At 42.9% G+C, this 121,896-nt stretch overlaps 3 protein-coding genes across 3 annotated transcripts in view; 2 read left to right on the forward strand and 1 right to left on the reverse strand.

Moving 5' to 3' along the window:
• Positions 1-1,715, reverse strand: part of LOC138976898 (uncharacterized) — a 10,372-nt gene extending 8,657 nt beyond the window's left edge. The window contains exon 1 of the mRNA XM_070349793.1: positions 1,243-1,715. The gene's annotated coding sequence lies outside the window, so the exon portion shown is untranslated. The remainder of the gene's footprint in view (positions 1-1,242) is intronic.
• A 4,415-nt stretch (positions 1,716-6,130) lies between these two features.
• LOC138977401 (uncharacterized) lies at positions 6,131-9,219 on the forward strand. Its single transcript, XM_070350292.1, has 3 exons — positions 6,131-6,619; positions 7,248-7,490; positions 8,874-9,219. Exons 1-3 carry the CDS (start codon positions 6,163-6,165, stop codon positions 9,134-9,136), a joined length of 963 nt encoding a protein of 320 aa, XP_070206393.1. The 5' UTR covers positions 6,131-6,162; the 3' UTR covers positions 9,137-9,219.
• Positions 9,220-60,212: 50,993 nt separating this feature from the next.
• Positions 60,213-121,696, forward strand: LOC138975746 (stalled ribosome sensor GCN1-like). The gene is made up of 52 exons (XM_070348494.1): positions 60,213-60,269; positions 60,369-60,471; positions 61,311-61,506; positions 61,881-61,989; positions 63,728-63,826; positions 64,399-64,533; positions 65,163-65,231; positions 65,951-66,059; positions 67,937-68,011; positions 69,767-69,895; positions 70,854-71,006; positions 71,415-71,512; positions 71,911-71,986; positions 73,015-73,167; positions 74,311-74,403; positions 74,807-75,042; positions 76,044-76,230; positions 82,474-82,598; positions 83,489-83,667; positions 84,336-84,429; positions 84,880-84,999; positions 86,007-86,199; positions 88,551-88,768; positions 89,877-89,981; positions 90,378-90,602; positions 91,402-91,529; positions 91,939-92,131; positions 92,579-92,815; positions 93,539-93,733; positions 94,430-94,676; positions 94,844-94,965; positions 95,334-95,448; positions 96,871-97,050; positions 98,210-98,430; positions 99,488-99,695; positions 100,207-100,403; positions 101,003-101,192; positions 101,410-101,480; positions 101,868-102,083; positions 102,858-103,022; positions 103,443-103,604; positions 104,088-104,180; positions 104,643-104,786; positions 105,209-105,487; positions 106,246-106,359; positions 107,228-107,458; positions 108,656-108,849; positions 109,146-109,354; positions 109,927-110,075; positions 110,995-111,105; positions 117,374-117,604; positions 119,669-121,696. The coding sequence occupies exons 1-52, from the start codon at positions 60,249-60,251 to the stop codon at positions 119,795-119,797; spliced, it is 8,031 nt and encodes a 2,676-aa protein (XP_070204595.1). The 5' UTR covers positions 60,213-60,248; the 3' UTR covers positions 119,798-121,696.
• Positions 121,697-121,896: the final 200 nt, after the last annotated feature.

Below are 121,896 nucleotides of genomic sequence, written 5' to 3' on the forward strand. Positions count from 1 at the left end.
GTCATCCATTGTTTTAGAGTAGAGCAAACAGAATACTGAATCAAAGGGATCATGTCATTCTTGCAGAATATGAGGTCAAACTTTGCGAGTTCAGCATTCCTTTTTTTTCCTCCGATTCAGCTCTCTTTAGATATTTTTGTGTATACTGACCGGGAGTACTCGCAGCAACAAATTAATGAAGCGTGAATGCTTTTAATACAATATAACCTATAGAAATATACTCACACATTTCAAAAGTTGCAAAAATCTGTACATGCTTTTCAAAGATGCTTCTTTAGAGATAAAGGTTTCGTATAATAAGAGCAGGGATTTAATTCCTTCCGATTGTGAATTGTATATATCTCTGTAGAAAGAATGGACATGCCTAAAGTGTTCGTCAGCAAAGGAGCAGTGTTTTTGTGACAATTATAAAACGCATTTTCTCGCTGCTTTATACTGTTGACACATTCCACTGACAACGCACGCTGTCTCTGTCTCATGTTTATTAACGCGTTCTGAAAATGCATTGATTTGCCGAGGAATCTTTTTTATAACACACAAAAACATCGTAACACATCTGGGAACCACTAAAGGCAAGTCGCGACTGGTTGTTGGTTCCCGCGGGTGTCTTTAAAGCCGCACCGAGACAGCATGAAAGAGCGGTCGATCCTCAAATGTTCCTGTTAACAACCGCCATGTGTTCGTTTTTCATACGTTAATTCAACGCAAGTTTGGTGTGTGTGGGTATGTTTGTTTTCTTTTGAAGCAGAGCAAGCTCTTCACGTTGCGCTACATTCAAGTGGGGGTATTGCACTTTCAATATCTGTCATTGACATTGACAGTGAAGCTCGTTGAATGGAGTGTATTGATAGCCGCGTTCCCATTGCGGTATTAGAGCTGGATTTCATATTATTTTAGTCTAGGAAAAAAAACATATGTTTGAAATCGATGTATGAAAGGCAGGCCCGGTGGTCAATAATGAAATGTATCGTTTACTTAAGCTGACCCCCTCCCCCCCCCCCCTGGACAGACACACGCTCACAAACATACACACACATACACACACTCACACACACTAACACACTGACACACACTAAAACACACTCACACACACTCACACACACTCACACACTAACACAAATACACTTACACACACACACACACACCAACCCCTCCCCCTTCTCCACACACTCACTAGGCTCTTACATACAGAAAGCCTCTCAATATTTGAAACAACCGCTGATTGATATACGGTCCACTTACCCGTGCTGTATGTCGCGAAGGAAGCAAAGCTGAATGGAATAACACAAACTGATGTTGAAGTCTGCTGGTCACCAAGAGAATGAAACAACTCCTGTGACTACCATGTTGTCCTTTTCATCACATTTCTCAACTGTGTTCTTCTGGCGTGTAAGTCTGCACGGAAACAACTCCTCTTAAAATCATACGTCATTTTCAACACATTGTTTTGCTATATTCCTCTAGCATGGACACCAGTAATCTGGCTACCACATAGTCATTTTCATCACATTGTTTTGCTATATTCCTCTGGCATGGACACAATTAATCTGGCTACCACATGGTCATTTTCAACACATTGTTTTGCTATATTCCTCTAGCATGGACACCAGTAATCTGGCTACCACATAGTCATTTTCATCACATTTTATCTGCTGTGTTCCTCTAGCGAGTAAACTCGGCGAGTTTTCTGCACCACTATACCTCGTCCGATCAGGTTTTAACTGCGAGAGCCGTGCAATACAGCAGAACTAGTCATGTCTAATTCCCAAACTCTGCCAACTCCCGGGTTACTCAATGCAAATATCGGTAGTGAAAGGTATTTCTTTTGAATTGAAATGTATAGCTTTGATTCTGTTCAAAAGATCGCATTGTCTGTCTGCCAGGTTGTAATACACTGAATGCATTCGCTACGAGTGTCGTCCCCCCCCCCCCCCCCACACACACACACACACAGAGCCTGTCCTTATCAGTATTGACATTGGCATGATTAAATTACACAAAGCCAGTTTCCAATTGGGAAAAACAGTGTTTATACTGCGGGTCCGCATAATAACTTTCTTTATTTGGTGTTTAACGTCGTTTTCAACCATTCAAGGTTATATCGCGACGGGTCCGCATAACAAGGTCACACGTCTTTGCCAAACCTGTACATACCACTGATCTATAAAAGTGTCGTCTAAGGGAGGCGACCGTTGCAACAACGTGACGAAACTTACAGTCGTGGTTTGTTGACATAATGTCATGGAAATGTATGTGTCAGCAGAAACTAGGTTAATCTTGTCTGGGAATGTGATGCTGTGGGATTCCTTGTCCAGTACAATAATACAACATCTTGGACAGATATTATTTAATGTAATGACATTTTGGTTTATGAATATATGTAGCGTGTGTTTGAGTTTTATGTCTGCGTTTTCCTTCACGCAACAATGGACGCATTTTGCAGCAGGGGGGCCGTTAAGTCAAAAATTGAACCGGCCCCCCCAAAATCCAAACCGGCCCACAACCAGCCCGGATTTCCTACAACCACCCCAGCGGTTCGTATCGACATACGTCGCGTGCTAGACACATACACTTAAGACGTACATATAATTATACACTTACTAATAGTGCATACATGTGGATTTTCACTACTAATGACTACCACAAACACACACAAGACTTACTGACAAAATTATATGTTTTAATATAATGATAATTAACTTTGGTTTTATAACGAATTACAAATTAAAGCCGCCAGAAAGAAACGAGAAATCAAAAACAACATTCACAGCCTGGTACACAATAAAACTCACTGAAAAATACCCCGTATATATACCCCCCTACCACATAATTTACATACTCAATTTACTATAGAACTTTAGCTACCACATAATCACACACACACACATACACACACACACACACACACACACACACACACACACACACACACACACACACACACACTTTAAAAAAGTAGGTCAGCAACATGATTTTTTAGATTATGTTTTTCTTTGTTGTGAATAAAAAGAAACCTGTAAAAAGCTGACTACATATATTAAGTGTTTCTGAGCTGCTTTCTTGTCTTCCTTCTTTTTCTTTATCTGATTTAAGGCAGTTTGTAGCGTTAGATTAAGCAGTAGTATGACAGTTGCATATCAGCCAAATTTAGGGGTATCAATCACAGATTTATTCATCAAAATAATCAAAAGCATTGTATACAATTTTGACATCGCTTCAGATTGGGTTATGGACGTTTGGTATACGTATAACCAGAAACCATAATAATTTAGTTTGTGCGGTTTTATTCTGTAGAGATAGTTGATAACGCTACCCCCGACATTAGTCATTTAAACTGTTGGCGCTTGAATGCCAGTGTATAAAAAATCTGATATTAGGCTTACTGACATTTACTATGATCACTACAGGCATCGACGCGCATTCGCACACGCAATTAAAGAAGACATTCTCTTGTGCTCCTTTATCATAAAATACATTCTCTGGCTTCGTAAACTTGTATCTGAATAAAATACTGTTTTAATCAAAGAAGACAATAAATTAAACAATTTCAGTTCCGTCTCTACTGTGCCGCCATACGCCACCCCCCCCCCCCCCCCCTCCCTCCACGGGCGGGGATGTAGCTCAGTCTGTAGCGCGCTGGATTTGTATCCAGTTGGCCGCTGTCAGCGTGAGTTCGTCCCCACGTTCGGCGAGAGATTTATTTCTCAGAGTCAACTTTGTGTGCAGACTCTCCTCGGTGTCCGAACACCCCCGTGTGTACACGCAAGCACAAGACCAAGTGCGCACGAAAAAATCCTGTAATCCATGTCAGAGTTCGGTGGGTTATAGAAACACGAAAATACCCAGCATGCTTCCTCCGAAAACGGCGTATGGCTGCCTAAATGGCGGGGTAAAAAACGGTCATACACGTAAAATTCCACTCGTGCAAAAAACACGAGTGTACGTAAGAGTTTCAGCCCACGAACGCAGAAGAAGAAGTATCAAAGTATCACACCATATCTTCAACGTATTACCAATACCTGTCCCAATATAGACCAGTTGGTCTAAGAGGACGTTAAACCCTAATAGTCAGTCAGTCAGTCCCCCCCCCTCCCGTGACCCCCCGTTACCCCCTTTCTATGCAACGTCAGTGAGGCTAACGGCATTCATACGCTAAGAGACTGATGGTATTGTTCTAAAACAAGGTCACAACCTTGTGTACGTGAACTCTTGTTGTTTGCAACTGTAGTACAGTGGAACCCTCCTTTCCACATCCACGGATGAGTCTGAACAAAAATCAGGTGTTAAAATGGTGGTCAATTTGCGCTCATAAACAGAAAATCTGAAACATCAAGGACTTGAAAAAAAAGGTATTCTTTATAAAGCAGGTACGTGGTCCTAAAAACGGGGGAGGGGGTGGTGGAAGAGTTGGGGATGTGGGTGGGGGTGTCGTGGTTGGAAGGGGGAAGGGGAGGGGGGGTGCTTGTACTGCAACTTGTTCTTTTCTTTTTGTCTGACTTTTGAACGCACACGAACATGTTTTTCTTTCTTATTTAGCTACCGGTGGACTATAGCCTAAAAATACACTTTACTATTCATCTTAAAAGTTACCGTAATATTTTTTCGTCAGTCTGATTTTCATTTAGTTTCACCTTTGCCGACAAAACTTCATGAGTTGATGTTGATTTCAAGTCGAGCCAACTTCTGTCGGACATGCGTATTAGAGCAGTCCTTTTAAATAATATGGAGAGGTTGAATCATGTTTAGAAATCTGAACAATTGATTTTGCTAAAGCCAATCAAACAATTTCACTGAAGCTTCACATTTTTCGTTTGCGTGAATGTGTGTGTGTGTGTGTGTGTGTGTGTGTGTGTGTGTGTGTGTGTGTGTGTGTGAGTGTGTGTATGTGTGTGTGTGTGTGTGTGTGGTTTGTGTGTGTGTGTGATTTGTGCGTGTGTGTGTGTGTGTATGTGTGTGCGTATACGTGCGTGCCTGTATGTGTGTGTGTATATATGTGTGCGTGAGTGCGTGCGTGCGTGTGTGTGTGTGTGTGTGTGTGTGTGTGTGTGTGTGTGTGACCTCATGATGTACATGTAAAGAAGCTTTTAGCTTACAACCACTCCTCCTCAACTTTATTAATGACTGAGAAGACAATGTATGACTGAGACTGTAACTTAGCTATATATGAGTGCCAAGGTCCGGGTAAAGGGAATTCCCCGTAACATGTTCCACAGAATGTGAATGGACAGTGACACGGTGTAGCGACTCTTTGTTTTTCAATCTTCTTTAGCGTTCATGGGCTGTAACTCCCACGTACATTCGTGTTTTGCACAAGTGGGGTTTTCACGCGCATGACCGCTTTGCGCTGCCATTTAGGCCACCATTGTCTGTTTAAAGGGGATGAGTATTTATGTGTATAAAACCCATTGAACTCAGATATTGAGTACATGCTCTTTTCCGTGCGTGTTTGGTCTTGTTCTTGCGTGTACACGCGAAAAGTGGGGGGGGGGGGGGGTACCTAGGTACTAGCAAGTTTTGAAAGAGAGAAATCCTTAACATGGAGGTATTAAACAGAACATCTAATAAAACAAGGTCTTAAAAGGGGGGTGGCAAATTTATAAAAATTATGAACAGAAAATCTGTCGGTAGGGGTTCGTGGTTTTACAAAGGGGGTTCACTTGGGCTGCGATGAAATGACACCGTGAGTCGCTGAGGCATTTTGTTACCAACTTTTGTTCGCACGCCCACATTTATTTAACGATGACTTTGCATGAGCGACATCTGTCCTTGCTTGTTGTTTGTGTGTTACCGTCGAACTGGCTACAGTGCCTTTAATCATTACATCCGCGTCAAAAACGGGGACTGAGCAGGATGATTCATGATCAGACAGGGGCTGCAGTGACGTTTACACGGTCATCGGATTCCGGTTGAATCCTGAGAAACTGAGCTTGACCCGGACTCGGAATTGGGCAATGTACAAACAAGTTCCGGATGCAAAAAATGCGTTAAATAAGGCTAACCAGACGGTACGGTCAAGACCAGTGACGATTCAACCTTATACTGAACAAAGCGGCAGGCCGTCGTTCCTTCGGGTTTGAGTGCTGTCTCAGTTTCAAACGACTTTCAACGTCCACTCGTATTTTGTAAGGACGAGAACGCATCTCAGATATCCAGAATACCACCATGGTCAAGCTGTTGCTGTTGCCCCTGATGGGTGTGTTGCTGCTGTCGTATAGCGGCGGCTACGGACTCTCTCTGCCGGACAAAAGCAATGGGAACTCTGTCCACGGAAAATCCGTCACACTTGCATTCCGTGATGCCACCGAGAAGTTTGCAAGGGAGTCACTAGGCTTACATTCTGCACAGAGCAAAGAAAACGATTTCCCCGCCGACGGAGGGGTGCTAGGATCAGTTGTTGAAGGCAGTGACAGCCTCTTGCATGAAACACGTGTGGACGAGGGAGAAAACGACGACAGCTCAGAACTAGACGACCTATTTGACGACGACAGCTCAGAACTAGACGACCTATTTGACGACGACATTGTGGACAACTTCGCGAACATTCCATTCGAGGACCTGAGCGATGAAGACCTAGAGGAGTTGTTGGCCTTAGACGACGAGATCTTCCTGGGAGAGGCTGGTGAGTGAATTCTGACCTTGTCCAACTGAGTCTTGTGCGTGTGTGTGTTTCTGTTTCTGTCTGTCTATCTATCTGTCTGTCTGTCTGTCTGTCTGTCTGTCTGTCTGTCTGTCTGTCTGTCTGTCTGTCTGTCTGTCATTGTGTGTGTGTCTGTCTCTCTGTCTGTCTGTCTGTGTGTCTGTGCGTGTGTCTGTCTGTCTGTCATTGTGTGTGTGTCTCTCTCTGTCTGTCTATCTGTCTGTCTTTCTGTGTGTGTGTGTGTCTCTCTCTGTGTCTGTCTTTCTTTGTTTATCTGTCTGTCTGTCTTTCTGTCTCTCTCTGTGTTCCTCTCTCTGTGTGTTCCTCTCTCTCTCACTCACTCTCTCTCTCTCTCCCTCTCTCTCTCTCTCTCTCTCTCTCTCTCTCTCTCTCTCTCTCTCTCTCTCTCTCTCTCTCACTGTATGGTATGTCTAAAAAAAAAATGTTTTAAAAGCACGGGCTTTTCTTTTCAAAACGTCAGTAAATTCATTTCCGGTTTTACACTTCTTCCTACTTAAGTTTTTTTTTCTCAGATATTCAAAACTCTTACAAAGAGCTTTCCAATGCGTAACGTTAAACTACGATAAATTACGATCTCTTTTACCAACAGACGAGCACGAGGCACTCAAGCTGCTTCTGGAGGAACACGTACATCCGCTTTACGCCCCGGGTACCAACAGTCTCCGCCGGAAAAAAAGGTTCATCCCACTTCTGGCCGGAGTCCTCGGTCGCGTCGCTCTTGGTGCCACACGCGCTATCTCCACTGTTGGACGAGTCGCCATTCCCAGAGCCGTAGCTCAACCCGCCTTCAATACTGCGGCACGCAGCTTCTTCAGGGGAGTAACTCGTAACGGTGAGTAGTGAAAGTTATTCTTCTTGACCTTTATAAGGCTGTCCGTAACTGAGCCCGAAGCTGACTTCGCGAAGTTTTATTGTTACCGAAAGTTCAGTGCTAAAGCTGAGTGCAGCGAGCTTCGTGAAGCAGGCAGAGACCGTAGAGTACAGTCTCTGAAGTAGGCTTCGTGGAGCAGGCAGTGACCGTAGCGTACAGTCTCTGAAGTAGGCTTCGTGAAGCAGGGAGAGACCGTAGAGTACAGTCTCTGAAGTAGGCTTCGTGGAGCAGGCAGTGACCGTAGCGTACAGTCTCTGAAGTAGGCTTCGTGAAGCAGGCAGTGACCGCATCGTACAGTCTCTGAAGTAGGCTTCGTGAAGCAGGCAGTGACCGCATCGTACAGTCTCTGAAGTAGGCTTCGTGAAGCAGGCAGTGACCGCATCGTACAGTCTCTGAAGTAGGCTTCGTGAAGCAGGCAGAGACCGTAGAGTACAGTCTCTGAAGTAGGCTTCGTGAAGCAGGCAGTGACCGCATCGTACAGTCTCTGAAGTAGGCTTCGTGAAGCAGGCAGAGACCGTAGAGTACAGTCTCTGAAGTAGGCTTCGTGAAGCAGGCAGAGACCGTAGAGTACAGTCTCTGAAGTAGGCTTCGCGAAGTCGACTTTGCATAGCTAATATCAGGCTTTAGGTTTCACCTCACTGAGTTATATGTTTACGATATTTGTAACTCAGTGGTTTACCCTCGGTATAGGTGATACATGTATGTTGTATCACTCAGTGGTGTACCACAAACTTCATCATAGCTGCGCTCTTCTGGAATGAATAAATACATACGTTATTTGTTTGTTTTTTAACAAAAGTATGCCGTTTTTGTTTTTGGTTTAAGCGTGTTTAAATTAATTTTCTTGTATACACGTTATAAACAGTAACAACATTAAGAACGTTAACAAGCAGACTGCTTATGGACACGTTTAAAGTATGCCCTTTAACACATATTGACAGGTGTTGCTCATCTCGACTGCTAGCGTGGGCTCTGATAACAACGACTGTCTCCATCTGTGTAAAATGTATAAGCAGTATTTCGCGTTACCTTTTTTGGGGAAATATATGCAAACATAGACCCTCATTTACATCGACCGATTTGTTTCTGAGTGAGCGAGTGAGTGAGTGAGTGAGTGAGTGAGTGAGTGAGTGAGTGAGTGAATGAGTGAGTGAGTGAGCGAGCGAGTGAGTGAGTAAGTGAGTGAGTGAGAAAGTGAGAGAGTGAGCGAGTGAATGACTTTGTGAGTTAGTGAGTTAGTGAGTGAGTGAGCGAGCGAGTTGGTGATTAACTGATTGAGTAAGTGAGTGAGTAAGTGAGTAAGTACGCCTTTGATTGGTTAATGGACTTTTTCTTTCAACTCAGGCCTAACTCGTAGCGGTCAGCGCCTCACTCGCCACTACACTCGACCAGGCGACTACAACAGGGCCTTGCAGGACTTCCGAGGCTTCCGTCTGGACAATGTCAAACCTATTGGCGGCAGTAACGGTATCAGCGGCCAAACTGGCACCATGGGTAACCTGAAATTCACAGTCCGGAACGGCTCCAGTGCCAGGAGCGGGAACAGACCGACCCTGGAGGTTCGCAGTCATGAAGGCACACTCGTTCGAAAGGTCCGCTATGACTGATCCATATGTTACGCTGTTTCTTGTTCAAGCCTGTTTTATGCATTTCAATAGACACCCCCCCCCCCCCCTCCCTTTTAAGATTGGAGAAAATCAGGTCTTACGGAGGATGGAGTTTTTTTAATTTTTATTAATGGTTGTACATTTACAGAGGTCATGAACAGAAAATCTGTAAACGTACGATCTTGAAAAGGGGTTGGGGGTGTAAGAGGGCACTGTACAGAATGACCAAATCCTAAAAAGGTACCCCTTCTTTTTGTACATATTTATTGTTTAACTGTTCGGGTTGCACGACACACAAAATTACCAACTTGTCTTTCATCAGCACATATTCCGATGATTCCACTCAGAAGAGATATTATTCAAGTCTTACAGCAACGTTCTCTGGCTAATGGGTTAGAGTTTGTGACCTGTTTGTTAGGGAGTAGACCACACCGGACATGTGTTTCTAATTTTAATGATCTAAATCTGCCACTGTCAGTGTCCCCACCCTTGCGCTGCTGAAAGGTCGCATGCATGTGGTGGATACTTTTGTTTCATAGAAAATACGTTGAGTAAATATTTGCGTGTACCTTATAGTGTCTTGATTTGTGTGTGTATTTGTGTGTGTATGTGTGTGCGTGTGTGTGTGTGTGTGTGTGTGTGTGTGTGTGTGTGTGTGCGTGTGTGGGGGGGGGGGAGTGCGCGCGCTCAGTGAGTGCGCGTGTGTTTGATTCAGCTCTAGTGTCAACCTCTAGACATTCTTGTGTCTTTCTCTTTTTTTTACGTATAAATCTATTTACTTTTCCCAGGTGGAAACACACACTCACTCACACACACACACACACACACACACACACACACACACACACACACACACACATACACAACTTGAATAGTGTGTCTATTAATGGCATTTTGAGACACGAATGTTGATGACGATGATAATGGAACTTTATTTCAAAAGGACTGATGTTTTAGGCTACGCACAACCTGTCCTTACATCAAATGCAACCTTGTCATAAACTACAAACAAAAAAGCAAACAAACAAAACAAATACAAAATCAAAGAACAATTACCAAACAAAGAAAGCAGCAAAATGTTGATAAAAGCAGTAAATGTCGATCCATTACACTCACTTACTCTGTTGCACATGTATGTGTCGTGCCGAATTCACGTAATTGCCGATTACGCGTAATGGGCAACATTTTTGCCCATTTCGCGTAATCGGCAAAACGCTGCCCAATACGTGAAATCGGCAGCGTTTTGCCGAAATCGCGTAAAGGCCTCTAAAACTTGCCTATTTCGCGAATTCAGCAGCCGATTACGCATTTAGAGCGCCTACTTCCCTCGTGTCTCAGATAAAAGCAATACATATAGCTAGTACAGAGAACCAAATAACGATTTTGAAGTGGCCGACACTCAGTGACACTCCTAATGATACAGACGTTGACGATAATGCATACAATGACAACGTGTGTTACGATGAAGACGACGACGACGACGACGATGATGATGATGATGATGATGATGATGATGATGATGATGATGATGATGATGATGGTGATGATGATGATGATGATGATGATGATGATGATGAAGAAGATGATAAAGACGATGATGACGACGACGACGAGGAGGAGGAGAAGGAGGAGAATATAGATGCTGATAATAATGATAGCATAAAACATATGATAAATGTAATAACGAAATGAAGGGAACATGTTAACAAGAATATGCACATAATTTCGAATACAGATCGATTTTAAAAGCTTTGAAAAACACAAACATATGTTTATTTATACGAGCTTTGACATGTAGGTATAGACACATAATAATCATGTTCAGCTTCTTTTTTTTAGCGAGGTCATTGATGTTAAAGGTGATGGAAGCGAGTTCCGTACCATGGAACAAGAGAGGGCTAAACTAGTTTTTAACAAATCAATCCGAGGTGGCAGAAGATTGACAGACCCATATCGTTCGGTGGGTTCTTCGCCACGGTACATCGATACATATCAACTGCAACTGCAACTAGATGAAGAAAGTTACGATTTTTTAAATTCAAATCAGATTATAACTTAATTGAGTTTGTGCCAATGTCGAACTATAACTCTCTCTCTCTCTCTCTCTCTCTCTCTCTCTCTCTCTCTCTCTCTCTCTCTCTCTCTCTCTCTCTCTCTCTCTCTCTCTTTTCATCTCTCTCTCTCTCATTATCTCTCCAACAATGTTTCGATACAAAAGTGTACGTCAATTCCTGCAAGACTCGGGAAAAACAGAAACGTATTTTGACTTCCAAGTACTGCCATCGAACAATTGTGGGAGAGAGAGAGAGAGCCGAGAGACTCGAGAGAGCCGAGAGAGAGAGAGAGAGAGAGAGAGAGCGAGCGAGAGAGAGAGAGAGAGAGAGAGAGAGAGAGAGAGAGAGAGAGAGAGAGAGAGAGAGAGAGAGAGAGAGAGAGACTCTCACACACATACACAAACACGCCATCCTTGCAATAATTTTCGGTCAAATAAAACACTGTCTTCCTAGTTTCACTGTATGGGGAGTCAGACATACAAACATGGAAAAGCGGGATTAACTATGGTCTGCCTGCCTGTATTTACGCAAACAAGCTGTGAAGTGCATCTCGACATCATGTCGAATCGTTCATCACTGAACAGATCACAATCCATAACAGACCCCCGAACCAGGACCACAACGGGTCTCTCCTGGGTCCGTATGCTTATGGGGGAAGTTTGCGACAACTCCCGAAGTTTTGAGTGACATCGGAAGTACTTGCCTCACTTTCGTATGCATGGGCCGGAAAAAGGGTTTACCTCGAAGCAAAGCGAGGAAGTAACTCAGGGTATTTTGCGACTACTTCTAAAGTTTTGAGTGACATCGGAAGTACATCCTCACTTTCGCATGCATGGGACGAAAAAAGAGTTTACTTTGGAAGCTAACGAGGAAGTAAATGAGGGTAAATGTACTACAGCCAGACCCAGTAGTAAACACGCTACTTCCACAGTTTCTCAATGCAAAAAGGCAGGGCTTTTCTTCAGTTTTTCATGTCAAACCGAGCTGACGCTCCCAAAGAGAGAAAATAGAGGGAAAAGTCGTATCTTCTGCATGCATTTCGTGCAAATTTCCCTGAATACAAACCTGAGTTGCCAGCTTTGACTTTTGTTTGTTCTGGGTCATTGGCCACCACTCTTTCATTCCCGCTTATACGAGGGGGTTACTGTGTTTCTATGAAAATGGGCGTCGTTGTGTGCATGTGTGAGTGTGTGTGTGTGTGTGTGTGTTTGTTTGTGTGCGTGCGTGCGTGTGTTTGTGTTTGTGTGTATGTGTGTGTGTGTGTGTGTGTGTGTGTGTTCGAGTGTTGAAGTGTAAGTTTCTGCTATTTTGTTTGTCATTGCTTTATCTGTGTGTGTGTGTGTGTGCGTGCGTGTGTGTGTGTGTGTGTGTGTGTGTGTGTGTGTGTATGTATTTGTGCGAGTGCCTGTCTGCCTGTGTGTGCGTGCGTGCGGGTATAATTGTGCGTCTGTTCCTTCATACGTTTGTTTGCGTGTTCGCGCGTGCCGTGTGTGTGTGTGTGTGTGTTTGTGTGTGTGTGTGTGTGTTTGTGTGTGTGTGTTTGTGTGTGTGTGTGTGTGTGTGTGTGTTTGTGTGTGTGTGTGTGTGTGTGTGTGTTTTCGATGTTATGTGTGTGTTCGACGGTGTGTGTGTGTTCGACGGTGTGTGTGTGTGTGTGTGAGTGTGTGTGTGTGTTTGACGTTATGTGTGTGTTCGACGGTGTGTGTGTGTGTGTGTGTGTATGTGTGTGTGTGTGTGTGTGTGTGTGTGTGTGTGTGTGTGTGTTTGTGTGTACCCACTCCCAACACTATGATGAGCTGACTATATTTGCGCCTTGATATTTTATTCATGTTCTTACGTTTTATGCTGTTTATTGTGATTCACCACACCCGAGTTTATCGTAATTGAGATAATAAAGGTGTATATGTCTATGTATTATGTCTAATACACATGCACACACGCACGTAGGCTACAAAAATCCAATCTTGACTTTGAACTTTATATAAACATACATCCTCTTCACAATTAACGAGGACAAACGTAATTTACAAACACCTAAGTACAACAATTTTTCTGTTTTAAAAATTCGGACACACATTTTCTCAAATAATATGAAATTCGCTGAACTTATCTTCTTTTCACTACACCTTATATCTTGATTCCCAAAAAATGGAGTTCTGCCTTTTTAAATTTACCAGTAACACAAACATTCGCTCTGACCAAACTATTTTTGTCCAGCAGTTTTACCGATACACAATCATTAAAAAAACACTACAAAAAGAGTTTTAAGTTAACCGACTTCGCTACCACATAAACAACCTTTTTTTATTGTCCCCAACATTCTGGTCAACGAAATCATTATTATAGACAGTCATTCTATTTAAGGACAATTATCACAGCTTTCGTTCAACCAGTTAAAAACAACAATTATAGTAAAAGCTACAGCGCGATCAACGTTTGCCCATTTATGAACTCGCGATGAGATTTGTTTCTTCTGGTCACCAAGCCTACCGTTTACAAACGCATGCGCACTAATTGGGATTCCCCCAATTTTCTCGACCTTGACCTCAGAACTCTCGAAGCCACTACTTCGGCGTTCAATTTAGCTCGTGCATACCGAGTAGCTGGCAACTTTGCTTTCGAAGTTCCCACTTCCAATGTCAAGGGCCTCTCGCTTGACATAATTATACGACGATATCGCATCTCAAGGGTCCTTACCCATCCAAAAGAAACCTCCAGCGCATACTACAATTGCAGGACATTCCGTTTTTAAAGGCAGCTCATTGGGAAATGATCTCAGACACAATATCGAAGACGTGAAATGCGTCAATCGAGCAACTGTCGTAACTTGGCTACAATGAGACGGTCTCCTACCTTGCACCATAGACACGGACTGTGACATTCTTGTTTAATTTAGGTGAAATGCTTAAAACAGAGTGACTCAAAAGCGACAGTTCGATCAGTTACTGACCGAAAAAAACGTGCTCGAGTCATTCGGCGAAGGTGGCGAGCTTTCAAACCAGCACGACTGAATAACTCAGAATGCCTTTTTTCATCATGCCTCTATTCTACACGAGTAACATAGTGCAGTGGTAACGGTTCCGGACTCTCGTTCATTTGATCCGGGTTCAAGTTCCGCCGGGAGCTATATATTTTTTATTAATCTTTTCCTTTTTAAGCCTCCGCAATTGCATTCCGGCTGCAAAAACCGGGTTTTGCCTCTGTGTTAATTTTATTCATTTGCAAAAGAAACCTTCCTATGCTTTGAAAAAATCATATCATGTCTTGACTTTCAACTGTACGCGCGTGTGTATATGTGTGTCACTACGGTGAGTATGTGTGTGTGTGTGTGTGTGTGTGTGTGTGTGTGTGTATGGGTGTGTGTGGGTGTGTGTGTGTGTGTGTGTGTGTGACGTGTCACTTGTGTCATCATAGTTTCAGTGTGTGTATGAGTGTAGATTGAGAGAGAATGAGAGTGAGAGAGAGTGAGTGTGTGGTTATTTGTTTGTGACTGTGTGCGTGCGTGTATGGGTGCGTGTGTGTGTGTATATGTGTGCGCGCGAGCGCGCGCGTGTGTGTGTGTGTGTGTGCAGTGTGTGGTCACAGTGTGTGTGTGTGTTTATGTGTGCCCGGTCAGTGTCACTTGTGTCATAGTGTCAGTATGTGCATGAGTGTACGTTTGTCTGTGTGTGTGTGTCGTAAGAGAGAGAGAGAGAGAGAGAGAAAGAGAGAGAGAGAGAGAGAGAGAGAGAGAGAGAGAGAGAAAGAGAGAGAGAGAGAGAGAGCGACACTTCTTTGGCAATTTTAGACCAGACAGCGTCTTTATGTTTAACAGTTAGACTGTTCTGAAATTTGGACAGAATAACCGTTCTTTGGTAAAACACTTCTGTCAAGAGTACAGCAATTTCACCATCTGAAAAAGGCGCAGAACGCCCCTCTGTGTCTACTTTCTTTTTGAGCGGCACACGTGCCTTGCCATTTTCGTTGACTGAAATGTTGATAGAAACGTGCGCATGCGTATTAGTAGGGATTCCCCCAATTTCCCCGACCTTGACCTTAATACTCTCGCTGTCAGTACTTTGGCGTTCAAGTCAGTTCATGCATTGTGAACAGTTAGAAAGTTGACTTCGGGAGTTCCCACTTCGAAAAGAGGCCTCTACTTCCAGTGTTTCTTACTTCTAGTTCATGCATACGGGCCCTGCCCAGCAACAACTTCCCTGTCCGCCACGACGACATCGTCATCACCCCCCATCACCGCCATCTCTGCTATTACTGTGACGTCATCACTCCTCACCACTCGCACAGGGACGCCGCCTTGACGTAATCCTCGCACAAAGCCGCTTGCATGTCGGACCACCTTACCGGTCTCGTTCGTCACGTCGTCAGTCAAGGCGAAGTGTGGCACGACCAGAACGTCTCTGTACCTCAGGGGCTCAGGGCTGACCGCCGTGCTGCCTGTGCTGGGACCTGGGGCAGATAAACACACTGTGACTGACAGACACATACATTATGCAGATACAGACAGACAGTGTTAAACACACAGACAGGCAAACATACAGAGAGGTAGACAAAAACAAGGCACGCATACACGCGGTAACACATGCACTCAACGAAGGTATCGATCAAAATAAGCCTGCAAACACAAACACATGTGCGCGTAAACACATACATACGTACAATTAAACAAGTCGCGTAAGGCGAAAATACAACATTTAGTCAAGTAGCTGTCGAACTCACAGAATGAAACTGAACGCAATGCAACGCAGCAAGACCGTATACTCGTAGCATCGTCAGTTCACCGCTCACGGCAAAGGCAGTGAAATTGACAAGAAGAGCGGGGTAGTAGTTGCGCTGAGAACGATAGCACGCTTTTCTGTACCTCTCTTCGTTTTAACTTTCTGAGCGTGTTTTTAATCCAAACATATCATATCTATATGTTTTTGGAATCAAGAACCGACAAGGAATAAGATGAAAGTGTTTATAAATTGATTTCGAAAATTTAATTTTGATAATAATTTTTATATATTTAATTTTCAGAGCTTGTTGTTAATTCAAATATAACATATTTTAATTTATATGTTTTTGGAATCAGAAAATGATGAAGAATAAGATGAACGTAAATTGGGATCGTTTTATGAAAAAAAATATCTTTTTTACAATTTTCAGATTTTTAATGACCAAAGTCATTAATTAATTTTTAAGCCACCACGCTGAAATGCAATACCGAAGTCTGGGCTTCGTCGAACATTACTTGACCAAAATTTCAACCAATTTGGTTGAAAAATGAGGGCGTGACAGTGCCGCCTCAACTTTCACGAAAAGCCGGATATGACGTCATCAAAGACATTTATCAAAAAAATGAAAAAAACGTTCGGGGATATCATACCCAGGAACTTTCATGTCAAATTTCATAAAGATCGGTCCAGTAGTTTGGTCTGAATCGCTCTACACGCACGCACGCACGCACACACACACACACACACACATACACCACGACCCTCGTCTCGATTCCCCCCTCGATGTTAAAACATTTAGTCATAACTTGACTAAATGTAAAAACAAGTCGCGTAAGGCGAAATTACTACATTTAGTCAAGCTGTGGAACTCACAGAATGAAACTGAACGTAGTCCGCCGCTAGTGCAAAAAGGCAGTGAAAGTGACGAGCCTGTTTGGCGCGGTAGCGATTGCGCTGTGCTTCATAGCACGCCTTATTGTACCTCTCTTCGTTTTAACTTTCTGAGCGTGTTTTTAATCCAAACATATCATATCTATATGTTTTTAAAATCAGGAACCGACAAGGAATAAGATGAAATAGTTTTTAAAACGATTTCGGAAATTTAATTTTGATCATAATTTTTATATTTTTAATTTTCAGAGCTTGTTTTTAATCCAAATATAACATATGTATATGATTTTGGAATCAGAAAATGACGCAAAATAAAATGAAATTGTTTTTGGATCGTTTAATAAAAAAAATAATTTTAATTACAAGTTTCTAATTTTTAATGACCAAACTCACTCATTAGTTTTTAAGCCACCAAGCTGAAATGCAATACCAAACTCCGGCCTTCGTCGAAGATTACTTTGCCAAAATTTCAATCAATTTAATGGAAAAATGAGGGTGTGACAGTGCCGCCTCAACTTTTACAAAAAGCCGGATATGACGTCATCAAAGGTATTTATCGAAAAAAAGAAAAAAACGTCCGGGGATATCATACCCAGAAACACTCATATCAAATTTCATAAAGATCGGCCCAGTGGTTTAGTCTGAATCGCTCTACACACACACACACAGACAGACAGACACACACGTACCTAAAGTGTGGATGGTTACCTAAGAGGCGGCACTGGGTGTAGTGCCTTTCTAGTGCACTTGCACTACAACAGCACTGGGTGCAGTACTCGCTCCGGCATCGAAGAATTTTGCACTAAAAAATGCACAAAATTTGACCTATTTCGTCGCCTATAGAGGACGGAAAGAATGTCATTTTGAACATTGTTATGACATTCTTTCCGTCAAAAAAGTCAATTTAACGGTGTTAAATGAAGCGACCATCCACACAATTAGGTTGTCATCCAGAGTTTAGGTTGCCATCCACGTGTGGATGGTTGCCTTATGGTGATTTAGGCAACCAAACCTGTGGAAACGGGGGTACACCCACACACACACACACACACACACACACACACACACACACACACACCACGACCCTCGTCTCGATTCCCTCCTCTATGTAATTAAAGAACAAAAAGTTACGAAAAAGCCACGCTCAAAGAAATTCAAACTCCAACAACCATGGTTTAGTGCAATATGCAAAGAGAAAAGAAAAATATTTTTACATGCGAAAAATAAAGCAAGACGCTTTAAAAATGCGTTCAATGAACATGAAAAAAAGAGTGCTTTTAATGAATACAAAAAGACAATAAAAAAGGAATGCAAGTTGTATCATAATGAGTTCGTTAAAACTTTGAGAAAGTTAAGAAGTAATGACCCGAAAGCATACTGGAATCTTCTAAATAAAAATAAAAATAAAAAAAAATAATTCCAAAACTAACTATCCAACTTGTTCGGAGTTTTTCGAACATTTCAATAAACTACAAGAGTGTGATGAAAATGAAATGGATGATAGTAATGAACCTTTAAATGAAGCAAGTAATGAATTTCTTAATGCGCCTTTTACAAAGGAGGAAGTTATCAAATGTATAGACAAGCTGAAAAACAATAAGGCATGCGGTCAAGATAAAATAATTAATGAGTATTTAAAAGCGTCACATGATCGAATGATTGATATTTATGTATTGTTGTTTAATGTTGTTTTGCAGTCAGGAAAGGTTCCAACACAATGGGCTGTAGGCGAAATTATTCCATTGTACAAAAATAAAGGCTCCCAAGCTGACCCCACAAATTATAGAGGAATTACTATACTCAGTTGTTTCGGAAAACTTTTCAGTGCAATTTTAAATGCTAGGTTATCAAACTTTTTGGAGAGTAATAATAAATTAGGTCAAGAACAAACAGGTTTCCGCACAGGTTTTTCAACACTAGACCATGTTTTTACTTTGCATTGTATATTAAATTTTTTTCTCAACAAAAAGAAGCGACTGTTTTGTGCATTTGTAGACTATGAAAAAGCGTTTGATAAAGTTCACCGTGCATTTTTATGGGAGAAATTAGTTAGTTCTGATGTTAATGGAAGTTTTTAAAAACTGTAAGAAATATGTACGAAAATGCCAAGTCTTGCGTTAAAGTTAATAGTGAGTGCTCTGGATATTTTCCCAGTTTGTGTGGAGTTAGACAAGGGGAAAACTTGTCACCGCTGTTTTTTGCTCTATTTCTAAATGATCTAAAGCCTTTTTTGTTGGAAAACAGTAATGGTTTACAAACTATGTCAAGGGAGGCTATTGCTGTTGGAATGGAAGATACTGATGTAAATGCTTTGTTTCAAATGTTTTTATTACTGTATGCGGATGATACTGTGATCTGCTCAGAGTCTGAAAAAAACCTGCAAGAATGTCTAAACAAAATGCACGAATACTGTTTAAAATGGCGTCTAAATATTAATGTAAACAAAACGAAAGTTATAGTTTTTTCCAGAGGTAAAATTAGAAATAAACCATTGTTTACGTATAATGGCAATTCAATCGAAGTAGTGTTTGATGTAATGTACTTGGGCCTTAAAATTAATTATAATAATAAATTTTCAGTCGCACAGAAGAATCTATATGATCGTGCCTCAAGGGCAATGTTTGTTCTTTTGCGTACGTGTAGACAATTGTCACTGCCTGTGGACATACAAGCAAAGAAACTACAATGGGAAGAAGGATAACTTCCTCATTGGGCATGCTTAGAAATGAGAATGGCTAAATATGAGTTATTCCCCTTTGCTGCATGCTGACCAGACTGTCTCCTGCTTTGTTATGACTAGTACAGTCGATCTTTCTCATGTTGTGACTTGCTTTATTTTCACATTTTCGGTATTTAAAACAGCAAACACACACACACACACACACACACACACACACACACACACACACACACACACACATACACTGAAGAAGTTTCCATTCTGATTCGGTTATTTTATTTGGTGCTATATGTTTGCTTCACATTGTTTCTTTTTTTTACATTGCTTGAGGTATCCCCATTCGCTAAACACATCCATAATGCATGCATGGCTCATTCGAAAGAGGGCAACTGAACAACTGATGCCCAATAGCAATAAATACTGAACAACTGAACAATAAATAGCAATAAAATGATGACAGTGCCAAGTTTTTAAGTACAAAGTGAAATCATGTGACTGGACAAAGGCACAATTACAAAATACAAATAAAAAAATCGTGGCCCATTTTAAATTAAGTTCTCAGCTCATGGGGAAGCATAAGATGACCCTAGAAACCGAAATTAGGAGACCTCCCGCCCCCAGGGCAGACTACAAAAAAAAAGGGGGGGGGGGGGGTAATTTGTGAAAAAGTATAAAAGGAATCAAAAACTGTATACATGTATTTAGTTAATACCCCAAAAAGTTGTATAGTATATACAATGTCAGACCCTAAAGAAAGTTTGTTAGTCATTGCTTAGGCAAAACAAAGCAAAATAGTCTGTTTACGGTATCCCGACCAACCCTATTATTTTTTCCCCGCCAACCCTAGACCTTTTTTTTGGCATTTGGAGAAAAAGAAAAAGAAAAAAAATCAATTTTGTTCCTGTTTTTTTGCAAAATAATTTAAAAAGATGGTTATAAAAAAAAAATTAAGAAAAGCCGACCTACCGACCCTCTTTTTGTGTGCCTATGTTACTGTAAACAGACCAAAAGGTACATCAAAAACAACACACCAGGGATGCTACTCTCCCCTTAAAAATAGCCATGGGTCATAGGTGTGACGTTTGAATCTTTTAGCTAAATAAAACCATAGGCAATTGATCGGAAATATCAGGAAAAATCTTACAAGTTTATTATTTGTTTGCTTGGACCAATCCTCTTGCCGAAGTGTTTTACAGTAAAAATTGATTTTACGTCAAAAGTATCACAGGAATATCGAATGTTGAGGTAAGGCTGGGATAGCCAAGTTCAAGAATAACGGAAGGTGACTGTTGAATCTTTTTGAAAATGTATAAAAATATAGATGGTAGGCAATTCAAAATTAAAAAAAGGACTCTCGGAGCATGGACTTTTGAGTCAAAAATTAAAGAAGGCTCTATGAGCCGAAGTACATGTTTTGTCTCTTTTTTTTTATTTTGAATTCCCTACGATCTATATTTTGATACAATTTTGGACCCTCTTTGTACGGAGAGAGTTGGCAATTGTTAATCACATTCTCTCATCTCATCGACTCTCCTTCGGCTCCTTGGTAACATGCGTTCCGTCTCTGCCAGGAATGGACACAGCAGCAGATAACCGGTAAATATGTAACAGGCATAAATGGCAAAATAGCTCGCCTCGCCTGATAATATATGAGACAACTGTTCTATTACAAAGTCTTTCTTGGGAGGCTTGGCTAATTTACTCGCTCGTTTTACACGGGGTTCCATCGTTTTCTTTTCTAATCGGAAAACCTTGCTCCTCAGTTTGTTGACCTTCTGCCGAAGTTCCGCTTCACGAGGGGATGGGGAGGATGACGACTTTGATGCTTTACATCCTATGTCCTCCAGGATCGCCTGAATGTCATCTAAAAAAGAAAACACACACACAAAACACACTTAAAATAACATAACCATAACAAGTTACAACCTGGAAGAAATTAAAACATGTGTAATTCAATCACAAAATGAAAATAAACAATAGCGTAGGAAGGCAGGCCAGAAATGAAGTGTATTAGCAACTATGGATTCGATGTGGAACAATGATGGAATTGACCTTGTTTGGTACTGAATGGGTGAGGCCATTAGAACTGTACCCACGGAATACGCGCTATATAAGCTTTATATTGATTGATTGATTGATTGATTAGGACAACAGTACCAGGTAAACTCCTCACACACCATGCCTCTTTCTTTCTTTCTTTATTTGGTGTTTAACGTCGTTTTCAACCACGAAGCTTATATCGCGACGGGGAAAGGGGGGGGGGGGAGATGGGAATAGAGCCACTTAATTGTTTCTTGTCAAACCATGCCTCTAACAGGATATGTTTCCCATCTTTACGTGTGGGAACTACAGGTACAATTTCATCCATCCATGCATCCGCCCTATACAGCTTCTTCTTCTTCTGCGTTCGTGGGCTGAAACTCCCACGTGCACTCATTTATTTGCACAAGTGGAATTTTATGTGTATGACCGTTTTTACCCCGCCATTTAGGCAGCCATACGCCGCTTTCGGAGGAAGCATGCGGGGTATTTTTGTGTTTCTAAAACCCACCGAACTCTGACATGGATTACAGGATCTTTTTCGTGCGTATTTGGTCTTGTGCTTGCGTGTACACATGAAGGGGGATAAGTCACTAGCAGGTCTGCACATAAGTTGACCTGGGAGATCGGAAACATCTCCACACTTAACCCACCAGGCGGCCGCGACCGGGATTCGAACCCTCGACCTTCCGAGTTAATAGACCGACGTCTTACCACCCCGCCCCAGCGCCCGTCACCCTATACAGCGATTATCAACTATGTAATGGATGGGTTTAAACATTTTTTGATGTCAGGGTGTTCTTCATGGTTAAAAATCTCTTACCTGGTTGAACAATTTGTGTATCAGGCGACAGGTGGGTGCTGGCTTCATTTGTAGCTACCCTTTGCGATGGTGGCTTCCTCCCACTAGCAACCTGCAAATTGCACAGCTCTTTAACTGACAAACTCACAACCAACACCCAGTCACAATGAAACATTTCTCCCAATTTCATGGCATTGGTCTTAGGCCACACACAAAAAGTGTATGTTTCTGGTAAGGCAAAACAAAAAATAATCTGTTTACGGTATCCGGACCGACCCTATTTTTTTCCCACCGGCCCTAGACTTTTTGGGGGCATTAAAAAATAAAATTAAAATATTCAGATGGCTAAAATACAAAACTAAAAAGCCGACCTACCGACGCTATTTTTGGGGGGCCTATGTTACCTTAAACAGACTTTTTTGTGACCTAACATGACTAAAGGTGGAGATTTTTTTTCTAACCTTTTTTTTTAAAACCATCTTTTAAACTATTTTGTTGAAAAACAGGAAAACAATTGATTTTTGAATACCCCTTTTATTTTTGAAAATGCAAAAAAAAAAAAAATGTCTAGGGTCGTCGGGAAAACATAGGTAGGGTCAGGTGACCAGAAACATACAACTTTTTTGTTGTTGACGCCGACCCTATACCTTTTTTGCCATTTGGGGCTGTTTTTTTGCAAAATAAGTTCATCATATCATCATAATCAGGACGTCGATCCAAAATAAGTAACTTTTTTTTGTTGGCCTTATCATTTTTTTGCGCTAAATGCAAACAGGCATTATTTGATGGGAACAATGCGAATGCTGTTGTTTTCAATTCTTACATCAGCCTCAAACTTGTCATTACTCAACCTGCATTTAATAGTGTGCTTCTTTGGTTTGCAAAAACCTAAAACCAATAAATAAATAACCTTCGGTGGTGGATTGGGCACTGCAAACAATGTCGGGACAGCATTCCACACAAGTGATCCTCTCTGCAGGATTGTTTTACTGGTTGGCCTCAAAGTGATCAATACAAAGCTTGAGACCTTGAACAGCAGCTGGCTGCAGCTTTTCAAAGTCCTCTCGCCTTGTGAATTGCATCCATATTCTGCACCTAGTTTGACAATAAAAACAACAATGTTATTGTTAAACTAAGCAAAAAGGAAAGACAAAGAAAGCTAAATCAGATCTTCAGTCTAAATCTAACGCTCTGCCTGAACGCAAAACGGATGAGTGATGTACCTTTGTACTGTAGTTTTCCCGTAAGCAAGGTTTGATAAAGGTTTCGGCAAATATGCCCACGGGTTTGTCATCAAGTGTAAACTGTTGTTTTGTACTGACTGCTGACTCACACTCACAGTCGTAAGTACTCGCTGACGCTGTAGTCTACTGAGTGAGTTGACTCGAGCCATTGCATTCTCATTCTGAAGAAGGTAAACCTGATGAAATAATCACTGCACAACCCACCTTTTTTCTTCTGTAGGGAACTTGTGGAAAGTTTTCCCGAAGCAGCTCTGTTTGTAACGGGCGTTCTTGCAACAAAAAGCCGAGCACAATTATTTACCACCACCTCGCACACGATCGGTACCTACGCGATCCGCCATTTTGTTTTCGCCGCCAGCATGTGACTAGGGACGATAACCCACAAACACTTTTTCGCATTTTCTTCGCAAGTTCCACGTCTTCCTTTTGTACAGTGTTTGATACAAGTTGACCTGTTCGATAAAATGATTGCTCCAATCTTACTATATGGATGTGAGGTTTGGGGTTTTGGTTCCTGCGAACTTGCTACTAAACTTCAATTACGTTTTTATAAAATTGTTTTCAAACTAAAAAAATCAACTCCAAATGCTATGATATTTGGTGAACTTGGAAGATATCCACTAGATGTTAATATGAAATGTAGAATGCTTTGCTATTGGTATAAACTGATTAGTCCTATTCATAAAAATAAATTTTCTAGTATTGTGTACTGCTTTACTTATAAATTGTATATCAACAAGATGATTGAATCTGATTATTTATGTTTTATTGAAAAAACCTTAAATGAAATTGGTCTCCCTGGCCTTTGGACTTCTCAAGAAAATGTTCAATATTCAAGCGCATGTTTTAAACAGAAAGTAAAAAGAAGCTTGTATGACCAGTATATCCATAAATGGTTTACAGAAATTGGAACAAAAAATATGTTTTGGAATTATCGAATGTTTAAAGATATTTTTGCATGTGAAGACTATGTCACACACCTGCCATATCAGCAATGTGTTGCAATGATGAAGTTCAGAACATTAAACAACAATTTGCCTGTGCAGAAAGAACGTTACCTTAACATCCCGAGGTCAGAAAGAACTTGCACCAAATGTGTATCACAAGACATAGGTGATGAATTCCATTATTTATTTGTCTGTGATTTTTTCAAAGAAGAAAGAGCTGAGTTGTTACCACCTTACTATTGGAAAAAACCTAATGCACTTAAATTTAAAAAGTTGTTTGCTACTAACAAAAAGAAATTGCTAAAGAATATTTTGGACTTTATTAATAGAATCTGTAACAGTTTTTCATAATCTTTTTAATTTTTATTTATTTATTATATTAGCATATATCATGATTGTATTGATTGTATTTATTGTTCAAAATGCCCCCAGGGGTTATGGACTAATAAAAAACTTGAAACTTGAAACTTGTTAAAACATTTGGTCAAAACTTGACTAAATGTAAAAAACACGTCCGGTACCATCTAAATGTACTCAGCAACGAGCGCACTAAACAACTGACTGATGAGCAAATACTCTATTACACTGTCATTTTGCACACTGTCGCATTCACTGTCCTATTCATCTTTCTCTGTGAATAAGGCTTACATACTCCCACATTCAATATAGTACAATGTATATGTATACACACTAACACACACACACACACACACACACACACACACATTTACATACACACACATCAACACCAAAAACCAGTCATCACCGAGACTACATTCAGATAGGCTCAGCTAACCATACCCAAAGACCGAGACGGGTTACGCCTGTCACCGCGAAGCATGCGAACATAGACAAACATAACCTACTTTCTTTGATTCTGAGCACGTTTTTAAAGTAAGCATAACATATCTATATATTTTTCAAATTATGAGAAAATAAGAAATACAATGCAATCATTTCGAATCTGGAAGTGAAAATTTGTTTTTATATGACAACTTTAATGAGCAAACTAATTAATTAATTTGTAAGCTTCCTAGCTGAAATGCAAAGTCTGGGCTGACTGAAAGATTGCTTGACCAAAATTTTATTCAATTTGAACGAAAAAAATCGAAAAATGGGGGTGTGACAGTGCAGACTCAACTTTCACTTAATGCCGGATATGACGTCACCCAAAACATTTGTTAACAAAATTCAGAAGAAAAAAAGTCTGGGGATATCATACCGAGGAACTCCGTTGTCCAGTTTCATGACGATCGGTCCAGTACTTTTCTCTTAATCGCTCTATACACACACAAACACAAACACAAACACAGATAGACACACATACCTCACCACCCTCGTTGATTCCCCGTCTATGTTAAAACATTCAGTCAAAACTTGAGTAATGTAAAAAGGACATTGCGCCCCGTAACGTTGTTTTCAGTTGGTCTCGACCAATCAAAACGAGAGGTTGGCTGTTAAAATGTCGATGCAACACTGACAGCGGAAACTCAAGGGTCGAGGCGAGACAGGGCCCATACAGCAGAACGAGGCGCACAAAGTGTGACTTTTTTTATCTTCGTTTTCGCAGCACGCTCAATTGGACTATCCTCTCGGCTGCTGGTGGTAATAGTAATCTTTGGTTCAGTGAAAGACGTGAGACTACGGTGTGTGTTAAGCGATTCTTGGAAACTCGACATATCTCAATGAAACACTACATGTGAATTTTTCAAGTTGACGTTTGACTGTGTTTGATAAATGACGTCATATCCGAGTCTTTAATGCCATTAAAAAGGCATTCCTTCTGTGTTTCAGCTTGTTATTTTTACTTCTTTTGCAATCAGCTTGAATCGTGCTGTAAACCTCCCGTGGAACCGAGTGGGCCTTTGAGAAAAGGAATGAAATTTCAATTATTACACTAGAGAGACACTGCACAGCTGAAAGAAAGCGAGGTGGTGGAATGAGAGTGTAAGTGTTAGTATAAATGCGATGTGTATGTGAGGTTCATACCATAAGTGTGTGTAATCTACAGTTGGATCCTTTTAAATCAAATTAAATATAACTAAATCAAAAACATTGTGTGACGTTCTGGGGGGTCGACGGAGGGGCGTAGTGGCGGTCTGCTCTCTGGAGGGGACGCTCACTCAGTCTGGCTTCGCGACTTAGCAGTCAATGTCGTCACGGTAGGGGGCATAGTAGGTAGTGGGCTGCGTCCGTTGGCTCAGGACAGACCCACTACTGAACACCGTCGAAGTGACTCAGCAGAAGTGCAGTGTCATCTTCCGAGGGTAGCCTACCGCAGCGACCCGACATCCCTCCCTGGAGCGTCTGTAAAATCGACAAGTCTGGCAGCGGAACGAAATTCAGATGTGGATGGAGCAGTGAGTGCAGGGACGGGGCGGCGTGAGAGCACACCGGAACAAGGAACAGGTGTAAGAACAAAACAAAACAAACAAAATAACAACAACAACAACAACAACAACAACAAAAACAAAAACAACAACAACAACAACAACAACAACAAAAACATTGTTACCTCATAACAGAATCTATCTCTGCAACAAAAACAATTCTTCAGCTTAAAGGCCCTCTCCGCCTCCCGTAAACCATCCGATTCTGATCACCGACACCACCAGGCTTTTACATACAGTACAAACACCATTTAGTTCAGACGCTTACCGCCAGGGAGAACACAGTAGGTGCCCTCCGTAGAGAGCGAGCATTTGTCAAAGAATTTATTTCGCGTGGACGTATAGATATGGATCGGAGGCCTCGTTATGGCGCTAGACCTAAAGTTTTGAGTCCAGAGAGAGTGCCTGTGATTTTTAAGAAAGTATCATCTTGATTTGGATAACAGAAACTGATTATTGGATGTAACAAGTACAAAAGAAGAAAGACTACGTCACTGGAAATGATTGCGAAGAATATACCCAACCAAGATGTTATTATACAAGATGGGATTACGAACATCGAATAAGTGTGAATTTTGTAATGAATGAGACACCCTTGAACATTTATTTGTTTAATTGCCAAGAGGTGATGAATGGTTGGAAAATATGCAAAGATTTTGTTTAAAATAAATAACTGTTAACATATTTTTTACTGATTTGTTTTTATAATTTGTGGGGAAAATTTAAAAAATATGATATTCATTTTGTGACATATTGTATTTTAATCCCCAAAATGACCATTGGAAAATGTAAATATGGGAAAAAGTTAGATTTGGTGTATTGTTGGGATTTGAGTTGAACATAATGCTACTCTTACACTGTGCCGAATTACCCTTGCGAATAGAATTTTCCAATAATTCGCAATGATCGAGACATGGTCGCAAGACATTCGTAAATGTTCTTAACCATTCGCTACCATTCGTCTCTTGTTTCGAACATAGCAACATGTTCCTAATATTCACAAGGAAGTCACTTTTTCCCAACGTACTCGTAAGTATTCGCAAGACATTTGTAATCATCGTAATGTATTCGTAACGCTCGCAAGGCATTCGCAACCATTCGTTATGCCTGACTTACGCTGTGCCGAATATTATTGCGAACATTCGTAAACATCGCAATGTATTCGTAACGCTCGCAAGGCATTCACAAACATTCGTTATGCCTGTCTTACACTGTGCCGAATATCCTTGCAAATATGGATTCGTATGCATTCGCAATGATCGGTAGACATTCGCAAGCACTCGCAACCATTCGTAAGACATTCGCAAGGATTCGTAAGGCTTCGAATGGCCAATATTGTTCCTGTCCATTCGTCTCTTTTTTAGGCCTAATAATTATAACCTTTTCAAATACACATTTCTTGCGAATGTCTTACGAATGGTTGCGAGTGCTTGCGAATGTGTGCCGATCATTGCGAATGCCTTGCGAGCGCTACGAATACCTTTACGATGATTACGAATGGCTTACGAATATGCCTTCCTTAATTGCGAATATTAGAAGCATGTTGCTGATATTCGCAACAAGAGACGAATGGGGGCGAATGGTTAGGAACACTTACGAATGTCTTGCGACCATGTCCCGATCATTACGAATTATTGGCGAATTCTATTCGCAAGGGAAATTCGGCACAGTGTAAGAGCAGTATTACGAACAATGCGAATTGCATAATCGCTTTATTCGTAAAATGTTTGCAAGCACTCGCAACACTCGCAAGGCCACTCGCAACGTTCGTAATACGTCCGCAAGGCATTCGTATATGGATTTGTATGCATTCGCAATGATCGGTAAGGCTTCGAATTTTCAATATTTTTTCCTGTCCATTCGTCTCTTTTTTTGCCGAATACAACATGTTCATATTCGCAAGGATATTCGGCACAGTGTAAGACAAGCTTCAGGAGTAAATTTATGGAATGATTTTTTTTTAACACGATATTTGTTTATTGATCAAGTTCGTTGATTTAGAAATGTACAAATGTAATTGAGAAAAGAAAAACACCTTTGAAGAAGGGTATATATGCTCCCCGCCTGAAAAAAGGGACAGAAGGCAACAAAATAACAGTAGTAGCAACCTGCATGCAACTGAGGTAAAAACAAAATTAAAAACAAGTCGCGTAAGGCGAAATTACTACATTTAGTCAAGCTGTCGAACTCACGAAATGAAACTGAACGCACTGTATTTTTTTCACCAAGACAGTACAGCTCCGTCAATCCCCGCGAGAAGGAAATCGCTCACCTCCCATGTGCAAAACGCAGTGATATGCACACGCCAGAATAGCGCGGTAGCGTATTGTGCTAAGCAGGAAAGCGCGCTTTTCTGTATTCGTGTTAACTTTCTGAGCTTGTTTTGAATACAACCTATCATATTTATATGTTTTTGGAATCAGGAAACGATAAAGAATAAGATGAAATCATTTTTGGATCGATTTCTTAAATTTTAATCGTAAGACTATTTAATCTATTTTCGTTAATTGTGATCACATTTTAAGAGTAAACATGACATATGTATATACTTTTAGATTCAGAATGTCATGAAGCATACGATGCAATCAAATTTAAATCTCTTTGCGAAAAATCGATTTTAATGACAACTTTAATGAGCAAACTCATTAATTAATTTGTAAGCCTCCAAGCTGAAATGCAATACCAAAGTCCGGGCGTCGTCGAAGATTACTTGACCAAAATTTCAACCAATTTGGTTTAAAAATGAGAGCGTGACAGTGCCGCCTCAACTTTCACGAAAAGCCGGATATGACGTCATCAAAGACATTTATAAAAAAAAAATGAAAAAAACGTCTGGGGATATCACACCCAGGAACTCCCATGTAAAATTTCATGAAGATCGGTCTAGTAGTTTTCTCTAAATCGCTCTACACACACACACACTCACACACACACACACACATACACCACACCCTCGTCTCGATTCCCCCCTCTACGTTAAAACAAGTCGCGTAAGGCGAAAATACAACATTTAGTCAAGCTGTCGAACTCACAGAATGAAACTGAACGCAATGCAATTTTTCAGCAAGACCGTATACTCGTAGCATCGTCAGTCCACCGCTCATGGCAAAGGCAGTGAAATTGACAAGAAGAGCGGAGTAGTAGTTGCGCTGAGAAGGATAGCACGCTTTTCTGTACCTCTCTTCGTTTTAACTTTCTGAGCGTGTTTTTAATCCAAACATATCATATCTATATGTTTTTGGAACCAGGAACCGACAAGGAATAAGATGAAAGTGTTTTTAAATTGATTTCGAACATTTAATTTTGATCAAAATTTTTATATTTTTAATTTTCAGAGCTTGTTGTTAATCCAAATATAACATATGTATATGTTTTTGGAATCAGAAAAGGATGAAGAATAAAATAAACGTAAATTTGGATCGTTTTATAAAAAACAATATTTTTTTACAATTTTCAGATTTTTAATGACCAAAGTCAATAATTAATTTTTAAGCCACCAAGCTAAAATGCAATACCAAAGTCCGGCCTTTGTCGAAGATTGCTTGGCCAAAATTTCAATCAATTTGATAGAAAAATGAGGGTGTGACAGTGCCGCCTCAACTTTTACAAAAAACCGGATATGACGTCATCAAAGGTATTTATCGAAAAAAAGAAAAAAACATCCGGGGATATCATTACCAGGAACTCTCATGTCAAATTTCATAAAGATCGGTCCAGTAGTTTGGTCTGAATCGCTCTACACACACACACACACACACACACACGCACACACACACACACACACACACACACACACACACACACACATACACCACGACCCTTGTTTCGATTCCCCCTCTATGTTAAAACATTTAGTCAAAACTTGACTAAATGTAACAAGTCGCGTAAGGCGAAAATACAACATTTAGTCAAGTAGCTGTCGAACTCACAGAATGAAACTGAACGCAACGCAACGCAGCAAAACCGTATACTCGTAGCATCGTCACTCCACCGCCCGTGGCAAAGGCAGTGCCCGTGGAATTGACAAGAAGAGCGGGGTATTCGTTGCGCTGAGAAGGATAGCACGCTTTTCTGTACCTCTCTTCGTTTTAACTTTCTGAGCGTGTTTTTAATCCAAACATATCATATCTATATGTTTTTGGAATCAGGAACCGACAAGGAATAAGATGAAAGTGTTTTTAAATTGATTTCGAAAAAAAATTTTGATAATAATTTTTATATATTTAATTTTCAGAGCTTTTTTTTAATCCGAATATAACATATTTATATGTTTTTGGAATCAGCAAATGATGGAGAATAAGATAAACGTAAATTTGGATCGTTTTATAAATTTTTATTTTTTTTTACAATTTTCAGATTTTTAATGACCAAAGTCATTAATTAATTTTTAAGCCACCAAGCTGAAATGCAATACCGAAGTCCGGGCTTCGTCGAAGATTACTTGACCAAAATTTCAACCAATTTGGTTGAAAAATGAGGGCGTGACAGTGCCGCCTCAACTTTCACGAAAAGCCGGATATGACGTCATCAAAGACATTTATCAAAAAAATGAAAAACACGTTCGGGGATTTCATACCCAGGAACTCTCATGTCAAATTTCATAAAGATCGGTCCAGTAGTTTAGTCTGAATCGCTCTACACACACACACAGACAGACACACACACGCACATACACCACGACCCTCGTTTCGATTCCCCCTCGATGTTAAAACATTTAGTCAAAACTTGACTAAATGTAAAAAGAGTCAAGAGAATAGATTGACAGCTTGTGAGAAAACATGAAAGAATTCTGGTATGGCGGGCACTTGTAGAGTAGAGATAATTCTTCAGAGAAACGTGGGTCGTTATATCGAGGGAGCCGTAGAGTAGAGGGGTCGTGAGGGGAGGTACCACTGTAGTAACAAAGCGAGCATTGGGAGTCATATTTACCAGGAGGAGCGAACCGTAGCGAACTATTCAATTCACGCGTATTTGTGTGGCTTCCGATGTTCATTACTGTTTAATGGCATCGCCAAGCTTGGCTTCGCCGCCTTTTGGGAGCATTGATCTGCCTCTAGATTTCTCTATACGTTTTTGTAGGTTTTCACCAACACTCTGCAAGGGAAAAACCCTGGGAAATCTAGGTTGTGTGGGGATGTTTTCTCACAGTCATTAAACTTGTAAGACCGGTACCCTCACATAGAAAAATGGCTGTTGGGTTACGGGTATGTGGTTATGATCAAAGGAATTTAGACAGCCATTCAGTGTCACATTCATTTATTTATATGAAGTCTTATATCGCGCGCGTATCTCCAGACTCGGACTCAGGCGCAGGGATCTATTTATGCCGTGTGAGATGGAATTTTTTACACAATACATCACGCATTCACATCGACCAGCAGATCGCAGCCATTTCGGCGCATATCCTACTTTTCACGGCCTATTATTCCAAGTCACACCGGTATTTTGGTGGACATTTTTTATCTATGCCTATACAATTTTGCCAGAAAAGACCCTTTTGTCAATCGTGGGATCTTTAACGTGCACACCCTAATGTAGTGTACACGATTGTACTTCCTACCGCTTGAAATTTTTGGCAGGGGGTATGATACCCCTTCTTTTTTTTCGTCAAGAGATGAAACTCCTCTTAATTCCTAATGACGACTAATACCAGCTCAGGTAGAGCCCTAAAGTTGTTTTATTAACTTTTTTCAAATCACACGTTCCCCAAAAGTAAGCCAAAATGGGTCAAATTTGTCCGCTTCAAATGTCGATTGGTAATAGGAGTATTCAGGTCCCTTGAATAATTCCTCCAGTATCCAGGTCACTTTTGACTGGTCTTCAGTTGTAGTTGTATGCTTCGTATCCAGAAAAAAATGGATGATGTATAGTGTATTTACAAGATTGGGAGGAAGATTTGTTGTAGAAGTAGTACACCTTCAACTCAATACATGACGTTCAGAGCAAAACATACGTTAGGCCTGATTATTGGTTCAAACTTCTATAAATCTAGCCACTAGCGGACCAACTGTTACAAGTCCTCCACTGAACAACAGTTTTCTTGGAGCAGTCTCACCAGATAGAGGATGACATGTTTCCAGACAAGATTGATGGTTGTTGTCCGAAATCCGTACGGTGACCGACAGAGACAGAGAAATTCCAGTTGTACGCCCTCACGGCAAAGCTATACCCAAGTGTATGCGTGTTTAGGTGCATTCTGATCATCATCGGTCCATGCCGTATCGCCAGCATATCTCTCTAACCGGGTGCATAATTACTGCGCGGAATCTATCAAAATAAGAATACAAAGTTATCTCCCATGTTTTTCGCTAATGTTCCTGAGAATAGACGAACTGAGACGAAAGTGATTGCAGATAGGCCGATTTCGACAGTGATCTCCGTTCTGTTCTTCACAGTTATGATAAAGACATCGTTCTAAGGTTAAAACAAGTCGAAATGTTGAGACTGCTGTGGGAAGAAGGCCGTGATATTGTTGCATCACTCCCAACTGGTTACGAAAACCAAAGTTGATTATCACGTATTTAGAGTTGTTTGCACAGTAAATACACCCGCGAAAGATAGCTCGCTTGAAACCGTTTTACATATCAATTCCTTTGTAATTTAAAAATTACACAACACCATGAAAATTCCTTATCGACGATCGCGAATCTGCTTATATCAATAACACATTACGAAAAGCTCTACATATGTAAAAAAAAAAATAATAATAATAATAATAATAAATAAATAAATAAATAAAAAAAATCGATTTCCTCTCCAGAGAAGAAAAATACGGAACGCGGATCGTATCAACTGATGCAGGAAATTGATGCATCCAAAACCAAGAATTGGATGCATCGTTTGGATGCATCAGAATTCTCGGGTTTTCCCGGAATGTGCCGGGCAAAAAGCAAAATTTGAGCCGGAATACGAAGCGAAACGAACTATTTCTATCAACTGATGCAGAAAATTGATGCATCCAAAACCACGAATTTGATGCATCGTTTGGATGCATCAGAATTTTCAACACTCAACAACTGAGGGTTAACATTAAGACAGACAAACACTTTGCGTTTCAAAAAAGACTTACCGTGCAAGGGCTTCTTGTGTGTAAGATCCCGATCGCAAAACATTTGCACAATAAGAAAAGGTTCGCCGAACACCAGTCAAAAACGATTCTTCTTCGGCCATGTTGAAAACGTCGGAAAACGAAAGTTTGAGTCGAAGGTCAAGGGCGTCAAAACTTCGTGTGCACAAAAGACAAACCACAAACAAAACAAAAAAATGCCTTAAAATGCATAATGCCGTGACTTTGACTTGTTCCCTATTTAATGGTATGTTGTACATTTATATTTGTTTTATCTAACCAATCTGTTTATATTCGTCAAAATGTCATTTCAAGTTTTTCCGTGCTCAGGCATTTCTTACGGAAAGACCGGAAATGAATGATCTTTCGCATGCATACAAAACCGAAAGTGATGCATCAAAATGATGCATCAAAATGATGCATCCTTTTCTAAAAGGATGCATCATTTTCGTATCGGATGCATCAGTTTTGGAAAATGATGCATCCTTTTTGAAAATTATGCATCCTTTTGTGAAAAGGATGCATCAAATTCTTGGTTTTGGATGCATCAATTTCCTGCATCAGTTGACACGATCCGCAAGTTCCGTATAAATGAGACCCGAAGGGAAGTAACTCATTTTACCTGAGTTCAGGATGTGTTTAGGTGCCACATCAACACTAGTGCAGAGAGAGACCTTCAAGTCAGTCTCACCGTCATCGACACACACAAAAACCAGATCTAATTCAGACAAGCTTTTGTTTTTCAGGGCAATTTCAAGACAAAAAAGTCCAACCCAGAAGACACAGAGTTCACGATTCAAAAATTAATTGACTTCACCCAAGTGCATTTTGATCACCATGGCAACAAGCTGGTTGAATCTACTGTTACTACATCTGCTTTGCTTTCCACCTTTCGCTGTCAAAACTACACACGCGGTCTTGTACCGAAAGCAGCTAGGATGCAGGCTTGAGACGTGCGCAGAGTCTTACCTTGATGTGTTCAGTGTGTCCAAGTGTGCGGCCCTGTGTTCCCTCAGCGGTCAGTGTGTCAGCGGGAGTCACGTGCCGGCCACCGGTCAGTGCTGTCTGTCTGACCGCTACACCTACCAACCAGGGAACGACTTTGTCCAGGAAGCTGAGGCTGTGTATTTTCAAGATGAAAAAGGTGATGACTAAAACACAAAGTTTACCCTCCCCCCTTCTCTCTGTCTGTTTGTCTGTCTGTCTGTCGGTTTGTCTGTCTGTCTGTCTGTTTGTCTCTCTCTCTCTCTCTCTCTCTCTCTCTCTCTCTCTCTCAAACACACTCTCTGTGTGTTTGTGTGTGTGTGTGTATGTGTGTGTGTGGGTTGTCCCCCCAAGAAAGATTGTAACAAAAGGCCCAGGCTTAAGTCTTATCAAATAATATTTAGTTCAGTTCTATTTTTGTTTCTGTGCGTGTGTGGGGGGGGTGCTCGTGCCTTTGTGTCTGTGTGCGTGCGTGTGTCTGTGAATGTGTGTGTGTATGTGTGTGCGTGTGTCTGTGTGTGTGAATGTGTGTGTGTGAATGTGCGTGTGCGTGTGTCTGTGTGCATGTGCGTGTGTATGTGTGTGTGCGTGCGCACGCGCGCGTGTGTGTGTGTGTGTGTGCGTGCGCATGCGCGCGTGTGTGAGTGTGTGTGTGTGTGTGTGTGTGTGATGACAGTCGATTAAAAAAAAATCCACCGATTTTAATGGAAATCGTAGGTGTAGCTCCGTTGTCATTCGACAAAATGATACTTCTAAAGAACCGTTAAAAACGTGATATTAGATCAGACGTTCTGTGGATGGTGCGGGGTAGCAGGGGGAGGGAGAGAGAGAGGGAGGGAGGGAGAGGGGGAGAGAGAGGGGGAGGGAGGTGTACGTATGCAGTTACTAACAATCCCACAATGTTCAAGCTTTCAACAAAGTATTCTACATTACGTGTACTACCGCTTTTAATCTTTGTGCAGCTCTACTCCGTCTTCAAAGGCTTTAGGCTGATTCGTAAAAGAATATTATTATTACAGATAATCACCTTTTGCGTCGAAGATTTGACTTGCACTTGTTTATCCCCGTTACGTAAATGTACTGATGGATCTTTCAAACCAACTCTTTAGGACTCGCTTACATATCATCACACAATGCGCTTTTGATGGGAGAACACACACACACACACACACACACACACACACACACACACACACACACACACACACACACACACACACACACACACACACACACAATTCATCATGGCATCAAAGGACAAAATCCCGATACTTACCCTCAGGAAATCGTTCCAATTAGCTCTTTATTATCATGTATTAATTAATTTTATTTCATTTATTTTATTTCATTTATTTTATTTCATTTATTTATTTATTAATGTTATTTATGTATGTATTTTTTTCATGTATTTTTTTTTATGCAACAATTAATTTTCCTTTTCATTTATTCGCTCATGTATTCATTCTTTCTTTTCTTAGTTGATGAATTTATTTATGTATCCATCCATTGACTTATATACCATATATTGATTGTTTTATTCATATGTTCGTTAGTTGATTTTTTCATTGAATAATTGCCTGTTTCAGATTATGCAGAAAATGGTCAATGGACAATGGTCTTCCGTGCCATCAGCAGCAACGGGCAGAACGTGCATGATGCTTTCCTGAACATCGGAAATTACCATGACTCTCCACTTGGGGGCGCTGCTCCGCTCACGTGTTGGTCGATTTCCGCTTCCGCTCCATGCCCTTACCATGTGAGATCTAAACTTTTGGATTTGTGGAAGGACGAAACGATTTCTCCTAATAAGGTAGGTAAAAAGAGTGCCCTGGTTTTAATTTTGTTTTCTGGGTGAACATAAATTGCAAGTATTAGGTTTATAACTCTAAACTTCTTCTGCTCTATATCTCCATGAAAATTGCTCATGCTACTGACTATTTGAGATTAAGACCAGGTGGCCTATAATTGGGACAGGTATTGATCGGTGTGATATCTTCGCTTGAACAAACCCATTGCGGCTGTCTTCTTCTTCGACAGACCAGCATTTGGCTTGGGTCATCTAAGTCTCGAGATCCGATCATGATAATGAGAGAGGAGAGATTATGCATGCGAGTCTTCGTGTTTTCCAAGCCCCTGTGAGCTAAATGGGATCTTTATCGCGCGCATGTTTACACATTGGGGTGTTCGGACACCAGAGAGAGTTTTCAAAAAGCCGACTCCGAAAAATGTATCTCTCCTCGAATCTGGGATTCGAACATACGCCGATAGTGACGAACTGGTTATATAGCCAGCGCTCTACCGACTGAGCCACGTCCCCGCCCGCTCGCACTAAGTTTCTGGCTGTTTGGGTACAGTGCTTTGTGTTGGGAATGTTGGCGACTGAAGTTGCATCCAGTAAAAATGTGATTGTGTTTGTGTAAGCATGGGTGATGGTGCATGTTTCCAAGCAGTCGTGCTCTCACCGCCCTACCTTCTGTTCCTGGGTTTCCGAGCTTTTTGTTGTTGTTGTTGTTGTTGTTGTTGTTGTTGTTGTTGTTGTTGTTGTTGTTTTATGTGTGTGTTTTTAGTTGTTGTTGTTGTTGCTGTTGTTGTTGTTGGTGGTGGTGGTGGTGGTGGTGGTGGTGGTGGTGGTGTTGTTGTGGTGGTGGTGGTTGTGGTTGTTGTTGTTGTGTTTCTTGACATCTGAAATCTTTTACTTGAAAATATATCTCTTTTGTTTTCACAGATAAAATTCGCGCTTTACAAGGACAGCACAGAGGTCGCGAACATTGTCTTCGACGGTGCAAAGTCAAATCTGACTAACTGGTTCAACTCTACCCGGGTGATTTCTTCTTCCTACACTGACATAAGCACGGATGTACCTTATCCTTTGTTTAATTTTGTGTAAGTCACAATCTTGTAACGAGTTCTTGTTGTTGTTGTTTTTTGTTTTGTTTTTTTGGAGGGGGGGGGTTGGTAGAGAGTTTTTGTGTGTGTTGGTGTTGAATTTATAGTTACTTTTGTTTTGTAGTCTGTATATTGATTGTGTGTGTGTGTGTGTGTGTGTGTGTGTGTGTGTGTGTGTGTGTGTGTGTGTGTGTGTGTGTGTGTGTGTGTGTGTGTGTGTGTGTGTGTGTGTGTGTGTGAACTAATCAGGTGCAGAATCTAACAAATATGCAACTGCGAAGTTAGAGCTTATTGTCTCAACAATTCCTCGGTCAACTCCCGTAACGGTTTACGTTGGTTTGAGTGCAGGTGCGTTGTATTAGTATTAAAGTTGCTTTTTTTTCAAATGAGTGATGTCAGAAGTTGTACGTGTCATCATTTTCTTCCAGTTTTAACGACTTGGGTCGTCTTCTCAGATCTGCCAAGGCTTTTACAAAAGGCACGATCATCATCATCCTAAGCCATACTGGAAAAAAATCATATTTTTTCTCCTAACAAGGGTGGACAAAAATTCTCGGTTAATCAAATATTGAAACAGCCATCATTATCCTTAGCCATACACTAAATAAAAAAAATCATTCCCACTCCTGAAAAGGGTGAGAGAAAAAAATCTCGGTTAATTAAATATTTAAACCGCCACAGCATTTAGGCTACTAGAGTTAGGTGTCAGTGTTCAAGTAAGATGTGAGGCCTCACCCCATGTAAAGGCTTTGGCAGTTCAGATCAAGATACTCTGCTGAACTCAAATAACCAAAGGGGAGTAAGCGCTCTAAATGCATACGACATGTGTAATGGAGTAAGCGAGAGTTATACGGAACCAATCTCCTGGCACTTGAGAGAATAACAAGCATTGAAATGAACAAGCGACTTTCATCCTCATTTTCATTTTTATTCTTAGTGAGCAGAACAGTTTTCTTGGGGAGGAAGAATTTGAAAGACATTGAGACTTGAGACAAATTGTTGTTATTATCCAATTAAGGTACGTGGATGCCTATGTGAATCGGACTTTCTACGCGGCGCATTCCCACAACGGATGCCCAGACGATTGGGGGTGGGTGTCGGTGGTGGAGAGGTTTTTGTGTGACTACGAACGCGGAGTTGTTCCCCTTTTCATCTATTCCCAGGGCAGCACCGTCACTCGTTGGAATGGTATGTGTGTGTGTGTGTGTGTGTGTGTGTGTGTGTGTGTGTGTGTGTGTGTGTGTGTGTGTGTGTGTGTGTGTGTGTATGTGTGTGTGTGTGTGTGTGTGTGTGTGTGTGTGTGTGTGTGTGTGTAATAATAATAATAATAATAAAACATTCTTTTATAGCGCTGTTCACCGCCAAATGGAAGTCTCATGGCGCTTTACATTAGACATTAAAATCTAACATTTTACATATAAAAACATTTCTCGTAAGAAATAACATACAAGCATTAAAAAAAATTCATAGACAACAACCACATATAGTTAAAAAGATAATCTAGAAAAATTGTTTTTAAAAAGATGAAAAAAACACGTAAGATAAGTAATAGACACATAGTTACACATAAAAAGTCTGACAATAAAACAGAGCTCACATAAAAGCGTACAGATCTAAAACAGAACGAAGATGTAACATAGACTGTGGGGCAACAAATTAAACAACTAACAACAGACATACTGTTTTATAATACTACATTAGGACTTTTAAACCCAATTCACATTAAAACATCGAATTCAATTCATCATACAATACAGGCAATAATACTAATAGTTAACATTTTATAAACAACAACCAGATACATATGATCCTCTAGAAGGTTTAAAAACAACCAGTCAACAAGCAAACTTACCATTCAGCACATTCACTCACAAGTCACATGTACGCATTACACCACAGCTTCAATGTCATAATTACTTTGTTCATTTTAGTTAAAGGCAGATTTGTACAGGTGAGTCTTCAGTTTAATCTTAAATGATGGTAGTGAAGGAGACTGGCGGACCGCTAGGGGAAGTGAGTTCCAGAGTGTAGGGACTTGATATCTGAATGATCTTTGTCCAGCTGATTTTAGTTTAGCTCTAGGGACTGTGAGGAGCAGCTGGGATGAGGACCTCAGGGACCTGAGTGTGTGTGTGTGTTTGTGAATTAATGTGTGTGTGTGTGTGTGTGTGTGTGTGTGTGTGTTTGTGTGTGAGTGTGTGTGTGTGTGTGTGTGTCTGTGTGTGTGTCTGTGTCTGTGTGCATGTGTGAGTATGTCTGTGAGTGTGTCTATGTTTATCTGTGTGTCCGCATGTGCGTGCGCGCGTGCGTTGCTGTGTGTTTGATTATATGTGTGTACCTGTGTGCGTGTATATCTGTACGCGCGTGCGTGCGCGCGCGTGTTTGTGTGTATCTGTTTATATGTCTGTCTGTCTGTCTGTCTGTCTGTTTATATGTCTGTCTGTCTGTCTGTCTGTCTGTCTGTCTGTCTGTCTGTCTGTCGTTCTGTCTGTCTGTCTGTCTGTCTGTGTTTGTTTGTATATGTCTGCATCTGTGTGTCAATCTGTGTCTTGGTTCTTATCGGTGTGTATCGGTGTAATGTCTGTGTCTTTGTGTCTAGGTGTGTATCAATATTATCTGTGTATGTGTGAGTACACGCGTGCGCTGTAATGATCAAACTACCCTTGGTCCTGGTTTATGAATGCAGTTTATTAATGAAGTAGAAAATTTAGAAATATATTCTGCTAACAACATGATATTTCACTTTTTCATTCGTTTTCATCGTGCAGTTCCTGGTCACGCAGATGTGCTGGCAGTTTTCCTTGACCTATAATTCACCAACAGACGTACTCCACAAATAACTCTGTCGGGTTTGTATGGGTTGTGAATGAGTGAATTCTCATTCTTATAGTGAGTCAAACTGTCCACACGTGCTCCTTGTCCACGTGTTTCCGACACACCCCTCGCTAGCGAACTGGCCTATCGCGTCACGTGGAAAATAGTGACTCAATAAACAAGAGGCGAAGCCATCAAGGCTCACGTAAGAAATGGACAAACAGTAACACAAACTCAATCACTCCGTCACACATACACACACACACACACACACACACACACACACACACACACACACACACACACACACACACACAGAAAGAGCATAGGTGAAACTGTGCAAGAAAGCGAGACACTAGATCTAGATCTGTCTGTCTGCATGTAGCCTACTTACAGGGACACGACTGCCAACTAGTCTCGGCCCGCTCAAAATAGTAATGACCGAGACTTTCAGTACTTCCTTCGCGTGACCTCTAACCCTCTTACGTCATAATGTGACGTCAATGTAATGTGACGTCTTCAAATGTTAGAGTTTCTAACACAGACATACACACGCACGCACGCACGCACATACGCACATACGCACGCACGCACAGACAGACAAAGTTACGATCGCATAGGCTACACTTACGTAAGCCAAAAATGGAAAAAAAGAGTATTCACTCTTTCACTAACCATACAAACTTGACAGAGTTATATCCGAACATCTTGATGTATATATAAAACTACACCCATTTGTATGGTTTACGGAGAGCTTGGTCGTTACCCAATTAGAATTGAGGTACAATGTCAGTTACTGGTTTATTGGTATAAACTGATGAAAAAAATGAAAGATGGTGCGAATAAGATGTCTTGTTTAATGTTAAAACTACATTTGAGGTTGTACCATGTACAAAACGTTAAAATTGTCAATACTATGTTAAAGCCATATGTACTCGATGACTATACACGCTAATTGCTTTACCAACAGCTGGAGACAGACTAAATTAAGTTCCCTGCAAAATATTGTGGTCTAGGACCCCTTAAATGTTGAGATATTTGAATTTTCATTTTGATCTGGATTGTCCTATTTATAGATTTGGCAACACATGTAACGTTGATGCAAGGGAGCTAACACCGCGGCTTTGTTGACATCCTCACTTTTTCAGAGGCTAGAACAAGCTGTAATGCATGTATTATGGTCCGCGCATGGTGACATATCGTCATTATATGGTCTTATGGTGCGTTTGACATCGATTGTGGGCAAACTACACTTTGTAAACACGGGAGTGCGTTAGTATGCCTTTAAATAAAAAACGCTCGCGCTGTGGATCCGAGTACTCTTCAGACTAGCTCGCTCTCCCAGTATGAAAGTTTTTGTCTTGTGCACGTTTAAGACCAAGTGATTGCTCTGTGTGAATTACAGGCATTCCTTTTGCTATATAAATAGATTGCATGCGAGCCGAGGATGTGCGTGGTGACTGGCCTTTCTCTTTTATTCGATTACAGTGAAAAATATACTGCCGACCCTCTTCATAACTTTGTTTGGCACTTACTAATTGACTCTTTAAAATGTTTAGTACTTGCACTAAGTTTTATTCTTAAATGGCTTTATTCTCATTTGGTGTGATTTACAAATCGTACTATATGAACCCGGGCCGCAGGCCTTGGATATAGTGATTGAAAAAAGCGATGTTCTCAAATGGTTCAATTCTTATTTGGTTTGACTCTGAAATGTTACAGGTATACTTCCCTCCCCCCCCCCCCCTGGCCGCAGGCCTAGGATTTAAAAAAATATATATTTATTTATTTATTTATTTTACACAATAAAAAAAAAATGATTAGAGTAAAATAAAACATTAAAACGTTCATAATAAACAATAGTAAACAAGAATATAACACAAAAAAACATAGACCGACCATGCCGGGAATCGAACCCGGATCACCTTGGCCATAGGCGGACGTGCTACCACCAAGCCACAAACTCTGACAACTCTGTCAGTGAAATTAAGGCTATTAAGGGCGCTGGCTGGCTGTTCTATCAGGCTGCCTGGCTGGCTGTTGCCCCGTGTGAATTCCTCCCGCCGCCAAGTCGTTTTTGTGGTTTATTTCGCATTTAGGTCCCAGGTAACATTATGAAGTTTTAATGCGATCAATCGGACCTATTATCAAGTTAGTGTATCAACTTTTAAACGAACTGCGCCCAGTAGTTTCCCAGCAATAAGCTGTTAAGTCGAGACAGACACACACACAGACACACAGACACACAGACACACAATTAAAGTCTGCTGAGCCCAAGTACTGCCGTACTCGGGGATAAGTTGGGTCTATCATATTTATGGACAACTCAGAGTCTTGCCGTCTCAGGTTTTAAAAACGTTGTAAAACAAAGGCTAAGAGGTCAATTCCTGCAGGAATGGAACACTGACGTGAATGCCAACAGCTTGTGTTTTAATTACAGAATGTATAAAAAGGATTTTTGTCTGGACAGGTATTTGCTTTGGTTACCTAGGAAATTCCAAGTTAAATTAGCAAAATTTAGAACAAGCAATCATAAGTTGCCAATACATCAGCACAGATTTTGTAATGCCCCTAGAAATGAAAGATTGTGTGATATGTGCGATAAAAATGAATTAGGTGATGAGTTTCACTATTTGTTCATTTGTACCGACGAAAGTATAGTGTCTGACAGAAGAAAATTAATTTGTTCCTATTACCGATCTCACACCAAATTGTTTAAAATATGAACAGTTAATGAATTGTAAATCTAAGATAAAACAAGAGGCGAAGCCTTCAAGGCTCACGTAAGAAATCGACAAACAGTAACACAAACTCAATCACTCCGTCACACATACACACACACACACAGTAAGCATTGGTGACACTGTGCAAGAAAGCGAGACACTAGATCTAGATCTGTCTGTCTGCATGTAGCCTACTTACAGGGACACGACTAAGAGTAATACCTAATATTCTGGACTCGCAACGAAATATACAAACAAATGACAATGAACAACGTTTCGACCTAATGGTCTTCAACAGGTTAAAAAAAAAGAAAAAGAAAACAACAATACAAATATCAAAACGACTTATCAGAGAAGATGATGTCCTCCAAGCGCAAAAGAAGGGGGAAAGGGAGATAAATCAAAAAGAAAGATGAGCAATGAAAAATGAAACCAAAACAAAACAAATCAGAATAATAACGCTTGAAGGGCCTGAAGTTAAAAGAGAGAGAGAGAGAGAGAGAGAGAGAGAGAGAGAGAGAGAGAGAGAGTGTCAACAATACCTACGACACGACTGCCAACTAGTCTCGGCCCGCTCAAAGTAACAATGACCGAGACTTTCAGTAATTCCTTCGCGTGACGTCTAACCCTCTTACGCCATAATGTGACGTCTTCAAATGACGAAATGTTAAAGTTTCTACCACAGACATACACACGCACGCACACACGCACGCACGAACGCACAGACAGACAAAGTTACGAACGCATAGGCTACACTTCGTGAGCCAACGCTAGCAAGATTTGTAGCCCATGTTATGATTTTAGTATGTTAGCGTTACATCTAGTTTCTTTATTGGTATGTAATGCATGCTTTTATATTGTTTTGTGTCTTTATAAAAGATGCATGGCATAATGGTATTGCCAATTTATTTCGGCTGTATAGTATCGTTGTCCGCTTAATGTAGGCTATACATATTATCTGTCTGATTTTTTACCTGATTTTGTTAAACCTATTTTCTTTTCTTTTTGTTTGTATGTATAGAAGTGTCTATTGCCAACTTATTTTGGTTGTATAGTATTGTTGTATTTGTCCGCTCAATTTGTATACATATATTAACTGTCTGATTTGTTACCTTTTTTTGTTAAAGTTATATCTTTGTTTCAAAGCCCTCTGGGCCCAAAACAATAAAATACTTTACTTGACTTGACTTGACTTGTCTATTTCGTTCAACGCGAGAAAAAAGGCTTTACATTGCAACCCTAGAGTCAAAAAGACAGAGGGAGAGATGATGTTAATACAGCAGGACTTCCCTCGGACACCTCACCTAAAGGCTTTACCTTGCAACCTTAGATTCAAAGAGACAGAGGGAGAGATGATGTTAATACAGCATGACTCCCCTCAGACGCTTCACCTAGAGGCTTTACCTTGCAACCCTAGAGTCAAAGAGACAGAGGGAGAGAGAATGTTAATACAGCAGAACTTCCCTCGGACACTTCACCTAGAGGCTTTACCTTGCAACCTTAGATTCAAAGAGACAGAGGGAGAGATGATGTTAATACAGCAGGACTTCCCTCAGACGCTTCACCTAAAGGCTTTACCTTGCAACCTTAGATTCAAAGAGACAGAGGGAGAGATGATGTTAATACAGCATGACTCCCCTCAGACGCTTCACCTAGAGGCTTTACCTTGCAACCCTAGAGTCAAAGAGACAGAGGGAGAAAGAATGTTAATACAGCAGGACTCCCCTCAGACGCTTCGCCTAAAGGCTTTACCTTTTCTTTATTTGGTGTTTAACGTCGTTTTCAACCACGAAGGTTATATCGCGACGGGGAAAGGGGGGGAGATGGGATAGAGCCACTTGTTAATTGTTTCTTGTTCACAAAAGCACTAATACAAAAATTGCTCCAGGGGCTTGCAACGTAGTACAATATATTACCTTACTGGGAGAATGCAAGTTTCCAGTACAAAGGACTTAACATTTCTTACATACTGCTTGACTAAAATCTTTACAAACATCGACTATATTCTATACAAGAAACACAAGTAAAAGGAGAAACAGAATCCGTTAGTCGCCTCTTACGACATGCTGGGGAGCATCGGGTAAATTCTTCCCCCTAACTCGCTTTACCTTGCAACCCTAGAGTCAAAGAGACAGAGGGAGAGAGAATGTTAATACAGCAGGACTCCCCTCCGACGCTTCACCTACAGGCTTTACCATGCAACCCTAGAGTCAAAGAGACAAAGGGAGAGATAATGTTAATACAGCAGGACTCCCCTCAGAAGCTTCGCCTTAAGGCTTTACCTTACAACCCTAGAGTCAAAGAGACAAAGGGAGAGAGAATGTTAATACAGCATGTTCTTATCCCATGTTTCAGCCTGGCAAGATGTGTGTGGTGGTGAGCGGAACTGGTTTTACGGGAAGGGCTCAATCAATCAATCTATCAATCAATATGAGGCTTATATCGCGCGTATTCCGTGGGTACAGTTCTAAGCGCAGGGATTTATTTTTTTATTTTTATTTTATGCAATTTATATCGCGCACATATTAAAGGCGCAGGGATTTATTTATGCCGTGTGAGATGGAATTTTTTTTACACTGAATACATCACGTATTCACATTGGCCAGCAGATCGCAGCCATTTCGGCGCATATCCTACTTTTCACGGCCAAGTCACACGGGTATTTTGGTGGACATTTTTATCTATGCCTACACAATTTTGCCAGGAAAGACCCTTTTGTCAATCGTGGGATCTTTAACGTGCACACCCCAATGTAGTGTACACGAGGGCTGTGCCCTGAAGCCAGCACAGGACGGTGGAAAAGATCGTGCTCCCAAAACATCCCCCGGGGGTTCTTCTGCACAGCAAATCTCGTCTAGCTGTTTTAAAAAATTTTTAACAATGAGCACGCTTTGTACAGCGGACGATACGAATGAGTGAATACTGACAGTCGGAACAAAGCGAGCATTAGGCGGCCATGGTCTAGAATTCAAGTTGACATATCCCTGAAGCTATTAACCGTAGCTGCAGACTCTCCCATTCACGAGTCAGTGTGAATCCCCGGTGTTCATTACTGTTTTATGGCGTTTTCAGGTTTGGTCCCGACCGCTGGGTAAGTTATCCCCCAGTGGCTACGACGCCTTTGAGAAGCTTAGTTAGTTAGCTTTTCGGGTTCAGCGGACCATAATAGGCCAAATCAGGACCCCCTTTCAGAAGCATTGGTCTGCTTATTGATTCTCTCTACTGTTTGTTTGTTTCAGCAATCCCGCAAAAACAAACAAAGGAAACTTGGGGGAAAAAAAATTGTTTAGAGCTATTTTCAGTTGTCACAGCAATTATACTGTGTTTTCCCAGACCCAGAGCAAGTTTGAGGCGACTTTCATCCTCGAGATTACTAGGAAACATTGTATCCACTGTTTTGTTAGCTTCTGCTAGGAAGGTTGAGTGTGGATTATTCTGATTAAGGGGCAACGTTTACCTGCGCAGAGTCAGCGGCACAGACGACGCACTGCAGATTATTGGGGTAATGATGCGTGCGTGCTGCGGCTTAAAAAGAGAGAGACACAAAGAGAGTCAGACAGACGGACAGAGAATGCGCTGGTAATCCGACACAAAAGAAACGCCGACAAAGGTTATCCCCGTAACCCTGGTGTCGGCTCATTAGTCCATACCTCGGGATTTCCTGTTTCTCTTGTATATGTCCTCACGTGTAATGAACGCTTGACCGATGGTCAAAAGATCGTTTGAGAGTTAGTACTCTTTCTCAGCTGTGGACAGTGGAGTTTTAGGTTTATCTACAAGGAAACGGAAGATATTTATGAATCACTGCAACATAACATTTTGAAGACCAAAAAGTTATGTTGCAGTGATTCAAAAATATCTTCCGTTTCCTTGTAAAAGACCAAAAAGTTATGTTGCAGTGATTCATAAATATCTTCCGTTTCCTTGTAGATAAACCTAAAACTCCAGGAATTGATACATTCTAGGATTCGTAGTTGAATCGTAATCAGTTCGTGAAGATCTTAAACTGTTTTGCATATATTCGTAGTCAGTTCTTGCAATTCTTGAGCAATCGGGAATTCGTGGCAAAAGATTTGAGCCGTTCTAAATGTTGGCCACGAATCCACGAATGAGTTGGGAACACCTACGAATCGATTACGATTCAGTTACGATGCCTAAGAATGTACTACGCATTTGTTACGAATTAACTACGATTTTTCGGAATCGGAAATTCGTGGCCAAAATTTTGAATCGTGGGATTCGTGGTCTGTGTGGAATAGGGACGAGCGGTGATTGTTTTCTGTTGAACTCACAGGGGCTTGTATCAAAGTGGTTGGCTTTGTTCAGTCGATCAGTGCCGTACTGTAAAAGCTACATGTATTTCTGGTTTAAACATTTCAATCAGAAAGAACAGGGTGACGTATACCACTGTATACTACTACAAAATCAGTACCATTTGAAAATCAAATACAAAAAAAACAAGATTCCCGCTTGAAAATCAAAGAAAAATCAGAACAGCTAAAGCTGAACAAGTTTTGAATGTCAGTGTAATGATTTGCGGTCACGCGTGTCGTAAAACACAAGTCTGAGCAAACTCGACCCAAAATAAAAAATTTCCCATTCTTCAAGAAAAAGAATGTTGTGCATTTATCTTAAATGTCAAGTGCATTCTTAAACAGACATGAATGTCATGAGTATTCCAACACAGGAGTAATCTTTTAAAGAGTGGACTCGGTTGCATTGTGGAAGAATTTGTATGTACCGTTTTATGGAGATTTGTGCAGTGGTTTTCCGGGAATCGGTCCAAGCACTCACACACACACACACACACACACACACACACACACATACACACACACACACACACATAAACACACACACAAACACACACACATACACACAAACACACACACACACACACACACACACAAACACACACACACACATATTAGTCAAAAGTTGGGCAAATGTAGAGTCACAAAATACGCCAAACTACCACTTCGGATCTTTAATTTAACTAAGGGTCTTTAACCGAAACCAGATCCCCAACCACCCCCCCCCCCCCCCCCCCTGTGCCCAATAAATGACAGGCTATATCACCAGTACCGATTCTGTTCATGAGAAGAATTAAGACCAGAAACAACGAGAGTACACTTCTAAGCACCGCCAGTACCGACTCTGTTCATGAGAAGAATAAAGGCGACACAGCTCCGGAACATCCATACTACATTTCTAAGCACCAGTACCTGCATATGTAAGCATACAGCGTATGGAATTGTTTTGAGCGCTCTAGCGCCGTTAGTTTGTCAGAACAGGAGGTGGTCCATATTAGGAGCCGGTCCATATTAGTAGCCCTTCCCCTACACTTCTAAACACCAGTACCGACTCTGTTCATGAGAAGAATAAAGACGACACAGCTGAGGAGATTGGAGCAGATCATCACACACAGGAACAGCTTGTCGAGGCGAACAGCTAATTTTTTCCAGTAACCACCGGCAGTCTGGGACAGGTTCTTGTTGGTGCAGTGAGATGATTCGCTGGCCGTGGTTTGGGGCGCCACTTCCCCCATGCTGACGATTTCAGCATGGATCGTTTCGTTGTTCACCCTCTCTGCAGGTTGGAACGAGTCAGAGTGTGCAGGCTGCGGTGGATCATAACTACAAAGGCCGATAGTCGAAGACGTTTGGGAATGGCCACCATTCATTTTCCCGTGAAACAGCGAAAGCGTCGGACATGAAGGACAACTGCAAGGATACTGCTGACTGTCAGAGTCGTCCCTCGATGCTTCCGGCGACTCCTGCTTTTCTGCGTCATTTAGCCGTGACCGCTGCAATAACCGTGAAGCATTGAGGCAAAGATCACGACCATTAGCGTTGGAGCAAAGGTCATGACCTCTACCATTGGAATAAACGTCACGATCCCTGTCGCTGGGGCAGAGGTCGCGACCTCTACCGCTGCGGCAAGAGTAACGACCTTCAGCGCTGGGGCGAAAGCCACGACCTCTATCCTTGGAACTAAGGTCACGGTCACGACCTCTGCTGGCCAGGTTGACGGTGACGGCGCAGACGGCTGAGGAGCAGAGACTGAGGGCCATGTGGACCATGACGTAGAGGCTGAACAGGCACGTCGAGTCTGAGTTCTGCGGCAGCGTGTCGTTGATGAAGGTGACGAAGACGGCCAGCGAGAGGAATGACGTCACACTGACCGTCATCTTCTCGCCGGACTCGGTGGGCAGCAGGAAGACCAGGCAGTTGAGGAAGGACAGCAAGGTCATGGGCACGACGATGTTGACGATGTAGAAGAGCGGCTTTCGCTGCAGGCGGACCCTGAAGCTGAGGAGCCAGTAGTCGGAGAAGCGGAGGACGTACTCGTGGTCCGTGTCCACCAGCCGCAGCTCGGGGTGGGTCTCTGTCTGATCCATCTTGTCCCACACGGGGTCACCGAAGGTGCCGTTGAGGACGTTACTGGGCAGAGACCAGCTGATCAGGTCCACGGAACACGTCTGGACGTCAAAGGGGAAGTAGGCGATGTCCACAGTGCAGTACGTGTCAAACTTGCCTCCTGGGAACCATGACATCTGAAACAGCACCCAACAGACTTCAATGAAACATACAACTCTGAAACAGCAAACAACAAACTTCCACGAGACACACAACTCTGAAACAGCATACAACAGACTTCTACGAAACACAGAACTCTGAAACAAGACACAACAGATTTGTAAGAAACACAGAACTCTGAAACAACACACAACAGATTTGTAAGAAACACAGAACTCTGAAACAGCACCCAACAGACTTCTAAGAAACGTATAACTAAGAAACAACACACAGCATTGTGTTCAGCTTTGGCTTGTACCTTGCATCTTTGACGCATAAACTTTTACAAATCATGTCCAACGGCTGGCAGAATAGATCAAAGTGAATGGGTCATCATTTGTGTTCATTGGTGGTGCTGATATCGCCAACTGTGTTCTAGGTGAGCAGTTCGGCGTGCCAAACTCTAATACCGAATACTTACTTGACCTTCGTGTCGAAGCTAAACGTAGGTTATGTTTGTGCTCACTCAAAGAATTTTTTCAGAGATTTGAGATGGCCAGTTTGGGGTGCCATACTGTTCGTATCACTTGTACTGCGACGGACACAATGCAGTAATATTAATACCGAATACTTACTTTACCGTCGTGTCGACGTTAAACGTACGTTGAATTTGTGCTCACTCAAAGAATGTTGCCAGAGATGGCCAGTTGCGGGTGCCATACTTTCCGTATCACTTCTACTGCTACAGACACAATTCAGTAAATACTGAATGCTTGTGTGCAGACAGAACTTTTGTACACAAAAGATTTACCCCAGGACTTTCGCGGGAATTTTATTTGTGGTTATACTCTGTTTATAAAAATCACATTTACTTTTATCTTTAGTGCCACTAGAAGTGATGGTATTGCAATGCACATCGGAATAGAATACAGTTTTTCATTAAATAAAAAAGTTTAATACTGAATGCTTACTTGTCCGTCGTGGCGAACCTTGACGTTAGTTGTTTGGTCACTTAAGGCGCTAATGTCACCCACTGTGTTAAAAATGACCAAGTCGGGGTGCCATACTTTGTGTACCGGGAGGTACACTGCTGTGATGTTGTTGAAGTCTGAAGAGTTCCACGTCAGCAACTGGTCAAACCTGAAGCAAAAATAGCAAGCAAGATTAACCCATGCTTCTTGACGTTTGTGTTTGCACGCGCATGCACATACGTGTGGAAATTCACTTTGAAATAGACACAGGGTCTCATAAATCACATACAATCAAACATCTTGTCATGTTTCATGCCCAAATTAGTAGTTTAAGTATGTGTGGATCGGTAATATTCAAGTTTAGAGTCCCAAAGTCAAGAAAGCCATTTCAAGTGTCCAACTAAGTAAAGATCCATGCCAGAGATACTAAGGAAAAATCGTGGTGTAAAGCGATTATTTTGACTTAGAAGCTTGACTCAATCCTAACCCCTTCTTCATATTCAAAGGAGAAAACTAAATGGCTAAGTATTGATGAAAAATGTAGATTGATAACAGTAAACTTGAATTTTTAACACTGAATCAGTCACAAGCATCAACAGCCGTTTTAAAGCATCATTGTAGAGGTTGCAGGGAAACAGCCAAATACTCTGAACACAGATAAAGTGACGTCATTTCTCGTGTCTCACACTGCCGGTGTAGCGATGTGAGAGTGGCCCCTCAGTGTGTCACATTAGCCCCTCGGCCTCGTTGATCTTGTATAAACTCCACACTGAACAAAAAAACACCATTCGATAGTACTGATGAGCGACCTTGGGTACCTTATATATTCATGGGGCCAAATTTTTCCAACCAATTTTTTTGTATTTAAACTTAGAAATTTGATTCATCCTAAAATGTTTCCTTCTCATTCAAGGGACGTAACCACTCGGTACACGTTTTCGAAGAAATCGAATTTTGGGGTGAAATCTATTAAATTTCACCACCAATTTTCTTCACATGCAAGAAACTGACATGCTTTTCGTCCTTAAATAATTTCACTTCTTTAATTTTACCAGGAAACAACATTTCAGTCTCGAGTATATATCGAGGGGGTAGTGTGACATAGGGACCAATCTCACATCGTTACACCGGCGTAGCATCCCGTTTGGGGATGTCAGTTTGTCCCCCGGAGGACCTTAAGGTGAGGGACAAAACGGGTGTGACACCGACGGTCTGAGACGAGAAAAATGGCGTCGTCTTTATCTCGTTTCCGTACTCCTCGCAACCTCTGTATCATCTGACATACCAACGGACAGAAAACCACCCGAAGGTAATGAAGGTCTGTAGTCTCATGTCGAGAGCGATGAAAGTCTTGAAACTGAAGGAGACCGACATGTTGACAGGATCGGCAGGATTGAGCACAGGACGAACCACAGGATCGTAATCCTTCAGGAGCACTTCGCGAACCAAGTTGCTCTCGTCCCAAGACTGTGGAGAGGTTCGTGCGAGAACGATGGATAGTAGAACGAGGCATTGTGTAAGGTGTGAGCGGTTAAATCGTCGTGTGCTCATATTTTCCTTGTTTTTGTTTAGTTTTATGCCTCTCTTTTTTTCTTCGTGCTGCGTGTGTGTGTGTGTGTGTGTATGTGTGTGTCTGTCTGTGTGTCTGTCTGTGTGTCTGTCTGTGTGTCTGTCTGTGTGTCTGTCTGTCTGTCTGTCTGTCTGCCTGTCTGTCTGTCTGTGTCTCTGTGTGTCTATGTCTCTTTGTATGTTTGTGTGTGGTTTATTTAGTTCTTATGTTATCGTTGCTTTTGCCTGTTTTTCTTCATGTAAACCTTTGTTTGCCTTTTGAGAAGAAAACAAATCGTGTGTCCTCAGTTCTAATTCCTTGGTGTGTTTTTTCCTCCTCTCTCTCTCTTCTTTCCTTCTTTCTTTGTTCGCTTCCGTTCCTCTTTCTTGCTTCTTCTTTTCTTGCTTTTAGGACGAGAGGACCGGGCGGGGACGTAGCTCAGTAGGTAGCGCGCTGGCTTTGTAGCCAGTTGGTCGCTATCAGCGTGGGTTCGATCCCCACGTTCGGCGAGAGATTTATTTCTCGGAGTCAACTTTGTGCAGACTCTCTTCGGTGTCCGAACACCCCCGTGTGCACACACGCGCACGAAAAAGATCCCACGTTCACAGCGAAAGTCTCAGGGTTTGGAAAACACGAAAACACGCATGCATCATCTCTCGTCTCTGATTATCATGATCGTATTTCGATACTTTGACGAGACAAACCCAATGCTGGCGTGTCGAAGAAGACAGCCACAGCGGGCTTGTTCGAATCAAAGTATCACACCATATCTTCAGCGTATTACCAATACCTGTCCCAATATAGACCAGTTGGTCTAAGAGGACGTTAAACCCTAATAGTCAGTCAGACGAGAGGACCAGACAGATGTGATTTTCTATAACTCCAAAACACCAACCAAATAATCCGAAATGCAATTTTACTTGCAAAAGATCAGAACGGTAGATGATTCGTCTTTCACACACTCCCGTAAATCTGTGAGCATTCTGAGGGTTACGTTGGACTATTTTGTCGTGCTGTCCTGTACACTGCACATAAATTCACTTACATTCGACAAATTAAAAACATGAGCGTGATATGTTGCATTCCACGGCCTCATTGCCTCGAACTAAGCTTCTGTCGTAATCGTCAGTTATCTATCAAAGGCCGCAGAAGATGCGAAAAAAAGGTTGTTTCTACCTCCGATCAAAATGTGGACGCAGTGAATTGTTTTATCAAGACGCAATTGTTTGTCTCTCTCTCTCTTTTTTATTTTTTAGCGCACTGCTAAAAAAATATTAATTAAAACTGCCCTGTACTTGTCATTTCATTCAATTTTTATATTGAAGTATTTTTGCTCTTTTTTGCATCGTGAAGTTGTTAATACTGAATTCTGAATACTGAAATAAAAAAGTAACAAAGCGAGCACACACAAAATAAGCACAAAATCCAATTAAACAGATCCTTGTAACATGTTTGTTTTGAATGTTTGAAATTCGACAGGGAACATTTCTTCTGTTTACAAACGGGAAAAGCCTTGATAATGGCAAATATAGTTTCTTTCGATGTGTGCTTTGCTTTTTTCGGCAATGTAAACATTTGAATAAACTAGGAATATCGCGCTTTGTCCACTTAGCACTGTAGAAATGAAGCTGAAAATAAATAGTTGCCCATTTGAAGGTTTGACACCAGTCAACACAGACAGGTGTGTGGAAGTTGAATGCAAACCTGTCTCAAATCGGGGAACAGGCGTTTTAATGAAACACACGCACGCACGCTAACGCATGCACGCACACGCGCTCGCGCCTTCAAACATTCCTATACTCACACGTACGTACGTACACACACACACACACACACACACACACACACACACACACACGCACACACACACACACACTCGCTCACACACACACACACACAAACACACACACAAACATATATACACACACACACACACAAGCACAAACACACACACATAAACACACACAAACACACATACACACACATACACACACACACACACACACACACACACACACACACACACACACACACACACATACACTTACGAACACACTGTTACGCACGCGCGCGCACACACACACACGCACACACTGACACACACACACACACACACACACACACACACACGCACGTACGTACGTACGCACGTAAGCACGCACACAAACACACACACTCTGTCACTCACACTCACACTCACACACACACACACACACACGCCCGCACCTACGTGCGTACGCAATCACTCCCGCACACACACGCAAGCACACACACATACCATTTGTGTGCAAGTATGCGTGTGTGTGTCACATGTGCGTGCGTGCGTGCGTGCGTTTGTGTGTGTGTGTGTGTGTGTGTGTCTGTGCGTGCGCGAGCTCGTATAATCAAAGGCGTGGCTGACATTATCCAAGACAAACACATTTCATTGCAGACCCACTTGAGTTGATCGAAGACAATGCTCTGTGTGTTTGAATACTGTCGCTTTTATCCCCGTGGCCACTCTGCTCGCTCGAAAGTCTAAGGAAATTTAGTAAATATAAAGTGTTAACTGAGCGAATATTCACCAGGAAAAGATTTTTTTAACTTGGATCAAACCGTGGACAACAGAGCGATTATAAGGTTTATTTCACAACCTAGCTGCCTGTCTTCGTGGTTGCGAAACTTGGTAGACTGACAGATACACACACACTCCCAAAATGTATGCCACTCAGAAACAAGTTTTTACTTGTCAGCTAAACTTTCACAGCTTTTTCTTTGGATTTTTTGTTGTTTGTTTTTAGGGATCTTTAAGAGGACTGTAGTTGTTCGACACCTTTTTTACATTTAGTCAAGTTATGACTAAATGTTTTAACATAGAGGGGGGAATCGAGACGAGGGTCGTGGTGTATGTGTGTGTGTGTGTGTCTGCGTGTGTGTGTGTAGAGCGATTCAGAGTAAACTACTGGACCGATCTTTATGAAATTTTACATGAGAGTTCCTGGGTATGATATCCCCGGACGTTTTTTTCTTTTTTTCGATAAATGTCTTTTATGACGTCATATCCGGCTTTTTGTAAAAGTTGAGGCGGCACTGTCACACCTTCATTTTTCAATCAAATTGATTGAAATTTTGGCCAAGCAATCTTCGACGAAGGCCGGACTTCGGTATTGCATTTCAGCATGGAGGCTTAAAAATTAATTAATGACTTTGGTCATTAAAAATCTGAAAATTGTAATTAAAATTATTTTTTTATAAAACGATCCAAAATTACTTTTATTTTATTTTTCATCATGTTCTGATTCCAAAAACATATAAATATGTTATATTCGGATTAAAAACAAGCTCTGAAAATTAAAAATATAAAAATTATGATTAAAATTAAATTTCCGAAATCGTTTTAAAAACAATTTCATCTTAATCCTTGTCGGTTCCTGATTCCAAAAACATATAGATATGATATGTTTGGATTAAAAACACGCTCAGAAAGTTAAAACGAAGAGAGGTACAGTAAAGCGTGCTATGCAGCACAGCGCAACCGCTACCGCGCTAAACGCACAGACACACAGACACACACACACACACACACACACACACACACACACACACACACACACACACACACACACACATACACCACGACCCTCGTCTCGATTCCCCCTCTATGTTAAAACATTTAGTCAAAACTTGACTAAATGTAACAAAAAACACAGACCCAAAAACAATAGGAAACAAGGAACTTAGTCGATAAATATCGACAGGGGGCCGACAAATGGTTTAAATGGGAAATGTGTGTATATGGGTGTGGGTTTGAAACAAACAAACAAACCAACCCATGTGAACCCCGGGCCGCAGGCCTTCGATGTAGTGATTGAAAAAAAAAGGATGTTCTCAAATGGTTCAATTCTCATTTGGTCTGATTCTCAAATGGTACCGGTATACTCCCCCCCTCCCTGGCCGCAGGCCTAGGAGTAAAATTTTTATAGACACTGACCTTCTTCCCAGGGGTCATTGACCCAGTTTTAGCTATGAGAGGTGGTTCGCCCAGAGGCTGTAGAGTATACTGGGGCGGTCTCTTTGATGTCTTGAGAGGAAACTTGGCCAGGGTAGTACATGCACCAGAACTGGTGGACACCAAGGACAAACATGAAATCGAAGCAGTTTGCTTTCAGAGAGAACGGTCGTCAGCAACTCAAACTTCTCTGTTTTCTTTTTTTTTTTAAATCTGACTTTCTTTGTGGCCCCCTGACTCCGCCCCCTCCCTCTGTAAGGACCCTCCTCCACAAGGACCGATTTTTGTCAACATTTTAAAGGTCGCTAGAGAGGGGTTCCACTGTATGACCTAACCGCTACTGGCAGACGGCCTCAATCTTCACGCGCAAAGACGAGATTAATAGGTGCTCGGTTTTGGTATTTTGAATTACATTACATTAAACCTTTGTTGGGTTTCATGGTCATGGCAACAGCCATAATAATATTACATGATGTATAATATCATATTTCAGCATATGTGAATTACATGTCATCATACTAAACTGTCATACATTTTTATTCCTACATTATTCTGATTGATCACAACCAAACCTACTATCATTGGACACATCCAAATGCAAGCGCCTGTTCTTGACAATTTCTCTCTGATCTAAATATAAAATCAGTGCAATTTCCTGGGTCGGGCTTTGCCACAGACACTCACGGTTTGGCCTGTAGGTAAAATGTACAATGTATTTTCTGATTTGTGCACAAAAGCTTTTTTTCTTTTTTCTTTTTTTTAACATAACAATGTTTAATGTCACTGTATGTTTAAAAGACCATGGTCATATTTGTAAAAAAAATGTTAAATTAGAAAATAAATAACATTTTGGTTCATGATTTTTCCTACACCTGTGCTAAAAATAAGAAATAAAAATGTCGGGTATATAAGTCACTCAAATACAGCTAGGTATGAATGGCTCGGTTTGAGTTTGTTGCAGTTGACCCTGCACAATGCGACATATCATGTTTTTGTTGAACAATTTTGACGTCACCCCTCCCATAGGGTGACGTATTTCACAACTTCCTGTGTTACACAAACTCTGTGATGACCAATTTTGACGTCACCCCTCCCATAGGGTGACGGATTTCACAACTTTCTACAGATGAACAATTTTGACGTCACCCCTCCCATAGGGTGACGGATGTCACAACTTCCTGTGTACACAAACTGATGACGTATTTCACAACAAAATGGCGCTGCCCATGGTCAACCTCGAAACTATCCGTATAGAATGGGGGCGTCCTCGCCCCCATAACAAGTCGCGTAAGGCGAAATTACTACATTTAGTCAAGCTGTGGAACTCACAGAATGAAACCTGGGTATGAAATCCCCAAACGTTTTTTTCATTTTTTTCTATAAATGTCTTTTATGACGTCATATCCGGCTTTTTGTAAAAGTTGAGGCGGAACTGTCACACCTTCATTTTTCAATCAAATTGATTGAAACTTTGGCCAAGCAATCTTCGACGAAGGCCAAACTTCGGTATTGCATTTCAGCATGGAGGCTTAAAAATTAATTAATGACTTTGGTCATTAAAAATCTGAAAATTGTAATTAAAATTATTTTTTTATAAAACGATCCAAAATGACTTTTATTTTATTCTTCATCATGTTCTGATTCCAAAAACATATAAATATGTTATATTCTGATTAAAAACAAGCTCTGAAAATTAAAAATATAAAAATTATGATTAAAATTAAATTTCCGAAATCGTTTTAAAAACAATTTCATATTATTCCTTGTCGGTTCCTGATTCCTAAAACATATAGATTTGATATGTTTGGTTTAAAAAGACGCTCAGAAAGTTAAAACGAAGAGAGGTACAGTAAAGCGTGCTATGCAGCACAGCGCAACCGCTACCGCGCTGAACAGGCTCGTCACTTTCACTGCCTTTTGCACTAGCGGCGGACTACGGTCATTGTGAAAAAATGCAGTGCGTTCAGTTTCATTCTGTGAGTTCCACAGCTTGACTAAATGTAGTAATTTCGCCTTACGCGACTTGTTGTTGGTTTTGTCTTTTATCATTATACTATTCTTCGACATAAACTTGGCCAAAAAATGACTAAGTATTTCTAGTATGTTGGTAAAATAGTCTAAAAGTGTCAAAGCAATCCACCAAGTCATTGCTAAAGTGCAGCGTTTTAAGTCACGATACCCCTAAAAAATGTCTCAAAAAGTCCCGTTTTTGACCGCTCTTGCGATCGACACCTGCAGCAGTAGGAATAGCACAGCACATGAAAAAAGGAAGGTAGCTAAACAAAACAATCTGTTCAGGGTAGATAATTGATTTGACTTTCTTCGCCCTTCCGTTTTTGTCTGGTCGATTTTGAGGGTACCCTTGTATGAGCGGCGGTCACGTGATCCCTGTAAAATAAATCTTTAATCAAAAAGTTGATGCTGATAGTTAAGTGAACGGCCTTAACTAACATATAAAGTTTTAATAAAATGACACTGGAATTAATGCTTTAATTTGGGTTCGAAATTTGTTGCAATAACTTTTCGGCCAAATTTACATTGAAGCAAATGCACACCAAATTTTAACACAAACAGTTCTGTTTCATGAATGTTGTGGTCGAATGACTTGCAGAGAGAAACGGCCGGGTGTATTTTCATGGTACACAAGGTAGCTCCTAGCCTTATCATGCACTTGTAAATTGCAACTAGTTTAGGCTTTACCTCACCCCCACCCACCCAACAAAACTTGAAACTTGAGACCACCTCAGACAGCCTCATCTTCTGCATCCACAACAAAAGCTTACAGCGAACGTGCCTTCTCTGTTGCTGCCCTTCCCATCTGGAACAGCATCCCACATACTGTCCGTCATTCACAATCCCATCCTTCCTTCAAATCTGCCCTAAAAAGCAATCTCTTCAAACAGCATCTCTAGTCATGTTTTGCTTCCTGAAGCACCCTCTTTTCCAGAACTGAAAGTGTGTAATAAGGTTTAAATTTGTGAGTTTTTCAGTCTCGGACACGTTCTGTTTGTATCTGTTTATTTACATAATTATATACGTATCTGGTAAGTCGGTGAATGTTCGGTTTGTAGGTGTATATTGTAGGGATAAGGCCACGGTTTTAGATCAATATGGTTATGCGGGAATAGACGCTTTCAATCGTGTGTGTGTGTATGTGTGTGTGTGTGTGTGTTACTTTCCATGCAATCCGACAACAATCATCAAGGGAGAGAATCGCGCCAAACACCTGAAATTGTGCTGTGGCATGACTTATTTCCCTTCGACCATATTTCACCGAAGATTGAACAGCTTGAAGAGCTGAGACTGACCTGTCAATTTAGATCCTTGTGATTTGACAATCAAGAATCATCTCTCAAAGAATGTGCGTGGGTCTTTTAGAAGAAATGAAAGCCGGACATGCATAAACAAGCAACCACAATCTTATAGTTTTTAAAAAATTTTACTTTGCACCGTTGAAAGCTTAGTGGCTTGAACCACAGCTCCTGTGGCTTGAACGAACATAAAAATTCCAATTAACTATGTATTAACATTCAGTTTGATAGTTTTTCTCATTATATTTAGTGCTCAGAAGTTTTGCGGCAGAAGTTATTAGTAGAAAGTTCGGTTTGAAGACGCATGCAGCCGACACGTGTAACCGAGACCCCTTCGGTTAACCAAAACGACAAACACAAATTGATAAATCCCCTATCCCACGCAAATATACATTTTAATGTAATCGATGACAAGAAAATCATAACATCTCACAAATGTTTCGATGTGGATGTGAAGCTCTGCAAAACTATCCATTAAATCGAAAAAGAAAGTGAAATGCGATAAGAGTGCCTCAGTCACCTCCTATTGCACCACCAAAATGGCGGAGCACAGCGGTTCTGTAAGTAACCCACGTGGAAAATGTGTGTTGTTGTAAGCTTCTTTTGTCGAGACAAATTTTCGTTTGTATAAAAAACGTGTTTTTCTTTTGAACTTGCAGGGTGCTGATGCTCTAAAGCGATTTGCGGCGAAAGTTTCGTCTTCAAGCACCAAAGAGCGCATCGAAGTGGTGCAAGATGTTACCACATACGTCAAAAACGGAGGTGAATATTTTGACGTTTTTCTCCAGCTGATTCGTTGTTTCTTACATTTTTAGCCACACGACACAATGATCAAAACGATTTGAAGAAGTATATGCAACCTGAATTTCCAAGGGTTTGAAGGCAGACGGTCAGTTTTGTGTCGAGTGTCGGTCTGCCGGCTTCAAGTTTTCTGCGGTGTCAAAAGGACAATAACATAACATAACCGGCTTCTTTTGCCTGCTATGTTGTATATTGTTTGGAATATTATTTTTCTTGTTTTGTGATTGAGTGCTGCACTTGTCCCAGGTCGATCTCAATTAATTTTGAAATTTGTCATAAACAGACGCCCGCTTCGTGGAAGCAAGAATTGTTTGCAGATCTATAGCCTCTCGCTTCGCAAAACTGCAAGGGTGTATATAAAACGATTTTGTCACTAGAATTAAATATGACTGTTTGATTTAGAAAGAGTCGTCTGCACTAGTTAGTAAAGAGCCAAGAAAAGCCAATTGATCGGATTTGGCAGCTGTGCATCAGCCACTTTTCTTGAGTATTGAGCACCTCCAAGGCATGTTCGCCTGCTCTCGCAAAATCCTAATCTTCCTCACAGCGGAAATTTCCCATAAAATGCTACTTCCTCACCCTTCTCGCTTTACTAACCAAATCTCGCTGCTGAGAAATGGGGACAAACATGAACTCCTATGACGCCAGGGATTATGCAATAACATATATTTGAATTGTTTCGTGTTCCTTCCAAAACATGTTGTATGGTCGTCTCAGCTGATTTACTTCAAGCTCTGCACTAGCGGTCTTATCTAGATTGAAGTTTGTTCTAAAATGTTGTTTCACTTCATGTTTTCCAGATTTTCCGGAACAAGCTGTCAAGGGCATCTTTCGGTTCCTGTCTTCAACAATTGGACGCTACCACGATGCAGGATCAAGGCGAGCAGCGTTCAAACTGGTGGCGGCAGTGGTGCGGGCCTTTCCAGAGTCCAGCGTGAAAAACATCACCACAGCCCTCACACCCTTTGCTGACAACTGCAAACAAATAGCGCCCAGGTAAAACTGTTTCATGCTCAAAAAACAAGAAAGGTAAATGTTTGTGACTGTAACGTATTATTTTGTCAATAACAAACGTTCCAATAACTTACCTTTCTTGTTTTTTTATTCTGAATTTTGGAACGTTGGCAGTCTCTTTGTTTTTGGATCTGTTTTATGCTGTTCTTTGCGGCAATTAAATCTCCCAAAATAGTCCTGTGCAGATGTCCATCGGTATATATTTTATGTGTGTGGTGTGTGTTTGAGAGAGAGAGTGAGAGCATGTGGATAAAACATATTTTTGTTGATGGACTATTTCTATGCTCAGTTATAGATGCTGAAATGGAAATTTACAAGAATTGAGAACATTTCACAGTTGTTTTCTGTTTATTCAGCAAGAGCTCGTCTGGCGATGCACTGTATGCACTGAATTTGACGTGCATCATTCTGAAGGAAGTTCTCTCCTCACAGAGCAATGTGTCTGACGACGCTCTGCAGCAACTGGTTAGTGTTACTTTGTCATTATGCTGTTAAATGATTATTTAAACGTTTGGGTATTAGTTTTTTAACATGTGTGCAGTTTTGACTAAGAGCACAGAAATGTTTATTTTTTCAAGCTACAAGTATGAAGTAGCAGTAACACTGAAAATGCAGTTACACGTCTCTTTTACAAGACTAAAAGCAAACAAACAAGAGACTGAGGTCTTATAAGTTTAGATGTCCTGTCTACTAAAATCTTGATCTGTTAGGTAACGTTTTACGTGTAAACAATATCCAGCTGTCGACAGGCTATATGCTGGGATTAGGCAACAACAAAAAAAGTTGTATGTTTCTGGTCACCCGACCCTACCTAGTTTTTTCCCGTCGACCCTAGACTTTTTTTTATTGCATTTGTAAAAAAAAACACACAAAAAAAACAAAAGCGTCAAAACGAAAGTAACAAACGGCAGACGACACAAGGGGGATAACCCGGCATCCCTTTTGTCTCATTTGTTTTGTAATGTGTTGTCTTTCTCTTTGTATAGTAAGTCCAGTCTCTTTGCGTCACTGTATAGTTATTTTCTACCCTGACCAAAAAACAAACAAAAAAATCCCTACCTACCTACCCTATTTTTTGTAGCCATGTTACCAGAAACATACAACTTTTTTTTATTTGGCCTTATAACAATGCGTCAGATGAAAACGTATGCATGAGTGACCCAAGTCAGAACAGCCCTGACTGTACCAGGAGAGCAGACAGTAGACTTTTGGTATACATGTACATGTAGCGACGCTGATTGTCTGACCCCATGTAAACCGCCTTGATATGGCCCTTCGTGGTCGGCTGGGCGTTAAGCAAACAAACAAACAAACAAAAGAGCCCTTGTAAAAACCGGCACGGTTGGCCTGGTGGTAAGGCGTCCGCCCCGCGATCGGGAGGTCGTGGGTTCGAACCCCGGCCGGGTCATACCTAAGACTTTAAAATTGGCAATCTAGTGGCTGCTCCGCCTGGCATTATGGGGTTAGTGCTAGGACTGGTTGGTCCGGTGTCAGAATAATGTGACTGGGTGAGACACGAAGCCTGTGCTGCGACTTCTGTCTTGTGTGTGGCGCACGTTATATGTCAAAGCAGCACCGCCCTGATATGGCCCTTCGTGGTCGGCTGGGCGTTGAGCAAACAAACAAACAAACAAACAAACAAACAAACAAACCCCATGTAAAAGCTTGGACAGATCTGCGATACTTTACAAAGTGGTAAGAAGGACTTCTTCTTCTTCTTCTTCTTCTTGGCGTTCGCAGAGGTTACACAATCAGTCCAGCACTGGTGATAAATGTTGTCGTTTTCTCCAACTCCTGTCGACTGCCGTATAGTTTGGTCTGCAAGGGAGTTGGTGACGGCCACACTTCTTTTCGTTCCTCATCTAGTAAGGGACATCGCTGTAAGATGTGTTCCGCTGTTTGGTCCTCTTGACCGCAGGCACAGGTTGGTGATGGCGCCAGCTTGAACTTTCGGTTCATGTGAGCATTGAGCCTGTTGTGGCCAGTACGCAGCCTGATGAGGTTGACTTGCTGCTCTCTGGACATTGTAAGAAGGACAAGAACAAAAGAGAACCCAAATTTATTTCGCCATATAGCATAAACGCCATTAGTAGTTGTACTGGTGTGGATAACATTCAGCAAGGAAGGTATATATACTTGAGAGATGATTGGTCGGAGAGTGTCCAAGAACTAGCAACTGAACCCTGTGATGTGTGTTTTACAGGTCAGCCTGCAGTGCGTGTTGGTGTACGGAGCAACCGCAGCTGACAGGAAGGTCACTAACGAGGCCACCTACCGCAAACTTCGTCATGTCTGGATTACTGTAAGACCTGATTCTTTCCTTCTTTGGCTTTGCTTTACCTTCTTCAGTCAATTCATTAATGTCATTACATCTCTCTCTCTCTCTCTCTCTCTCTCTCTCTCTCTCTCTCTCTCTCTCTCTCTCTCTCTCTCTCTCTCTCTCTCTCTCTCTCTCTCTCTCTCTCTCTCTCTCTCTTTCATTTGTGAAGGTAAGCTCATATAAATGCAACTTTGTTTGTATTCTGCCATTGCCTTGTTTGGATTTTCCCAAATGTCTATTCATTAGTTTTGTTCCTCTTTGTAACAAGATATTAGGTTATAGGTTACATTCTGTTTTACTGAACTTGTGCATCTATTGTACGAAGACACTGTGATTGTTTCATTTTAACAGCTCAGAAATTCTGTTTGCCTTTGTCTGTACGAGACCATGTTTGTAGATTTTGAAGAATAGACTGAACTATATTTATCACCAATTATCAATTCGTACGAAAAAAACCTGATGGTCTCTTTCCAAGAAACATACAGAGCATTGTACATGGATGTAGCATTTTCACTGTACTGAAATGTTCAACCTGTTTTCTTGCTGTAACCCAGGTACCCGGCTCCTTGGAGAAATACCTGAGTCTGATGGAGAAGGTGGAGGCGTCTGCCTTCAACACCTGTTGTGTGGCGGTCATCCTCCGCTACCTGGCCGCCACCAAGAAGATGGACCTTATCAACAAGCACAAGGTACCCCTATCCGGCAGTCTCTATTGAAATAAATGTTGATATTTTGGATTTTTTTTAACTCCCTCTCCAACATCCTACCAACCACCCAGCGTATTTTTTAGGCCTCCGTCTTCAGCTATTGACGCTTTGTGGGAGGGGGGGGGGGGGGTCGAATGCACAGGTCTGACCCACGGACAGTTGACAATCGATAGTTTTGACACGTAGGAGGGCTTCTGACCATCCTTTTTTTTCCTACAAAACGGCTAAGCCATTACATTTGGACCTATACATATTTTCAGTCCAGGTCTAACCGACCTTTTGTCCTCTGAGACTGGGAACAACACTGACCACCTTCCCTTCTTTTTTTTCTGAAACAAGCTGACTTTTACAGTTCCAAAGTCAGAAATGCAAAAACAAAACAGTGTGCTCTTTTATTTTTTATTAGATGTTGATGTAATCTGCAGTATGTACTGGTACTTTTCAGTTTGAAATCATCGCACTTTCTGTTGAGTACGAAGATTTTAACCCACTGCTTTGCCAGTTATGTGAGCAAGTTTTGTAAAAAGGAAACTCGATTTTACTAGGGGGAGAAGGCCGCTTCTAAGTCTCATGTTTGAGTGATAAGCTTTGACATCTGTCTCTTCGTGCAGGGAGCCTACCTTGACCTGTACCTGAAGCAAGTTCTTGCAAGTCGCACCAAGCCCCCACAGGCCGTTGTGGTAAGTGAATACGTGTGATAGCAGACATGTGACAAATGATTTCGGGCAATAGAGGGGTACCTACAATTTGATGTCTCTGTGATGATGGGGAGACCTTCCAGGGTTTAGCCTGGGAGAAAAAGGCAATGGGACATTTGTCCCCCTCAACCAAGTTCCGATGTGACATAGTCGAAGGCAAGAAGCGCCAAAGAGGCCTGTGCGCGTTTTAACCAAAAATGCAAAATGGTATAATATGGTGCCATCTGAGAATTAGCCGCTAAATCGTGTTATCTGTGTGTGTGTGTGTGTAATCCGATGTCGAGTGTACATTTGGTGGTGCAGTGGTACGTTAGGAAATTGTGATCGGACATTTTCAGACATAATGCGTCAATGGCGCAGGGCGCACTTGTAAATGAAACCCTGCCTTCTGTTGTCCCTTTGTCCATTATCTCTACCCATAATTGCATTATCAAACACATGGTTTTAACAACCATAACTTATATAATGATAATGTGCAATTTGGGGTTTCTCACAAAGTAGATGTTACTTTAAAAAAAATATATATATATATATCTTAAGCGAATTCGGCAAAGCTCTATTTTAGGATCTGATAAACCAAGGGAAGTAAGAGCTCTAAATGCATGCAACATGCCAGTCTCCTGGCACCTGAAGGGCTGCAATGAACAAAGGACTTTCACGGTCAGGTGTGAAGAATATAAGTTGTGCCTGTGTTGACACAGGATTCATCAAAGGAGATCCTGCGTCACTGCAGCCATGACGACTTCAAGGGGCAGGTGTTGCCCGCGGCGCAGAAAGCCATGCTGAGGAACCCGGAAGTCATTCTCAGCAGTGAGTACAGTGGAACCCCCCTTTTAAGACCCCCCAAGTTAAGACTTCCTCCTTTTTAAGACATTGCTTTTTCAGATTTTTTGTAAATTTACCTCCATTTTAATTAAGACTCCCCCTTTGTAAGACCAGCAGTCATTGTCAACAGTGAGTACCAACACTCGACAGTCTGGCTGCTTTCTGGAGAACAGGACATTTTGTAAGAATTTTTTTTAATGATTGACATAAATGTAGGTTTTGGTATGTGCAGACCTGTTTACCAGTACGATTTGGGCGTATTTTGTATGCCAAATTATTATCGGTACGCAAATACGCGACACACGCACAAAATACGCATAAGAAAAAGTCTAGAATACGTTTTCCGGTGTTGGTGTGCTGATTACGGGATGGTACAACCGATACCGGTTTCGGTCGAAGGGAGATAACCATGACAGCGAGTCTTCAGCTGTGGAAACCTTGTTCAGTTGTTGGCACGTGCGATCGTCTGGACAATCGTGGCAAAATGAAGCGGAAAAATGTGCCAGTTTCGGATGACTGTACCAAATCTAAACAGCAGAAGCAGCAGATTTTCTTGGAGAAATATAAGAAAGAGCCAGGAATTGTGGAGTCTACTATGGGAAAAAGTCATGCACACTGCAAGTATTGTAAATCAGATTTCACGAACTTTATCTTTTCATTATCAATCTGTTCGCGTTTGGAAGACACTGGTTATAATGCTATAAACTGACAGGTAAATAAAATTGTTTTATCCCTGTTGTTTTGGAAGGAGTTGAATTCTGAAGGTGTTCCGCACAAGACATGCTATTCTTACACAAACACGTTTGCACCCACGCGTACATTTTCCCTAGCCCATATGGCTTTGCTTGCAAAGTACACCAACTTTTTGAAAAATGCACTCAACTTTTTGGAAAAGTATTCTTGCCTCGGGTTAGGGGTAAACAGGTCTGTATGTGTGCAAAAGGAAGGATACCTATTATACCTCGTAAGAGCATGAACGGATCTGTCAGATTAACATAAGTGTAGGTTTTGGGTATGTGTGCAAAGGATATCTATTATACCTCATAAGAGCATGAACGGATCTGTCATTATCTCCAAAACGTTCTACACTGGGAGGAAGTTATCTTTGAGATATGGCAAGCTAATGCCATGGGTGGGAGTTCCTCCGTCTCAGACGGATTTCCGTCTCAGAGAAATTTTGACAATTTATTTATTTTATTTTATTTTATTTTTGCGGGTTTGTTTCGTTTCGGTTCGAATTTGTAACTCAATTGTTTCTAATGCTTGCCAGGTCCCTAAAATTTTTAGTTTTTGTTACTTTTTGTATCTCCAACAAGGTTCTTATTTATCAGAATTAAACTCAGGAGAGGCCAGAGAAACCCTTTTAAATTCATAAAATTCGTTTTCGGCCGGGGGCCTTCGCCCCCCTGGACCCCCCACCAGGGCGCTGCCCCTGGACCCCGCCGGGGCCTTGGGGGCCCCTGGACCCCGGCATTAAAAAAAGTTCAGTCTTGGAACAATTTTGGGCTCCCACCCATGTAATGCAGCAATACTTAAACCATTCTAAACATCTTTGAAAACAAATCATATTGCTGCATGTATTCCTTCAAGAAGCAAGATTTTACTTCACCTTGCTAAACTTTTACATCTTTGCTGTTGTTTTTTTGTTTTTTGTTTTCTGTGTGTGTGTGGGGGGGGGGGGGGGGGGGGGGGCAGCAGTTTTACTTTAGTTCCATGACACCTTTTTTCCTATTGAAATTTTTTTTATGATTTTTACTGACTCTTTGGTTTATATTTTTCTGATTTGAAAATGTAGATCTTTTGCTTAAGTCACCTTATGCTGCAGCAGCTGATGTTACATTTAAATGTTTGTGTTGTTTCAGCGGTGGGCAAGATGTTGAGTCAACTGAATCTGGACCTCAGTCAGTATGCAACGGACATTGCAAAACTTCTGGGAGGTAATGCACTTAACCTTTGATTCTCTCCAGCAGTTGGGAGACAGAGAGACATTTAGTTGTTTCTTTCCAAGCACTCATAATTTGCATCTATCAATCAATCAATCAATAGGACGCTTATATCGCGCATATTCCGTGGGTACAGTTCTAGGCGCTCTGCAATGATGCCGTGTGAGATGAAATTTTATACGGCCAGTAGATTGCAGCCATTTCGGCGCATATTTACCTTTCACGGCCTATTATTCCAAGTCGCACGGGTATAGGTAGACAATTATTAAATGAGCCTAAGCAATTTTGCCAGGAAAGACCCTTTTGTCAATCGTGGGATCTTTAACGTGCACACCCCAATGTAGTGTACACGGGGGGTGTTCGGACACCGAAGAGAGTCTGCACACAAAGTTGACTCTGAGAAATAAATTTCCGCCGAACGTGGGTTTGAACTCACGCTGACAGCGGCCAACTGAATACAAATCCAGCGCGCTACCAACTAAGCTATGTCCTAGTTCACTTTCTATGACATCCCCCCCCCCCCCCCCCCCCCTCTCAAACCTGTCGACGCATTTTTCCTGTATTCTGTTATTTGTGGTTTTTTTTATATAGTTTCAAGAAAATCCACACAAAAAGGACATATAATGTATGACATTGGATGGTTGATTGACTGGTTTATTACCGCCACAAAAGTTGATAATCAAGAAATTGTATGTTATGTCACAACACACCCATGCACATACACGAGCACACATGTACACACACACTCACACTCACACTCACATTCTCAAACTGAACCGACAAAAAGAAAAGATTGACACACACAGAACCGACAAAAAGAAAAGATTGACACACACAGAACCGACAAAAAGAAAAGATTGACACTTTGTCCACTATGGGAGGAAAACTGTATGAACGATCAGACGGTCGTAAGATCAATGCCCTCAATAAAAACAAAAACAGTATGCATCAGGGACCGAATTAATTCATATTGTTTACATGTGCCAATAATGTTATAAAACTGTACCTAAGGGGATATAATAACGATTGGCTGTAGCTTTCGAACACAGAAAAAATTATTTTAGTATTGCAAAGTGGTGTTGATAGTGTCGAATGTAAACAGAACAGTCTCAAAGTGAAAGTGGATGTTTTCCGGAAATTGCGCAGGCGGAAATATACGATCTCTCACAGCACATATTCGCAAGAATAAGGCCACGGGCTTCGGCTGACAAGCTACAAGTACATCTAATTTTCTAATAGGCCTATGTACTCACGTGTCCAGCAAAACTTTGGCGAGTTCAGTATTCTCTTTGTACTCGGTTCTCAATTTGAAGCGATGGGCCTCTGACGAAAACAATCTTTCTTTCAGCGGGACTCAGCGCTGGTGCTGCGTGGTGATGAAGCAAGGAGTCCACTTTCTCTTCTCAGCAGATTTAGTGGCCTTGACAGCTTTAGCCGGTTTTACTTCTATCTTTTTTGCCATTGTACGCAACCGCGCTTTGACTGTCTCCGACGCCATCTTTGGTTTACAAAACGTCACGAAGTGACGTCAACGGTCTAAAAATAGCCCAAGTCCTGGAGAACTGTTGCTAAACAATGCAATAAAGAATTAATTATTTCTCGTAATTGGGTAAGGACTTCAAACCTAAAACTTTGCAGGAAGCTTAATTTATACATCCCCGCAACGATGGGAAAAGCCCTGGAAGTAATTAAACTAATTAAATAGGACTATGTCAGCCTTTAACTGTGGATGTGGTTAATGTTTTGCAGCCCCACTGGCCTCCAAAGACGAGGCAACGCGGAGGGAGGCGGCGGAAGGCGTGAAGAACCTTGCCACGCAATGCAGCGACAAAGGGGCCGTGGAGAAGCTGGTCAAGCACTTCTTTGGCGTATTTAATGGTCAGTTCACGCCACACAATTCCCGTACTGTGGAACCCCCTTTTTAAGACACACACACACACACACCATTAAAGACTCAGTCTCCCTCCCTTTTAAGGCCCTAACTTTCTGTTCATAACCTCTGAATATTTTTATTTATTTTTATTGATTTACGAGGATTTATATCGCGCACGTATCTCACCACACAAGGCGACTCAAGGCGCATGTTACCTATTAATGCCGTGTGAGATGGAATTTTTTCCTCGTTTTAAGACTAACTTTTTAAAGGCTTGGTTCTCTCAGATTTTTGGAGGTCTTGTAAAGGGGGTCCCACTGTCATTTTTAAATGGTACTGATAGGAGAGGTTTGGACATAGCACCTCTGCTGCCTTGTCTGGCAGGCAGCAAGATGCCAGCTGTTTAGAGTATGTGACCCGTATTGACGTACGCTGGGTAAAAACTGCACCACTGTGTGCTGAAGCCTGTCTAGAGACGTTGTAAACAAACTGGGCTGGTGCACTAACAGAAGCACTGTGATCTTTTCATGTAGGGATTGCAAGAAAGTTTGGCATGATGATAGTACACACACCCTCCACTCTCTGTGATTATATTGGCTGTTGTCATAGTAAGAAGACAATATGTGACCCTCCACCACGAAATGAGTCGCATGTCACCTCGCGCGGTTCTGCGCTATAGCTTAAGATAAGTCCGGGGAGTGTCTGGTAACAGTGTGAGGGTCACCTTAGTCACAGGCTTATAACTCAAACAGTTTTCGCTCTTTTCTAAAACGGTTTTCACCACTGGATAGAGCATACAAAACTCTTTAGGAAAATGTAAAAATATGAAAATCATGCAAAGGTGACATGCGACTCATTCCGTGGTGGAGGGTCACATATTCAGAAAGGGTCCAAAATGAGCAGAGAAGAATTAGACTAACAAGACATTTCTTACAAGCTTTCCCTTCCATATATGGCACACAGGTTCAGAGGGCAAACTGACGGTGGCGGACCAGAAGATCAGCGTGCTGCAGGGGATCGGCAACGTGTTCTACAACACGGTCAGTGGCGCCACCTCTCTGCAGGACCTGGCCACCACGGTCACTGAACTCTATCTGCCCACACTGCAGCAGGAAGGTGAGTCGTCGGCAAACAAGTGGAAGAAGTGGGTGTACTTTCTGTGGTCTTTTAAAGGCGCAGTGTTTTCTGTGAAATCTTATTATTTGTTACATTCTCTGTTTTGATCTGACATTTTCTATAAGTTTATTAGCATTATTTTGATCTTGACAGCTCCTGTATAAGACATTTTCTGTGTATATGTTAATAAATAAACACATTTAAGATATGCGTTGCTTGTTGTGTGGTATGAAGTGTTTCTGTTGTATTATATGTCACCTTATGTTTCCTGAAACATAAACTTATGTTTAGACTAAAATGTGTTTGCTGGAACAAGTGTCTGCTAGGTATGAAACTATAAATGCATGTGTTTTCAAAGCAGGCATTGATTGTGTATCAGTTATGAAGCTGGTGATATTGTTTGTTCAGTGCATGAAGGAACACTGGTACACGCCCTGGCCATGATGTCTCTGTGGTGCACCAAGTTCTACACACAGGTGCCCGACAAGCTCACTCTCTGGTTTGAGGTCAGTGTCTTCATTTTCTGACTTCTATTTGCCTCTTTCGCCTCCATTGGGCAATCTCATGTCTGTCTTTTTGTTTGTCTGTCTTTTCGTTTGTCTGTTCTGCAGACAATCTATCTTCTATTCCATACACTGATTGCTTCTCTTAATCCGATGTTCCAAATCTGCTCTGTGTGTGTGTGTGTGTGTGTGTGTGTGTGTGTGTGTGTGTGTGTGTGTGTGTGTGTGTGTGTGTGTGTGTGTCTGTGTGTGTGTGTGTGTGTGAGAGAGAGAGAGAGAGAGAGAGAGAGAGAGAGAGAGAGAGAGAGAGTGTGTCTTTGTGTGTGTTCAGTGGCGTGGGTGTATGTACGTGCCTGATGTAAAAGAAAATATTTTAAAGCCTATTGCTTTTGTGGTTGCAGAAAGGGATGACGTTGAAATCAGCTACATCAGCTGTGCGCAATGCTTACCTGCTCTGCATCAATTCCTGCTTCCACGGTAAACTCTTCCGACAGTTGAAAGCATGGATAACTTTTAATGATGAGATATTCAAAAGAGGCTGATAAAGCTATTTCTGTAATTGGCACCCTGACCTCTATGATTTAACTATTTCAACCATACCAGTTCATCTTCTAGATACCCCCCCCCCCCCCCCCCCCCCCCCCCCCCCCGCGGGTTAGGGGGAATCCCATATTGGTTGGGACAAGAAAGAATTTACCCGATGCTCCCCAGTATGTCGTAAGAGGCGACTAACGGATTCTGTTTCTCCTTTTACCCTTGTTAAGTGTTTCTTGTATAGATTTTTCTAAAGATTTTAGTCAAGCAGTATGTAAGAAATGTTAAGTCCTTTGTACCGGAAACTTGCATTCTCCCAGTAAGGCAGCCCCTGGAGCAAATTTTTGATTAGTGCTTTTGTGAACAAGAAACAATTGACAAGTGGCTCTATCCCATCTCCCCCCTTCCCCCGTCGCGATATAACCCTTCGTGGTTGAAAACGACGTTAAACACCAAATAAAGAAATAAAGAAGATCTTCAAGATTACTTGAGGACTTTTGTACTATTTCCAACCCCACAAAATCTTAGTTTCTGTCTTCATACCTTTTGTACTCTTAGACCAATAGACTTGTTTGTTATTTTTAGATGGAAGCTAAAAAGGCATTCTTTCATTTGACAATTAAAGCAATGGCCAACAGGGCTGAGATACGCTGTTGCTAAATTATGACGTTGAAGCTGTAAGGGTTAATTTTCATTTTTAGGTTTGATCACTTTCAACATTGTGCAGGTTTGTCAGTGTGTTTCTGTCCCTGTGCATACAGGTAATGTGTACCTGGGCTGATATGCACAAGAAAGAACTCAATTGGGTGAGAACTAACAGCAGCGTCGTCTTGGTTGAAGCTGAGATTTTGTTAATGACATCAACTAACCTGACCCCGCGGCTGCTTCCCGCCCTGCTGTGTGGGACCCAGTTTGGCTTGGTGCATCAACAGGCTGAGCACTGTAACACTCTGATGCTTGCTTGTCTCCAGGTGACACCATGCAGCAAGCTTCGCGCGTTGTTCCCCTGTTGCTGCAGACCATTGAAAAGGCGGGCAAGCAGCCGGGCCAGGCGCCGCTGATCACGGAGGTTGTGTCTGCCTCTCGCACGCTGGTCAGGCTGGCTTCTGTCGACATTGAAGCTGGTAAGAACATATGGGGTGCATTTTGAAACTTTACATATTGCCAGGGTTGGAGGACCTCCAAACATGAGACAAATCTTGGGCGAGGTCACAGTAGGGTCAAGCTTGGGTAAAATGAAACACACAAAATACATGTGTAGTGCATTTTGAAACTTTACATACTGCCAGGGTTTGATGACATGGAGAACATTTTTAAACAAAATAAAAAAACAAGCTTGATCTTTAAAACTGTACACACTTTCATGTTTTGAGTATGTGTATGTCTGTTTGTTTGTATGTGTGTGTGTGCTCGTGTGTAATGGATTCACTTTAGGTTTCACGCAGGTGAGTCATATGAGCATTTCCTCCCTTGGTGTTTTCTTTGCCTAATGTGTACTTTTTGTTGAGTCACTTGAGAAAAAGTGACTCTATGTAATCGGTCAGTGTTAGTCTGTCCGGCCGTCCGGCCGGCCGTCCGTAGACACCACCTTAACGTTGGACTTTTCTCGGAAACTATCAAAGCGATCGGGCTCATATTTTGTTTAGTCGTGACCTCCAATGACCTCTACACTTTAACGATGGTTTCGTTGACCTTTGACCTTTTTCAAGGTCACAGGTCAGCGTCAAAGGAAAAATTAGACATTTTATATCTTTTCTCGGAAACTATCAAAGCGATCGGGCTCATATTTTGTTTAGTCGTGACCTCCAATGACCTCTACACTTTAACGATGGTTTTGTTGACCTTTGACCTTTTTCAAGGTCACAGGTCAGCGTCAAAGGAAAAATTAGACATTTTATATCTTTGACAAAGTTCATCGGATGTGATTGAAACTTTGTAGGATTATTCTTTACATCAAAGTATTTACATCTGTAGCCTTTTACGAACGTTATCAGAAAAACAAGGGAGATAACTAGCCTTTTCTGTTCGGCAACACACAACTTAACGTTGGGCTTTTCTCGGAAACTATAAAAGTGACCGGGCTCAAATTTTATGTGAACGTGACTCATTGTGTTGTGAATAGCAATTTCTTCCTGTCCATCTGATGCCTCATATAATATTCAGAACTGCGAAAGTGACTCGATCGAGCGTTTGCTCTTCTTGTTTAACAAGCTGTAACATTGAGTTGTCTAAGTTACTCAAAGTGTGTTTGTCTGTGGCGGTTGCAGACGCCAAGCTTGGCCCCTTCTGGAGTATGATCACGGACAGCAACAAGCAGTGGATCGTCAGCGACAAGTTCATGTCCTTCGCCACTGAAGAAAGTGGGTACAGTCCTTCCACCACGTTCACACAGTGGTGTGGCAATATTTAGTCAGCATCCGAACAGTCAAACCTCTGTTTAAAAATCTAAAAAAGAGTCTGAGAAAATCAGGTCTTGTAAAGGAGAGCGTCGTACAGTGGAGGTTAATTTACAAACTTTCATAAAAACTTCATGCAGAAAGAGGGATACAGCGGAAACCCCGATTTTAAAACTTCAACAAAATGTGAGACAATCTCTGAAAAAGAAGGGAGCTTAAAAATAGAGGTAAATAGATTTTATTAATAAAAAATCTGAAAAAGCAAAGTCTTTTGAAAGGGGGGAAGTCTTTAATCAACTGGGGGTACTGCAGTTCTTCATCTTACAACTGATTTTCAATTTAAAACTACTCTTCTTTTTCGTACCAGCCCTCTGCAGCCTGGTAGCGGTGGTGGAACGCCTCATCCTGGACTTCCCCCACAAAATGACGGAGAAAGTGTCGCAGCCGTACTACCGCGCCCTCATCTTCTGCCTCACTCGCCGATCCTGGGCCGTGCGGGGACCGTCCATGGCAACGGTTCGCAAGCTCCTGTCCATGCTCGGCGGTGCCCAGATCTCCCTGGCGCTCATCGCCGAGTTCAAGATCACGCTGGATACGCAGACTGTAAGTGGGACAAGGTGCAAGCCACAGGCTGAACTGGTTATTATAAGCAATTTCAAACAAGCAAAGTGGCCCAGCGGATATGACGCCGGCCACCCAAACAGAAGGTCATAGGTTCAAATCCTGGCTGTGTCTGGTGGGTTAAGGGTGGAGATTTTTCTGATCTCCCAGGTCAACTTATGAACAGACGTGCTAGGGCTATATCCCCCTTCCTGTGCAAGCACAAGACCACGTTCGCACGGAAAACATCTTGTAATCCATGCCAGAGGTCGGCCGGTTATAGAAACACAAATATACCAAGCAAGCATCCCCCTAAATGGCGTGACAAGTAAAAACGGAAGGAGTTTCAGCCCATGAACGAAGAAGTAAGCAGATCCGACTGTCCTCGCAAGTTGTGTTTTTGCTGTGATAGACGTCGATAAAACTAGTTTTAAAACCCCAGACCATCATGTAAACTAAGACAAGGAAACAAACTTGCATGGTCTTGGATAGCCATATGGGTTTTAGGGACGTTTAGAAAACAATCATTTAGTCTCTCAGACATTGCTTATTATGATTTTTCACCAAGTGAAAGATGAGATGTTTTTTTCATGCATATCCCCTTCGCAGAAACAGTCCTGCATAGCCAAATAGGTTGAAGATATGTTAGATTCTAAGAACCAACACCTCACAGAAGAAAGTATAGGCACCATCCAGCAAATAACTCAATGCACCATTGCGAATGTGTGTCACTTAAGGGATTTTGAATCTGTCCCCCAGCCATGACATTTTCAAACTACCTTCCCTCTATTTCTTGCTTCAACAGCAAACTTTATTTAGAGCCAAACAGAAGATTTGGACATGCATATGAGCAGAAGGACATCTCACTCACTCCCTTGGTCACTGTAACAGTTATTGTTATGCTTCTCTCATGCATATAAGTCAGAGTACACTCCCCTTTGCCTTGAATGAATTCATTGCCATTGAAAATTGATAACAGCAGAACTGCTCGAATCTCTTTTCAGGTCTCAGATCTGCGCAAGCAACAAGAGCGAGAAGACGAGATGAAGGCGGGGGAGGAGTCAAAGGTCATCAATCCCAGGGTCCTCTGCGACGCTCTGCTGACGCTCTGCACCGTGGAGAAGGTGGATGTCAAGGACGCAGAGGCTATCGCCATGGCAACGCTGCTGCCAGCTCACCACCCCTATTTAAGTAAGTACATGTGTGAGTTGGAGGGAGTTTTATCCAACAGCCCAAAATATAACGCAGCAGAATGTCCTTCCCATAAACATAGAGTGTCCGGTAGATAGAGGACATTACTTGTATGCATGTGTAAGTTAGTAGTTTTTTCAAAATAAAAAAGTACACGTTACTTCGTGAAAAGTTTAAAGCAAAATATTTACTTTTCCTGTTGTTTGATTCTTGATGTTTGGAACATTAGCAGTCTGTTTCTGATTTGTTTGGGATTTTTTTAACATTTTGTTAATCTTTCTGAGCATATTTTGCTTCATTTTTTTTGTAATTTCTCGAACAGTCTTGCCGGCAGCATAAGTGTTCATGTCGGTGTAAAGAAATTAAATTACATATTCTTACGCAACTCACATAGATAGCATTAACTTCAGTTAAAGTGCTAGGACACTGAACTACGCTTCACCCCAAAGGGGAAGCAACCCCCTAAAAAAGAACGGCATTGACCTATAACCCAAGCTATACAAGAGTCGAGGTCATACCGTCACGTGACCTATCACGCGTGACTCGACCGCCGCCGTGTTGGAAACTCACTCCTACTTCAGCTACCAGATAGCTCGGACGCTTTTTACACTACGCTGCAGGCTTTTAGCCTACTGTCTTCTGGACAGTGTTTCACCCCGTCTACAGGTCCCTGCTTCTCATGCACAAGTTTGGGTGAGCTCGTTTTAATTTATTTGCTTTTGCTTGCGTTTCTTTCTTTCTCCGTTGTTCGGTCTGATTGTTGTTTATCAATATCATATCTCAGACTGGTTTTTGTCAGCAATGGCTGACAAGGAGAATTAGAAACCACAGACTAGTCAGTAGCTGCTGAGGTTTCTCCTTTTACGTTTCGCATAAAGAGAAAGGCAAAGGCACTACCATTTCAGTCTCTAACTATTACGTCTGTTAAATAACCTTGTATGGTTGAAAACGACGTTAAACACCATTTAAAGAAGAAAGAAAGAATGTCTGTTAATTTTGGACACTATGAGTCCAATCGTGCTGAAGCAGGTTAAATTTAGGTTACTTCAGCCAAGACAAACGCAGTGGGAAAGAGAATACTTGTGTTTAAGATAGTTTTTCTTCCCTTTTTGAGATGTTTTCGACCCAAATGTATAACATGTTGCCATTCGTCGAGTTTGCGCTCGCTCCCGGCGGGAGTGGGCGACGCAGTTTGTTGTCACGCATCGAGGTTCCGCCTTCATGCACAGTCACTTCGGCTGACGTGCACGCAGAGGAGTGTGTTTACTTCATACGAGGAGCGTTCACGCTCTACAGGTTAGTCAGGTTCACCGGTAGCCAGGTTCTCTGGTGAAAGTGTTCCAGTTGGGCCGGAACTAGTAGCCCCCCCGCCGCGGCTGGGGGGTGAAAGTTTGACTTTCCCGAGGCTATCGCTCTTAGCAAGCGGAACTCGGGGGGTCAACACCGGACAACAAGTTGGGCCGGAACTAGTAGCCCCCCCGCCACGGCCGGGGGGTGAAAGTTTGACTTTCCCGGAGGCTATCGCTCTTAGCAAGCGGAACTCGGGGGGTCAACACCGGACAACAAGTTGGGCCGGAACTAGTAGCCCCCCCGCCACGGCCGGGGGGTGAAAGTTCGACTCCCCGGAGGCTATCGCTCTTAGCAAGCGGAACTCACGGGGGGTTGACACCGGACAACGAGACAGATGTACTCACGGGCAGACTTTTATGTCTCGGTGAATGTGTACATGTCTCAACTTCCTCCTTTTGGGCAGGAAGCTGCTTTCGGGCAGGCTTTGCACGGTTCTTCTGTTTTGCAATCAGCCTCGCCTGTGGTGGATCGTTTTAGTGACGCAGCTAGTCACAGCGACTTTCACGGTCCAGCCTCAGCAGATTCGGAGTTCGATGATTCTCACTCAGTTTCTGAGGAGGAAGTTGATGGCAAGTTGTCACTCTAACTTAAACCAGCTATGGTTACTGCAGCTCAGGTGTCTGCCAAGTACTTCGCTGAAGGGGTGACAGCTATGACAAGCTCTGCGGCACCACCACCCTCAGTGGTGTGTGATTTCCGCCCTGCTTTAACGGAAGTTCAGGGATATCGTTTTAGCGAGTCTCCTTCTGTTGCTTGCGAACTTTCCAAGGTGCTGGCTAGAACTTCGGGTTCTGAGAATAGCTTGCCTGTGGATACTGTGCCTTTACTGGCTGCACACGGTCAGGCTCCTGATGCTGCTCAGCCATGGCTTGCCTCAGACCAGTTACGGAAGCGAGCACTTCGTTTCATTCACGCAAGTTTGCTCTCTCCCGTCGTCATCACAGTCTTATTGAGACTTACGCTTTGCCGGGTGCACCGCTTCCGGTCACTCCGGAGTTGGCTAATCTCAGGGAGGATGTCTATCGTTGGACAAAGCTTGCGCTTACTCTGAAGGCGCATTACTTGGTTTGGGGGAGACGGGAAGATACTCGTTGGAACTTGCGTCTCTTTCAGAGACACTTCTTCGATCTCTTTCGCGGTCGGTCGCGGTGTTGTTGAATCCTTTCAGTTTTCGAAACGACGCTAGCGTGAAAGACGTCCTCATACTCCTGGCCTCTTTGGCTAAGGTTTCAGCCGAACAAATGTCAGTCGCGGCACGGTTGTACGCACATGCGGCTTACACACGCAGGGACGCTTTCTTGTCTGGCTCTAGAATTGAACTTGCGGAAGTTTTCTCATATGATTCTCCTTTTCCATCACTTCCTTTGTGGGCAGCGATGCGGCGTTGCTTTCGCTTGCGTCACCCGCGCAAGTAACGCTTCACTCGCTGAGCGATATCCGTAGGCCTAGGTTACACCAAGCCTAAGAACTTAGTTTATTCTTTTCTTCGTACTACGGAACCGCTTCCGGTTGCACCGTACTTGTCGATCATACATCTTTAATGTTCATAGCAAGGAGAAACTGTCTGTTTTCAAGAACAATGATCTCCTGGCTGTGGAAGATCGTGGCCGCACTTCTTTCTATTATCGTCTTGGTGCAAGACTTTGATTCATTCTTTCCCTTGTGCGGTTTCGTACTCACGGGATGGGATGCCTTTGTGTTCTGTCGGGACACATATTCAAAGGGCTTAGCTTTGCTGTTCTTCTGGGAAAAGGCCTCGGCCGACAGTATTGTTCTGTCGGTGAGACTTAAATCTCTTCCTTGCTCGAGGGTTTTTCTTTGCGAATCCTCCTCTTTGCACGCGGACTCTTTAACAGAGAGAATCTCACAGCAAAAGGAAAAGCCCACGGCACGCCTCGGCTTTTCTTATCAGAGAAAAGCGCTAAGCTGGCCGTTCTCAGCTTTGGTTTTTATCTTCTTCTCGGTGTGGCACGTTGCCAAATACCCACCACTTTATCTCCTCTAGGCGATTTAGCGGTAGGGTTCAGTGGGCAAACAATAGCACGCTTTCTTGCATACTCTTGGCACTTGTCAACTGGAGTCTTAGCGTTCTTCTCTCTGCCTCTGTGTTTTCCCACAGCGGCTGGAGGGGCGATTAGAACTCTCACTTTATTGAGGGAGGCACTGGGGCCCTTCCTTTTGGGTCACTTATATAGATCGTGCCTATGTTTACTTCCACCTTTGGATATACAAAATAGATCGGAAGTGGCTACTTTTTATTTAATTCAGATCTTCAGGGCTCTGGTTTCGTTTTATAAGCAATCAAATGAAGAGCCGGAACATGTTAGTGTCTTTTCTTGACTGGTTCACAGACACAACCAATCTTTGGATTCTCACACCACTGCTCTTACAGGGCGTTCCCGTTGGTTCTCTCTCCACCAGCGAAGCAGTTCTGTCTCTTGTGGAATTCTTTCCCCTTGTCAGGGGAGAACAGGTGTTGATTCAATCGGACAACATCACAGTGGTCTTTTATCACGAGAAGCAGGGGGTGGCATCTCGCTCCCTATCACTGCCACAGCGAGCATGCGAGGTTTTGATGTGGCTTTTACCACCACGAATTCTTATTAGCAGTGAAGTACCTTCTGAGAGGCTCTATGGCTTGGCAGACTCTAGTCGGTCGGCCAGGAATGTCCACTTGGATCGGACTCTATCTCGCTATGCGCTTCTACTCCTTCTGGTGAATTTGGAGAAGCCGCTGATAGAAGTTTTGCCTCTCGGTACTATCACCTTCTGCTAAATGTTCGTCTCCCCGTTCCCGGATAATACTCTCGATTCTACTTTGAGCGGCCTGTTGGTCTCACATTATGGGCCCATTCAATCTTGTTTGCCAGTACTTTAGGCTGGCAAGAAGGCGCCGTTTTTTACACTCGAGCCACACGGGTGTCTACTGTACGGGAATCATCGAGACGCTCAGGGGCTTCTGCCTCATCTCTGGATTTGGTCTAGAGATTCCATAGGGGTTCAGCGTCTTCGTTTTTGTTTCACTTTGACTGGCTTGGAACAATTGGCGTACTTTTAAAGAACCCCACTTCTCTCCGTTCAATGCGGGTGGCGAACCACCTATCCTGGCTTTCCGAATTTTCTCCCACGTCTCTGAATTAAGACTTTATGCGATATCAGTTGCACTGACACAGCTAGGTCGCAAAACATTTTTTCACTTGGGTTCTTTTTAGCCAGCGTGATTAAGGGAACCTCCCTTTGGTTGGCTGAAAGCAAATCTCCAGTCCCGGCTTGGGATTTGCTCCTAGTTTCGGAGTTTTTGAGTTCGGATTGTTTAATCCTTGACAAATTAGCCTTGTTATTCTAAATACGGGAAGCCGTCATACTTACTCTAGTAGCTTCTGAGAGAAGTGCGAGTAAGTGCATTTTCTGTCTGGTTTTTGCTTTAGACATCTCTTTGGAGAAAGACTGATCTATAGCGCTTAGGTTTAATTCAAAATTTCTGACAAATAAGCAGAAACAGGGGTAACCAGATCCGATAATACAATTCTACCAATTTGCAATATTTTGGCTCTGCTAGAGCCATATTTAACAATTGTACATTTCGAGTTTAAATATATTTCTGACTCGCTTGACAAGTGGCCCCCTTCATCCCCTCCTTCCTCGTCCTGATATGGCTCTGTGTAGTCGGCTGGACGTTAAGCAACAAATAAACAAACAAACTGATCTGTTTAGATCACCAGAACAAAGGCTTTTGTTTATTTCCATCAACATTTCTAGAGGCAATGATTTAGTGAAGTCAACCTTAGCTAAATGGACTGCCACATTGATTAGGCAATGCCTACAGTGGTGGCAGGGAAAAGGGGGGGGGGCAGTCAGTCCTCCCTTTTCAGGCAGCACGGGCTCAAGAGGTCAGAGTGTAGGCCTCTTCTTTATCTGTTCTCAAGTCTGAGAGACTTACATAAGTCATGAATGCAGCTCATTGACCGTTCAAGGACATAGTCATGAGTTTTCTATCGGCGGGGTATTTTAAGTACCCGCTATTTTAATACACATCTACTAGACATCTTCTGCAGAAGATGTCTCTTTATGTTTTCCTGGGAACGTATCTGGTGCTCGGCAGAACATTAATTTCGGTTTGCCAGCTTTTGTAGCTACAGGCCAGATACTTGCAAGATGTTAACTGTGAGTTCATTTGCCCACCACCTAAATTAGCAATCTGCTATCTATGTGAGTTGCGTAAGAATATGTAATTTAATATAAAATTTCAAAAATAAATTTTGATTTAATTAATATACTTACCAACTCACATATTGGATTCCCTCCCGGCCTGCCCCGCAAATTTTTTTAAGGGGTTATATGTTTCAATACGGAATGGGTTTCACCGGTATACATCCTGCGCAGGCGCAGTACACCGGTAGTGTAAATAACCATCAGGGACCATGCCTTGTATGGCATACGGTTTTTGTTTCAGAGTTATTTTCCCACGTTGCCATGTAAGAGTGCTTCCATGTCTTATCACAAAACGAAGTTTTGCTTAGGGTTTCCCTAAAAATGAACAGATCACTTCAGTAGGAGTGAGTTTCCAACACGGCGGCGGTCGAGTCACGCGTGATAGGTCACGTGACGGTATGACCTCGACTCTTGTATAGCTTGGGTTATAGGTCAATGCCGTTCTTTTTTAGGGGGTTGCTTCCCCTTTGGGGTGAAGCGTAGTTCAGTGTCCTAGCACTTTAACTGAAGTTAATGCTATCTATGTGAGTTGGTAAGTATATTAATTAAATCAAAATTTATTTTTGAAATTTTATAGTTAAACACCATTGGCGTTTGAGTTTTATCTTGATGAAGAAGCATGCAAAGTAATCCTTTCATTGAGTGTAATAAGAACATTTCTCTTGACTGCGTTGTGTTCAGTGTACAGTGACCAGGACATGTGGGTGGAAATTCTACAGAGGCTCAACCTGGCTCCCAACACCTTTGTACAGAAACATGCAGACAAGTGCCTTGCCGTGGCCAAGACTGGTGACGTCCTGCCTTCTGTGAGTCGCTTTGTATTGCTGGCGTTTGTTATCTATCTATCAGGAAGAATCGGTTCGTAAAGAAAAAAAATGTGGTTGTAACTGAGTGGAATCTTGGTGATCCTTTGTCCTCTGCGTGGGATTTGGTATGGTAAGGCTACAAGAGAATCAGAATAGACAAATTCTGAAAATAACTGTCAGGTTTGTATCAGTTTTGAAAGAGTGAATGTCCTTGCTTTTTACTAGGACAAACATTGGAGGGGCCAATCACTAGCGAGGGGTGTATTGGAAACATTTGGACAGGAGCACGTGTGAAGCTATTTGTCAGAGGAAAAGCAGGGGTATTCACTCATTCACAGCCCATTCTAACCCGACAGAGTTATTTTTCAAAAATCTATTCCGATCTCATCCAGCTGTTTTGCGGGTTTGATTTTCAGGATTAGAATTGTGATGCTGAGGTTTGTGACATAAGACTACACCTTCATCCCCGGCAGGAAGGGAATGTTAGATGTTGATGCACAGTAGAGTTTTCCTTCTTTACTCTCAACGATTCTGTCGTTGACTTCAATAGTACACTGATACATGCCTTGTAAACCCCCTCAGAAGAGAAGACACCTCTCAACAAAGGTCACATTCTAAGCATAACCCCGAATTCACACTTCAAAGTTATGACCCATACTGAAAGAAGAGCAACTGTGTGAAGTTCACTCGGTGGGACTGTGAAACACACAGGTTATTGCCCACATTGTCTTTTTGTCATTTTAGATGCACTGAATCTTTATGCTGACCCAAATTTACCTATTGTGAAAGGTCACCTATAATGGCTGGTGCCAAGGGTGTTCTGTCAAGGCAGGTACCACTTTTTTTTTATCATTTCTCTTGAATGAACACACCCCTCTGTTTTTCCCCAGAACGTGACGCAAGCCATGACGACGGTGTGCCGGGTGTGTTCAGAGTGGGTGCTGCCCTCGCTGGTGAGCTACGTGTCCAGTCTGCTGAGCAACACGGGCCTGGAGCACATCACCAAGGAGGAGTACGGCATCTTCCTCACACCCGAAGGGGACCTCTACGACCGCACCATCATCGAGAAGTAAGCTCAAAACTTCACTTTGGACCATATGTTAACTTGTATTAACCCCCTTTACCACCCCCCCCCCCCCCCCCCTCCTCTTCGTCACGCCCGAGGGGGACCACTTCGACCGCAATTATCAAGAAGTAAGCTCAAAACGCAACTTCGGACTGTATGCAGACTTGAATGACACTTCCCAAAGGCAGAGTACGAATGCCTGAAGGGTGCATTGGACTGCATAAAGACTTGAATGAAACTTCCGAAAGGAAGAGGATGACTGCCTGAAGGGTGGGGAAAGGGTGTGTGTGTGTGTGACTGATATACATGTAAAAGTCCACTCTCGCACAAACACAGTTGCAGTCCATGAATACAGAAGAAAAAGGGTTGTGTGAGAATGGGGAAATTACTTGAGTTTGAAGGCAGGTTGTCACCTGGGGGCGGTAGGTTTGTGACACCAGGTTAGAGTTTTCTTTCAATGCCCATGGCGATCATTGAATTCTTTAAAAAGAGTTTTAAAAAGAAAGAATAATGTCAGCAATTTTGTTTGTGTGTTAGGCTCATTTGAATAATCGGTAAGTCATAACAATGAGAGTTTTTTTGTCTCTATGAACATGTGAGCATTTGCTTTTCTTGTTTAAGAGTATTTTAATTATATCTTGTTGGGCTAAACAGAATGTGTTTTGTTTCAGTGCCATGAAGACGGCTGGCGCTGAGCAGAACATGAAGAGGGAAAACAAGCTGTATTCCTACGCTGAGCAGATGGCAGAGCTCGAGCTCAGAAGGGTAAGGGAAAAATGGTGTGCGTTCTGTGGTAGGCACTGTGTGGGTGATGATTAATTGTTGGTGTAGGACCACCTCCTTAAAGCAAGTAAAAACTCATTTCAGTCACATCTGTATGCCTTTTTAAATCTGTATGAGAATGTCTATGAATGTATTGATTGAGAGTTTGTGTGTGAGTGCTTCTGCAATGTGCGTGAGTGTGTTTGTGTGTGTTTGACTTCTACACCTCAGGTTTTAGTAGCATTTTTGGAGTGAAATGTACATAGCATGGTACCTGCGAATGTGCGGCCCCTTGGATGAGAGGACACACAGTTCCATGAAAGGACACTTCTTTTGTCCCTCTGTCTATCATCTTTACTAAAATATACCTGTCATGACAGGCCACATGCAATGTGGAGACTTTTGGCTGTACCACTGTATTAGAGTATGTCTTAATATTTATTGTGTCAACAGGAGATGGAGAAGAAGAAGGGCAAGAAGGCGGAAGCCATGCCCAAACTGACCAAGAAACAAGAGGAACTGCTGGCCGCTCAGCGTCAGCGAGAGTCGGAAATCAGACACCGCCTCACTGAGGTAAGAGATTGTGAGAATATCAAGCATAGTGCTGTTCAGTGCTGGAACGAAATTTGGCGCGACGGGTTAAACAAATATTGACTTCAGCAAGAGTCTCAAATTAGACACTGCCTTGTTGCGGAAAAAGGCTGTAAGAACTTAAGGCACAGCATGATTCAGTGCTTGTAAGAAATTTGTCTATGAATACTTTTTGATTGTACAATAGACCTTTTTTTTTAATATGAGGCAGAGCATTATTCCGAGCATGCAAGAAATTGTGCTTGCACTGTTTGCTTCGGTCTTTGTGACACCTTTAAAAAAACTGAGAACTTGTTTGCCTAGAGCAAAACTCTGGTTAGCATTGCATTTAGCCAAGAATAACGTACTAAGGAAAACAAAACCAGCATATCATACATTGAATTTGAAGTAGAGAAAGAGTTTGGGAATGATGAGTATATGCACTGTAGAAACACTCACGGTTCATTTATTTCTGTAAAGCCTACAGCGGTTTTCAAGTGTGTTGCCTTGTGCTGAAATGCACTGCATGTGGAAGTGGACACAAATAGAAAAAAGATGTTCAAACAAAACATCAAGCACACATGTGTTGATTTGACATAGACACTGCGTTGTATAAGCTGTTGCAGTTGTACAACAAGCTGTGCTGCAGCTGTTCTCTACTGGAGAAATCGATATATGTGTTGTTTTGACACGAACACGCTGTGTTGTGTAAGCTGTTGCAGTTGTACAACAAGCTGTGCTGCGGCTGTTCCCTACTGGAGAAATGAATATAACATATGTTTTGACATGAACACGCTGTGATGTGTATGCTGTTGCAGTTGTACAACAAGCTGTGCTGCGACTGTTCTCTACTGGAGAAATCGTTATATGTGTTGTTTTGACACGAACACGCTGTGTTGTGTATGCTGTTGCTGTTGTATAGCAAGCTGTGCTGCAGCTGTTCTCTACTGGAGAAATGGATATAACATATGTTTTGACATGAACACGCTGTGTTGTGTATGCTGTTGCAGTTGTACAACAAGCTATGCTGCGGCTGTTCCCTACTGGAGGCAGCACTACAGGGCGACCCCTACACGTGTTGTTTTGACATGAACACCATGTGTTCTTTGCTGGTCCCTCTGCTGTCCTCCCCTCTGGCGGCCCCCCGTGTCAGCCAGGTCTTCCTCAAATTGGGAGAGGACGTCTTTGACGATCAAGGGCTGGGTGAGTTTGCTGCATCTTTTTATTAATCATTCTGTTGGCTGGTTCCTGCACTCCTTTTGCACACTCTGTCCACCTTTGACCTGGTCCAGACTATGGGATTACATTTTCACTTGGAACCTTAAAAATTGCAGACCTGGGAACCCATACGATTTTGCCGTATTTTGTACGCATGATTGTCGAGAATACGCTCAGTACTGTCAGTGGGAAAAAAATACGACGAGAAAAATTCCTAGACTACTTTTCTTCACAAGCCCATCCTGAAGCCGATCCAGTATTTTGGCACATGATTACGTCACTATATTAGCCGCCGTCGAAAAAAATATAACCGGATCGTGTCAATCAAAACAACCAGGCAAACGAAAGTACGGTATTTGGCGAAATCGGCTCCGAGAATAAACAAGTGAAACAAAGAAGAAAAGTGAAAAAGGTTGAAGAAAAATATCACACACACACACAATTTGTAACCAACACACACATGTAGTCCCGCCCGGAATAAGCTTTTTTGGGATGCTTTACGACTTTACGACATTTCGAGCAGACGAAAACACAACATGGCGGCTCTCGCTCCTCCAACTATCGCGAGACACAAAAAACCGAAATCTCGCGCGAGCGAGATCCTGATACATCCGGTGTTTCTCTGTACGCTTGTCACGACGACTTGTTGACAAAACGAAGATTCGCGAAAGAAAGAGAAAAGCGCCGAGTCTTGAGTAGAGAGCTAATAAAGTACCGGTAATCGCTAATCGAACGAAATGAAAATCCGCAGCGACTTCCATTAGGTGAATGCTATTCAAGTTTAGGTAACGTTTTAGCCGCATCTTTTTATAAGCCGCAATGCGATTTTTTTTTTAAGTCGCGGCTTGTAGTCCGTCAAATACGGTACAGTTTTTGTCAGTAAAAATTGAAAAAAGCATTTGTTTTAAATGTATAGATAAACTTAATTAACGGTGTGACGGACGCGCATGAGGCATGTTTTAATCATGGATGTGCAAATGCTGTGTGGAGTACGCTCATTTTTTTGAAAATACACCAAGTTTGTTTGAGAATACTCAAAGTGCAAAACAGGGGTTCCCAGGTCTGAAATTGGTAAATTGCCATACTTTTGGGACTAGAAGGCGCAACTTTTTTCCTCAATTTTGACCCCTGCGCCCTATTGACAGCTATCGCCTTGTGTATTGTAGGTGTCCTGTTGAGCAACTTGTCTAGTGTGTATTGTAGGTGTCCTGTTGAGCTACTTGTCTTGTGTGTATTGGAGGTGTCCTGTGGAGCTACTTGTCTTGTGTGTATGGTAGGTGTCCTGTGGAGCTACTTGTCTTGTGTGTATTGGAGGTGTCCTGTGGAGCTACTTGTCTTGTGTGTATTGGAGGTGTCCTGTGGAGCTACTTGTCTTGTGTGTATTGGAGGTGTCCTGTTGAGCTACTTGTCTTGTGTGTATTGGAGGTGTCCTGTGGAGCTACTTGTCTTGTGTGTATTGGAGGTGTCCTGTGGAGCTACTTGTCTTGTGTGTATTGGAGGTGTCCTGTGGAGCTACTTGTCTTGTGTGTATTGTAGGTGTCCTGTTGAGCTACTTGTCTTGTGTGTATTGTAGGTGTCCTGTTGAGCTACTTGTCTTGTGTGTATTGGAGGTGTCCTGTTGAGCTACTTGTCTTGTGTGTATTAGAGGTGTCCTGTTGAGCTACTTGTCTTGTGTGTATTGTAGGTGTCCTGTTGAGCTACTTGTCTTGTGTGTATTGGATGTGTCCTGTTGAGCTACTTGTCTTGTGTGTATTGGAGGTGTCCTGTAGAGCTACTTGTCTTGTGTGTATTGTAGGTGTCCTGTGGAGCTACTTGTCTTGTGTGTATTGGAGGTATCCAGGGCTGATGTGCACAAGCAAGTTGCCAACCGAGTGGGAGATTGGTTGAAACTGATGTTTGTTTGAGATTCTAACCAATCCTACGCCACAACTGGCTCCTGCCCATTTGGTAACTTTCTGGTGCACCTCAGCCCTGGTAAGCAACTTTTCCCGCATGTGTTGTAGGTGTACCTTTTTGCAACTTTACCTGTGTGTATTGTAGGTGTACCTTTCTGCAACTTTACCTGTGTGTATTGTAGGTGTACCTTTCTGCAACTTTACCTGTGTGTATTGTAGGTGTACCTTTCTGCAACTTTACCTGTGTGTATTGTAGGTGTACCTTTCTGCAACTTTACCTGTGTGTATTGTAGGTGTACCTGTCTGCAACTTTACCTGTGTGTATTGTAGGTGTACCTGTCTGCAACTTTACCTGTGTGTATTGTAGGTGTACCTGTCTGCAAGTTTACCTGTGTGTATTGTAGGTGTACCTGTCTGCAACTTTACCTGTGTTTATTGTAGGTGTCCTTGTGAGCAACGTAACCCTGCGCCTGTTGGAGCCTGCATGCAGCATGCCCCCCCAGTGGTCGGAGGAGCCGGTCGCTGTGCAAGCATCGCGTACCGTGCACAGCCTGCTGGAGCTGGTCGGGCCTGACTCCCAACAGCCATGCCTCTTCCCTGCCCCCTGCGTGGGATTCATGTATTACCTGCTGGCCTCTGTGCTCAAGAATGGGGGCAAGGTATGAGACTTTTTTCTTTTCTTTTTTCCATTACTTTATTATCCCATTATCAACAGAACAGCCTGGAGGAGGGTCTCTGCCTCCTCAGCCCTTATGTCCCCCTGACAACTGTCCCAGTCAGGGGACTGAAGAGGATGATGATGGTTATCCCATTGCTAGAAAATTCAGGTTGCTTCCTCCCAGTGGAAAGGTAGCAGCTAAAACAGTGCCACGCTACCCAGGATGTGTGCGTGTTTAGGTTTAATCAGCTACTTGCACTTCTGGCACAATGACCCACGTCTTTTTCGTGACACGGGCGTGGGGCATGGATACTGTCTCGGAGTCTGCACATAAAGTTAACCCCGTGTCTGTCTGGGCCTGGATTCAAACAAGGATCACAAGTTAAGTGCTCTACCAACTGAGCTACCAGGCTCTTTAGTGAAAATAAATGATTGGACAGTAAGTCAATCTGTAACTGTCTGATGAATAAAGATTTGTTATATTATGCCTGGTCATAGAGTTATGTTTTGTTGCAACGTGAGTTATACTAGACATTCTGTTTGACTGCCAAATGGTATGACTGTATTGGAGTTACAAGTCAGTTTCAAAGGCTAAGATTTGCATTCGTGTACATTGTACTGGTCTGTAGTGCGTAACATGCAAGCAGGCAAGAAAGCTCTTGCACAAAGCTACATGTTCTTGTGGAATTGTACCTGGCTTATTTACTTGAGCTTGGTATTGATCATTTTTGTTGAACTATCACCTCAATCTAAGTGGTTGAAGATGCTCAACTTTTCTGGCCAACGTGAATGACTGTTTTAAAGTAGGTGACCATAACAGAAAAAACACATTTCTTTATGGTAGGTCTTGCTCCCTCCTGCCAAATACTTGACATGATGTTGGCTAGGAAAGTAAAATATCTTCATTTTGGGCACGAAATATAAGGGTTGGCTTGAGTTTGTGTCCCTATTATTTCTCGTTTAATTATTGTATCATGTTTGGTTGAATAAAACCTTGTTTAAACCAAAAGAGGGCTTAATAAGGAGGAAATCTCGAAAGGGGAGTTCTACTGTAAGAAAAGATAGACATTTCTACGACCAAGCGTGAGTGTATTGGTGTGTGTGTGCAGGTGGTGAAGGGAGACGGGGCAGTGTGCATGGAGGCCCTTGACCTCATCGTTCTGCATGCCCAGATGAGGCGGCCCGTCGATCACAGTCCTGATTCAAGGTCATTGGTAAGTTCAGGGTCACTTTCTTGTCATCCAAACCAGCCTATTTGTTAGGGATAATTTGTTATTGTTAAAAAGATAACTAAATGTACTCACAAGAACCTTGCGTTATTACGATTGTTGTTGTTTTTGTTTTTTCGTGATTTTGTACCTCCACTATCCTCAGTGTTAACTTAACCCATTCGCAAAGCATATGTCCTGGAAACTTGCTTTAACGGGCAACAAACCGTTCAATAAACACCAACAGAAGAAGAAAAACAACAAACAATATTATATGTGTGTGTGTGGTATACATCGAGGGCGCACTGCAAGTTGTCATTTTAAGTAAATACAGATAATGCTTTGTATACACATATTTGCTGGCAGGGAAGAGGCTAACACTGAGTTGTGCCTGTGTTTCAGATGGACCCAGCGCTGTTGCCGCGTCAGAAGCTGGTGTCGCTGTGTCTGTCGGTCATCGGCACCATGCAGCTGGACCTACAGCACAAGGCGTCCACAGCACTGCTGGCCCTGGCCGAGTGCGCTAACGGGGAGGACGGCGCTGCCACGGCAACCACACCGGAGATTGTGGAATTGCTGCACGCCTTGGAGTCACCGTGTACGGCTGTGCGGGAAGCTGCACTGCAGGTAGGGATGAATGGTTGACAAAGGAACCCGTCCTTTTGAGACCTTCAGAAATGTGAGAAAGTCAGGTCAGAAAAAGACTGATGTTTTGAAATGAGAGTGACGGGTAAGACGTCGGCCTCCTATTCGGAAGGTCGTGAGTTCGAATCCCGGTCGCTGCCGCCAGGTGGGTTAAGAGTGGAGATTTTCCGATCTCCCAGGTCAACTTCTGTGCAGACCTGCTAGTGACTCAACCCCCTTCGTGTGTACACGCAAGCACAAGACCAAGTGCGCACGGAAAAGATCCTGTAATCCATGTCAGAGTTCGGTGGGTTATGGAAACACGAAAATACCCAGCATGCCTACCTAACGAAAGCGGAGTGAAGCTGACTATGCTCTCAGAGTATAGTTTGGGGAACCCAAATGGGCAAACGAGATCACACGTAACCAGAAAATTCTGGAACGCTGAAGAAGAAGAAGAAATGGGAGTAAATTTACGGAGGTTAAAAACGTCACCTCATAAAGATAATGGCAACTGCCATGACCAAAGAAACAAAACCAAAAATGGGGTTAAATTTACAAAATTAAAAATGATAAAAGATAGCACAGGAGAGGGATTGGTTGAATCTGCATATGTTACCATGTTGTTTTCAGTTCATAAAGTTGAGTTCAGAAGCAGGTAAGCTCTATAGAAAATCTGGATTTGGCTTGGTTGTTTCCTTGCTAAATGTGCGCCATTCACTGCATTAGTTTGACCTGTAGATTTGATTCTGCAAGTGCAAGTTTCATGTGTTGATGTACTGTTTTTGCCTTTATTTTCCAGTCATTACATGAGCTGACGGAGGTTCTGCCCGGTCTGGAGGAAGACTATGAGGTGGCCATGAAGATTGCCAAGCGTGTGTGGATAGCATGCAACGACAAGGAAGAATCCGTGAATAAGCTAGCACAGTCGTAAGTTGATTACTGCCGTGGTCATTGACATTGCAGTTTTTTTGGTTTTTTGGTTGTTGTTGAAAAAATGGTGTTGTTTCTGTTGTGGGTTTTTGGTCCCTTGTGTGTATTTTATTTGAGATTTGATTGCACATAAGCATGCTTTTGTACTTCTGTCTGTGTGTGTGAGCTAGAGAGAAGGACACAGACAAAAAAACAGTGCTAGAATTCTTTACAAAGAAATAAAAAGTTTTTTATTAAGTGAGACATCACTGTTAAACTTACAGCTAGGTAGTGAAAATAGGTCACCTTGCCATCCCTTAGTCTGTTTGTTATTAGTTCACGGTTGTAGTCATTGATTTTTAACGTCCCTACAACCGATATGGCAATCCTGAACCCTTTTCACGGCGTCGCTCATGGCCTGTTGCAGCTTGCGTGAAGACCTGGACATAGAGGACCCCCCAGAGCTGTTGCACGCAGCCGTGTTGGAGGACGTCGACCACGACGTGGACCTCATGAGGAAGGCTGCCGCTGCCGCTCTGGCCCAGGTGTTGGAGAAACATCAGACCTACATCCCTGTTGTCCTGGCCGAGCTCCTGGACCTTTATGAACAGCGACTCTATGTGAGTTGTATGTGTGTGTGTGTATCAACATCTGCTGCCGGTCTGGCCCAAGTATTGGTCAAAACAGAGACTTCACATGAGTGTGGTGTGTGTGTGCATTGACCTGATCAGAAAGTCTGCAATCACAGTTCTGGTGCAATTGTTGGAGAAACATTAGACCTACCTACCTTCTGTCCTAGCACAGCTACTTGACCTCTAGGTGCAGAGACTCTATGTGAGTGGGAGACGAGGTTGTGGCTGAAGTCGTGGGAAGAGAGAGAAAGTAGGAATGGAAGAGAGGCATAGAAAGGATGCCAAGGTGGTGTGATAGGGCAGTACTGTGGCAGCAGCCTTTCCCCAAAAAAGCAGCGTGAATTTCTACAATGGAGACCACCTGACAGACTGGATTACATCTCCCTACCACACTTTACATTACCTGTTTTCATTCTCATTTGTCTGCCGTTACAGTTACCTCCCCCCAAAGTGGATCCCCTGGGTCGCAAGATGGAGGAGCAGCCTCCGGACCAGTGGCCAGCTAGGTCAGGGGTCGCTCAGGCCTTGGCCCAGATCGCACCCTTGCTGCCGGAGGAGGAAATCGGGACGCTGTTCGCGTTCTTCGTGCCCAAGGCCCTGGGCGACCGGTCCGCGGAGGTTCGCTCCCACATGAGGGAGGCTGCACTCGCTGCTATTAACTCCCATGGAAAGGTGAGGTGGCCCTGTCTTTGTTATAACTTATGGCTGAGTTGAACTAAGCAGATATAAATTGTCTGATGATTCTGGCATTAATCAGACAAACTGACGACTTGCTACAAAGCGAATACCATCGACTAGCTTTAAAACTGAATAGATGTAAATTTTCGGGGTCTTTTTAATGCACTGCCTGGAAGACTCGGAACACAGCAAATGATAGGGACTTGGACTTATCGTTTTTACATTTTGTTATGTCTTGTTCAAGTGCTCTTTCGCAGACTCGCCACAACGCAAGTGACAGTAACTGACTGTTAAACTGTGTATATGTAAATATTCTTCTGTTTGGTGGACTAGCATTCACAACAAAATGAATGACAGTAACTGATCATTTAACTGTAAAATGTAACATTTCTAGTGTTTTGTCACAAAGAATAAAGTAAATGCTTGTGACAAACCATGCTTCTTATACACCTTCTGGTTTCACATTTGCAAAACTTTGCAAAGTAACAAAAAACAAACAAGTAAAGTATGTTATTTGAACGTTTAATAATGACAAAACAAAACGTTACAGCCACTGATCTTCGACCCTGCGGTCTTTTAAGTGGACAGATAGACCAACACTTATTATACAGAAAATAAACTTACTTGACAAATTGTCCAGAAGCTCGATCAGAAAACACAAGCGACACAATAAAATAATAATAAGCAAAGTAACAACGGATTTCTTGTTGATTGCAGGAGAACGTCAACCTGCTGTTGCCGGTGTTTGAGAATTTCCTGGCCACGGCTCCCAACACGGCCAGCAACGACACCGTGCGACAGAGCATCGTCATTCTTATGGGCAACCTGGCACGTCATCTTGACTCTGACAACCCCAAGGTCAAACCCATCGTGGCTCAGCTGGTGTCGGCCCTTTCTACGCCTTCTCAGGAGGTGGGTAGAGGCGCTTGGAGACAATGTAATTGTACATGTGCCTTACCCGAGCGAGCGCAGAAGAAGAAATTTGTACATGTAGCTTACTTATTGCCTAACCCCCAGGGGTTGGACTGGATCGTACCCAAAGAGTCTGACAGATTTCACTAGATATTTGTAGTTTCGCTGAGTTCTGGTAACCTGACAGTTAACCGAGACTACCAGACTAACTATCCACTTCCATCATGCACTGAAGGTGCTCGTCCTCTTTCTTCTTGGATACTTTAAGCAAACGGATAGCCCCAAGATAATTGCAGCACATAGTATACATTTTGGTAGGATCTGTACGTTACATTCGCATCTGTGCTTCTCACAGATTATTCTGTTATGGATTCGCCACATTCAAACCCTTCATGGTATAGCGGGTGTAAGCTGTTTCTACAGCTTCACAGGAGATAGGTAGAAGCAATAGACAGCTCCGCCAATAAAAAGCCTCATGTGTCTGTGTAAATAAAAAAGAAGATTCAATCCAAAACAAACAAACAAAATACCAACCTACCGACCCAATTTTTGGGGGGCTTTGTCATCGGAAACAAACATTTTACTTTTGTTGGGCTAAAAAGACCACAGCGGTTCATTTCGAGAAGTGATTACTTTTGCAAGAGGGTTAGAGCTTGAAGTTTTCCATGTTGACAACTGATGGTCTTCCTTCGACAGGTCCAAGAGTCTGTGGCCAACTGCTTACCTCCCTTAGTGCCGTCCATCAAGCAAGGGGCGCCGGAGTTGGTGTCTCGGCTGTTGGTCTTGCTGCTGGAGTCGGACAACTACGGGGAGAGACGAGGCGCGGCCTACGGTTTGGCGGGTCTCATCAAAGGCATGGGCATCCTGGCCCTGAAACAACAGCAGGTGATGGACACACTGACTAACGCCATCCAGGACAAGAAGAACCCCAGAAAAAGAGAAGGTGGGTGGATGGATTAAGATGGATGTGTGAGTGTGTGTGAGTGTGAGTGGGTTTCATCAAAGGCATGGGCATCCTGGCTCTGAAACAACAACAGGTGATGGACACGCTTGTATCCCTGATGATATCATAATCAACCAAAAAGATGATAAAGGTTTTTTGTTGCACAGGAGCGCTGCTGGCATTTGAGATGCTGTGCAACATGCTGGGGCGCCTGTTTGAGCCGTACATCGTGCACATCATTCAGCATCTCCTGCTGTGCTTCGGGGATGCGAACCAGTATGTCAGAGAGGTAGGTGGATACATACAGCTACACACACATCTGTGTATGTTTAAGCTGTGTTTAGTAGTTGTTGTGTACACTCAAACACAGGAAAGGCAGACATACATGTACACTTGCCCAAGATCGCACATGCACTTTCACTTTCACTTGTGAAGGGTCATACACATAAAACCCCACTGATACAAAACAAATTCACATGGGAGTTGCAGACGTTTGTGTATGCATGTAGGCAACATAAACTAACAGAGAGGCACACATATACATACCTGGGAATTTATAGAAGGGTGATGACTAGTTGAGCAATATGCAGAAAGAAATAGTATTGTCCCAAACAACCCTCGATGTAGCTGTTTTTTCAAGTGTCGTTTGTCTTGCAGGCTGCAGATGAGTGTGCGCGAGCAGTGATGCGTAACCTGAGTGCCCATGGCGTGAAACTGGTGCTGCCCTCTCTGCTGAGAGGACTGGAGGAGGACTCTTGGAGAACTAAAGCAGGTATGGACTCAGTGCATGTATGAGCTCCTTACATTTAAATTGCCAAGAAAATCGAAGGATACATTTAAAGAAAATCTTTACGGTTCATTGCCTATTTTTTTTTTTTTAAGTTTATCTGCCAACATTCGATAAGTTGCTTGGAGCCATGGGCAAAACAGTGGTCATCCTGCCTGCCTGCCATTGTGAACAAAATACGCAAACTGCTTTCTGACTCATAGTTTTAGAAATGCTGTCCGTTCTTGAATTTAATGAATATATTTCACTGTCGCTGTGTGGATCAGGTTCAGTGGAGTTGCTTAGAGCCATGGCGTTCTGTGCTCCCAAGCAGCTGTCTGCCTGCCTGCCTGGCATTGTGAAAAAAATCACAAACTACTTACCAACTAACATTTTTAGAAATGCTGTCTGTTCTTGAATTTAATTAGTATATTTGTCTGTCGCTGTGTGGATCAGGTTCAGTGGAGTTGCTTGGAGCCATGGCGTTCTGTGCGCCCAAGCAGCTGTCTGCCTGCCTGCCTGCCATTGTGAAACAAATCACTGACTCACATTTTTAGAAATGCTATTCATTCTTTGCTTGATTAACCCTTTGACCCTCAGCACTCAGAAGGAAATTTCCCCAAATCTGGGGTACTTCATTAGAAAAATCATATTAATTAATCTAGACCAATCAGATGTAAACAGGATAGTCCTTGTGTACATGTTCATCCATAGGTCCTAAATCAACACTTTCTGCGATCCTATCATGTCTAGCACATTCACCACGACCTCTGCTTTGAACACGACCACCACGACCACGAACACGACCACGACCACGCCCTCTCGGTACTGATGTACTTGTCGAAGATATTCTCCTCAGAATAGTCAGAATCAGACTCACCGTTGTCAGGTTGTTCAACATAAACATTGCCTTCTTCGTCGGAACTGTTTTCCTCATCGCTGACATCTCCATTACCACATCAAATATAAAGCGATGAACGTCTTCCACATCATACCTACGCACAAACCTCGACGCCATCTTGGATCACATGAAAAAATCCCGGAGAAAAACCTCAAAATACACACTTTAAAATCGCTTTTCAATAACACATGGAGGCAGCCATTTGTAGTAAACTCACGTGACTGACCATGTGATAAAAGTCATGTGGTTTGATCATGTGACTAGCGTGAGGGCTGTATTTAGAACAGTGACCTCACAGCCGCGCGTAGATGCGCGGCTGCTAGCGAAAGGCTTAATATATATATCTCTGTCACTGTGTGGATCAGGTTCTGTAGAGTTGCTAGGAGCCATGGCGTTCTGTGCACCCAAACAGTTGTCTGCCTGCCTGCCTGCCTGCCATTGTGAAAAAAATCACTAACTCACATTTGTAGAAATGCTGTTTAGTCTTGAATTTAATTAGTATATTTATCTGTGGCTGTGTGGATCAGGTTCAGTGGAGTTGCTGGGAGCCATGGCGTTCTGTGCGCCCAAGCAGCTGTCTGCCTGCCTGCCCAGCATTGTGCCAAAGCTGACGGAGGTGCTGACGGACTCGCACGCCAAGGTGCAGAACGCCGGCTCGCAGGCCCTGCAGCAGATCGGCTCTGTCATCAGGAACCCAGAAATCCAGGGTGGGTTGATTTGTTGACTTTTTGTCTGCAGCGGTTTAAAGGCTTAGTGCTGTGGAACCTCTTTGATAAGACCATCCATTATGAAACGACCTCTATTATGGGATCCACATTTCTCAGATGTTTTGTCACTAAATTAACCTCTTCTTCTTGTTGTTCACCTGTACACTCTAAATTTACCTCCATTTTAAGACTCACTCTACTATTAAGACCCGAGTTTCTCAGACGTTTTCTTCATACTGACGCTAAATTGACCTCCATTATAAGACTCGCTCTACTATTAAGACCCGAATTTCTCAGACGTTTTCTTCATAGTCTCACTAAATTGACCTCCATTATAAGACTCACTCTACTATTAAGACCCGAATTTCTCAGACGTTTTCTTCATAGTCTCACTAAATTGACCTCCATTATAAGACTCACTCTACTATTAAGACCCGAGTTTCTCAGACGTTTTCTTCATAGTCTCACTAAATTGACCTCCATTATAAGACACCCTTTCTTCTAGGACTTTCATTTCTCTCAGGTCTACCAAGTAGGAAGAAAGGCATAGGACTGTAAGTATAAAGTAGAAGTTGAGATGAAGGGGATATAAAAATGAGAAGGTAGGGATGACGGGCGCTGTGGCGGGGTGGTAAGACGTCGGCCTCTTAATCGGAAGGTTGAGGGTTCGAATCCCGGCCGCGGCCGCCTGGTGGGTTAAGTGTGGAGATTTTTCCGATCTCCCAGGTCAACTTATGTGCAGACCTGCTAGTGGCTTATCCCCCTTCGTGTGTACACGCAAGCACAAGACCAAGTGCGCACGGAAAAGATCCTGTAATCCATGTCAGAGTTCGGTGGGTTATAGAAACACGAAAATACCCAGCATGCTTCCTCCGAAAGAGGCGTATGGCTGCCTAAATGGCGGGGTAAAAACGGTCATACACGTAAAATTCCACTCGTGCAAAAACACGAGTGTACGTGGGAGTTTCAGCCCACGAACGCAGAAGAAGAAGAAAAGAAGAAGGTAGGGATGGAGAATGAAAACACAAGTATACCAAAAGGACTACAATTTAGGGTTAGTGTTGAACAAAGGCCATAACCTGGAGGTAAAACAAGGACAGTTTGAAACAAATTCTGTGTCACAAAACATCAACTAACTGTTGTGTTTTATCCGTTACAGCGATCGTTCCCATCTTGCTGGAAGCGCTGCAAGAACCGACGAAACGCACGACGGTGTGCTTGCAGAAACTGTTGGCCACCAAGTTTGTACATTTCGTGGACGCCCCGTCCCTGGCCCTCATTATGCCCGTCATCCAACGAGCCTTCCAGGACCGCGTGACCGAAACACGCAAAATGGCTGCCCAGATTATGGGCAACATGTACTCCCTCACCGATCAGAAGGTATGGAAATTCTTCATACATAGGACATCTTGTTTTGTTGTTTTTCATCTCCAGTTTCCTCTTTCTCCAATCTGCACACAAACCAATGGCTTCACAATTAATTTGTCAGTCAATCTGTAAGATGCAAAAGATAAGACACTGTATACAGGTTTTGTCAGTTCTCTGTGACATGTGGAAAAAACTTCCGGAAATGGCCTTCAAATCTCCTTGAACTTGTTCTTACCCCTTTCGCTGTCTGTAGGACGTCAGCTGATGTCCTGGGTAACTTGCTTTAACAGGCAACCAACCGCAGACCTGTTTACCCTTACGATTTTGGCGTAATTTATTACGATTTTCTGCAAAAAATACGCCATTCCGCTATCCGTGTCAAGACTACAATTTTCATAAATAAAAACAATGTAAAAAAAAAAAAAATCAATTCACATGTTTGGCGTTGTTTTTTTTCAATGGCAAAATGGGGTGAAAAAGCACAGGACTGACCAGAGATCATGTCTGTCTGATGAGATGCTGGAGAGCCTTATTCTAGAGGTGAAGTCTCGCCCTCACTCATTCGGCAAGCGCAAGTACAGTAGAGAAGCGCTTGACACACTGAAAAAGGCCTACTACGAGCAAAAGAAAAAGAATCAGTGATGCATGTGCTTTTGATGTGATCTTCTTTGAAATTATGATGACTACAAAAACTGACTGATGTGTTTTGTTTGTGAATGATGGATATATGTGCATGATTGCGTTTCGCAGACACAGTTGTCATGTGCGTTGTAATTGGCGACGAATGCTGGATGATTACTATTTTTGTGCCAGGATTACTATTTTTGGGGCTGAGCATTACTCCAAAACACTTATGGGGGTAAACAGGTCTGCAACCGTTCAATAAACAAAAACAGAAGAAGCAGATAAACAACAAACAATGTGTGTTTGGTGTGGCATCAAGGGCAAACTGTAAGTTGTTAATTCAGGTAAATATTGCTTTGTATGCAAATATTTTCTTGTAGTGAACGAGTTTATTTTGTTGAAGGAAACATGTAACTGGGATTATTTTCCCCCTTCTTTTCCCCAGGACCTGTCACCCTACCTGCCCTCGGTGATCCCGGGCCTGAAGCAGTGTCTGCTGGACCCGGTGCCCGAGGTACGCAGCGTGTCTGCACGCGCCCTGGGTGCCATGGTCAAGGGCATGGGGGAGGGCACCTTCGACGACCTCCTGCCCTGGCTCATGGAGAAACTTGTGTCAGAGAACAGCTCTGTCGACCGCTCCGGAGCCGCTCAAGGTGAGAAGGAGAGAGTTTGTGAGATGCTTCAATAAGTAAAAAGGGGGAGGGATGGTGGATACTCTGTGGAACTTACGGTAAAAAGAGCCACGCAGGAAAGAGTTTGCTTTGATACGAAAAAAGGGGGAGTGATGAAGTTATGGGTTGATGCTCGATGGAAGTTAATTATAGTAAAAAGAGCTGCTCAAGGTTAGACGGCAAGAGTTCACTGGATACCAGGAGATCCTTTTAGATAAGCAGGCAGCTGAACTTGGTCACTGTTCTGTCTTGCCTTCTGTTTGTGGTTAACACAGGAAGGAATGTACAGAGGAACCCCTCTATTAAGACCTAGAAAATCCCCCCCCCCTCCCCCCAAAAAATCAGGTCTTAAAAGGGAGGGAGTCTTAAAATGGAAATACATTCACAGAGGTTGTGAACAGAGAATCTGAAAAAGTAAGGTCATTCAAAAGAAGTAAGTCTTAAACTCGGGGGTCTCAAAATGGGGGTTACAATGTGAAATCTGTGCGTGTAGGTCTGAGCGAGGTGATTGGGGGTATGGGACCGGAGAAGCTGCAAAAGCTGATGGCAGACATCATCTCCACGGCCGAGCGACCCGACATCATGCCCAACGTGCGCGACGGGTACATCATGACCTACATCTACCTGCCCTCTGTCTTTGGCAAGGACTTTGCCCAGTACGTGGGGCCCATCCTGCCCTCCATTCTGCAGGTGAGACACCTATCTATTTCTGCCTTCAACATTCTAACAATTCAAAAAGAATTCTGAACACACACACAAACACACACACACACACACACACACACACACACACACACACACACACACACACACACACACACACACACACACACAAAACAAACAAAAAGCGTTGTGGAAGGCAGGTGGAGCAGGAATAATGTGTCCAAGTAGACGGCTACTGTTATCATATGTAAAAGCCAGGACAAAAGGCCTGGGGAGATCTTTGGTAGTGTACATGATAGCTTACATGAGAGAAAGATTAATGCTGTTAACACAGTCAATGACTTGAAGCAGAGAGACGGGCGGAGAACTGACAATTCACGAGCCAATCACTAGCGAGGGGTGTGTCGGAAACGTGGACAAGGAGCACGTTTGGATTTATTTGCCCTACTAAAAGCAAGGGTATTCACTAACATCGTGTATTCCATCCATTGACAAATATTGAAGCAACATTTTGACACTCTGCATGCACCCATGGACTTTCTTCAAAAAGTTTGTTTGTTAAGTGGCTCGTATAATCACTGCACGAGGGCATTAAATTTTACACAGTAGCTCTTTTCTTCTCCCAGGCACTGGCAGACGAAAGCGAGTTTGTGCGTGACACAGCGCTGCGTGCTGGTCAGAGGATCATCTCTCAGTATGCCGACACCGCCATTGAGCTTCTGCTGCCCGAGCTGGAGCGCGGCCTGTTTGACGACAACTGGAGAATCCGATACTCCTCCGTTCAGCTGCTGGGTGATTTGCTCTACAAGGTTTCTGGTCAGTACAAAGTTTGTTTTACAGAATTTGTCATCATGTCTTGTGTTGAGATGTATAACTGTGGAAGAGTTGCATTGCAGGAAGCCGAAGCAAGCTAGCAAGGCTGCAGTGAAAGTTGTGCAGGCTGTGCATGTATCTGTATTGTATATCTATTAACACAGTTAATGAATTGAATCAGACAGTTTACAGAAATAACTTTGAGGCGTGTTTGTTTCAGGGGTCACTGGAAAGATGACCACAGAGACTGCTGATGAGGATGACAACTTTGGCACAGAGAATTCTCAAAAGGTAGATACCCTGACTTCTTTTTGTGGACATTTTTGTCGCTTGTTTATTACTGAGGGCTGGATGTAAATTAAAAGTGTTCACTGCCTGCTAAACTCCCTTATTGATCAGGAATCTAATTCTCTCTCCTCCCCCCCCCCCCTCCCTCTCTCTCTCTCTCTCTCTCTCTCTCTCTCTCTCTCTCTCTCTCTCTCTCTCTCTCTCTCTCTCTCTCTCTCAAATTTTTTCTCCCTTCCCCACTACTCTCTCAACCGTTGCATTGATTGTTTTGTCCATTAGTAATAATATCCAAGTTCTGCCCCCCCCATCCCCCATCCCATTTCATTCCCCCCTCGCACCAGCCCTAACTCTACTTACAGGCATTTCAGTGATTGTTTTGTCTTTCTTCAGGCCATCATGTCGGCCTTGGGCGGTAATCGTCACAACCGCGTGTTGTCGGGTCTGTACATGGGTCGTTCCGACACGGCGCTGATGGTGCGTCAGTCTGCGCTACACGTGTGGAAGATCATCGTCCACAACACGCCCAGGACACTGCGCGAGATCCTGCCCACCCTCTTCTCTCTGCTGCTGGGCTGTCTGGCCAGCACCAGTCACGACAAACGCACCGTGAGTATTGTGCGAGTACAGTGGAACCCTCCTTTTACAACCTTATAAGAAAAGCGGGACTTAAAAGGGAGGAAGTATTAAAATGGGGGTAAATTAACAGAGGCTGTTAACAAAACATGTGAGAAAGGCGGGTCTTAAAAGGGAGGGAGTCTTAAAATGGGGGTAAATTAACAGAGGCTGTTAACAAAACATGTGAGAAAAGCGGGTCTTAAAAAGGGAGAAGTCTGAAATTGGGGGGTCTTAAAAGGGGGGTTCCACTGTATTTATTTTCAGAGAATACCAGGAGAATTTCTGTCATTAGACTGGGCCGAGGTGCACAAAGCAAAACTGGGTTCCACCCAAGTGGGTGAGAACCAGCCGTGGGGTCTGGTTGGTTGAAATCACAACAAATCTCAATGTTAACCAATTGGATGCGGAGGGTGCATACTACCCAGTTAGGTGGGACCCACTTTCACTTCGTGCATCTCAACCCTGGTGCAGTTGAATATCAAAAAAGAGAAGTCGGGGAAAACTTGTCAGCACGTAAGATATATGTGTCTTTGGAATGCCAATAGGTCTGTGACAACAGAATGTAACCTGTATTTTATTGCGGGAGACTGTTTTGACCATTGTCTGAATGTGTCAGTGAATGCAGGTGTTTTGTTTAAAGTTAGAGCAGCGAGGCGAGTCTCTCTCTTCAACACTTCCAAATCTGCTACTGCCATTAGAAGCCAAGCATTATAATGAATTTAAACTCTTATTTATTTATTTATTTATTTATTTATTTATTTACAGGTGGCAGCAAGAACGCTGGGCGACTTGGTGCGGAAGCTTGGAGAACGAGTGTTGCCGGAGATCATCCCCATCCTGGAGAAAGGACTGGACTCCGACGAGGCTGACCAGCGACAAGGCGTCTGTATCGGACTGTCCGAGATCATGGGGTCCACCAGTCGAGAGCATGTAAGTGGTGTAGACTATCATACTTTCGGTATTATAAGGCGCACATTTTTTCCTCAACTTTGACTTTATTGTCTGTTTGACTGGTAGCACCTTATGTGTATTACTAAAGAAGAGTACACATGTACCCACATCAATTCAATACAACTTTATTATCTGAATGTGAGACAACCAGAAGAAAAATGTCTGTTTGTCTCACATTCACATAATAAAGTTGTAATGAATTGAATTGAATTGAATTTAAACTCACTAAAAGTAACACTAAAAAAAATTTCTTCCTTTCTTTGTTTTCTTTCTTTCTTTCTTTCTGCCTGCCCTCTTTGTGTGACTATCTTTTGCTTTGCTTTGTCAAGTTTTCAAATGACAGCAAAATAATTTCTTTTGTCTCCTTTTTAATTGTTGTGCATTTTCTCTCTCCGTCAGGTAAGCGTGTTTGCAGACAGCTTGATTCCAACGGTGCGCCGCGCACTGTGCGATCCCTTGCCGGAGGTGCGACAGGCAGCTGCCAACACGTTCGATCATCTGCACACCAACATCGGCCAACGAGCGCTGGATGAAATTCTGCCCTACCTCCTGCAACAGTTGGTACGTTACCTGTTGGGAAACAAACTTGCGTCAGTCTGGGTTAGTCGTACAGGTTGTAGAGACGATAAAAAACACTCATCAAGCAATCTACCTGTTATTGTTTTGTAGAATTTCTTTGGTATTTAGGAAAGAGTTACTGTTTAAATTCCACGTACTGTACCATATTTTACTTATTGCTAAACTCCCAAGGGTTAGCTGGAGATCACCCAAAGATGTTCAAAAGGTTTTGCTAAATTTGGGTTATTTTGCCGTTGTTGTGGTATAGATACCTTGCCAAGACTACAAATCTCAATCAAAGATTGCGACAAACTTCTGCATTACCTTCTACAACAGTATGTTCGTTAGCTGTGAATTGTTTCGTAGAATCTTTTAATCGGGAAACACAGAAGTACTTGACCATAGTCTGAAAATGAGTCTTCAGACTTATTGACTGACACATATTACCAACACCAAGTGTCATTGCCTGTGCCTTTGTGTCCACAGAACGACCCCAGTATGGCGGAGCAAGCGCTGGATGGATTGCAGCAAGTCATGTCTGTTAAGAGTCGTATTGTGCTACCATACCTCATACCACAGGTAACACACTCTGCTTTTTGTCATGGCGTTTATGTTTATGTGTCTTTTTACAGCAATGTCCAGATTTAGCCCCATGTGAGCTTTTCAATATGTGAACACTTTGAAACCTTTTTACACCTTGAAAACAAAAAAAGGCTTGTGGAAAATTTGAAAGATATGTAGATATTTGGCATTTACTTGCATGTAGATGCTCCAAACTGTGTCAAAAATCACTCGCATGCATTTATTTTCTGTGGGGTTTGACTCCTGGGCCTCAAAAGGAGCATTGCCTGGGACCTAACAGCCCCCTGGACCACCAGCCTTTTTGTCCTGATTTTCTATTTTCTCAACGTTCATCCCTGTATCAATGGTTATTGTCTGCACGTGATAAGTGTGTGCGTGTATTACAGCCCAATAAAATTGCAAGCTTTACACCAACGTTTATCCCTATATCAATGGTTATTGTGTGTGTGTGTATTCCAGCTTACAGCTCCCCCGGTGAACACAAAAGCTTTATCGCTGCTGACATCGGTGGCGGGCGACGCTCTGACCAGACACCTCAGCAAGATCCTTCCTGCCTTGCTGTCCTCCCTCAGCTCCAAGCGAGCCACGCCCGAGGAAGAACAGGTCAGTAAATCAGTCTCTGGAAGATTTCCTCGCTGTCAAGCAGTTAACAATATAGTTGGGTTTGAGCAGATTTCAGTCTACTTGAGAAAGTCAGTGCAGTCGCTGTTACTGCAATACAAGTGTGGATGTGGACACACTTGTTGAATATACAGTCCTTCCTGTGTAAAGGTTCATGCAATCCGCCATGTGTCTTTTTGTGTGGGATAGAAGCATCTTTCCACTTGGACAGTAGGGGATGTTTGTTTTTGTTCATGGGCTGAAACTCCCTAGACTTTTACGTGTATGACCGTTTTTACCCCGCCATTTAGGCAGCCATACGTTGCTTTCGGGGTAGACAGTAGGTGATGATCTTGTTTATGCGTACAAGAACAATTGCATTATTCACACAGTCACTCATCTTTCCATCACCAATCTCTCCTCAGGAGCTGGATTACTGCAAGAAGGTGGTGCTGTCGGTCGGGGACGACATCGGGGTTCGAACCATCATGGACGACCTTCTGGCGGTGATCAACGCGGCCACGGCAAACACGGCCCCTCAGAGCTGGGCGGCGGTGACCATGCTGCAAGCCTTCTGCAGCAACACCACGGCCAGCTTCACGGAGTACATCCCCCAGCTGTACCGCGGCCTGATCCAGCTCTTCACACACACCGACCCCCAGCTCCTCCTCGCCGCATGGACCTGTCTCGATTCCATCACAAAGGTGGGTGAACTGTTTTGGCAGTACAGGGTTCATTCAGCCTTGGAGATACAGACTGGGTCAAATACAGTCATACCTGTCTCCAGTGGAACCCCCCTATTAAGACCCCCCCCCCCCCCCCCTGTTTTAAAATCTTCCTTTTTAAGATTTTCTGTTCATACATAACCTCTGTAAATTTACCCCCATTTAAAGACTCCCTCCTTTTCAAGACCTGATGCTCTCAGATTTGTGGAGGTCTTTAAGAGGGGTTCCACTGTACAGGGTTCATTCAGCCAGGGAGAGACAGACTGTGGGTCCAATACAGTCAAACCTGTCTATAACAAACACCCAAGGGACGGACCACAAGTGGGCGTTATAGACAGGTGGTCGCGATGGAAAATTAAATTATCTAGAATAAACTATCATCTTGGATACTTTGGAGTGGTCGTTGTGGCCAAGTGTTTGCCAGCCAATGGAAAGTGAGTTTTGTTTGTGATTTCAACTAATGTGACCTTGCGGCTGGCTCCCACCCAGTTGGCAACTTTCTCGTGCACATTGGCCCAGCTTAAAATGGAATACTGAGAAGTGCTGTCCCAAACTTTTAGAATATTCCTGCTGCAAGAGAAGCCCACTAACATTCTAAATATAGTTTCATCATACATACAATACGTTCTTGTGCTAAGAAGATCACTAGCTGTTGAGAAATTTACAGAATACAAAAAAGAATGCACTACAACATGTGACAGGGGCTTGCTAACAATGAATGAATGTTGTGTGTGCAGAAACTGGACGCCAGTGAGATGCCGTCACACATCCCCAGTGTGCGCCAGGCTGTTCGCTTTGCTACGTCAGACTTCAAGGGCAAGGAGCTTCCAGGTTTCAGCATTCCTAAGAAGGTCAGTTCTGTGTAGTTATCTGTGTTTCTGTAGATAAAGTGTGTGTTTGTTGTGTGTGTGTGTGTTTGTTGTGTGTGTGTTTGTTGTGTGTGTGTTTGTTGTGTGTGTGTTTATTGTGTGTGTTTGTTGTGTGTGTTTGTTGTGTGTTTATTGTTATGTGTTTATTGTGTGTGTTTGTTGTGTGTGTTTGTTGTGTGTGTTTGTTGTGTGTGTTTGTTGTGTGTGTGTGTGGTTGTTTTTGTTGTGTGTTTGTTGTTGTGTGTGTGTGTGTGTGTGTGTGTGTGTGTGTGTGAATGACAAATATTTGCATGTCTGTCGGTATGCACACCATGGTGTATAACGATTTAGTGGTGTCTGTGCATTTCAGGGTTGTGCATGGTGGGTTGTGCATGGTGGGATGTTTTATCTGTTTCTGCCGTTTATTTGTTTCTTTGAATTGAATCCTGTCAGGAAAACAAACACCCCCATGAATAGTTTGCATTCCAGTCTAACTAGGTGACATTCAAGACCCGCCAGTTTGTTCCAGTCTAACTAGGTGACATTCAAGACCCGTCAGTTTGTTCCAGTCTAACTAGGTGACATTCAAGACCCGTCAGTTTGTTCCAGTCAAATTTGCCAAGTACATCATTGTACAGACCTTTCTTTTTAAATCAAAAATTGTAATTTTTGTGCAAATTTCAGGGTTGGTTATTGTTTTTTTGTAATGTCCGTACAACTGATATGACTATCCGGGACCGTCATTGCACAATAATGCAATGATCTTGGTCAAATCTTTTGTGTGAATAGACCAACCACAGATCAAGCAAGTAAAACTTCTTCACAAAACTCACCCAGTACAAGTATATTCATTTTTTTCTGTGTATTTCAGGGTATCGCACCAGTCCTTCCCATCTTCCGCGAGGGTTTGCTGAATGGGCCGCCCGAGATTAAAGAGGCGGCCGCTCAGGGTCTGGGCGAGGTCATCACGTTAACGAGTCCTGAGGCTCTCAAGCCATCCGTGGTCAACATCACTGGGCCACTCATCCGTATCCTTGGAGACCGCTTCACCTGGAATGTCAAGGTCGCGGTGCTGGAGACCTTGACCTTGCTGCTGAGTAAGGTGAGTTGAAAAGTATTTTGGGGGAGTCTGATGGATCTTGATTCCATGTGGTTTAGATTTTTTTTTCTCGTGCGGATGTTTGTTGACCTTTTCTTAAACGTGTTCTGATTCATTGAACAGTTGGGTTGTTGTTTTTATTTGGATTTTTGCCCTGATTTTCTGCTGCTGCCTTTATTTTTATTTTATTTTATTTTATTTTATTGAGTCACTTGAGAAAAAGTGACTCTATGTAATCGGTCAGTGTTAGTCTGTCCGGCCGGCCGTCCGGCCGGCCGTCCGTAGACACCACCTTAACGTTGGACTTTTCTCGGAAACTATCAAAGCGATCGGGCTCATATTTTGTTTAGTCGTGACCTCCAATGACCTCTACACTTTAACGATGGTTTCGTTGACCTTTGACCTTTTTCAAGGTCACAGGTCAGCGTCAAAGGAAAAATTAGACATTTTATATCTTTGACAAAGTTCATCGGATGTGATTGAAACTTTGTAGGATTATTCTTTACATCAAAGTATTTACATCTGTAGCCTTTTACGAACGTTATCAGAAAAACAAGGGAGATAACTAGCCTTTTCTGTTCGGCAACACACAACTTAACGTTGGGCTTTTCTCGGAAACTATAAAAGTGACCGGGCTCAAATTTTATGTGAACGTGACTCATTGTGTTGTGAATAGCAATTTCTTCCTGTCCATCTGATGCCTCATATAATATTCAGAACTGCGAAAGTGACTCGATCGAGCGTTTGCTCTTCTTGTTTATTTATTTTTTACAGAAGAGACTAGGAATAACGCTGTCATATTATTTTCAGGCAAATATAAGGTTAACTCTGCAGCAGAAAGAAGCACACCCATGACAGGTAAAGGTGTAAGGTAACAGCTTTTGTTAAACAGAAGTAATACTGTGGGACTTGGGTTTTACGTATGTATTCTGGAGGATTGTGATTTCAGTGGCAGGTGTGTATTGGCATCCCACACCCAGATGAATTCTGTGCTTCTCCTGCTGATACTGTATGTGGCACTGTTTTAAGTTCAGGTACCTGATTGATAAATCAGAATAAGATCAATTCTGAATTGGTCTCGCTTGACCCCCTGGGTTCTCAAGACAACAAACAACAAACAAACCTGCTGAAAACCAGGAATAAATTCTACTAGCTAATGTTTTCTACCTGTTCACGACAACTCACTATTTACCTGTGCAGGTGGGGATGATACTCAAGCCCTTCCTGCCCCAGCTGCAGACGACCTTCGTTAAGGCGCTGAACGACCCCAACCGCTCGGTGCGCCTCAAGGCAGCGGCTGCCCTGGGCAAGCTGATTGTCATTCACGTCAGGGTGGACCCTCTGTTCACAGAGCTCTTCACTGGCGTCAAGACGTCCGACGACACCAGTATTAAGTGAGTTGATTCACAGAGTCAGAATAAAGAATAAACAGAAAATGTTACCTGCAGATTAACTAACAACTCGTATTACCATGTGGAAATTGGCCGTTTTGAATCAGGCTTTAAATCTCTTTAATTACAAGACATGATCTGAGAATTTCCAAAAGTCCATTCATGAAAAAAACAATAGCACTTGGTAGTTGCAACCCATGAACCGAGAAGCAGTCTCCTTCTTTGTAAAATGTATGTTTAATGTACGTAAGAACAAAACTGAAGAATATTGTGACCAAGGTAAACCTCTTCATCAACAGGGACACGTTCCTTCAGGCGCTGAGGTGCTGCCTGCAAGGGGCCGGAGCTAAGATGGCGGACCCTCTGCGCAAACAGATCGCCCAATCGCTGCAGTCCTTGCTGAGCTCGACGGAGGACAGCACTCGCGCCTCAGCGGCAGGATGCTTCGGCACGCTCTGCTGCTACATGCCCAACCCTGAGCTCACAGAGGCCATGGAGCAACTCATGGGTGAGTGCAATCACTTTGTTACACTATACACTGCTACATGCCCGACCCTGAGCTCACAGAGGCCATGGAGCAACTCATGGGTGAGTGCAATCACTTTGTTACACTATACACTGGAACCCCCTTTCAAGACTGCAAAGCATCTTACAAAGTCAAGTTTTGATAGAGTTTTTAAAATGAATGCAAATTTACAAGCATACAAAGAGATTTTTCCACAATATTCAAAGCTCCATAGATTATTGCACTATTATTTTTTTTATGTATTACCAGTTATCACAGTGGGTATGCCTTTTGATTTTTCACTATTTCTGGGTCTCATGCCTGTTAACAACAGATCTGGCAAACCATGGCCTTGAAAGGGCAGAAGCCTGATACACCCCTCCACATCAGACACACATGCACACAAGCGCTCCTCTCTGTCCCTCTCTCTCTCCCCTCTACTTTCCAGCTACGCACTTAGCCAAGAAGTCAATAATATCAACCATACCCCCACACCCCACACACACACACACCCTATACCCCCCGCCCTTCTCAATCTCTATAGCTGTGAATAACCCCTGTACTGATTGTTGCAGACCCTGACACCAGCGTGGACTGGACACTGCGTCACGGGCGATGCTGCGCCCTGGCAGTGGCCCTGAAGGAGTGTCCAGACAAACTATGCGCTCTGCCGCTCAGGTCTACCGTAGTGAAGTCAGTCTCTCAGCTTGCCACGTCTGACAGAGTGAGTAGGGTTTTGGTTGTAGGCAGTGTTAGAGACAGCAAGTGAAACTGTGTGCTCTGAGGTCTACCTTTGGTGAAGACTGTCTTTAAACTTGCTACGTCAAACAAAGTACCGGCACGGTGGCCTAGTGGTAAGGCGTCCGCCCCGTGATCGGGAGGTCGTGGGTTCGAACCCCGGCCGGGTCATACCTAAGACTTTAAAATTGGCAATCTAGTGGCTGCTCCGCCTGGCGTCTGGCATTATGGGGTTAGTGCTAGGACTGGTTGGTCCGGTGTCAGAATAATGTGACTGGGTGAGACACGAAGCCTGTGCTGCGACTTCTGTCTTGTGTGTGGCGCACGTTATATGTCAAAGCAGCACCGCCCTGATATGGCCCTTCGTGGTCGGCTGGGCGTTAAGCAAAAATAAAATAAAAATTAAAAAAAAACTTCAAACAAAGGGAGTAGAATAGCATTGTGGGGTGAAGACAGCAAATGTTACTGTTTGCTCTGCCGTTGAGGTCTAAATATGGTGAAGACAATCTTTGCTTGCAATGTTTGGCATAGTGAGTAGGCTGTGTTTGGTGTAGGCAGTGTTACAGGCAGCAAACGTTATCTTGTGCTGAGATCTAATCTGGTGAAGATTGTCTCAGCATGCAACAACTGACAAAGGGAGTGCAATAGTGCAAGTCAGGGCTGGGTAAGTCATATTTGTGTTGTTTGTGCAGTTAGTAGGATGAAACTTTCGTGTGAACTTCATTTGAAACCTTGTATGGGGAGTGCGTGTAAATGTGCTTTAACTTTCAGTAACACAGGTTTCATAATTCTGTGTTTGTGGCAGGTTTTTCTCTGCCTGAGAGGTGTGTGTGCTGAGAATCATTTGAAAACATAGTATCTGTGTATATGCATGTCATTTCAAATTTGATGTTTGTTTGTGACAGGTACCAATTTGCCTGGGAGGTGTGCGTGCCGTGGGCTACCTGCTGCGCTATCTGACACAGGAGGGCAGCAGTCCTGCAGAGGCTCAGGAACTGTCCGTCGTACTGGTCAAGGTAAATGCTTGTACAATACAGTGTCAACTCAACTCAACTCTCAACTCAACTCAACTCAACTCAAATTTTATTGGCTTCAATTTTCATAGAAGAATTTGTCTTGCGCTTGGGAGAAAGTAAGAGTATAACATATAAAAACAGCATTCATATCACATTTCATGTATCACACACAGTAATCACTAGTATAAGCCTACAATTATCACATTTGTACCTGTATCATACATGCAAATAAATAGTATCACATTTCCACGTATCACACACAATATATACATTACATAACATACAGCAAGCTTCCATCTCCCGCGCCCCCTCCCACACATACATATCCTCGCACGTGCGTGTCAGTCTGTAAACTTGACCTGTACAAGAAAACTGGCCATGGAGGGCGGAGGGGGGGGCACCTGCAGTGTAGGGATGCTTTTGGCTGGTCACATGGATGCCTTTTCATTGGAGGCGTCACTGTCAATGCAATTCTTGTGTAGACAAATGTAAAAATACAGACAGGCAGAGTTCCAAGTCGGAGTTCCAAGGAGAAAGTTAAAAGGCTATTAAATTACATATCTTATCCCAACTCACATACAGCAATTTACTTCAGTTTAGTGCTAGGACGCTGAATAGCATCGCCTTGGTAACAAGGGGAGGTCACCCTAAAAAAGAGCTACCTTGACCCCTTAACAGGACAAAGTCACACGTGACTTCCTGACCTTGCCGCCATCTTTGAATCATTCCATCTTCAGCGGTCCGTGTCTACAGACGTGTTTTGATTTTGCTCCGGCTTTCAGCCGGTTTGTCTGACTTCTGCCTTTGTCAGACCCTGCCTTGGTACTTGCACACGGTCCCTCTGCTCCTACTGTGTGTTTGGGTGAGCTTTTTTGTCGTTTGTTATCGTTTTGTGACTTAGGTTTGGTCGAATACTTAGCTTTGTTTACATTTTTTCCGTTCGCCATGTCGGATAAGGAAAGAATAAAAATGCTAAGTCAGTGGCCGAGCCTTCTCCCACAAAGAAGCCTTCTCGTAAGTCGTAGAGTTCGGCATGTTAAGCTTTGATTAAAGTCACAGATCCTTGACTAAATCCTCGTTTGATGTGCGATAGACTTACCTTATTCTCCGGCTATGCCTAGTTTGCCTTCAGCTGCTTCACCGGTCTTGTCCGGTTCAGGTCCTGTTAGCGAGAAGCAGGATGTTTATGCTATTTTGCACTCCTTGAGTGCTCAGATATCCTCTCTTTCAGCCGAGTTTTCGTCTACCAAGGCTGAGATGTGTCTTTGCCTTCCGGTGTGGGAGGTGTGCGTTCCCTTGCCAGGGTGTGTGTTCCGCCTTCCTCCACTTTTACGTCCGCCGACGTTCACGCCTCGTTTGAGGGCAGCCGTGGTGTTTCCCTGCTGCGTTCCCAGGCCTCTTGGACTGACGACGATCAAGGTATTTATACTTCGCCAGTAACCGGGTTCTCCGGCCAAAACGAAGTGCGTGGTTTGGAGAGAGTAGCCACACCGGTTCGTGTGCGCGAAAGCTTAGGCCCTCGGTCTACGTCGTTCCGATTGAGTGAACGTCTAGATCGAGGGAAAAGCCCAGACACGCGTTCGGTCTCTGACCGAACAGGGGAAGTGCGTCCTCCTACACTCCCTAGAGGAACAGTGGGTGCGGCAGCACAGCTTTCACAGCTTTCCCCGCTTCCGCCTTACAGGCAGGAAGCAGTCCCTAGAGACGTACCGCTTGGGTATAAAATCCCTCGTGGGCGTCTCTTCCGGGCGACACTTCGTCGGACTATGGTAGTCACGGCGGAAGTGTCTTGCCTGACTTCACGGAAGTGAGGGACTACGAGTCGGATTTTGGCACTTCCGTCCAGGGTGACGAAGATGTCAACTTCCGCATACCGACTAAGCTTCCGCAAGCTCTGGCTTTAGCGGAGGAAGTGGCTTCACGGTATTTTGAGGAGGGGGTGACATTCCCCGCTTCCGCCCGCTGGGCAGGAAAGCAGTCCCTAGGGACACACTGCTTGGGTATCGCATCCCTCGTGTGTCGTCTTTTCTGGGTGACGCTTCGCCTGACTATTGTAGTCAGGGCGGAAGTTCGTTGCCTTGTTGCACGGATGTGCGGGATTATGAGTCGGATTTTGGTGCTTCTGTTCATGTTGACGAAGATGCCAACTTCCGTGTACTGGTTGAACTTCCGCTAGCACTGGCTTTGGCGGCGGAAGTTACTTCACGGTAGTTCGAGGAGGGTGCGGCAACACTTGTAGGTTTGTTGCCCAACCTCCTTCCGCTTTGGGGGATTCCCGTTCTGCGAAGGACTGGGAACAGCAGTTCCGTTTTCGGAAATTCCCGTTGGTAGCGTTTGAGCTGTCTATGCTACTGACTACTGGGCAGTATGGCGGTGCGTTTCACGCTGTACCGTGGTTAACAGCACAAGGTCTGGCTCCTGTTTCAGTGCAGCCTTACCGTGCTTCTTTGTTTTTAGCCTCAGCTTTGCCTGCTGGTTTGGCTAAGAAGTTTACACTGCTGCATAATTCAGTCAATTTGATTGGCTCGTTTGCCTTGCCTCGTTCCACTTTTCCGGAACTTGCAGTCCTTAGGCAAGATGATACAGCAGAGACAGAGTAGTCCCGTTTTCGGAGAATTCTCTTTTGTCTTTGGAGTAACTGGCTTACGCTTGCTTGAGTTATCGTCTCTCTCTGAGACTTTGCAGAGATCTCTGTCGAGATTGATCGCGTCGTCATTAGACCCATTCAGGTTTCGTGACGATGCGGTAGAGAAAGTTGTCACTATTCTGGTAGGGAAGACGGCTACAGTAGAACAGTTTGTTATACTGAGTCCTCTTTCTTGTCTCTGGGGGAATAAGCACATGATCTTTTCAAGTTATCCTCTGTTTCGGGAACTTTGCAAGATTTTTTATAGAGCTCTATCTTCTCTGCTCTTGTTAACTTCGAGTTTCGTCGTGACGCACGGGAGAAGGATGTCTTTGGCTAAAGTCTTTTGAACAGCGGAGCCTCCCAGCGCTTTTCTTGGCACATTGCTTGGCTCAGGTTGCAAACAAGAGGCGGATCTACTCCGCTCTTTGCTTTTTGTGGTTCATCTTCTGGGAGAAGCGTGATCTGCGTCGGCTGGCCACATTTGGCCTTTATTTAGGCAAGATACGAAGCTAAGCAAACAAACATTGGGTTAAACCCTCTGCCTTAGGCAGCTTCGCGGTATGTACGCCCATCTTTGGTGCGGCATACCTCTTATTTTTTCACCTTCTAGGGTGAAGTTGCTAAGGCCTCAATTTTTGTTTTTTGCCTCTGTGGCGAAAAACAAGGCAAGCTGTTAAAACTATCTTAGCTTTTACGGCTTACGGAATTGCGCTTTTCTCATCAGGGTCATAAGCTTTGGTTTCTGACAAGTCGCCAGAACATGTCCAAATTATGGGCTCACATTCTGACTAAATTTTTAGGCTCACTGAGCCATTGCTCGTAACCTCTCAGTCGGAACTTTTCCGGCTAAGCCTACCTCTTGAGGCAGTGGCTTCTGTCAGCGACTTTCGCTGCGCAGCACAAAGGACTCGCAGGAATTCCTTAGTTTCAGCTTTTCTTTCTAAGAGGTTACGGAAAGAACTAAACACCATCATGTGGCTAAGCCTAGGTTTGGCACAGACGTTTTTAGCATTGGGGTTGTTTTTCTTCCACACGCAAAGACATACACCGTCGATTGGCTGGTGCGCCCTTCACAGAGAAGGGTGGACAGGTTGCAAAGTCTGTTTTGTACTCTGTCCTTGATAAAGAGAGCGGCTGTACGTGTTCTGACCTCTCTTCTTGGCCAAATGGAATCGATGGCCACTCTTGTGCCCTTAGGCAGAGTCCACAAGCGGCCATTTCAGGCTGCCCTGAGTTCGCTGTGGAAGCCTTCTCTTCAGGGCTGGGAGACAGTAGTCTCTCTTGAAAGCTGGTTTCGGCACACAACGAGGCAGTGGCTGCTCCCTGGGATTTCACAGGGAGTGCCAATCTCGTTTGCCCCCCCCCGGATGAGTTTCTGTTCACAGACGCGTCTATGGAGGGCTGGGGTGCCCATCTTTCTGTTCACACTGCGTCAGGTCTGTGGAACGAGACGCAGAGTGGGGGGCACATTTATGCCCTAGAGTTAGAGGCTGTTTTCCTGGGACTCCAATCGTTTCTGTCTATGGTCAGGAACGAACAAATTGGGGTTCGCACAGACAACACGACCATGGCGGCCTATTTCAACAAACAGGGAGGCACTTTGTCTCTCGCTCTTTCTGTCAGGTCAGGTCAGATTCTTGCCCGGGGCAGCCAGCACCTTATTCTGTTGTCAGCTAAGTACATCCCAGGCAAACTCAACGTTCTTGCGGACTACCTCAGTCGCTCGTCGTGACGATGCACACGGAGTAGACTCTGACTCATCAGGTCCTACAACGTCTGCAGGTGGCATTTCAGCAAGCCTACAGTCGATCTGTTTGTGACAAGTTTCTCCTGCAGGCTTCAGGTCTTTGTCTCCCCCTTTCCAGACCCAGAGGCGTGGGAAACAGACGCCCTCGAAGTAGACTGGTCGCGTCTGATAGCCTATGCTTTCCCCCCGTTTCATCTCTTGGCAAAGGTTCTCAGGAAGGCGGAGCTGGGACAGCCTTGCTTGGTGTTGGTGGCCCCTTGGTGGCCCAGCCAACATTGGTTCCCCGTCCTCCTTCGCCTCGCAGACGGCCCTCCCTTCTTTCTAGGTCGCTGCGCCGTTCTGGCTCCTCAGACGCTACTTTAGGCTTTGTCCAAAAGGCCCACAGGGAATCGACCAGCACTGTTTATGCGTCGCACTGGTCAGCTTGGACAAAGTGGTGCTCGGAGAATGGAGTTACTGCTACTTCACCTCGCTCTATGCATGTAGCAAATCATCTCTCGTGTTTGGCTGCTCAGGGCTTGGCTCCTTCTTTTTTGAGAGTCAGGCGCTCAGCCATTTCTTCTACTCTGAAGCAATTAGGGCATAGCATTAACCTGGGCGGTGTAATTGCTAGTGTTCTTAAGGGGGCAGCGATTGGTTTTACGAAGGCTAAGTCCCCTCTTCCCGCGTGGGACTTATTTTTTGGTACTCAAGTTTCTAGCCTCTTCGGATTTCGAACCTTTAGCTTCAGCGAGCTTAGCTAACTTGACTCGTAAAGCCTTGTTCCTCGTTTTGTTAGCCTCTGCCCGTGGAGGCGGTGAGGTGCACGCTCTTTCAGGCCTGGCTAAGGATATTTCTTTTGAGAGCTATGGCTCTTTTGTTTTAAGATTTCGGCCGGAGTTCCTTGCAAAAAAAAAAAAAAAAAAAAAAAAAAAAAAAAAAAACCCACCAAAAACAAGGTCTGTCCTCCTCTGTTATTCGCATTCCTCCTTTAAGTAGGATTCTTGCGTCTGGTGACCCTGATATGGTCAATTGTCCTGTTCGTACTCTTACCAGCTACTTATCCCGTACCACGCCTATTAGGTCTAGGGACCAAAAACTGCTCTTCATCTCAGTTAACACTGAAAGGAGCAAGGACTTGTCGCGGGTCACTTTGGTAAGCCATGGTGGCAGTAGCTCCCTACCAGCCATTGTCGCTGCTGGACAAGTGGAATTTTGTTTTCCCACCTCCTTCATTAGCATTCTGCTGTATGTGAGTTGGGATAAGATATGTAATTTAATTGAAAATTTTTATCTAAATTTTAATTTGATTATATACTTACCCAACTCACATAGTGGATACCCGCCCTCCTGCCCCGCTTTTGGGGTTTTATGGGGGTTTTTCCTAAAAAAGAGGGAAATTTTTCTATGTTCGCTTTCGATTGAATGATTCAAAGATGGCGGCAAGGTCAGGAAGTCACGTGTGACTTTGTCCTGTTAAGGGGTCAAGGTAGCTCTTTTTTAGGGTGACCTCCCCTTGTTACCAAGGCGATGCTATTCAGCGTCCTAGCACTAAACTGAAGTAAATTGCTGTATGTGAGTTGGGTAAGTATATAATCAAATTAAAATTTAGATAAAAATTTTCAACTTATGCTTGCGAACCTAGTGACAGGAATTTACCAAAGTGTATGTCGTACAAACATTACATTCGAGCTACATCCACTCAAATGAAGCAACTTTTTCTGAAATATCCAAAACATTCAATGACGTAAAATGTTACACAGACTTGAACATGTTGGAATTGAAGAAGCATCAACCTTTTTTCCTTCAGTTTAAACAGTTCTCAGCTTGCAGTTGCTGATAATATGCTATCACAGACTGCGTTTTAATTTAGCCGTGAAACTATATCCTTTTCTATGTTTTCTACACGACAGTGCCTGAAGAACGACTCGACGGACGTCAAGCAGCTGGTGGGGCGGGTGCTGGTGTACATGGCCAACGCCCACAGCGGCGACAACAACTCGAGCGTCAGCGCGGAGGTCCTGCGCGTGGTGATCCCGGCCCTGGTGATGGGCACCAAGGAGAAGAACACCATGGTGCGGGCTGCCAGCGAGTCCGCCATCGTCGCCTTGTTCAACCTGCGACAGGGAGATCGGTTGTACCAGGTGTGTGTTGCTTTGGCTTTGTTAGGAAGGGTGGGTAGGGGAGTACAGGAGGAGAAAGTGTGCGTCTGTCTGTGTACGTCTGTATCTGTGAGTGGCCTTACTCAATCTGCGACAGGGAGACCGGTTGTACCAGGTGTGTGTTTCTTTGGCTTTGTTAGGAAGGGTGGGTAGGGGAGTACAGGAGGAGAAAGTGTGCGTCTGTCTGTGTACGTCTGTATCTGTGAGTGGCCTTACTCAACCTGCGACAGGGAGACCGGTTGTACCAGGTGTGTGTTGCTTTGGCTTTGTTAGGAAGGGTGAGTAGGGGAGTACAGGAGGAGAAAGTGTCGTCTGTCTGTGTATGTCTGTGAGTGTATTTGAGACAATGACAAAAGGTGATGGTTTTGTATCCTTGTTAAAAATGACCACTATATTTTTTTCCTTCTAGGCCAAAAAAAAAAATAGGTCTGTTTACGGTAACATAGGCCCAAAAAATAGGGTCGGTAGGTCGGGATTTTTTTTTTTTTTTTTTTTTCTTTTTTTTTTTCCAAAAAACCATATTTTTACGTTATTTTGCACAAAAAAAAACAAAGATTTTTTTTTCCCAAATGCCAAAAAAAAGTCTAGGGTCGCGCGAAAAAAATAGGGTCGGTCGGGTTACCGTTAACAGACTATTTTTTTTGTTTGGAGAGTCCCCCTGAGTGATCAGGAGATGAGCAGTGTTAGGCCGGTCGTAGACACACAAAAACTAAGGTTGAGGTTATCTCAAATGTTTTTGAAGCTAGAGCTTTGAAACTTTGCACACTTCTAGGGTTTGATGATTCTCCGACATGACCCTGGTCTGGTTGACCTTCGTTGAATTTTGGGGTCATACATGGGGTCATGGTTGGTTCCTAAAAACTTAACGTTGAGGTTTCCCCGGATGTTTTTGAAGTACATCCTCGAAATTTCACAAACTTGTAGGTTTTGATGAATGAGGCTGGTGTACAGGAGACATTAAATGGGAGGAAAGCACGGGTAGATGTGGCTTTGCCAGAAACTGGAATTAAAGCAATTTAATTACTACAGTAGTCCCTTCCATTTCCGGCCCTTTCGTGGGCGTGAACCTGCCCGGAGCGGCCAGCTTTCCCATGACTAATGAGTTTTCCTTCTATAATTGACTCTTAATGGCCGTTAACCTGTCTGACGCGGTCAACGGTCACTGATTTTTGCCCTAAGGTGCCCCTCTTACTCGACAGGAGCGACCACTTAACGGCCACTTGTCACTTTCGCGGGCGAGCGCCTGTGGCTCTCCCCGCCCACCCACCTCCCACCTGCTATCTGGCCGTTAGAAATCAGCACATGTCCACTTTCTATAACTGTTAACACATGTATCGCCTGTTAATAAAGCTGACGAGTCAAACTCAAGATTGTTTTTGTTTACATTGGACTGTGAGCGATCGCTGCGTGTTTGTGTTTGTTTGTTTCGTACGTGTGCGAATGAGGACGTGAGTGATTGTTGAGTGATTATTTGAAGCCTTTGCAAGCCCGTCAAGAATTTGTTCAGTCAGTCAGTCAGTCTTTCAGAATGGCAACACAAACTCCAACAAAGAAAAGACTGGTGCTGACTTTAGAGCAAAGAGTGAAGGTTATGAATACTTACGCATTGGCAAACTGTAAATACAGACATGCGCATACATGTACATTTACGGCAGTCACTTCCGGATCGATCACAGCTTATGTGAGTTTTAAACACTTGTTTATCTGACACTCAAATACATATATAATAATCCAAACAACACACATAGAAACATACGAAACAATAGCTTAGCCAGGACGATCAAGTTAAACACGCAAATAATTAAGATGTATAAACGAAAGCAAAACTAACAGAGACAATGAATCGGCGGCTCGTGGATGATCGCTTTCTTTTCTTCATGAAAACTTGATCGTGTTTTGGGGTTTTTTTTGGAGGAGGAGGGGGCCTGTAATGAACGGCCACCTGATATTTGCGGTCACCTTTGCAATGACTAATGGGTGACCGGATATGGCAGGTACTACTGTATTCCAACATGCTAATGGTCTAATGACTTTTTTTGTCCACAGAGCTTCTTGTCTTCCCTTGATCCTGGCATGCAAGAGTCCCTGAGAGAACTCTACGCCAAATCCCTGAAGAAACTGGCCGCCCAGAGTGATACTGGAATCGACGACATTGACGACACCGTTCTGCGATAGACGGCACCCTGTTGTGCCATGATTTGCGTTCAAGCCAACGGGGAGATCTGAATTTCCCTGCTTCTAACGTTAGCGCCTGTTTAAAATATGGTGGAGTTGGCGTTGAAAATACCCGTGGGAAATCACAGAAAGTCATCAGTGCTTTAAAGAGAGTTTGAGAGAGAGGACAGATAGCTTGAAAGTTTGAAACCACAGTCAAGACTATTCTGACTTGCTTTAAAAGTAAAGTGAGTCTACAGAATGAGGCTTTTTTAATTGCCAGTGAAGTACCAGTTTGTTTAATATATAGCGTGTAAAACTATCCAAAAAAATAAATGTTTGAGTGAATTTTTTCCCACTAAAGACATGCATATTTATTTTTGTGGTGATGTGTGTGATGTGACTTTACATGCTTAAATGTGTTGTTTCACACGAATACAGAAACAAAATAATTGTTGTACATAGCTGGAAGAGAGACTTTGCAAAGAGAAAGCCCTCTCTTCTTTCAAGCGCAGAGGGGAAGAAAGTTTCAAGTATTATTGAAGTCTGGAATCACAGATTCAGTTACCTGTGACTGGATAGCACTTAGCATAATTGCTATCACCACCACATATAGTGCTATACACTCAATCTCACTTCTTTGGAACAATTGCACTAAATTGCTGTCTTCTGGAAACAGTGAATGTTAACTCTTGTGCTACTGGAGTTTCAAATGTCAGAACTCTCACAAGTTTTCACAAGTTTCGTTCCCCGCTAGTCAGTGACTTGCTTCATAATGAATGAATGTTTCGGCACAAATTGTTGTGCTAGAATGCCTGTGCATGAGTCAGTCAGTAACAGCATCCCTGTAAGGGGAGGTTCGTGCTGTATCAAAGAGATCTGCTGGCAAAGATGGACCTTTAAAAAGTGATGGATCTCTTTCACCTTCGATTTCCTGTCTTTGAGCCATGTGACGTCACATTCTGGCTAAAAACCCTTATTTGGGCGGATGGCTGAGACTTTTAAAAATTATAAAGAATTCTAAGTTTGATGGATTGATGCATAAATGTCATTTGTATATTTTACCAAAATGTGACTTTTGACCAAACTGCCATTGTTCAGCATGAGCTAGGGCGGTCTCTTGGAACAATTGAGTGTTTCAAATGTCACATTTTGATCAAAAATGCAAATAAGTTATAGTGTATTCTAATAGCCCAACAGAGATAGCTACAAGTATACAAGTTTGTATTTGCTTATAATTGTATGGTTGATATTATAGCCAAAAGTGCACATCTTTCCTGGTGTGAGTTTCTTTGCATCTGTAGATTCTATTTGTGGTTTGGTTTGATTGTGCATCTGTAGGTTTTTTCCATGAGTAAAATGCCCAACAGGTGCTCGACTGTGTGACTGTATACATGTAAATGGTTATTTTGGAAAGAAGTCCGCTCAGCTGAAACTGAAGAAGGAAAATGAGTGTCGGCACTCTTTTCCTTGAATGTGTCTGCTTTGACAGGAACTGGCCTCTTATAGAAAGTTCTTAAGTCACTTTGTGTTTTCCTTAGAAACAAACTTAGAACTACCTTTTGTTTTCTTCTCATTTTCACTTTTCACAGTTGATTTTCCTGGAGTTGATTCTGGTGTGTTGATCATATTTTTCACTGTGTTCCCCCTACTTTTGTTTTTAGTTTTTTGGTTTTTACCTTTCTGTTGAGATTTTAAATGTTCAGTTTGCTGCAGTGTTGTATGTGTCACAGAACTGTGTGGAATTGTACATGTGTATAATTGTGTCTGGTACAGAGCTGTGTTGTGTATGACTGAACAGCGTCACTGTGGCTCGACTGTGATGCACAAGAACTTGTGACATCGTTATTTCGACTTGGAAGAAAATCATGGTGATGCTGATCATGTGGAGTGACTGAAAATAAAGTGCTGATGACTGGATATTTGACACTCTTTCGAGACTTTTGTCTGCTGGGTTTCTTCTTCTTCTTCTACGTTCGTGGGCTGAAACTCCCACGTACACTCATGTTTTTGCACGAGTGGAATTTTACGTGTATGACCGTTTTTACCCCGCCATTTAGGCAGCCATACGCCGCTTTCGGAGGAAGCATGCTGGGTATTTTCGTGTTTCTATAACTCAC

Source organism: Littorina saxatilis, linkage group LG9 (assembly GCF_037325665.1).
Source record: "Littorina saxatilis isolate snail1 linkage group LG9, US_GU_Lsax_2.0, whole genome shotgun sequence".
Taxonomy (NCBI): Eukaryota; Metazoa; Mollusca; class Gastropoda; order Littorinimorpha; family Littorinidae; genus Littorina; species Littorina saxatilis.

Excerpts from the sequence above, each read along its gene's own strand:
- LOC138977401 (XM_070350292.1), top strand. The coding sequence starts at position 6,163 with ATGGTCAAGCTGTTGCTGTTGCCCCTGATGGGTGTGTTGCTGCTGTCG. Across the intron at positions 6,620-7,247 it reads GATCTTCCTGGGAGAGGCTG|ACGAGCACGAGGCACTCAAG; the intron begins GTGAGTGAATTC and ends TTTTACCAACAG. Across the intron at positions 7,491-8,873 it reads CAGGGGAGTAACTCGTAACG|GCCTAACTCGTAGCGGTCAG; the intron begins GTGAGTAGTGAA and ends CTTTCAACTCAG.
- LOC138975746 (XM_070348494.1), top strand. The coding sequence starts at position 60,249 with ATGGCGGAGCACAGCGGTTCT. Across the intron at positions 75,043-76,043 it reads TCACGCTGGATACGCAGACT|GTCTCAGATCTGCGCAAGCA; the intron begins GTAAGTGGGACA and ends ATCTCTTTTCAG. Across the intron at positions 88,769-89,876 it reads TGCTCAAGAATGGGGGCAAG|GTGGTGAAGGGAGACGGGGC; the intron begins GTATGAGACTTT and ends GTGTGTGTGCAG.